The 137029-nt window shown below is 43.9% G+C and overlaps 2 protein-coding genes and 1 long non-coding RNA gene across 3 annotated transcripts; 2 read left to right on the top strand and 1 right to left on the bottom strand.

The window, feature by feature from the left end:
* Positions 1-3492: 3492 nt before the first annotated feature.
* Positions 3493-5085, bottom strand: LOC128835883 (uncharacterized). The gene is made up of 3 exons (XR_008444709.1): positions 5007-5085; positions 4519-4612; positions 3493-3748 (listed from the first exon to the last, which is right to left on the bottom strand). It is a non-coding gene; the product is annotated as an uncharacterized LOC128835883 (long non-coding RNA).
* On the top strand, positions 4707-22267 carry SYNJ2BP (synaptojanin 2 binding protein). Its single transcript, XM_054025758.1, has 4 exons — positions 4707-4918; positions 15309-15445; positions 18903-18998; positions 20396-22267. The coding sequence occupies exons 1-4, from the start codon at positions 4855-4857 to the stop codon at positions 20534-20536; spliced, it is 438 nt and encodes a 145-aa protein (XP_053881733.1). The 5' UTR covers positions 4707-4854; the 3' UTR covers positions 20537-22267.
* Positions 22268-53742: 31475 nt separating this feature from the next.
* Positions 53743-136447, top strand: LOC128835880 (deubiquitinase DESI2-like). The gene is made up of 5 exons (XM_054025756.1): positions 53743-55105; positions 96624-96696; positions 100500-100593; positions 101686-101827; positions 132931-136447. Exons 1-5 carry the CDS (start codon positions 55067-55069, stop codon positions 133171-133173), a joined length of 591 nt encoding a protein of 196 aa, XP_053881731.1. The 5' UTR covers positions 53743-55066; the 3' UTR covers positions 133174-136447.
* The last annotated feature ends 582 nt before the right edge of the window (positions 136448-137029 follow it).

Genomic DNA, 137029 nt, shown 5'->3' with positions numbered 1-137029 from the left:
CAGTTATGTGCTCTAACCCCTAGACATTTCTATACACTTGAGCTATCCTCTGAGTGAGCTAAATAGTGCCCTCAATTACACTATGCAATTCCATTGAGGTCAATATAGTTGTAGAGGTGTAGATGAGGGCATAATTTAGCCCAGAGTACTTTGTTTAAAGCTGGACTTGAAATGTGAAGCAGACAGGACAAGTAGGTCTGCATTTCTGGTTTCCTTGGTTCCCTTCTCCTTACTCAATATTTAGTGCTTAGAGTCACAACCCATTAAGGTCTTTCGATTAACTTGAATGGATCAGGCCCACAGAGCACATTACTCCTATTCCCATCAGGGGGAATGCACCTGGGGTTTCATGGACCACAAAGGCTAAGACAGCAGTTATACATGTGAGCCCCACTAACCTATTCGATATTTAATAAAAACAGTGCGCAGCAAGCTATGCCATCATTTTGTGGTTTGTGTTCTTGGTAATACCAGGGCCTCTGTTCCACCGCAGTTACAAGTAGCTGGACATTTCTGGAGGCTCCTCCGAGGCATCACACTACCACTATGTTTTTTATGATATAAAGGTATAAGCATAATTTCTGCCCAGGCTCAACACCAAATTCTGTAGTTTCACCTTCCTACTCTACTATAATTGAATCTAAGCTAACATTAAAAAAATGGCTGCCTAATATTAGGTCCCTTAAGTCAACTTTTAGGCGCCTAACTAAAAGGCCTGTTTTTTAAAAGTGCAGAATACCAAGTGTCATAAGAGCCAATGGAAGCTATGGAGTACTAGGCACTTTTGAAAATCAGGCCACTTGTTTAGGTATTTTAATATGCACATACGGGTGTGCATTTAGGCAGCCTTTTTGGAAATTTTTGGTCCTACTCTACATTTTACTTGCTCAGGGTTGGCACTCTTTTGTCATGAAAAGCTCAAATACAATCCCCTTTTGGTCTTGTGAACACTAAAATAATTCCAACCAATATCAGGGCCTGTCATAGTAAGTACTGCACATACATATAGGAAAAGACAGTCCCTGCTGTAAAGATCTTATCAGCTGAATAAGCAAGGCAGACAAGAAGTGGGAGAAAGGAATTATTACCATCATCCCCATTTTGCAGATGGGGAACTGAGGCACAGAGAGATTAAGTGACAGAGCTGGGAATTGAACCTAGGCTGAACCACAAGATCATCCTGCCTCTCAATATGAATTTGTTGCATGTTAAAGGATTCAGAGGATTTGCTCATACCGTTTATTTCCCTGTTTTTTATAGTCTCTTCTCTCTTGAGAGGCCTAAAATAAGCACATCAGCTGGCCAAGGTGATCCTAACAGCAGACATTTGAACATGGAGAATTTTTTAATGCAACTTTTTTATTGAACCTGAGATAATTTAAAGTATGAATTAATTTGGTTTTCATTAACTTGTTGCAGGGAAGTTGCAAATGTAGGTGTAGTCAGGAAAAACTCTGTCTTGCTGTGACAGGTAGGGTGACCAGATGTCCTGATTTTATAGGGACAGTCCTGATTTTGGGGGCTTTTTCTTATATAGGCACCTATTACCCCGCCATCCCCGTCCCGATTTTTTACACTTGCTATCTGGTCGCCCTAGTGACAGGGAAGTGGATCTAACTACCACATAGAAGTTGGGAATGGGAAATTGATGACATTGATTGGATCTTCTGAAGCAAGCACTCTCCAGGGCAACCTTTGAAAGGAATACTAATGAGAGCTGACTCATTCAGTACATCAGACCATTTCCTCTTCTGGGCTCCCTGAGTCAATGGAGTTTCCAACTGATTATATCAACTTGGGAGAGGAAAACAGGCTCTAGGTGCTGCTACTCTGCCTAAGAGCAATTTTACATCTACTTCCTTCTTTAGCATCTCTCCTTTGACCTGAATTACCCAGGAACATTCATGCCTCAACATTCCATATGTCGCTTCCCATACAAATCTGTCACAGCGCCTTCAGGCCTCAACATTACATCCATTAACTCCCCAGTATTGCTCTAATTAGAACCCTGCAAAAGGTACATAAAATATGAAACAGTAAAAATGTTATTTACATTTTCTTTTGCTCTTTTCCTTATTCTCCCTTCTCTTGAGCTGGCCAGGAGTGAGGGGGAAAAGAGAAGGTGCTGGTCTCTACATTATTTCTGCAATTTTGGACAGAAACCCCATAAGGCATTTGCCTAAAAAAGGGGGTTCTAAATGGTATACTCTAGTTTAAATGTTTAATTGTCATGAGTTTAGGATGGTTGCAATGCACACAGGTGATAAAACTATGAGTCAGTTATATAGATTGTCTCAAGTGCTGATAACACCTTCATAGAAGAAGATATACCTATCTCATAGGGACCTTGAAAGGTTATTTCATTGAGTCCAGTCCCCTACCTTCACTAGCAGGACCAAGTACTGTGCTTGAGAGGCTTTTTTTTTTTTTTTTTTTTTGCCCCAGATCCCTAAATGGCCCCCTAAAGGATTGAGCTCACAAGCCTGGATTTAGCAGGTCAATGCTCAAACCACTGAGCTATTCCCCCGCATGGCAGACCACATCATCACATATTCTCTAGGTGCCACATATTTTGTACAAGAAAAACTATTTGAGAAGCAATGTAGAGATTTTTATTTTTTTCATTGTATCTTTTGATTGTATCTGATTTTTTATTCTGTCTCTCCACCTGTAAAGTCAGACTGCGTTGATGTCATTAGTCCAACTATACAGCCTTCAGAGAGAGGGGAAAAATATAACAAATATAGTTTAGAAAGCTTGATGAGGTATCCAAAAGAGCTTTTCTGTACATAAAAATGTAATTGTAAAATCTGATATCTTGGGACCAAGTTTAACAGGAGCCACTTGCCAATTATCCTGCAAAGACATGACCCTCAACCATGTAAACTTGCATAGACTGAGATCTTAGAGTCCATATTCATTTTCAAAATATTTAAGTATAGGTGCTTCTGTGATAACTATTTCTGATTCTCAAAAGTTTATCTCTTGCCACTCATCCCCAGTGCCATTTCATACTGTCTTCTAGCAACATTCTGAGTGGAGCACTTAATTGTAACACATTAAGGATGAATTTACTTAACTATATTAACATTTCCATGACCACCTTCTTTATGAGCTTCTCATTTGCATAATTATATACCTCTCTTGGGTCCACTCAAACTCCTACTGTCATTGTGTATGCATCTTACATAACATTCTAAAGGAACTCAAGGAGAACACTGGTTCTCTGTTTCTTGAGAAAGCCTCAGAATTAAAAGGACACCTAAGCCCACCAATCACGCTATTAGGTTTAATTTAGAGACACAATAGGTGCACCTTAAACTGAGGAGGATGGTATTTAAGCGTTATCAAGTATTTTGAATTTTAGTAAAGAAAGCAATACTAAGAAGTGCTAAACCAATAAATAACCCACAGTAAATAAAGTTTAAGAACATGTTTAAAAATAAGTTTAACAACATGCTTTGGAAAGTCATAATGTTTTTCTCAGCGACCTAGAGCTAATGGAAGCTCCATATATTTTTTTAAAAGCTCCATATTTTTGCACTCTATTCAATTTCCATTAATGTCAATGTAGGTTCATATCCTGTGGTATGATACTATCAGCTCACTGTTTCCTTGTGCTGTCCTGTCGGTCTTTCTGTCTCCATCATTTGTCTCTTCTTTTTGGGACAGGGACCATCTTTTTGCTCTGTATTTGTACAGTGCCTAGCACAATGGGGTCCTGGTCCATGACAGGGCCCCCTTGACACTGCAATAATACAAATCAATAATAATTAACAATAGTGATGATTGGCCCAGAATAACAGCCTAAGTAGAACAGAATTGAATAGAATGGTAAGATTCACAGGACTTGGGGCCAGTGCTGCAGTGAGCTCTGATTTGGGCCTTAAGTGAAAGATGGTCCAGGCCCTTTACCCTAACTGGTTGTAAGAGCTGGAGCAAAGTAAACTGAGGTCCAGACTCTGAGGCAGGGAGCCACTCATATGTATTCATTTTCAGGATTCAAACCTGACTTTGAAAAGCTTCTGGTTAAAATTAAGGATGGGAGAGCTAATTTAATTTCACTTGGAGCCCATCTGAAAATTGAGTTGTAAGTTTAGAACAGAACTTGGTGTTTTTGAGGTTCAAGTTCTGAGTGGCTTTGGCGCTACTGGAGTTCTGATCTGCATATTTGTTTATTTGTTTTTTAAAGATTTCCCTGATCATCCCAGAATTTTTTTAAAAACAAGTATCTTTAATGTTTTTTTTAAATATCACAGGCTTCAATTTAGACACATATTTAAAAAAAATTCCCCTGGGAAAACAATGGTTCAAATTAAGACACTGAAATGTTTGTAAATCTTGGAAAAAGTCACAAAATCTAAACCCTTTAAAAAACTTGTTTAGCCCCTTCCTGTATAAAATTGCTGAATTGATTGATTTTTGAAAAATATATAGTAAATATATTTAAAATAATTAATGGGGTTAAAATGAACATGTATTAGATTTGCAGGATGGGGAAGATTTGGGATAATTTACCACTAAATCCAGAGGCAGACTCATTTGAAGGTAGTTTTGGTTCGGATCCCGGTATCCTGTTAGTTCACCCCATAAAACACATGGGGTGGGGGCGCTGTGGAAGGAAACCAGAAAGAATGAAAGTGAGCTGTATTTCAGAGAAGGACTACAAATCCCAGCGATCTTAGCAGGGTCTCCTCCCGCCCGTTCAGAGGCTGATGAAACTGAAAGTGCCGCAGCAGCGACTGCTGCTTCAGGCCCGGGAGATTATTTCACCTTCAACAACTGTGCGGAGAGGAGGGGAATCAGGTGGCGGTGATAGGCAGACAAAGAGAGTGAGCTTTAAAACAGTGCGACATGAACGGAGGAGTGGACTGGGTCCTCTCGGAGGAAGTGATCGATCTCACCAGAGGACCGTCAGGTACAGAGTTAAAGAGGGGGGTGGGAGGTTGGTCTGCTGGATCTGGGTACTTGTGATCTGGCGTGAAGCCCGGCTTGGTGTAACTCACTTGGCTTCACAGCTGCCAGGAAAGGTCCGGCCTGAGGCCTGTGTAATCCTGGCACTAGTTTCTAGTAGCAAAATCATTTGCAAATACCTTCCGTGTGGAAGAGAAATCTAGGCGGAAGGACTCTGTCTTGTTTGGTTTTAATAAAACCCACAAAACTTTGCTTTTCAAACGTACTTCCAGCTTCTCTGGATGCTCTGGGGGAGGGGCTAACGCTGCTCTGCACTTTGATTCATATGCCTATAAAGGGGTTTGCTCATTGCTCAGTTATATTAGCCTTGTACAGTGGAGTTGGCGTCTGCTGCAGCTGAAAAAAGTCTATAAATAATCTCCACAATGAAAAGGGGCTGGGGCAGGGGAAGAGAATGCAGCTGGATTTTCTGCCAAGAAAATATAAGTATGGTTTTGCTTTTTAAAAAGAAGAACTATGGGGTACTTGAGGTTTAATCAGATACTGACTTTAAACTGTAATGGGGTTCTTTCCCCTCAAAGGGAGATCTAGGAGATGAAAACAAGGCTGAAAGGGAAGCCCTGGTGTTGAACAGGTGTGTGACTGTATTTGTGCTACTGATCAATTAATGACAGTGAGGGGGAGGAGGGGGGAACAATCCTAGAGTTGTAAGATAATGCAACCAGCAGTGAAGTAGTCTCATAGACTTTAAGGTCAGAAGGGACCATTATGATCATCTAGTCTGACCCCCTGCATGCTGCAGGCTATAAAACCCTACCTTGCTTGAAGAGATGGGAGAGATGTTGCTGCTTGTTAATTCTTGGCACTTTGGCCCTGGTTTTTAGAGGTATGTAAGTGTTACTGCGCTTAGTGTTGTGATTTAAGAGTCTAAATATCATTTCCAAAAGGGATTTAGGCACTGTCAATGAGATTCCTAAATGCCTAAGCACAACACTGAGCACAGCAGTGGTTAAATGCCTTTTAAAAATTCAGGCCTTTGGCTTTGTCTAGACCAGTGGTCTCCAAACTTTTTTGATAGTGCACCCCATCAGTAAAAAATTTTTGAGCACGCTCTGCCTGAACTGCCGAAGCAAAAAAAAAAAAAAAAGCGCTCCTCCTGTCACGCACCTCCAAGGATCCTCTTGCATACTCCCTGTGGTGCACGCATCCCTCTTTGGAGGCCACTGGTCTAGACGAAAACCTGGTCTATGCTACACGGTGGAAGAGTCTTCACTTAAATTTCAGAGTAACAGCTGTGTTAGTCTGTATCCGCAAAAAGAAGAACAGGAGTACTTGTGGCACCTTAGAGACTAACAAATTTATTAGAGCATAAGCTTTCGTGGACTACAGCCCACTTCTTCGGATGCATATAGAATGGAACATATAATGAGGAGATATATATATACACACATACAGAGAGCATAAACAGGTGGGAGTTGTCTTACCAACTCTGAGAGGCCAATTAATTAAGAGAAAAAAAAAAAAAAAAAAAAACTTTTGAAGTGATAATCAAGCTAGCCGAGTACAGACAGTGTGATAAGAAGTGTGAGAGTACTTACAAGGGGAGATAGTCAACGTTTGTAATGGCTCAGCCATTCCCAGTCCTTATTCAAACCGGAGTTGATTGTGTCTAGTTTGCATATCAATTCTAGCTCTGTAGTCTCTCTTTGGAGTCTGTTTTTGAAGTTTTTCTGTTGTAATATAGCCACCCGCAGGTCTGTCACTGAATGACCAGACAGGTTAAAGTGTTCTCCCACTGGTTTTTGAGTATTTTGATTCCTGATGTCAGATTTGTGTCCATTAATTCTTTTGCGTAGAGACTGTCCGGTTTGGCCAATGTACATGGCAGAGGGGCATTGCTGGCACATGATGGCATAGATCACATTGGTAGATGTGCAGGTGAACGAGCCCCTGATGGTATGGCTGATGTGATTAGGTCCTATGATGATGTCACTTGAATAGATATGTGGACAGAGTTGGCATCGGGGTTTGTTACAAGGATAGGTTCCTGGGTTAGTGGTTTTGTTCAGTGATGTGTGGTTGCTGGTGAGTATTTGCTTTAGGTTGGGGGGTTGTCTGTAAGCGAGGACAGGTCTGTCTCCCAAGATCTGTGAGAGTAAAGGATCATCTTTCAGGATAGGTTGTAGATCTCTGATGATGCGCTGGAGAGGTTTTAGTTGGGGGCTGAAGGTGACAGCTAGTGGTGTTCTGTTATTTTCTTTGTTGGGCCTGTCTTGTAGGAGGTGACTTCTGGGTACTCGTCTGGCTCTGTCAATCTGTTTTTTCACTTCAGCAGGTGGGTATTGTAGTTTTAAGAATGCTTGATAGAGATCTTGTAGGTGCTTGTCTCTATCCGAGGGATTGGAGCAAATGCGGTTATATCTTAGAGCTTGGCTGTAGACAATGGATCGTGTGGTGTGTCCTGGATGGAAGCTGGAGGCATGTAGGTAAGTGTAGCGGTCAGTAGGTTTCCGGTATAGGGTGGTATTGATGTGACCATCGCTTATTAGCACAGTAGTGTCCAGGAAATGGACCGCTTGTGTGGATTGATCTAGGCTGAGGTTGATGGTGGGATGGAAATTATTGAAATCATGGTGAAATTCCTCAAGGGCTTCTTTTCCATGGGTCCAGATGATGAAGATGTCATCAATGTAGCGCAAGTAGAGTAGGGGCGTTAGGGGACGAGAGCTAAGGAAGCGTTGTTCTAAGTCAGCCATAAAAATGTTGGCATATTGTGGGGCCATGCGGGTACCCATAGCAGTGCCGCTGACTTGAAGGTATATATTGTCCCCAAATGTGAAATAGTTGTGGGTGAGGACAAAATCACAAAGTTCAGCCACCAGGTTAGCTGTGACATTATCAGGGATACTGTTCCTGATAGCTTGTAGTCCATCTTTGTGTGGAATATTGGTGTAGAGGGCTTCTACGTCCATAGTGGCCAGGATGGTGTTTTCTGGAAGATCACCGATGGATTGTAGTTTCCTCAGGAAGTCAGTGGTGTCTCGAAGATAGCTGGGAGTGCTGGTAGCGTAGGGTCTTAGGACAGAGTCTACATAACCAGACAAGCCTGATGTTAGGGTGCCAATGCCTGAGATGATGGGGCGTCCAGGATATCCAGGTTTATGGATCTTGGGTAGCAAATAGAATACCCCTGGTCGGGGTTCTAGGCATGTGTCTGTACAGATTTGTTCCTGTGCTTTGTCAGGGAGTTTTTTTAGCAGATGGTGTAGTTTCTTTAGGTAATCCTCAGTGGGATCAGAGGATAATGGCCTGTAGAATGTGGTGTTAGAGAGCTGTCTAGCAGCCTCCTGGTCATATTCCAATTTATTCATGATGACGACAGCACCTCCTTTGTCAGCCTTTTTGATTATGATGTCAGGGTTGTTTCTGAGGCTGTAGATGGCGTTGTGTTCAGCATGGCTGAGGTTATGTGGTAAGTGATGTTGCATAACAGAACACCACTAGCTGTCACCTTCAGCCCCCAACTAAAACCTCTCCAGCGCATCATCAGAGATCTACAACCTATCCTGAAAGATGATCCTTTACTCTCACAGATCTTGGGAGACAGACCTGTCCTCGCTTACAGACAACCCCCCAACCTAAAGCAAATACTCACCAGCAACCACACATCACTGAACAAAACCACTAACCCAGGAACCTATCCTTGTAACAAACCCCGATGCCAACTCTGTCCACATATCTATTCAAGTGACATCATCATAGGACCTAATCACATCAGCCATACCATCAGGGGCTCGTTCACCTGCACATCTACCAATGTGATCTATGCCATCATGTGCCAGCAATGCCCCTCTGCCATGTACATTGGCCAAACCGGACAGTCTCTACGCAAAAGAATTAATGGACACAAATCTGACATCAGGAATCAAAATACTCAAAAACCAGTGGGAGAACACTTTAACCTGTCTGGTCATTCAGTGACAGACCTGCGGGTGGCTATATTACAACAGAAAAACTTCAAAAACAGACTCCAAAGAGAGACTACAGAGCTAGAATTGATATGCAAACTAGACACAATCAACTCCGGTTTGAATAAGGACTGGGAATGGCTGAGCCATTACAAACGTTGACTATCTCCCCTTGTAAGTACTCTCACACTTCTTATCACACTGTCTGTACTCGGCTAGCTTGATTATCACTTCAAAAGTTTTTTTTTTTTTTTTTTTTTTCTCTTAATTAATTGGCCTCTCAGAGTTGGTAAGACAACTCCCACCTGTTTATGCTCTCTGTATGTGTGTATATATATCTCCTCATTATATGTTCCATTCTATATGCATCCGAAGAAGTGGGCTGTAGTCCACGAAAGCTTATGCTCTAATAAATTTGTTAGTCTCTAAGGTGCCACAAGTACTCCTGTTCTTCTTTTCACTTAAATTTGGCTCCCACTGGTGTAAGTGCCTCTCTATGCCTATTTAGTAACCCAACCTCCATGAGCGGCATAAAGTCATGGTCGATGTAGTTAGGTCAATGACTACGTCACCTTTTATTGGCTTTCAGGAGCCATTTCACAATGCCCCACGCTGACAATACAATCAATACAAGTGCTCCTAGTGAGGACATGCATTGTGGATGCAAGGAGCCAAATGTGCAGACATACAAACGATTTAATAATTGCGGTGGCTGTCTGCTGTATTAGGCTGACATGATTTTGTAGTGTAGACTTGGCCAAAGGGTGAAAACATCTTGACTTAACAAACATGATTTACAGTGCTGCTTACCACCAAGTGTAGCCTCCTTTAAATAGCTATAAAATTATATTAGCTGGTTGTGCTGTAACCTAGGCTCACCCAGTTGCACTTTCTCCCACTTCATGTCTCAACAATTTCCATCCCCTCGATCATAGTCCTCCACTAGAAACATCCCTGTAGTTTCTTTTATCCTGATCCATGTCATGATGGCATTCTCCAGATGAGGATAAAAACCAGGCCCCACTTTGAGGTACAATTTTTCCACTCAAAACTGCTCACCAAACTCATTGTGGTAGCAGTACAAAATACCCTCAGACACGCTGACTGTTGCTCCCCTTGTACCTGTGGAGCTGGAGTGGACCTGTGAGGATGCTAACTTGGATTGCCTTTTCTTTTTAAGCCTTTATTTAAAGAAATTTAATAGTATGGCTGAAGTGTCAATTGTGGACAAAAATTCACCTAACATACTGGTAGCGTAAAGCAGTGATCTCCAAACTTTTTTGATCGCGCACCCCATCAGTAAAAAATTTTTGAGCAACCACCCCCTGCCACACCGGCTCTACCATTTTTGCCAAAGTGCAAAAAAAATTAAAATAAAAAAAAGCCTCTTGGACTCCTGCCTGAACTGCCGAAGCAAAAAAAAAAAAGCGCTCCTCGTGCCACGCACTCCCAAGGATCCACTTGAGCACCCCACTTTGGAGACCACTGGCGTAAAGAACATGGTGTATATTGACGCAAAACATGACTCACATGCCCACAGCAGACAAGGCCCAGAACTTTCAAAAGTGCCTCCTGCTGCTGGGAAAACAGCACGGGTTTGTCTCTCAGAGGTGCGGAGCAGCCCCAATTCCTGTGGAATTCAGCTGGTGGTACGGTTGCTCTGCATTTCTGAAATGGACACACTGGGCATCCAAAATCAGTGGCCACTTCTGAAAAATTTGGTCAGGGTGACCATGTACAACACTAACTGCTTTATGTTTACTGTTGCTGTTTGGTGGATTAATCAAGTAGGTAGCTGAGGGGAGGGAAAGGGAGTGGGGTGGAAGATCCTGAAAGGGTAGTTTTTCCATTTCAGCCCTGGGTACTGTTGCTGGGCCAATCAAACTTTTTTTTTTTTTTCCCCCTTCAGAATGAATTTTTTATTGCATAATCAAAACTGGAGTTAGCTATGGGCCTGACTCAAATGCCTTAATCCAAAGAGTCACAAACGTTGGGGAAGTTTTGAGTCTGGAACTGGACTGCATGGCTCAGGGCTCATCTTTAATTAAAATAAGTATGAATGAAAATCTGCCGGACCTTCAGTCCATACCAGTGCTGCGTATGGCTGGTGACCAGTTTTGGCTCCAGTCACCCTTTGCAGAGACTGCAACACCCACATCTCTGTTGCAGGCATCACTGTTTTTCTTAGGCCTAGGCTACACTAGGTGGGGGCGTTAGAACTAAGATCTGCAACTTCAGCTATGCTATTCGTCAAAGTATCTTAGTTCGACTTACCTGACCGTCCTCACAGCGGTGAGTTGATGGCCGCGGCTCCCCCGTCGACTCCGCTTACTCCTCCTGCCGAGATGGAGTACAGGTGGCGATTCGGGGATCGATTTATCAGACGTGATAAATTGATCCCTGATACATTGACGTACCCTAAGTGAATCTAGTTCCAGTGAAAGGTACTGTCTTGACAGCCTTGAAAGATGAAGTCTTCTAGTTATCCCTAGAACAGGTACCTCGTAGGTAACAGTAGTGAAAATTTCCCTCATCTTGTCCTTCTGGTATGCTGTGATCCTAAACTGAAGTGATTGACTATAAAGGTTGTACTTCAGAATCTGCAGTCAACCCCTCACTGAGGGGATCTGAACATTTCAAAATCCTTTTTTTTTTTTTTTTTTTTTTTCCTTTTTTTTTCCCCCTCCTCCCCTTGATTTCTCTTGGTGGTACCATCCTATACACATAAGAACATTTCATTGTATAGAACTGAAGGGGAACAGAGTTTAAGAAGACATGAAGAAGTCAGTTCATGAGCACTGCTATTTTGTGGATTTCCTTAAAGTAGAGGATATATATGTTTTGGGGTTTGATGTTTTTTAAATGAGAGAGAGAGAAAGGGGAAGAGGAAATCTTAGTTTTTTCAACTCCTTACTGAAGGTAGGTATGACTTGAGTCTAGCAAGTTATTTCACATTGACTTATAGTAATGACTTGTTGTCACTACTAACCTATCTAATATTTCTGTCCAGGACTTTGTACTCTGCTTGTAACATTAGTATCTAAGTACCTGACCTTGAATATGTGCAATCTGAAGGTGAAAGACCACATATCCCTTGAATTATCCAGTTCAGTTCAGGTGTGTGAGGCTGGTGTACAGTTGTTAGGGTACTCCTTATCCTGGTGCTGCTTCAGATGTCTTAGCACTGCTTCTTTGGTGTCAGCATCAGGGCATGATTCAACCTGCTAATCAAGTTCTAACTTGCTAGATGTATGCCTTGGGGCTCATGCTGACTTGCAGTTATTCTTGTACATTAAAGAACACTCTGACCTGAATTTATTTGCTAGCACTTGGTGTCTTTGTGTTAGGGCCTCTGGCTCTTAGCTATGATTGTTGATACACTTCTATATAAGGATTAGATATTTTATAGAGTTAAATAGCAAAATAATCTGTAGGGTCCAAGGTGTCTTCATTTCCTCATAATATCAAAGCACTTATCACATAGTTTATCATTCACTTCTTTGGCAAAGTTCAGGTGCTGTACAGTTTAATCCTTTTTTAAATATGAATGTTGACTGTGCTTGCAAACTGTTAAGATGGGTATGGTCACATCTCTGGCAAAAGTTTGTTGAACAGGAAGAAGTATTTACAATAGCAGAACAATATGTTTAAAAATATATTCTGATTATGCTGCTCAAAAATCACATTTTATGGCATGCCGAATTATTTTATAGATTCATCTTGCAATATTTTGCCATTTGATCTTTCTACAGGCTAAGAAAGCTACCAATGTCTATTTCCTCTTCTTTGAAAAGGAAGAATTGTGAAACATGCACCTGTTCTGAATACAGTAGATTCTGCTTAATAGCAACCTGGATATTAACAACTTCCAGTGAATAGCAACATTTTGCTGGGAACCAATTCCCTTTCATTGATTATAATGTTGATGGGATTCTGATACTGGCAACAGCATTCTGCTTATTATCAACTTTTTTGGGGAGGGCAGAAAGGCTCCATCTACAGGCAGGCTTGTGGGGCTGCAGGCAGAGAGGGGAGTGCAGAGACCACCTGGCTGCAGTCCCACAAATCTGCTTGCTGTTGATGCTCAGCTCATCCCAGCGCTTCCTTCTGGGAGAGCAGGTCTGCAAACTTCCCTGTGGATAGGGACCACACAGGAGATAAGGGTTGTGGGTGGGCAGGAGAGGGGAAGGGAAGCTGTGGGCAAAGGGAGGTAGCTGCAGCCCAGATGCTGGAACTGCATGGTACTTCTCTCTGTCCCTGTGCTCTCTCAACTGCACCCTGCTGGGGGACTCCATAAGGAAGGAAGTGCTGGGATGTGCTGAGCTCCCTCATCCGGAGAGTACAGGAAGAAGTACCATGCAGCTCCGTGGGCCCCAGTGCTCCCCGGAAAGCCCTGACGTTCCGGCTGCATCTCTGTTCCCTGCTGCTGCTCTACTTGCAAGCGGGTTTGTGGGGCTGCAACCAGGGAAGGCACATCCCAGCACTTCCTTCCCTGGCTCCTGCCTCACAAACATGTCTTCCACTTATTAGCAACTGCTGGTTAATAGCAACTTTTTGCTGGCAACAGAGGGGCTGCTAATAAGTGGAGTCCACTGTACCTGTTTCTGGTCACCAAAAATATCCCTCCTCCACATCTTCCAAACTGCATCCTCTGATAGAAATAATGAGTCTTCTAGATTTTTGCCTTGATTGCTGAAAACCTATGAAAATCTCACTTTTGTTATTGTTCATTAGTGTTTCTATCACTAGAATGGGATCCTCTGATGTTTCTGGTAAATCTTGACTTCCTCTCAAGTTTTCTCTGTCACTGATTTCTCTGTTCCAGGATTACTATGCTTCATGGGAAATGCTTTGTGGGTTTGTTTGGTTTTTACCACACACTTTTTGTGGCATCTCATTCAAGTATCTTTTAACCCAGACGTTAGTGCATTAGTAACATCACTACCTCGCTTCTCCCAAACCCTGCTAGCAATTCCATCCTCTCCACCATTTGTCTGAAGCTGACAGGAAAGGGAACAAAGAGGCTGGGAAATGTCAAGGCTGCCATTAGTGTTGCTGTATTTATCAGCCCGTAGGGGCACTTTCTGAACACTATGGCTCACCCTAGACCCTCTGATCTCCTATAACTGAGCTAAAAAGCCACTTCCAAGGCGGGACAAGTTAGCTTTTATTTGCCATTCTGTTCACAAGTCTTCTGTTTCATATTCCTCTACCCAGTGCATCGAAGGAGAGAGCATCAGCCTGGTTAAGTGTGCGCATCTGGGACTTGCTTTCAGACCATGCTTGGAATAGCTTCTGAGTAACAGGATCATGTCAGAAGGAGATTATTTTCTCCCTTCCCTCCCTCAGATGTTTGGTCTGTCTGTCTGCTCCTGACTTCCCAAGTTTCATGCTGCCGGATCATCTCCCTCCTCATCATTTATTATTTACAGATATTTTGTTGCATTGTGGTACAGACTGTGCTCTAGCAGTCCATGGGGCTCCAGCCTTTGAGTTCAGTCTGTTCTTCTGGATTAGACTAAGCAACAAGTCTTAATCTTCCAATGCACTTTAATCCGCTGGCTGGTTACAGCCAGAGTTCTGTAATCAACTTTATTTTTAACAAACAAAAAAAACCCAAACTGCCTCAATCAGGCCATAACTTCACACCAAAAAATTGAAATAGATGATTTTTTTTTTTGTTGATGCCCTAGTCCTTTTGAATTCATTTCCTGTCCTGTTTCAGATTCCAGGGACAGCACAAAGTGCTTGCACAGTTGCTGCTGATGCTTACATAAAATGTGAAGTGGATAAGAAGTCTGTCAACTCATTATGTCCTTGGGTAAAACTCTGCACTCAAATACCCTAAGAACATAACATAAGAACGGCCATACTGGGTCAGACCAAAGGTCCATCCAGCCCAGTATCCTGTCTACTGACAGTGGCCAATGCCAGGGGCCCCAGAGGGAGTGAACCTAACAGGTAATGATCAAGTGATTTCTCTCCTGCCATCCATCTCCACCCTCTGACAAACAGAGGCTAGGGACACCCTAGGGCCTGATCCAATGACTTGTAAACATTAAATCATGGTTAAACACAGGACTGGAAGTTGAGTGATCTGGGCTCGGAGACCCTGAGACAGTCAGGTAACCTCTTGGTGCCTCAGCTTCCCCATCTATAAAATGGGGATAATACTTCCTACCTCACAAAGGTGTTGGGAGGCTTGATTAATTATTGCTTGAAGCTAGACCTACAGAATGATCCATTGTGAAGTGTAGAGTCTTTTGGTTTCCTTGAAAGAAACAGTTATTGATGAGAAGGTGTTCTGGATAGTGAGAACTGAAGAAGGCACTGCTGCACTGGGGCCACTTCTTCCCCCTAACTACAAGGATGTATTGGACCTATTTTCTTATCTACTTGACACTGTCTGTCTCCTGTGTGTCTCAGGATTGGGCTTTAACATCGTTGGTGGGATGGATCAGCAGTACATTGCCAATGACAGTGGCATCTACGTCAGCCGGATCAAAGAAGATGGGGCTGCCGCCCTTGATGGCCGATTACAAGAGGGAGACAAAATTTTAGCGGTAAGTCACTCCCTGGAAGGCATGCGTTTGGGGGATCAGGGAGAGTTTTGGCCAGCAAGGAGATGAGATGGGACATTCTGTAGACCAGAGACCATCCTCATCCAGTTTTGCCTTTTTGCTTTGCTGGAAACATTCCTTGGCCTTTGGGCTTGCACAGCTATGTGATGTGCGTCTAAAAGTTTTTTATGGTACTAATAGCCTGATTTTCCTCTCATTCTGGTATTTCAGTACTGTAGCTCCACTGACTTTTCTGGAGTTGCTTGTGATTTATATCCATGTGGGAGGAGAATCCATCTTCCAGTGGCTAGGTTTCTCTCCCCAGCATACTAGTCAGTATGATCAGGATTATTATTAACCCTTTGCTCGGGAGGAGCTGGGTTTCCTATGAAAGGTTTCACTGTAACCCTGGCTGCTTTCCTTGCCAGTACCATGGTTAAGGTGGATTAGAGGTGGTCTGAAGATTTTCTTCTGCTATTGTCAGTTATACAAGGTGATAGCACTTTAACAAGCAAAGAACAACAAAGAAATCTGCTAAAATATGATACATCATTTGTATGTTTAATGGATTTTTATTTTTATATAAACTTACTGGTACTTGTTCTAATGTTCCAGTTTTAGGCTTAGTTTATTTATATAAGAGTTGCTTGTGTAAGTTGGCGCTTGATTGCTGAATCAAGAGTGATGGATAAGTACCTTATCCTAACAGTGTAATAATTGTGTACAAGCAGTTGAAGGATGTAAATTCTGAGAAAGGGGAAGAATAGTTCAGTGAGATCCAATGAGGAATTACTAGGAGTAATGGGATGAAATTTAGCAAAAAACACCTTGCGCTGAGTATCAGGAAATACTTCATGATGGTGAAATCTACAAGGCTTCGAAACATTCTTTTGTGAGTAGTAGCAACCTCGTTATTGGAATTATTTGAAACTGGACAGGACAAAGCATCATGGAATATATTGTAGGGGGTAATCTTGCGTAGAGCCCCTGGTTGGGTTTCCATTGGTGCATTTGCTTATCCAATGGGTCTTATCCATTTTTCAAGCCTTATTTCCAATAAAAGTGTGTTATCCGTGAAAGCCAATAAAAGGGTTGAGGTGTTCACTAACTGAAGATGCAGGTTTTTATTTTGGATTGCATGTTGAATTTGTTAATCAATATTCATCCATTAAGCATGAATACATCCCATGCCACATTATTTGACCGTAGATAAATGTCACAGTATAGGGCAACCTGTGCATTCAGTGGTCCAGCAAGGGCACCTGCTCTCCGGCTGGGGAGCTGGAGGCCTTTGCCTTTCTTGGGTGGAAACCCATGTCTCTTTTCCTTCTGACCTGGGTATTTCCAGACTGCACAGTCCCCTGACTATACTGTGTTATTCCCAGTACAAACCAGTTTCCCAAGCATTCCTGTTCTTTCTCTTCAGAGATGGTGAATAGTGTGACTGCCCACAGTTACAGGTACCACACAGCTCTTTGTGTAAGCCTATTTTATTCTCCGGGTAAAAGCAAGAGAGAAACTACACATGTACTAATATGCTTGCCAGAGATCACCCCAACCCTAACATGGGCTTTGGCTGGAGCAGTCCTTCTAAACCCCACCCAAGGGATTTCCTTGTGCTTCCAAGTTCATCACCGCTACAACTCAGAACAAACCCCCCTGTCTTATGTGGCCTCCGTAGGCCCAGTCCTTCCAACCCTACCCTAAGGACTGGAGCCTTCCATGGGCCAGCAGTCCTGTCCATTAGCTGGATCAGGAAGAAGGCCCTGGGCCAGCTTAAAACCAGGCTATTTATCCAAAAACATTTTCTGTGTCTGTGGGTTCCTGGGGAATTCAGTTTGAACTTGTATGTGTGCATCTCTCCAGGGGGGTGGCTTCAAAGGGCTAATGACAGAGGGATTACATTCGTATCCCCTTCCTCCTAGAGGAGTTATATACATTTTCACAATAACACATACACAGTTGTATTTTTAATATAAAGAACCCCAAAGATATTAAACACCGTTCAATTAGGTTTAACTTAATTCAATAAAGTTCATTCAGGACATTACAGGAAATTGTCTGTCACAGATACACTAAAAGTGTGCCCATTCTAAAATGGGCAAATGCTAACACATCTAGTCTATTTTCTTTTTAAAAACTGCATATTTATCAAATGTTTAGTGTAAATGTATATCTTTTGTTTATGCACAAATATCCTTTAAATGTTTTATTTAAACGTTTTTAAACATGGTCTGTTTTAAAGAGAGGAAATTTTCCAAGAATGAATCGAAGGATAAAATGAGAGGATGGGTCTTAGGGTAAATTAACACATTCTGTTCCAGTTCCTCTTTAAAGGAGGATTGCAAAAGTGTGGTTCCCCCCGCCCCTTCCTTTTTCTTAAGACTTCTTTAGAATCCCCAAAGGGGACTCTCTCTGTGTGTGTGTGTGTGTGTGTGTGTGTGTGTGTGTGGCTTTAAAATATGTAACTAACTTTGTTTAGTTTTTGGTTTTTGTTTTGACTGTCATTAGATTCATTTCATTATAACCTCCTGTTTTTTGTTTCCATGTAACTTTCTCTACATCTCTTCTCTTTGGATTAAAATTTCTCATGCTTCATCTCAAATCAATGTTCAACCTGTTTTCTTCAAACTTTGCAAATAAAAACCCACACATCACAGTTCAGGTTTTTTTTTTTTTTTTTTTTCCCCCCCCCCCCCCCAGCTATGCCAATATGAAGGAGGCTATTTATTTTATTTATTTATTATTTTTAATGAAAAAGACTTGGGTAACTCAGATTAGCTTTTGAACTTCATACTTGACATGCATTTAGTCCTCCGTGTAGACAAGGGCTTGTGAAGAAATTTGGGGTTACAGGCGGTTTCAGAATGACATAGCCACTGTGTGGTGTTCTTCATTTTCAGTCGATCCATTTTATAAGTTTTCCTCCTCCTCAAAATACCATATTTCCTTTGACATTGCATCTGCTCCTCCAAAAGATAAAAACATCACTTACAGTAGAACCCATTTTTATTTCAAAATGTTTCAGACCACTCAGTCTCAAAAACCACTTAAGTAAATAGGGGGTTGGATAAGACAGGTAAGCTAATGGGCACGTAATTTTATAGCTGGATTGGATAAATGGGATTCTATTGTATTAAGCCCCTGCCTCACCCTCTGTATATCAGAATTAGAGGTGAACCCAAGCTGCAAAAGTTCAGAACCAACTTTGAACTTAGAAAAGTTTAGCAATGCTTTGAATTGGGGTTTCGGTTTGGGATCCTCTCTAATTGGCATATACTGAGGTCCTGCTTAATTGTCTGGTAACAGAAAGTGACTTTAATGCCTTCTTCCAGTCATTAACTCTTGCATTTAGAATAATTCTGACTACCTAAACTGGCTGCTGTTATTTTGTTCTGCAGTGCTGAGAGATGACTTTTGATCTCACAGCTACCAGTTCTCCTTTTTATTCCTGTGTTAGATTAACGGCAGGGACCTGAAGAACTTGCTGCACAAGGATGCTGTGGAACTGTTCAGGAATGCAGGCTGCGACGTTTCTCTGAAAGTTCAACACCGGGTGTGTATTGCCAGCTTCTGGTGGTTGTCCTTGAGGCCCTGCTACCATGGTTTGGGTCAGACTGTAGGAGAGTCCTTGTAAATCCCTGTCTGCTTTGAACCTCTGGGAATTCCACTCTTCCTCTCTACAATGTATATGGTGGTTGGAGGGGGAGGATTTAGAGGATTGGGTTTGTATTTATGTAATGAATGCACTCTTCTGCTAGAGTGAACATTCAAGTGCATGAACATAGGGCAATATCCATCCCGTCATATTTAGTGATGCTCTGGAGGGGGTTGGAAAGTGTAGTATGGTGGAGTCTTCTGATCTTTTCTTTGCTACGGGGCGTTGGAGTGGTATGGTCCCACCCTCTTTATCCAGTCGTTTAACAGGCAAAATACGTCTCACCGGACAGTCAGATGAAATCCCAAGTCTTCTCCCATATTTAATCTCTGGTGCCATGTTGTCCATGGAGGGAGGGATGTAAGATGGTGGGAGAAGAGGTTGGGGGCCTTGTGTGACAAGTCCTGATTCAGAATATAGTTCTACAGGTAAGGAGTAAAACCCCTCTAGAGGGGGGCTGGGTTGCACAGAAATTGGTGTTTGTCTACTGAGCCTTTCCTGGTAGGCTACTGATTCAAATCTGGCCCAGTCACTGGTGATTGAACATTACAATCTGCGGACTGTTTAGTACCTATGTGAAAAGAGTTGCTGGACTCAGTGCAGTTCTAGTGGGCATGTGTCCATGCAATTAAAACCCCACCATGCTTGACATTCATTGTTCTCCTTGTTGGCAGTCTCAGCTGAGAGGCCAAAGACTCTCCAAAGGAGAGAGAACTCCCCTCTCATCCCTAGCTGTCCTCCCTCCAGGGTCGAGGCATATGTGTAGTGTCAGGAAAGAAGTCTGTGCTGCTGCTGCTTAAACTGTACCAGTTCTAGCTCTGGAGACCAAGAGGAATCTAAAATCAGCTGCTGTCAGTCTGGCACCTCTAGCCATCACTACAGTTGATTAAAGAAGTGCTGACCTATCACTAGGGCAGCTCTTGTGAAACAGTATGTGAATAGGTCATGCTGAATTGTGGTGTGTATGTACTTGTACCACTGCCATCTGCTGCATGAATCTTACCTGTCCCAAGTGTTTGATTCTCTGTCGAGTGACTGGCTTACAAACAGGATATGGAAGCATCAATACTACTCATAGCTAATGGAGGTTTTCTTTGACTCCAGGTGCAGAGTCATGCCTTTTGGAGCAGAAGGTTCTGCATTCTAACCCTCCCAGGCCCCAAGTGTACAGTATGCTGATGACCATGTCGTTGTGTGTGTTTCTAGAACCACACATTCCTCATATAGGGTTGCTTTCTGTCTTGCCCCAATGGTGCGGGGTCTCCTTACCGCTGATGCTCTTCTTTCCCTTTTAGTTGCAGCCACAGAATGGTCCAGCTGGTCATAGAGGAGATGGAGAACCAGATGGTATTCCCCTAGCTGTCATTTTGGTGCCAGTATTGGCCATTGCAGTGGCTACAGTGTGGGCCTTCATGCGGTATCGACAGCGGATGTGAAACATTCCCCTCCGAAGATGTGCATATATATTCCACAGCTACATTATAATTTAAAGAGAGAATCAACAGTTTTATCCTGGACTAATGCCACAAAGGATTGTTGCCTCTTGTAAAGCTGCTGCTGATGTTCACTATGTTCTGATTTTTCTTGTGGGGTTGATGGAGAAAGGAGGTAAATGGGGAGGTGAGATCAGCGTGTGTAAACAAATATGCCATTTTCATTGATCCCATGGAAGTTTTGCCATCCCCTTTCTCACACCATGAACTTTCAAACACTTATGTATTTTAGGATTTGACTTTGGGGGGAGAAGGCTGTGGGTGTGTTTTAAGAGCAAAACTTTTATTTTGAGAATTTCCTTGTTCTCATCTCATTCCTCCTACAACCAGTGATCAACCTCTCTGAATCAAGAATGAAGAGGAGTGCGCACTGTTTTTATTTTCTTCTTTTGGGTAGGGTGGGGTGATTAAATAAATGCCTTAGAGAAATGTATACCATCTAATCTGGTTTCCCACTTAAAGTTCCCAGAGGAACTGCTGTTGTAAAACAAATATGCAATATCAGTGAGATGTTGTACTGGCCCTGGAAAGGCAGGAGGCAGCAGCGGGTAGAAGGAGAGAGGAGTAAGGATAGAAGGCTTAGGAATGAAGAACCAAAGAATTGTAACAGAAGGCTTTTGACAAAGTGCTAGGATACTGGAGAGACACCCAATAGCATCAGAAATGGCCCAATGGGGGGAGAGAGAGGTCTCTAAAGTGGAGGTAAACCAACAGCATGTTTAGTCTATGGAGCTACCAGAAGCACCATCTCTCAGGTTACAGAATAATTTTTGGAGGCAGGGGGTGGAAATAGAACACTCATTTTACCCAGACTTATTGCAGCAGCTGACCTGCTGTCTGCAGTGTCCTGCAGCCTGGAAGACCTTAGCGTGAGGTGGTCCGTGGTATGGTCTTGGTCCATCTAGGCTATTGCTTGCTTGCTGAGGCTCTGACATGGCTGCTGGGGAGTTACACCAATGGGCAAAGCATGGGATGGAGGAGGAAGATGCACAGTCCTGGCAGGTATTCTGTAGCCACACTAGATTCTTCTTGCGGGGGGGGCAGAAGGGGGACAGGGAAGGCTTGGTAAGAAAGATGAATTGGCAAAAAACATACAATGCCTTGCCACAAAGGAGAACAACGAAGCCTACTGGGGTGTTTTACAGGCTGCTAGTTCTATAATAATGCTGGGGGAAATGAGCAATACCATGTTCCTTTGAGAGAGTAAAGCTCGCCGGTATCTGGACTGAAGGAAGCCAGAGTCACTCTAGTGGGGTAGCGGGGAGGAGAATACGCACAGGATGTCAGTGCTTCAAGGCACTTTAATCTTTTGTTTTTTAAATAGGCTGTAGAACAAGCCACTTCTAGGTGCTTGATGTAGCCTTTGAACCATGCTTGTTAGGCCACAGTGCCTGGAAGAAATGTGTGTGTGTGGTAGAGTGTTTAGTGAATAAGACTGTGAAGTAGGAGACCATCTCTGCAAAAGCTGTGATTGAATTTTATCTGCAGGATTGTAACTCCTCACTCTGTCTGGTTTTAAACACATCAGCTGACCTCAGTGGAGTAAGACCTGTTTTTCTTGTCTCCCAGAAAGAATGTGTTCTTTTGTAAAAAGACAAGTGATATGTATTGTCTGTATAAATGCCAAAAATCACATATGCAATATATGTATACAAACAAGAGAAACTGAATTGATGGCCCTCTCCGTTCTTTACTTTTCTCATCCCTAGCCTTCCTCTGTTTTTATAGGACACTTTTTGTTATACAGATATTTAGAATGCCACAGGATGACTGGCTGGAGATGTTTTTCTATAGTGGTAGGATGAAGGCCCGTGTGCTGTAGTATTTGACATTCCCATAGCATTGTCAAGGATCCTAGAGTGCTACACCAGCTATATACATAAAGCATCCCTTACTTCAGGCACAGCAAGGAGGAGAGCACGAGGGAGAAGTTTGCCCAAGGTTCCTAAAGCAAACCTCAGCTCTTGCCAAAAGTACTGTGAGATTTTGACAGCCGTATGTGCAAAGGGGATGGTTTGTGCCCACAGTTCTGTGGTCAATGGCTTATTTATCTGTTTTGCATGCATAATCATGATTATCCACAGGAGGGTGCCCAACTAACTCTTTGTGTCCACAATCAAGGCTGTACATTTGTGAGTCTAGGTCTCTATTCAAACATTTGGCCACCTGTCCATGCAGAGGAAATAGAACCTCTTGTTATAAGGTGACACTTCCTGTCAGAATAACTTGGCCATTTTGAATTTAACAGTTCTTCAGACAAGAATGTCCACTAGTAACTGGATTGGTGTGTGTGTGTTTTTTTTTAAATACAGCACTGTTCACCAGTAGAAGCTCCCCATGAGACTGAAACTAGAACATAAATAAGTTACAAACCCTCACCAGGAAAGAGAACACAACTTTTCAGATTAGAGTGAAAAAGCGACAGTTTTATGTTTGTGAATCTTGCAGGGAGCATGAATCTAGCAACTGGATGTACAAAAGTTTGGTATTTCCAAAATAGAAATGGGCAAGCAGCTGGCAAACCATTGCTGAACAGAAGAAAATATATGGCCCTGCATCACCTGAAGGCAAGATGGTGTTACAGTCTAAGTCACTAGTAGGAATTGCAAACTAATTCTTAGTTTGACAGTCATTTGTATCGACAGTCAATGGCAATAACAAGGATATAGATCACTAAGGAAATAAGGAGATTATGTAGAGCAAAGGAGCTCCAAATGTGACACAATGCCCTTCCCTTCCCTCCCCTCCCTGTGGCCAAATGTGATCTATGGAGTCTGAAATATGTCCTATAACTACTCTTCAGTTGTGTATCCAATACATAGACTGGTCCACAGAGAGTAATAGGGCAAGCTGGAGTTACACCAGGCACGAATCGGACCTATGAACAAAGTGCTGTGTACCGCCAGTTCCTGTGGCAGTTGTTCTTTTTTTCCTTTGGCCATTGTTAGTAAATTCCACCAAAAAGCAATTTCTGTTCATAAAAGATGATGCAATTAAAAGCAGATATTGGGTTGGGTCTTTAAATATGTGCTTTTGTCAGTTAGGAGCATCTATCTGGCTCCCAGTTATCTGCTAGGGAGACCTATCAGCTTCTGAATACCCCAAGGGTATGTTTACACTGCAGTTAAAAACCTGTAGCTGGCCTATGCCAGGTGACGCCAGCTTGGGGGCTGTTCAGTTGTGGCTCTGGGACCCTACGAAGTGGGAGGGTCCCAGAACTTGGCCTGCAGCCCAAGCCCAACCATTTACATTGCAATTAAACAGTGTAGCCTGAGCCTGGTGAGGCTGATTCAGCTGACATGGGCCAGCAATGGAGGTTTGATTGTAGTGTAGAGATCTTCATGTAATCAAGAATGCTGACAGATTGACTGACCATCCTGGAGAATGGAATTGCTTATCTATCCCCAAAACAATTGCAACCTGGATAGTGATAGTGCAAGCTACACCCCCACTGACCTTTGACAGTGTGTGTATCAAGCCAGAGCTATGGGAGAAATCTCTAAAGGGAGCGTGGGCACAAAAGGAAACTGTCTTTTATTCCCTGTCAGCCGTTGCCCTCTCTGCTGAGACTGGCTTACAAAGATCTGAAGTGGTGTCAGTTGTGTTGGGGGTGTTGTGACATGAATGCCTGTCACAGAGAACTGGGTGGAAACCAGCAACTTGTTCTGTGGTTGTTTATAAATGTGAAGAGATGTGGACTACATTTAAACTGAGACTGGACAAGCCATTAGTAAGAGCAGTGAAAGACCAGGCATGTGAAGGTCTACCCACCCCACCCCTCCACACACACATATATGTGGTGAGTTTCAAGACCATGTGAGTGTAGGAAAGGGCCATGCAAGTGAGTCATTGAGGGGAGTGTCCGTGCTCATCTGATCTAAGTGAGGCACCCAAGGAGAAGGTGCCCTGTTTATGTAAATTGTAAAGAATTTTTTAATGCGGTGTATAAGGGACTCGGGCAAAATGTAAAGAGATTGCTATGTGTATTGATCCACAGAGCATCACAGAGTTAAAAGGGATGAAGGAAGAATAATTTCTTATTGTTATAATAGTGTTTTAAAAACACAAGCGCGGAAGAGAAATTGATTAGGGGAAATCCAAGGGGGCACAGCTAGGAGTTATGGCAAGAAGCAAGGCAAAAGAAAATCTAAAGCTGACTATCATGACCAGTATCTCCGTAAGATGTATTAGGCTGTGGAATAATCACTCCAGCAGTGGTGGAAACCTGGTGGCTGGAGTCATGTGTAACTTCTCAGGATACATTGCACTGAGAGTCACCTTATCGCCCCCTTTCAGCAGTGAGCAAGAATCTTGCTTCTGCCTACCTGGCTGTCGGCTCTTTAACACCCCAGCATGTCAGCCCCTCAAGCACTCTCTTTTGGGCTAGGCCAGCCCTTACTTTGCCTTGCAGGTAAATAGTAGATGCACCCATGTCCCAAAGTCCCTTGGAAGCATTCCCCTGTGATATCCAGCTCCTGCTGTTGGCTTCTCACAGAAGTACCAGACTTCTTGTTCCTAAAGGAACAGTGTACACACCAGCTTGTAAGATTCAGCTGAAGGCTAGCACTTAGCCTAACACCACAGCACTAAGTTATATTAATAGTAAAAACAAATTTATTATCAAAGTCTAGAGAGTCAGGAGATAGTAAAGATAGTGAAAAGAAGTGGCTGCATATAAAACAAAACCGAACACTCTTTCCAGAGAGTAAACAATTAACAAGCTTCTTTATACAGAAAGTTAACCTATCTCACCCAAAGTCCTTTTCAGCATTTTCAATCAAGGTTGAGATCTCTTTTTCATGAAGGTAAATGCACTGCCCATTTACTTTGTAGGTGAAGGATAAGAGGGTGTCTTCTTTGTCTCTTATATATGCCCCCCTCCCAAGTTCATTGTACTCAAAGACAGGATAACCACACATAGCTTGTTTTTCTTGGGTGTTTTCCTAACATCTGACTTCATATGTAAATAGGCATTGGTGGTCTTAGCTTACATGACATTCTTTGGTGAACCAGCCTGTGCAGACCAGTATTAGGATGTTCCTGTAAACCCCCCCTTGCCATTTGGCATTAAGGGTCTGTTGGGCCACATCATTTAAAATGACTGGACAAAGCACTGGAGCAGCTTACAGGACCAATTTACCTCTGCCTCTAGTGGAATAACATCTCTTTTGGTAGAGTTGAAACCAGCTTCCTTTAACTCCCCTCTATCCATCTAAGCATGACAGTTACTAAAGCCAATGGAGGAGGTGGAAGAGGTGACAGAATTATATCTCCATCCAAACTAGGCACAGCTGCTTGTATGGAAGTGAAAGGAAACACTCTGAGAGCGATGAAGTTATTCCTTTACACGCTCTTCCATCCACATTCCTCCACTGCCTCGAGGGGAATTCAGCACTGTGCCAGCAATAAGGTTGACCACGGGACAGAGGGGAGGTGGCTTGTGCTTCCACCATTTAGGGGCAGTCTCAGCTCCAAGTGGCCCAGAGCAGCCCTCAGGGCTCTCCAAACTGGGCCCGTGCTGCAGTGCAGAAGCACTGGAATGCAGCACTGCTTCAGCCACTCCTTCCACTTACATGAGTCTTCAAAAGCCCTCTGCCCCAGCACACTCAGCAGGAGAGAGGGTGTAGTGCTGGCTCAGGCCTTTTACCCTGGGAATTTTCCCTGGGGCTCTGGATGCCTGTTTTATGGCCCCTTAGAGGGTGCAAAGGAGCTGCAGGGCCACTATCAATGGGATCCCCAAAGGAAAATGTGCACAGATCTATTGTTCAGACTCAAAAAGTTACCTAGAAAGCTTGATGCGGAGCTGGGAACTGATTCTCAAGGATGGCATAGGCTGACAGGCTATTTCACCGTCCAGGGAAGGGAATCAAACTCCATAGCCAAGTCCTTTTTAAAAGCCCTTTCCTCTGGGCTGGGTTTATTATTTATAACAAAGGAAATAAACAACTGAACTGAACAGATGCTAGTCACAATTCCCCAGAAGCTTTTCCTGGTCATAAAGAGCTGAGGAAGGAAGAGGGTATCCTCTACCCCGGGCCCAACTTCCTGTTTTATATACCCCACCCAGCCGTGTGATTGGCAGTGATCCCTTAACCCTTTCCAGGCTACTACTTTACCTTGTCTCATTTATATATTACGCAGTAGAGCCCAGAGCTGCTCATACACCTCAGTTCAAATCTCTGTACATCATTTGCCCAACTCTAGAATGGGGATATTAATGTTTGCCCAAGGTCCTTTGTCAAGTACTTTGATATCTATAAATTAATAACCACTGTTGAACTCCAAAGCACTCCTAGCTCCATTTTTTGTATTTTTAGAAGGGGCACTATGGGTATTAGAGCTGAGCAGGGAAAGGTAATTCTAATTCCAAAATCCTCCAGGAGACAAATTTCATTCTGATTACGAAGGAATCCTCTAAATTTTGAATTTCTCCATGAAAGGGAATGGAACCCTGGCTCCAGGATGGTCTGAGTGGCTGGCTGCTCCAGGGCCATGTACCTTTGAAGCCTGGGCTACCAAGGAGTTGGGTGCACAAACTGGCAGCAAAACATGCAGTGTTCTGTCAGAACTTTTAGCAAAAGTAGGAGTGAATGCAAAACGGCCCAAATAAAACAATGCTATGTCAGAAATTTTCTGTTCACCTCTAGTAATCAAGATTCAGAGAGGTTCAGTGGCTTGGAGGGGATGCACTATGGCTTTGGAACCAAGAAACATGGGCTCCAGATTCAGCTCAGAGGTTTATTCAGGGTTTATTGTTTTTTGCACTTTTTACCAACACTTAAAAGTGAAGCTAGATCGTGCATGTATAGCAAACTTTTGTGTAGAGACAACATATATTTTGTCAGGCTGTGCAGGGATCATGATTAGTTTAGACCATGCTGCTTGCGCCTTTTATGTTTGTTACGCTGGTGACCTGTTCATCCAGTGGTGTATTTTTAAAAAATACATTTATTGATCCTCCCCAAATAAAAAACCAAGATGGACAGATAAACTTTGAAATCCCAACACAAACTTGGCTTCAAAAGCCAGTTAAGGTTGGTAAGGCACTTTTTCCAGGATAGCTTATTCCAATATAGAACCACATAACACTATAAAAGAAACATAAATGATGTAGACAAATGCAAGTCATACATATCATTGTATTATAAGCTGATGTGTTACACTTTTCCTGTTAAACTACTTGTGATATAACTGAAAGCCCTTGCTGTTGCATGGGTGTAATTTATAAAGTTATATATGGAAAAGGCCAAAAATGGCTGAGAACTTAAAAATTGGACAGTAACAGATTGCAGATCTCAGTGATGACTGAAGCGGTGATATTCTAAACAAAAAGCGCTCTCAGCCATGCTTGTGTCTGTTTTCTTCACTTCATGCTGCCTCCACGGACATTCCAAGCTTCACAGTGACACACAGTCCAAATCCTGGAATGTTCTTATATAGCTTCTCATGAAATGGCAATTGATATTTCCTATTTATCAATGGTTACCATCATCCCTCAAGATAATATTTAGATAGTAAAAAAACATGTATAAAACAAGTCCCATAATTGGTGAGACAATTGTGGTGTGATAAAGCTGTTGTGCTGTGATTTAAAATATAAATTTCTTTATGAGAATAAAGGTGGGCAGCATAAAATCTGATGTCCTTAATTTATTCCTTTCCTACCTTTTAAGTGCTCGAGTTTTGTAAATGATGCTTGTGACGGGTTCGGTCACAGAGTCCCCTTGGGACTGCCACCTGATGTGCTGAGACTACCTCTGAACCCATGTTCTCTGCCAGTTTGGGCCTCCAGAACCCTGCCTTGTTGAGCCAGACACGCCAGTCTGCTCCAACACAGACCCAGGGTCTGAACCACACACCCCAAAGCTGCAGACTTAACCGAAAACAGCTTAAGTGCTCCTGTCTCCAGCACCCAGATACCCAAATTCCAAATAAATCCATTTTACTCTGTATAAAGCTTATACAGGGTAATCTCATCAATTGTCTACCCTCTATAACACTGATAGAGAGATATGCATAGCTGTTTGCTCCTCCAAGTATTGATTACTTACTCTGGGTTAATTAATAAGCAAAAAGGGATTTTTATTAAGTATAAAAAGTAGGATTTAAGTGGTTCCAAGTAATAACAGACAGAACAAAGTAAGTTACTAAGCAAAATAAAACAAAAAATACGTAAGTCTAAGCCTAATACACCTCTACCCTGATATAACGCTGTCCTCGGGAGCCAAAAAATCTTACCATGTTATAGGTGAAACTGCGTTATATCGAACTTGCTTTGATCTACCAGAGCGCGCAGCCCCGCCCCCCTGGAGCGCTGCTTTACCGCCTTATATCCAAAATCATGTTATATCGGGTCGCGCTATATCGGGGTAGAGGTGTACATTAAGAAACTGATTACAGATAAATCTCACCCTCAGAGATGATCCAATAAACTTCTTTCACAGACTAGACTTCTTCCTAGTCTGGGCCCAATCCTTTCCCTGGTACAGTCCTTGTTAGTGCCAGCTCAGGTGGTAGCTAGGGGATTTCTCATGACTGCCACCTCCTTTCTTCTGTTCCACCCCCTTATATAGCTTTGGCACAAGGCGGGAATATTTTGTCTCTTTGGGTCCCCACCCCTCCTTCTAAATGGAAAAGCCCCAGGTTTTAGATGGATTCCAGTACCAGGTGACATGGTCACATGTCCTGGGAGACCCCAAGCCTTCATTCTTCCTGGCCTGACTCACAGGAAGGCTTGCAAGTAAACTGAGCCATTTACAACCAGTTGTTCGAGTTGATGGGAGCCATCAAGATTCCAAACCACCATTAATGGCCCACACTTTCCGTAATTACAGTAGGACCTCAGAGTTATATTTCATATTTCTAGTTTCAGATACAAGAATGATACATTTATACAAATAGGATGAACACACTCCGTAGAGTATAAGCTTTGTAATGATACCTTACAAGAGACCTTTTGCATGAAGCATATTCCAGTTACATTATATTCACACTCATTAGCATATTTTTATAAAATCATATGGAGTGCAATGTCACAATGCTACCTTGTTGTCATTTATCAACTTTACCTGTGTGTGTGCTTTTGTTTTTAATTAAGGGCTAAGTTGTGGAAAGAAATCTAGACATGAAAAGGTCTTAGTTTTCTAGGCAATCCTCTGCTAATTGCACCATTATTCTCTACGGGGCAGGCTAATAGAGAGCGTATCTGGCTGTAGGACTCTAAACAGCCTGCTCCAGAGGTAGAGTTTCTATTCTGAGAGACAGTCACAAGTTCACCATCAGACCCTGTGGGCTGCTGCTATCTGAAGGCATGTCTATACTAAAAAGGGGCGCGGTTCCCAGCTGGAGGAGACATAACCACCCTAGCTCTCATCAAGCTAGTGGACTAAAAATAGTGCAGCCATGGGGGTGTGAGTGATTTGCTGCCCTGAGTACATGACAAGAATGGGGAAGGGTGAGTCTTCCAGCCATCTGTTACTCTGCTAAACATTCTTTCCCCTGCCTAATATGTGTGCTTGACCTACATTTTTCACTATGTTACAAAAGTAGTTGCCTTTGAAAAGCTGCTGCTGTTTTTGTTACTTGTCAGCAGGTCATGATTTTCATTCATTCAGCTCTGTTCCCCAGTGGGTTAGAGACAGATCAAATGAAGGTGGTGGATCCCAACCCATACTCCCAATAGGCTGCCAAACTTGGTGTCTCTAACTTCTTCCTTTTTAGTCTTCCCCTTTGGAATGTACAAGTGGGCTTGGCACTCCCTGCTTTCACGCAAGGTAGGCTACATTTAGCCTTAATCAGTCATTAAATGACCACTTGGTCATGCCCCTTTTACTAGCCCTACTCCTTGTGGCAGAGGCAGTGATTCAGGAGCTGCTAAGGCGGTCCTAGACTTATGCTGCTCAGTTCCTATGGGTATATAGCTGCTTTGCACCAACAAACCTACACAAAACAGTTAGTGTGTCTCAGAGTCTGGCCCTTGATGTTCAAGAAGAAGAGGGGAGAGTACCTTTTTACTGTTGCAAAATTGGTACAAAATTAAAATCTGCCACAGCTGAATGATTGTGTCCTTTTTCTTCTCTGTGTTTGTATTTTCCCAAGATGCTATGTCAATCTTGTGATTTAATTAGCAGTGATGGATGAAAATTCTTTGTTTAAATTATGTTGAGGGATATGATCAAATTGTACATTTCTTCCCACTAACTTTAATTAAATCAGAATGGAGTTGAATCTGTTTATAGTGAAATTGTATCTTATGAAGGTCCATGATCTCTCTTGTATATTTCTTCTAATGTGTAAATATTTTAAAAATCATTAATATGAGAGCACCGTACAGTTGAGTTAGATCAAAAACTTAATGCTGAAGTTGCCCCCTGAAACTAGAAGGTAAAAATCATAGACTCTCTCTCCCCCTGCCCCTGATCCTTGTCACCCACTCACTCCTCGCTCCACTTCAGTTGAAAAGCAGCTGGCAATCTAGTAGGATGCCCATTGAACCATGGGATTGAGAAACCTGCATCATGTGATGCTGTACCTGCCCCATGAGGCATTGTAAACCCTTCCCAAAGCACCCTGTGGCCAGTTGCATAGTGGGATAGCTACCCACAGTGCACTGCTCTCTGTGTTGATGCAAGAGCTGCTAGTGTGGGTGCACTCTGCCAACACAAGGAGCATAGTGTGGACATGCAACAGCACTTTAATTAAAACGGCATAACTTTTGGTGACAAAACTCTACAGTGTAGATTAAACAATCTGAATGAAATTATGTTGCAGATGTTAAAAAGATCAACCACATTATGATGTGCTGATAGCTGTTATTGTTGGAGGAGCTGTTTCCTAAGTGGTGGCTAGCACAGGTGCCTGCTTTCTCTGGGCCCCCAGGGTGCTCAACCCCCCACTTTGCCCCAGGCCCCACTCGCTCCCTTCCCCCAATCTCCCACCCCGCCCTGCCGCTTTCTGCCCAGTTTTTCCCCCTCCCCTGAGTGTGCCCCACCCCCGCTCCTCCCCCTCCCTCCCAGTGCCTCCTGCACACCGCGGAACAACTGATAGCGGTGGGCGGTAGGCGCTGGGAGGGAGGGGGAGAGCTGGCTGCCGGTGAGTGCTAAGCGCCCTCTAATTTTTTTCCATGGGTGCTCCATGGCTGGAATACCCACAGAGTTGGTGGCTAGTGCAATTAAGGGCTATCATTTGAAGGCCATTTTCTTTATCCACAGGCTTTCACAATGCAAACTGTTCAGTAGTGGAAGATCATTGCCATTCATTCACAGCTGCCAATACCCATTACAATGAAAGGGACACAAGTGACATGTCACTAAGCCAGCATGCAGCGACGAGCTCTGTTGTTTTCCATTGGTTGAGCTGATTCATATGAATTAATGCAACTCTATCTAAAGGAATGAACAGATGGTGCAAGAATAAGTGAGACCGAAATGTTTGAGTATCTTACCATTCATATATCTGCAGCTTTGCATCAAAATTCTCTTTCCTCTTCTCACCCAGCCTCCACTATGGCACTTAGGCTGTGTCTATACTGTAGACACTATATCAGTACATATGCTGTATCTTTGATGCAGCCTGCTCTGACAGGAGGAGTTTTCCCATCAGTGTAGGAACACCACCTTCCCCCTGCCTGCCCAAATTAGCTATGTTGATATTCTTCTGTACTGGGGTTAGTCAGCATAGCTATGTCAATCATGGAGGAGGGCTTTTTATACCCATGACTGAAGTAGTTATGTCAACCTAACTTTTAAGTGTAGATCAAGCCTAAGATTCCATGGTGATGGGCCTATTAGAAATAGCCAGTTGGAGACACCATGGTGAAAATCCACTGGTCTCTAGACTATTTTATTTTCAGGGGAGGGAGGATTCCTCTCTGTCCCCCTCCCCCACAATTTAAAAAAAAATTAAATAAAATTTCTCCCCCTCTGAAGGGCCTGTATTGGGATGATCAACCTCTCAGGCAGAAGAGGACTACCTGTGGCATTTCTCTCAGTAGGAAATGGTGGAGAGGACAACTGCAAAATAGGGATTTGGATCCAAACTCCGCTCAAGTTCAGGTGTATTTGGAGCCAGGGTTTTGGTCAAACCCATCGCTAAACTGAATAAAAACTTTACAAAACTAAATCATGCTTCCAAACTCTAGCCTGAAAAAAAATGTTTTTGGCCAAAACGATTTGGTAAATTTCTGCCAATTTGTAAATAGTTTCTTGACTTCCAATTGCATTTTTGGCAAATTAATTATTTGTCCAAAAAATTACTCCCAGCTCTAGCTGTAACTGATTTGGAGGGTTCTTGTGTCAGGCAGGACGCGGGAAACTCTGCTTCTGGTCAATCACAATAAAAAGCCATCAAGTAGCCCTTTGGAAGCTGCACTAAGAGAATCTATGCCCAAGAGGACAGAGATTTAGACGTGTCCCCTAGAGCCTGTCTCTGGGGTGGGAACCCTACCACAATAACAAGTGTTATGTATTGAATCTGGGGAACATCTTCAGGCAAGTTCTATGGTATGAAATTACGGCTAGATACTTGCAGGTTATCCTCATTAACAATGCAGGCTTTAAGAACACCCCCTGAGGGGCCAAGAGTTTATGTTGTCTGTTGGAGCCAAATTATTAAATACATCAGACACCATGAGCTTCTCCATTTCATTTCCCCAATGAGGAAAACAAACCCTCGACTTTTCAGGCTTTGGAAGCCCACATTGGCCCTAGAATCAAATCAGAGCATAGCTACTAGATAACCTAGCTACAGGGACTTGTTCTCCAGTGTGGCAGGAAACACAGCCAGCCTTCAAAGTGACTCTTGGTTACAACCCATTGCTATTAAAAATACAAAGTTGTATTGTGTTCAGAAAGTTAAGGGGGAAGCTTATTCAAACTTGTTGGATATTTAAACAGCAGTGTCCCCATTAGAGAGAGTTAGTGCTTGAAATGGCTAAGCAATCATTTCAAGAAGGCTATAGACTTAACAAAAGAGAAAATTAAGTCTTTAACTGGAAAACCTGCTAAGAGACTTGTGTATTTTTAGCTTGCCTGCAGTTTGAGTGGTGTAGGTATGTAAGCCAAATTGTTACCTGTTCCTTTCCTGCTGCGCTCCAATTTCTATTGACTTTCAAGTTAACTGATTGCTCAATAACAAAACTGAATGGAACAACTGAGCTGTGGAAGTTCATTTTGCAGGCGATGTTTAGCAATACAGAGAATAGTTTTCTGCTGATCGGTGGAGTCAGCTTCTGAATCCTGAACATTAGTTTTGTTTAATAACTAGACAAAGTCATTGCCAAATTGCTCACTTAAAGCAAGTGTGATGGTGAAGGGTGGAGAAATTTCTGTAAATTTCAGGGAGGGGAAAATCCTTCTCTCTCTCTCTCTCTCTCACACACATTCTAAAACAAATTCTATTTTAAAAGGGAGACATTGTGGTGTATGTTGCTATGACACTGAAAGGAACATAGGATTTGCTATACTGGATGAGACCGGGGTTCAACAGTGGCTAATACCAGATGCTTCAGATGAAGATTCAGCAGTGGCTAGTACCAGATGCTTCAGACAAAGATTTAGGGTCCCCTGCTGTAGGCAGCTGTGGGATAATCTTCCTCAGGGATGTTTCCTCCTATTCCCCAATAGGTAGAGGTTGTTTTATGCTCTGAAGCATGAGGGTTCTTCTGCAGATCCTCTCTTTCAGATCATTAATTAATACATTAAATGCCACATGACCTGATATGGAAAGTTGAGGCACCCTACTATTAGCCTTTTCCCATGATGACAATTGACCATTTATTCCTATTCTTTGTTTTCTGTCTCTTAGACGGTTTCTGATCCATGATGATATTTTGCCTCTGGCATCATAACTACTTAGTAACTTTAGTAGTCTCTTATGAGGGAATTTGTCAAAGACCTTCTAAAACTCTAAATAAATTATATCAACCAGTTCTCCTTTATTCACAGTTTTTTATTGACACAGTCAAAGAATTGTAATAGATTAGAAAGGCATGATTTTCCTGTGCGGAAGCTGTGCAGGTTAGACCCTTTTCTATCATGAACTAAGTGTTTTATAAGTCTATTTTTAATTATCAGTTCAACCAGTTTATTAGGAAGATAAGTAAGGCTCATTGGCCTGCAGTTCCCCAGAACACTTCTAGTGCCTTTTTAAAATAATAGGTACATTTTCTACTCTCCAAGCCTCTTGAACAATAGATGATTTTAATGATATTACATATTTCTACTAGCAGCTCAACCACTTCATACTTGAGTTCCTTCAGAAATCTTGGATGTATAAAATCTGGGTCTGGTGACTTGTTGCTTTTTAAATGATCAGTTCATTCCAGTACCTCCTTTTTTGGTAGCTCAATCTCTGATAGTACTGTCTCTCTGTTGTTGAGCTTGATGTTAGCTAAACTTCTGATAGTTTTTCAAAAATTCAGAAATTTGTCATGTATGAACTTGATTGGAAATCATGTCTCATGAAATGAAGTATCTTCTCCTAGTTGAGAGTCCTGGTCTCCCCCCACAATGAAGATCTGCTCCCGCTTGAGATTTGTGATCCCTTCTTTTTGCCCTGAATACCTTCACTTACTGGGAGTCCTCTCCTTCCTGCTTTTGGTTGAAGTACTGAAGGAGGAGAACCTATAATGTCAGAAACTATTTTTTAGTGACATTTTATTGTATGTCAGGAGTAAGGAGATCAAAAAAGTCCCTCTCTGAAAGTCAGTGTGTTTCTTTTTAAGGGACTCTTTTGAGGGGCTGGCAGTGATCACAGTGTGAGATCACTGATTGGTTTTGTGTGACTCTGTCAGCCTCTTGAAACTGTGTTGCAGTCAAAGCCAACCCTTTGTAATTGACAGTGCCTGCAAAAACCCAGTAAAATGCAATCTAATAATCTCACAGAGAAGGGAGTGGAAGAACTCCCATCCTAATAGCTTGTGCTTTGCCTACACAGGTAATTTAAGAAAGCCATAATAATACTGTAGCAAAAGGGGTCTGGAACCCATTACAGGTACTGTAATCTGTTATGAATGCAGAGCATGAAGTAATTAGGGCTAATCTGGTTATCTCCCCCATCTTAAGGTTGTTCCAGCATCGTCCCCAGTGCAAGGGAGGAGAGTATTTAAAGATACTGGCATATAAAATCCTTTTATCCACAGAATGCTCTCTCGTATTCCTTGACTCAATCTATCCCTCTTTCAAATATCAAAAGTCACCGTAATGGGAAAGCTGGAGGAAACTAAGCAGCTGGTAACCTTCCTAATGGGCAGGAATGCAGGCTGGAGTCTCCACTGTATTCATCAGCGCTGTGGAAGCTTGCACTAGAATTTGATAACATTTGTGTCGAGTACATTTTGAGCTTGTAGTGTAGCTGGATTTAATGATATGAGCTATTACTCATGCTAAGTTATCTATCAGCTCCAAAACAGTGTGATGCATACACACCAGGACTGGTTTTTAAATGGGCTTCACTCATTCTTAAAAAAAAAAAAAAAAAAAAAAAAATCATGTCCAACCAAAGACATTGATAGAGGTGGGCCTGAGCTGCAAAATTTAGGCATAAGTACTAGTGGGGGTGTGGGGATTCTAGTTGGCTCACACATAAAGTGAGGCCTTAATTGCAAAACTTGGATCTGGGTTCAGGTCCAGTTTGTAAAACTGAGATCTGGGTCTGGATTTCAGATTTCCCAGGAATTTAGGGGAGTTTGGATTCAGATATATTTGTTTCAGGTCTTTGTTTCAAACTCGCCTCCATTTTGGTTGCCGTGGGATTCTGTGTCAAACCCAGGACCCTCTCTAGAACAGCTGTTTTTTCAGAAGGCAAGCTTTATTATGTTATAACACAACTGTGAGCATATTCATTTTGGATTGATCTCAATTTTGTGTGTGTGTGTATAAAGTTCTACAGGCAGTAAGCTAATATAGTGGAAATATTTGGTACCCTGTCAAGATGTTTTCAGCCCCAAATTTAGGTTTTGTTGAAATGGAAAGGATCTGAGAAAAGTCATTCTTGATATAATTTTACTAACTTTGATAGAAAGATTGACGCCTTATATGATTTCAGGAGTAGGGCACAATTCAAAAATCTGATCCTAATCCCAATTTCTGCCTGAAATTTAGGGGAAGTTTGGATCTGGATTTGAATCCAAACTCTGCTGTTTGGCTTTATCTGTCTAATAGTCTTGAAGCAGACCCCGAATCCAAATACCTCCACATTTGGGGAATTCCAGATCTGAAGTTCAAGGCCTTCTCTAATTATTGACAGGGTTTTAATGAAATAAGCAAAACAAAGCTCCATGACTACGATAACTTGAATTAACTCCTAGACTACTTAGTAGTGATGTTAATCAGCTGAGATCTGTACTGCACGTGAAATGCTTTGAGTTCTCAATTTCCATAAAGAGTGAGTAGGATGGGAGCCATAAAGACCGCAATTTCAGGCTGTGTCTGGAAGCACAGTCTGCAGCACAGCCAATCTCTGACTCCAGAGCCTGAGTGTAGCTGGCCTGTAGTAAGCTTCCTGTTTGGCTACATGACCTCAATGACTGGAAGAGTTAGCAGACCAGCTCTTAAGTCCAGCAGCAGAGGCACTTCAGCAGTTGCTCATGACTGTGATAGCACTGTCTTCTATGCCTGCTTGTTCCAACCTCTCCCCTGCCTTTCCTCACTTCAGGTAACCCAGGTCTGACCCTCAGCTGTGAATCCTGACTTTGGCTCTGATGCTGTCTCAGGCTCTAGTACCTGACTACCAACTCCTGCTCTAACCATTGGGCATGACTTGTACTGCCACAGCCTGTTCTGCACCTGTTCTGTTAATACACTGAGGACTTCTATTTCCAGGATCTGCCAATCATGTATCTTTCACCACAAATGAATTTTTAAAAAAATGCATTGGCATGTTTTAGTTCTAATATTTATTCATAGATTCATAGATTATAGGACTGGAAGGGACCTCGAGAGGTCATCGAGTCCAGTCCCCTGCCCGCATGGCAGGACCAAATACTGTCTAGACCATCCCTGATAGACATTTATCTAACCTACTCTTAAATATCTCCAGAGACGGAGATTCCACAACCTCCCTAGGCAATTTGTTCCAGTGTTTAACCACCCTGACAGTTAGGAACTTTTTCCTAATGTCCAACCTAGACCTCCCTTGCTGCAGTTTAAACCCATTGTTTCTGGTTCTATCCTTAGAGGCTAAGGTGAACAAGTTCTCTCCCTCCTCCTTATGACACCCTATTAGATACCTGAAAACTGCTATCATGTCCCCTCTCAGTCTTCTCTTTTCCAAACTAAACAAACCCAGTTCTTTCAGCCTTCCTTCATAGGTCATGTTCTCAAGACCTTTAATCATTCTTGTTGCTCTTCTTTGGACCCTTTCCAATTTCTCCACATCTTTTTTAAAATGCGGCGCCCAGAACTGGACACAATACTCCAGCTGAGGCCTAACCAGAGCAGAGTAGAGCGGAAGAACGACTTCTCGTGTCTTGCTCACAACACACCTGTTAATGCATCCCAGAATCATGTTTGCTTTTTTTGCAACAGCATCACACTGTTGACTCATATTTAGCTTGTGGTCCACTATAACCCCTAGATCCCTTTCTGCCGTACTCCTTCCTAGACAGTCTTTTCCCATTCTGTATGTGTGAAATTGATTTTTCCTTCCTAAGTGGAGCACTTTGCATTTGTCTTTGTTAAACTTCATCCTGTTTACCTCAGCCCATTTCTCCAATTTGTCCAGATCATTTTGAATTATGACCCTGTCCTCCAAAGTAGTTGCAATCCCTCCCAGTTTGGTATCATCCGCAAACTTAATAAGCGTACTTTCTATGCCAATATCTAAGTCGTTGATGAAGATATTGAACAGAGCCGGTCCCAAAACAGACCCCTGCGGAACCCCACTCGTTACGCCTTTCCAGCAGGATTGGGAACCATTAATAACAACTCTCTGAGTACGGTTATCCAGCCAGTTATGCACCCACCTTATAGTAGCCCCATCTAATTTGTATTTGCCTAGTTTATCGATAAGAATATCATGCGAGACCGTATCAAATGCCTTACTAAAGTCTAGGTATACCACATCCACCGCTTCACCCTTATCCACAAGGCTCGTTATCCTATCAAAGAAAGCTATCAGATTGGTTTGACATGATTTGTTCTTCACAAATCCATGCTGGCTGTTCCCTATCACCTTACCACCTTCCAAGTGTTTGCAGATGATTTCCTTAATTACTTGCTCCATTATCTTCCCTGGCACAGAAGTTAAACTAACTGGTCTGTAGTTACCTGGGTTGTTTTTATTTCCCTTTTTATAGATGGGCACTATATTTGCCCTTTTCCAGTCTTCTGGAATCTCTCCTGTCTCCCATGACTTTCCAAAGATAATAGCTAGAGGCTCAGATACCTCCTCTATTAGCTCCTTGAGTATTCTAGGATGCATTTCATCAGGCCCGGGTGACTTGCAGGCATCTAACTTTTCTAAGTGATTTTTAACTTGTTCTTTTTTTATTTTATCCGCTAAACCTACCCCCTTCCCATTAGCATTCACTATGTTAGGCATTCCTTCAGACTTCTCGGTGAAGACCGAAACAAAGAAGTCATTAAGCATCTCTGCCATTTCCAAGTTTCCTGTTACTGTTTCTCCCTCTTCACTAAGCAGTGGGCCTACCCTGTCTTTGGTCTTCCTCTTGCTTCTAATGTATTGATAAAAAGTCTTCTTGTTTCCTTTTATTCCCGTAGCTAGTTTGAGCTCATTTTGTGCCTTTGCCTTTCTAATCTTGCCCCTGCATTCCTGTGTTGTTTGCCTATATTCATCCTTTGTAATCTGTCCTAGTTTCCATTTTTTATATGACTCCTTTTTATTTTTTAGATCGTGCAAGATCTCGTGGTTAAGCCAAGGTGGTCTTTTGCCACATTTTCTATCTTTCCTAACCAGCGGAATAGCTTGCTTTTGGGCCCTTAATAGCGTCCCTTTGAAAAACTGCCAACTCTCCTCAGTTGTTTTTCCCCTCAGTCTTGATTCCCATGGGACCTTACCCATCAGCTCTCTGAGCTTCCCAAAATCTGCCTTCCTGAAATCCATTGTCTCTATTTTGCTGTTCTCCCTTCTACCCTTCCTTAGAATTGCAAACTCTATGATTTCATGATCATAGGAAAGAGAATGAAGGAAGAGAATGAAACACTAGGTTCAGAAGTAGTATTATATGTTCCAGTAATTTGCATAATTGACAGCTCACTAGAAACAATGAAAATCATGTGATTAATGAAAAGCCAGCATAACTGTTGGGGGAAACAATCTCTTGTATCCATTCCCCTCACCCTTCCTTTGATTTGGGTGTCTTCTTGGTTTTGTTCATTTAGATTGTAAACACTTCAGGGCAAAGACTCTTTTCCTATATGTACAATAATTAGAAAACTTTAGCTATTGCCACATAAAAATTATTATGCTAGAAGGTGTTAATGGCTGCCATAAAGTATGTCTTTGGTCTATACATCAGTCACAAACCTGGTCAAAGTCTGTGAGCATACTAAGCATCCTTTTTTCATGCTAAATGGAAGGAGCAATTAAGCCTCTTTATGGAACAATAGAAGCTTTATGGAATGTGAGTCAATAGAAGCTACTGCCCAAGGCAATTAGCAACATGGCAAAGTCTGAGCAGGGCTAAGCTGGGTGGTTTGAGGAGTTTCCCTGGAACTGACTGCAAACCTAGGGGGCTAGTAGATTGTTTTTGGCAAACTGTGTATCTTTGTTAAAGCAATCAGAAAGGTAGAGAAGCAGTCATGAGTATGGCACAAAGAGGGAGTAGAGACAGAACTTCTTGGGGCATGGGACTGGCTGGAAAGGCGAGTCTAGAAAATGTGAGCAAGGAAACTATATACCATTGTTTGTTCCTACTGTGTTCAGGGAAACAGGACTCTGTGTACATTCTTTGTGAATCAACGGGATTGCCCTAAAGGAATACCTGAATCATTTAATCAATGTTTCCTCTTAACAAACAACCTGTCAAGGCCCTGACTATTGGCTAACCGCTAGGGCCAAAGGGGAAAGAGATTCTTAAAAGGGATGGCTACAGAAATGAGCATGTATTGTTATAAATTAAAACTCTAGGTGCAGAGTGTGGTAGCTTTAGTGTTTCATGACTATAATGAGGAACTGGTAGAACTGGTAAGCTTCCCCATGTCTCTTAAGTCGTGCAACTCCAGCTGTGTCTGATCTGGCCATGTGAAGGCTGATTTTTCAGAAGGACTTAACACCCACAACTCTAATCAAAGCCAGTGGGAGATCAGCATCTCTGAAAAGCAGGCCCATCTTGACTACTCATTCTGGGCTGAGCTTGCAAAATCACAAAGTAAATTATGTGAGTAGGCCCACTGATTTTTAATGGGATTAGGTATGAGAATAAAGTTACTTGTGTGTGTGTTTGTAGGATTTGGCTGTACCTTAATGTATCCACTAGTTTTTTGTTAAGAAGACCAAACTCACTTCATTTATCCTCATAACAAAAAGCTAATCCATTAGCCTATAGTGCCATCTAGCCACCTTGTCTTCTCATTTTTTGGAAATTTCATAAGTGTAGTATGAATACTTGGGAGGAAACATCTGATGATATTCATGGGGCCATTTCTTCCTTAATGAAAATATATTTATTAGCATGACTAAAAAATGTTTCTTCAATATTTTGAAAAATGTTGACGCTCTATTAGCTGGTGGAAAAAAGTGAGAAATTTACTTCAAAACTTGGAAATTTCTTGAGTAGCTCCTCTAATTCTCAAAATCCACAAATCTGAGCAAATTATAAGGAAGCAAGCAGATAAGGTATATGATTATTATATTTTTCCAGCATGATTAATTCCCGAGTGCTTTACAAATGTGATAGGAATCACATCAGAAGCATCCTTCTCTGGGGTGGAACGGTGAAGTTGTTAGTAGCATACAATCACATTTCATAGCTCTTCATAACAGAAAATGCAGAAGAATATTGTGAGAGAGTTAAAGTGAAAGGAGAATGTAGAGTGGGGGTCCAAGATTAAAATTGTTAGGTGACCCAGGTTAGCATCCCTACTCTTGAGGGGAAAAGTGCCACAAGTCTTTTACTAAGTGGCCAGAAAAAAAGTGGGTCAAATATGGTGAAACAATCCACTTCTCTTCAATGCACTTATTTACAATTCCAACATGTCTGAATTAACTTTCACGTACCAACTAACAACATGTACATTTAATCAAGAAGGCTCCTTGATTTTCTGCAGTCCTGTGGAAACAGACATACACCTTTTCATTGTGTCTTCATTAGCCATAATGCTCCTCCATTCAGAATAGAAAGAAATTAGCACACAGCCCTTTTGTGAACGACTGCAAATGAAGGCTAAAGCTGTAGGGGGAGCACCATATTTTGATGTAAACAAAATAGACAGGAACAGAAATCATGTGCGCACGGCCGCAGGCCCTCTGTGCTGTGGACTGTCTTCTAATTAGTTTTATATTGCAAAGTAACACTGCAAAATGATCTCAAGGAAAACCGGATTGTACGAGACATTATTACTAGGACTCTTATACAAATTTCAGCTTCCATTATAGTGGTATCCACTAACATGAGTAAGACAGATATATGCTATGTACACCTGGACACACAATTTTAACTTCTTGAGGACAATTCTTTTTTTGTTCCTCATCAGGCTCCTCTGCTAGATCTTGCTGTCTAACTGTTCCTCCTGTGTTAGTGGTCTTTCTGTATGGAAGCAAATCTAGCTGGTGTACTTTGGATTGGCAGAGAACATATATCAGCCAATCAATGTATGCATTGCAAATTGTTAGCTATGTCACCTGTCCACTATCACTGATTATACAGCGGCATGTATTAGAATTTCCATTATAACCCCAGATGGCTCACTGGGTTAATACAAAAGCCCTTCAAAATTCTTGTAAAGCCAGACGAGTGCTGTATGCCCTGAGAGATGCTGTGAATCAATTCAAGGAGCTAGAAAATGAAAGCATAATCTCCTTTGTTGCCCCTAGGGAATGAGCTGCATGCTTTCTGTGGGCAACTAATCAGAAAGTGAGGTACTTGTTTTGGGGGAAATTAAACAAGGGCTGCCACTTTGAAAATATAGATCAATATCTCATTCCCTAAAATTAAAGACTTTTCGGGGGAGGGGGATGTTAAACTTTGGGAGAAAATATATGCACCCATTGGTTTTGACACAGATTTACCAGCAGGTGGTGTTGGATAGGATATCTTAGCAGTCTTTAGTACCGGGGTCGGCAACCTTTCAGAAGTGGTGTGCTGAGTCCTCATTTATTCATTCTGATTTAAGGTTTCGTGTGCCAGTAATACATTTTAATGATTTTAGAAGGTCTCTTTCTATAAGTCTATAATAAATAACTAAACTATTGTTGTATGTAAAGTAAATAAAGTTTTTAAAATGTTTAAGAAGCTTCATTTAAAATTAAATTAAAATGCAGAGCCCTCCGGACCGGTAGCCAGAACCCAGGCAGTGTGAGTGCCACTGAAAATCAGCTTGTGTGCTGCCTTTGGCACACATGCCATAGGTTGCCTTCCCCTGCTTTAGTACATTGAAAGGCTTTTCTACAGTTTCTTTGTGAGTGGCTAGTGCACCAACAGGGTTTTTTCAATACATTATTGACCGGAGACTGCAGCAGCTCAAAGATTTCTCATGTTATCTGAATGATATAATAGCTTTGGAGAAATCCATGGAAAGGCAATTGCGTAAATTGGATAATAATCACTCAGACGAGGCTATGGGATGGTGTCACATAGCTTCTCTGTCATTACCCAGTGTACTTCACTGCCTGGCCAGTTCATGTAGCTGTATGGTCACAAACACACACCAGCTTGTTATCTTTCACCAAGATGTGTATTCTTTTCTTACAAAGTAACAAGCCCTTCCTGAATGGGCTGACGGGGAAGCCGGTGATGGTGAAGCTGAAGTAGGGGATGGAGTACAAGGGCTACCTGGTGTCTGTCAACGGCTACGTGAACATGCAGCTTGCAAACACAGAAGAATACATAGATGGTGGATTGTCAGGACACCTTGGTGAAGTTTTAATAAGATATAACAACATCCTGTACATCAGAGGAGTAGAAGAAGATTGAGAAATGAGAGAATAAGTTTGTATATTTCTGGAAAATAAAGATCAGTTTTTCACCAAAAAAACAAAACAAAAAACAGTATAATGCAGGTTTAGGGCAGGGGGCTTCCCTGCAGCCTGTACTCCTTAGCCCAAACTCACCCTCTGAGCTTCCTTCAGACTATCTTCTTTGCTGCCTGTTCCTTCCACTTATATTCTCCCAATCAGGGCCGGCTTTAGGAAGTGCGGGGCCCGATTCGAACAGTTTCGATGGGGCCCCAGCAGGGATGACTAAAAAAAAACCCCACGTAAAAAAACACGTGGGCGCTCCTAGTCTTCGGCGGTGGGTCCTTCACTCGCTCCAGGTCTTCGGCGGCACTGAAGGACCTGCTGCCAAAGTGCTGCCGAAAACCCGGAACGCCACCAAGTGTGTCAAAATTAAAAAGGAGTCTCTAGCCAGGGAAGGGATTCTCGGACACTTCCTTCTCCCCTCCCCCCGGCGGCCCTGCCACTGGGCGCGGGGCCCTCTTAGGCACGGGGCCCGATTCGGGGGAATTGGTGGAATTGGCCTAAAGCCGGCCCTGCTCCCAATTACCTGGTTAGTCTAGTGATTACCACCCAGCTGCTCATAATCCCCCAAGGGAAAGGTTAACTGCCTCCAGCTGGGCCTGCAGACTTCTTCAGGCTGCAGCAATGTCAGGTGATCAGGGTGCTGCTGATAGTGCCCTGTTAAGAAAAATGAAGTAAATTGTATTATCCTGAAAAAACTAACATTTGGAAACCAACGTGATTGTCAAGAAACTTATACAGTGAAGGAGAAAAAATGGAGCTAGCCTACTAGCTACCAGTCTTACTGGACTGCAGGATTTCCTTGCAAAATGCTAAAGAAAAAATAATTTTCTGCTTGCCTGTGCTGGTAAAACCTCTTTCTCATACGTAAAGAATGAAAATTAGGAATGGTCATGAGAATACAAAACAGCATTTAATACCACTAAAATGTTATCATCTGCACTCATGTTTTATGCAGAGACTGCAAAAGAGACTTTAGATGTAGTATTTGGAATAATGAAATTCTATTAGTACAGCATAATACCTGAACACACATCCTTATATTTCTTGACTCAAGACTTCTGTTTTTTCTAGAAGCTACTAGACAGTAGCAATAGTGTATGATTTTGTTTCCGTATTGCTATGATGTTGATAAATTAAGTGTCCTGTCTTCTGGAGAAAACGCTGGTCTTTAAAGATTATAGGGAAGGAGGAGAAGGAGGAATTTGCTAACAAAGGAAAGTTTAGCTTGGCCTGATTCTATGCTCAGGAGAAGAAAGTGGGAAACATACAGAGAGTCAAATAGAGCAGATGCTAGCTAAGCAGCTGGGAGACTGGTAAATCTGCAGAGTTCAAAGGGACAGTGTCAATTTGAGAAGCTTCAAATAGAAAGTCTCTGAAGCGAGGAAAGGATGTTTTTGTGGTTCTGGCACTGAGCTAGGACTGAAGAGATCTCTGTTCATTTGCTGACTGTGCCACAGGCTTTCTGTATGACCTTGAGCAGATCACTTAACCCCCCAAGTCCACATTTGAAAAACCGTAATAATACTTCCTTTCTTCCAGCCTTTGTTTGTCTTGTATATTTAGACTACTAGCTTTTACTAGCAGGAACTGTCTCTCCCTGTGTATTTGTGCAGGGCCCTTTGCAATGAGGACCTGATCTTGTCTGGGGCCTCTGGGTGCTTATCCAAAGAAGCAAGTGGTGAAAGACCCTCTAGAAATACTAAAATGTATATCTGCTCAGCCTCTGTGATACGTAGTGTGAATTATTGTTACCATGCAATCGCTCTTTCCATGAATTGTGATCGCTCCTTTGAAACCATTACAGTCTGTGCTGTGAATTCATATTAATAATATCAAGAAATATGTAATTTTGGTGTTCAGGAGTGGGTGTTAATACAAAGGTTCAGCATTTATATGTCTATTTCCAGATTTAAAAATATCACTGAGACCCCCTTTCATTGGGAGATATATAGCTATTGATTTACAGCAACCTTATTACAATCTTGTGTTACAAACGAAAAGATAAAAGCCCAAACCTCCAAATGCTTGACAATCAGGAACCTGTAGCTGGAATTAAAATCCAAAACTGAAACATCGAAGTCTGGAACTACTCAGTGCAGATTTCAACCAGTGCTTAATTTGTAATGAAAGAGGTGCTGGGGCTCAAGCAATTTTTTTACATTGATAACTGAGGCAGCAAGCCTAGAGGTGCTGGGGCTATGAGCTGCCTGGGCTATGAGGGGCTGGGCTCAGCCCTGCAAAACCATGGCACAAATTAAGCACTGGTTTCAACACAAACATTAATTCTGCCCTCTTATCCCCAACCACTGTCCTTCATTTAACTTTAAGCCACAAAATGTATCCTGAATAAAACGCTGCAAATTGACCCATAAACTGTGAAACCATCCAATAATAAAAGGCTGGGGACCTTTTTGGTACAGACCAAAGGCCACAACATTTTACATATTGCCTTTCACAATGGTCTAGACAAACCATCCCAGTCCTTGGCTGGATATCCCACTCCCATTCACCCTCCCAATATTGGTCAGAAACCCCATGCTCAAGATTCAGGTCAGAGATCAACTAGCTCCGTAACAGATATATGGTTGCACAATGGGAGGTGAATATAAACATCTCTTAAATAATCACAGTGAAGCCTGTAACACTCCAATGGCCAGTCTACAGAGCTCAAGTACTGATCTACGAGGTGGTTTACTATTGAAGATGGAATAAGTGAAATACAACATTTTGCTCCTTCACAAACACTGCAATCTTCCTCAGGAATCTGATGAAATGTTGCTTCCAGTGTTTAACTCTATTTCATGCTGCTTTTAAAAAAATAGAATCCTGGTTAATGTACGTAGAATGGGATAATAATGACAGCTGTATTTAGGCAAGAGTATTGTGTGGAATTCAAAATGACAAGTTGTCAAAAATAGTAATGGACAACTGAGAAGTGCACCTGACATGGTTATAAGACACATTAATGGTGGGTTGGTGGAACAGATGTAGAAAATTTTTCAAGGCACCTTTTGCTACTGGTAACTGAGACATGATTATCTTCTCTGATCTATGCATAAAGTCTCCCACAATGTTATGTTGTCCCTTTAATTCCAAATGAAATATAAAAACTTGTGTGCTAGTGCACTGCAGTGCCAACTGGAAGGAACCTGAGGAAGACTTCAAGTGGGAGAAATATTGTTATTCCTCTTCTCTCATCTACACTATAAATCAGATTAATAGGTACCAGTAATTACTGAAGTTCAATGTCTGATTCTTGGTTTTTTTAAAGAATCTGTTAGACGTTGACATTAAATATTGTTTAATAACACCTTGGACTTCTTTGATATTCATGAATGGGTAGTGCTATAGCAGTTTATAAATACTATTTCAGCTTCAAGATACAGAAATTGAACCACAGAGTCTAAAGTCATAATTGGCAAACTCGGCTGAGTAAAGTTTAACCACATAAATACAATTTTCTTGTTGGGGTATATCTACACTGCAATAATAGAGCCGTGGCACAGCTGAACTGCCGGGATCACTTGACTCGGGCTGCAGGGCTATAAAATTTCAGTGTAGACATTTGAGCTCGGGCTGGAGCCCGGGCTCTGGGACCCTCACCTCTCCTGGTGTCTAGAGCCCAGGCTCCAGCCCGAGCCTGAAAGTCTACACTTACTACTGGGAGAATTCTGTGCTACTGCATACATGCAGAATTCATGTTCCCCACAGATTTTTTCCCCTGCAGAAAATAGATTGTGACAGGGAGGCACTGCAATTACACCTTCGCCTACTGGGGGCTGCTGTGGCACCAGAACAGAGGGCAGCAAGCCAAGGAGAGGAAGGGGGCAGTGGCTGCTTTCTTACGGTGCCCTGGCACAGGATATGGGGTGGGAGGATGGACAGAGCAGAGCACCTGGGACTGCTGGGAAGTCACCTAGACTGGGATTCAGAAGGGCTAGTGGGGGGACAGACTAGGGTAGGAGCACAGGAGCCAGTCGGGTGACAGTATTGAGCCAGAGGCTGAATGGAAGTGGGGATGCAGAGACACATGACAGGGAGAGCAGAGGTGGCTGAGTGGGGGTGCAGGGACACACAGGGATGGCTGAGTGTGGGTGCAGGGGCAAACGGTGACAGGAGCAGATGTGCCTGACTGAATGGGAGAGGCCCGGGTCTGCATGGGGAAGACTCCCCAACTCCCTAACAATCCCTACCCCCCAAAAAACTATTCCATAACTCTCCCACACCCAACAACCTCCGGGTTCCTTCCCAGCAATTACCCCTCTCCCTCAGCTCCTCCATTACCCCTGATGCCCCCAAGCCTTTGCACTTCTTCTGAGGGGTGCAAGAAATATGTTTCTATATTGTAGTTTAAATGAATTATTAGTTCTGTATTAATATGCCTAGTAAGGAATTTATTTGTCAAAAAAAATTTCCTGAATCTTTTTTGTTGTCTGTATTGTTACAGATATACTTGCTTACAGGCATTTTGAAATAAATTACTAAAATAATTGAAAATCATGTGATTATATTGTGTTATTTTGACCAATAAAGTATGCAGAATTTTAAAATATTGTGTACAGAATTTAATGTTTTGGCGGAGAATTCCCCACAAGAGTACACACTGCAATTTTATAGCCCCACAGCCCAAGCCCCACGAGCCCGAGTCACCTGACCTGGACCCAACCATGGGTCTTCTATTGCAGTGTAGACATACCCTTCATGTAATATGGGAACTCTGACTGCTCAGCAACTCTGAAACTCAGGTAGTCTTTATTTGCTTAGGTGCCTAACTATGAATTTAGGTATCTAACTTTAGGCACGTGTTTGAAAATTCTGGTATAAATTATTTGCTTAAGGTCACACTAGAGGTCAACCAGGCACAAACCCAGATCTCTTGAGCCCCAGTCCTAAAGGTCCTAACCACGAGTTTTACTACCTCTTCATGTAATACACACAATTCATCTAAATCTTAGTGCATTCAATGGGCCAAAATCAGACTCTGGTTTTAGTGAGCACAATTCCATTGATTTCAGTGTTAATTTGAATTCAACCTGAAGTCAACGGACTTGCATCCATTAATGACTGCTTCTTGGAGCAGCTAGTCCTGGAACCCACAAGTGGAGAGGCAATTCTTGATTTAGTTCTAAGTGGTACATAGCATCTGGTCCAACAGGTGAATATAGCTGAACTGCTTGGTAATAACAACAATAATGAAATTAAATTTATCTTCCTTGTGAAGGGGAAAATACCAAAGAAACCCACCCCAGTAGCATTTAACTTCAAAAAGGGGAACTACACAGTAAATTATTTTTAAGTACCTCAGAGGCAAGAAACCAGCCAAACAAGCAGTGGGGTACTGGATGCTCCAGATGCTAAAGGACTACTCAAGAAAGACAAGGACATAGTGGAGAAGCTAAATAAAATCACTGTAGAGGATGTGAAGGAGATTTCCACACTTGAGCCATTCTTTTTAGGTGACAACTCTGAGGAACCGTCCCAGACTGAGGTGTCAATAGAGGAGGTTTTGTAACAAATTGATAAATTAAACAGTAATTCATCACCAGTACCAGATGATATTCACTCAAGAGTTCTGAAGGAACTCAAATATGAAATTGCAGAACTACTAATTGTGGTATGTAACCTATTGCTTAAATCAGCATCTGTACCAGATGACTGGTGGATAGCTAATGCAACACTGAATTTAAAAAAAAAAAAAGGCTTCAGAAGCAATCCTGGTAATTTACAGGCCAGTAAGCCTAACTTCGGTACCAGACAAATTGGATGAAACTATAGTAAAGAACAGAATTATCAGACACATAGATGAACATAATTAGTTGGGAAAGAGACAACATTGCTTTTGTAAAAGGAAATCATGCCTCACCAAGCTATATGAATTCTTTGAGGGGGTCAGCAAACATGGGAACAAGGGTGATCTGGTGGATGTAGTGTACTTGGATATTCAGAAAGCATTTGACAAGGTCACTCACCAAAGGCTCTTAAGCAAAGTAGGCAGACATGGGATAAGAGGGAAGGTCCTCTTGTGGATCAATAACTGGTTAAAAGATAGGAAACAAAGGGTCATTTTTTACAGTGGCGAGAAGTATCCCCCTGGGGTCTGTACTGGGCCCAGTCCTATTCAGCATATTCATAAATGATGTAGAAAAAGGGGGAGAAAGTGAGGTGGCAAAGTTTGCAGGTGGTAAAAAATTATTCAAGAGAGTTAAGTCCAAAACTGACTGTGAAGAGTTACAAAGGGATCTCACAAAACTTGGTGACTGGGCAACAAAATGGCAAGTGAAATTCAGTGTCGATCAATGTGAAGTAGTGTACATTGGAAAACATGATCTCAACTATACATACAAAATGATGGGATCTAAATGAGCTATTAGCACTCAAGAAAGAGCTCTTGGTGTCAATGGGGATAGTTCTCTGAAAACATTTGCTCAATGTGCAGCAGCCATCAAAACACTAACAATGTTAGGAACCATTAGAAAAGGGATAGATAATAAGAGGGAAAAGATCATGTCACTATATATATCCATGGTACACCCACACCTTGAACACTGTGTGCAGTTCTGGTCTTAAAAAAGCTATATTAGAATTAGAAAAAGTACAGAGAAGGGCAACCACTATGAGTAGGGGTATGGAACAGCTTCCCGATGAGAAAGACTGGGGCTGTTCAGCTTGAAAAAGGGATGACTATGGGGGGAATATGATAGAGGTCTAAAAAATCATGAATGGTGTGGAGAAAGTGAATGAGGAAATGTTATTTATTCCTTCACATAACACAAGAATCAGAAGTCACCCAATGAAATTAATAGGCAGCAGGTTTAAAACAAACCAAAGGGAGCACTTCTTCACAGTGCACAGTCAATTTGTAGAACTCATTGCCAGGGGATGTTTTAAAGGTCAAAAGTATAACTGGATTCAAAAAAGAATTAGATAAGTTCCTGGAGGATAAGTCCATTAATGGCTGTTAGCCAAGATGGTCAGGGATGCAACCCATGCTCTGGGTGTCCCTAAGCCTCTGTTTGCCAGAAGCTGGAACTGGGTGCCAGGGGATGTGGGTCACTTGATAAATTGCTCTGTTCTGTTCAGTCCCTCTTGAAGCATCTGGCACTGACCACTGTCGTAAGACAGGATACTGGGCTAAATGGACGATTGATCTGACCACGTTTGCCCATTCTTATGTTCTAATTTAAATCAAGGCTGAAATTAGCCCACATTGATTCCGATTAAAGTTGCAAACACCTTCTGTTTGTTAGTAAGATGTTTTAGTACAACTGACAAAAACACAAGGAAATTAAACAATAACTGTTTGAAGTCATTTTATGGAACTGATCTCAACTTACAAATACAAGGAAATTCAGTTCTGAGACTAACATTCATTGTATCTCAGTACTACAAAAGTCTCTAAATAGCAAATAACCTTTCAATTATGTTTGTTCACAAAAGACAACCACGTGAGGTTAAGGATGGACTTTTAGCTTTAAATCTGATTTCCCCAACCCTGTTTTTTATGACCCTTAATCTACTTTAAAAATACGTAGAACCATTGGCTTAATTTAATTTATTACAAGATTTTTTTTAATCTAAATGATTGTTATCTTTAGAACTGTCTTTAAGATAAAAGTGAATAAAAGATTGCAAGCCATGATCAATTTACTTTAAATCTATTTTAGTATATCTAAGAATCCATCTCTGTAATATGGCCTGCTCCAAAGTCTTTTCATTGACTTCAATGAACTTTGATTCAGGGTCCGTCTGGGCAGCAGATATTGTGAATCAGATTATTTTATCAAGTAACATAGTATGGTGTGTAGATAAGATATGTTACAGTGATGATCCCTTTTAAGAGGAAATGGGACCAGCCCCTCCTGTGCCATAATTAATTAGTTCCTTCCCAACCTGAGTGGGGGGGGGGCTAAGAGGGATCAGCTGATACTTTAATAGGCACCTGGGCCTTAAAAAAGGACTCAGGGAACTTGCTTTGGGAAAAGAAAGATAGTGAGCAAGCAGAAAGGCTGGTGCCTGTGGAAGGCTTTGGGGTGGGGTCTGTAGGGGAATGGTATTCTAGGTGAGTCAGTCTGGTGCTGAGTGTTTGATACTAGAAGAAGGGGAAATACTCAAAGGTAGCCCAGAAAGGGGCTGAGAACAGAGTTTTCTCTGTTTTAAGAACTGTTTTGTTTTTTAGGACCTTCTTAGTAGAATCTTGCAACCCCTGCCAGGGGTTAAGTTTGTTTTATATGGGTGGAGGGTTAAAATAGGGTGCCTACAGCCCATGGAGGGGTGCTTGAGTAGCAGGTGTCCTGTTACACTGGAACACTCCTGTTATGATCCCAAGGACTTGTTGCCAGTTTAGCAGGAGTGTGATGGCTGCTTTTTTGGGCCCTATCCCTTGTGAGGTTGAATAAATGCATCCATTAGGAGCTTAGGATGCTTAATAACTAGCAGTATAGAATCTTTACATTTATTTTTTTTAAATAGCATGCAATAAGTTAAAGGGCAAATCCATTTCCAGCTCTCAAACCAAGAATCTGAACTCAAGGAAGATATGAATGGGGGAAGGAATCTTCCCCACTTACCCCCATGGAGCAGCTGCTACTGCAATCCAGAGGATGCAGTATGCCTCCGGGACCAGTATTTAAAGGTGTTTGGGTGCCTAAGAATACAGATAAATGTATATTGGGATTTTCAAAAGTGCCTAGACTCCCATTGAAATCAAACTGGACTCTGATCTTTCTGAATGGAGCGAAGACTTCCCCAGAGCAGCAGGTCATCTGACCCGGGGCCTGCCTTGCTCTGATACCCTTTAATCCATAAAAGCTTCCTGTATACATGCCCTTCATCTCCCCTGCCCTTTCTTGCACAGCAGAGATGCATGGGGTCTTCTGCTAGGAGACTCTCTGAATAGTAGAGAGGCAGGGCCAGGATTTGTCCCTAAAGGCACACAATTCTATTTGCTTGTATTTACATCTTTCTAGAAGGATGACTAGAAATTGCTTGTTGGCTGAGAGTTTACAGCTGATCAACTCTGGCCTCACCTCTACAGTCACTGCCAGAGGGTGGCAACAGGTATTTTAGGACTCTGCCTTTTAGGCTGCACTCTGAGTTCTTGTGATATAGTAAAGCTGATAATATTTTAAAAAGTCCTTACTGCAGCAATAACAGGAGCAGAAAACGCCACCAAAAATACTAGCTTCGATGTAAATTATCCTACCCAGAGGAAAAACGGTGGGGCCTTTAAAAACAAGGCTGCTGGTGTTGCTAGAAATGAACAGGCCAGTACTTCAAACTATCTGACATGTTTTGTCCTCCCTTGGCAAGCTGGAATGTTGTTGACTTCCTTGAAAGCACTGGGGCACTTGTGTGAAATTGATTAGCTCAGCAGTCCTTATATACACACACTGAAAATACAGAAGAACAGGAGTACTTGTGGCACCTTAGAGACTAACAAATTTATTAGAGCATAAGCTTTCGTGGACTACAGCCCACTTCTTATACAACACTTCCCCTTTAAACTACAGGCTGAAAAAGATGTTAAACGGGGTTCAGTAGAGGTGCCTAATGTTTAACACAGAATTTGTGAAAGGTTCACCTCGAAAGAGAACAATGAAGGATGGTTAAAAGATTGTAAAAGCAAATTATTTTTTCACCCCCCTTCCCCTAACACACACCGGGTTACTAATTAATGGCATAATGAACCATCTAGGCAGGCAGGTGCAGTACTTTGACTCCCAGGCCATCAGCACTGGGGTTATTGTCACCCCCAAGAGACCTTCTCGTCTATTGAGTGTTTCCCATGTGGCGGAGGAAAGCATTCAGCTGTTGCCTGTGGAGGAGGGCCGGGGAATGCTGGGCTTTGCTGATGTAACAGGCTCCCTGCACTTTTCATTCAGATCTGGTTGGCTGCAAGCTGGCAGAGAGCCTGAGCGACGCCTCCAACTCCGATGAGGTCATCCCAGCTCCCCTTTTTGGGTACTACAGGCAAGATCTGCGCTGCCTCAGCATTAAGGTCAGCTCGCGGCTCCCCCGGAAAAACGGATGCCTCTAGGAAGCCCCCTGCCGCCCATCCCCCCAGCCCAGACCCCGCGATTCCCTTAAAGCGAAAGGAAGAGCAGGAGGGGATTGACCGCAATGGATGTTCCCGTTTGCTCGGATTTGAACGCTGTTTGCGAGTCGGTTGCAAGAAATTGCGGAGCTGCCAGTGCCCGGCGCCTGCCTAACTAGGCAACTCCCGAGCTCGCCGCTGTCAGCAGCGACACTGCTCGCTCAGCCCGCTCCCCAATTCGGATCCCCCCATCCGCGGGCGGGGATGCAGCGGCCCCGCAGAGAGCGGCGCGGGCTCCATCGGCTCCCAGTGCCCGGAGACTGGCTGCTGCGGGACAAGCGGATCCCGAAGTAGGGTTCGCAGCTCACCGGGACGGGAAGAGCAAAGGTTTCCCGCGCTGGGCGCGCTCCAGCCCGCCCTTCAGCACTCGGGCAGCTCCCTGCACGCCGGGCCGGGGACAAACTCCTACGGATGCGATGGCCGAGTAACTCCGGGGCTCGCTGACAGCCCAGTGGCTGGTCTGGCCTGCGGCGCGTCCCTCTCCCCACCCGGCAGCCAGGCCGGAGCCGGAGTCCCGCCGCAGCTCCCTGTTGCGACTTCCCATGCCCTTTCGGCTCCGCAGGGTTCCCCGCCCGCGGCCCGAGAAGAGACCCGGAGAGAAACTTCAGCACCCGGACAGCTCCCACCGAGACGCGGGGACCGCAGCACCGCCCCGCGGCTGTGTCAAGCCAAGCCCGGCCCCGGTGGGAGCGGTGACCCCGGGAGGATGAGGGCAGCGATCTGGACCTGATTCTACCCGCGCCAGCGCAGCGATGGGGAGCTGACCTTCCGCCGCCGGCTGTGCTGCTACCTATTCGGCTGCTCCATTTGAATGCCTACTTTGCCTGGGAGTCTTCCCCTCTTTCACTAATTCAACCCCCCCACCCCTTGCATATTTTCTGGAGACGGGGGGCTGATACCTTTGCAAAGAGCCTGCTCTGGCTGTCCTTTGGTTTGGCAGTTACAAGGCTGGAGGGTGCCTGGGTAGTGTATTGTACCAATGCAGCAACCCCGATGAGCTGCAGCGTTAGAAAGAAACCCAGGATTGACTCTGCTGGTGGGGGGTGAAAAAACACCCCCACAACTTTGGCACCCGGAAAAGCGTGTGTCCCCCTACCCCACCCCACCCCAGCTTCTTTCTTCCGCGACCATAGAAAGACATTTCCCATCCTATGTAGCTGAGGGTAAAAGCGTACCCTGGGGGCCGCGCCACATCTGGCAGGGATTTGGGGGTTTAAATCCAGTGTCCGCCGCAATCAACAATGGCAAATGAACCGGTGATTCTGAATGTTTATGATATGGTGAGTATGAAACAATATGATGGGGGTGGGGGAATGACAGCGTGCGATTGGTCGCAGAAAGACCAAGATGAGGAACCTAGCATCTAGCCCCGGAGAGGCTGAATTTTCCAAGCTTTTCTTGTTCTGGCTGACGGGGGTGGTGCTGGCTCTGGCTTTTTTTGTAGCACATCACAGCGGATTAAAGGTAAAACTGTGCTGGATTTTCTGTAGATTAGTGAAATTGACTTTTCAATTTACGAAGCCGCAGCTAGAGAGAGAGAGAGAGAGAGGCGCGATCGCCTCCTATTCCTAGAGCTAGATGCCCTTGACTTTCAAGGCTATCAAGCATCAGGCTGGAGAGAGAGCCCTGGGGGGAGGAAAAACAGTTTCCAAAATATTCTTTTAGTGTTGTTAAAACTAACAACCCAAATCCGAATCTCGCATGTTTGGAACAGTTGAACAGAGCCTGTCATTAGGAAAAGGCTTGAAGAAATGACCTGGGTAATTTTTTTTAAGGCGAATAGTAATTGCTTGAGTGATAAGCAATTTTAACTGATAAAGCTTCGGTATGGGAAGTGAAGTATTCTGCACTCCATGATCATGCCTGAGAATGTTCTCTTAAAGTTGACAGCATATTTAACAGCTCTCCTTTCCATCCCTTTGGGGGGGGGGGAGAGGAAGGAGAACTTATTTGTGTTAAAATCAATAAACAAAACAGAAATCTCAAATAAACTCATGGTACAACTCAAAACCATAAGAGGGCTTTGAACAAACCATTTTATTTATGGTTCCCACATACACTCATAAGAGTTGTACCCAGCTCCCTCTTAAATGATTGGCATTGAGTAGCGTTCAGAGTGGGGACATTTTGATGGGGAAGCATTTCACCCGATTTGTCCTTTATAAGCCAAGAATATGAAATTCCATCAGTCCCACAATTTTTAATTAACTTTTCTGTGGAATATATCACTTTATTAGTCCCAACATCTGACTTGATCATAACTATCCAATCCCACACTTTAAGAATTTATGGCATGACACTTCATTTTAACTCCATACAGTGGTAATTAACACTAACTTTTAACAGAGTCCATGGAACATATAACACTCATATGCCAAATGAATTATGATGTGGAGGTTCATAATGAATGCCAAAAATAGTAATAATGGGACACTTTAAATGAAGTGTTGGCATTTACAGCAAAGATTAAGTGATTCTCTGTCAGCTGGGAAGCCTTAAAGTACTCCTGGTGGGGGAGAAAAGTACTATTTAAACTGTAACACCTAGATCTAAGGACACAGAGGAATCCAGCTAGACTAACTTGGCATATACAATACTGAGCCTCACCTGAAGGCTCTCTCTGTTTTATGAACCACGCTGACATACTTTCATTTCTTTTGGAATGCACTCTGCTGTAGTTCATGTTTAATTGGTTGGCATCCCAAAACAGTGCCTTATTTGTGAGACTGTAGTAGGAATCATTCTATCTAATGCCTTGGAAAGGTGAAGTGTCAGAGGATGGTTCATTCCAGAAAGATTCAGACCAACACCACCTCCATTTGGTTCCTTCATTTTTTTAGTAAGTGAATTCACTGAGAAGGGTGTCAGCTTGACAGCCCTGCAGGGTGAATTCTGCTGATTCTCCTTCTCAATGTTACAGCATGGGCAGCAGTGTAAGCTTTCCTTTGGTGCCCCATTCTCAGTATGCCTCAAACCTGAGCTGAAAGGATTGCCTCCAAAGGTGGGGGGAACCCAGTTTCCATGGCCCATTCAGTCCTTGACTGTTGTTCTGTGATTGTCACCAAAGATGATGCCTATTAAGGGCTTTTTTTCCCTCTGCCAGTTGTGTTGTGATGTGTATGCCTGTCCACAGGGAACTGTGCTGAGGCCACAAATTTAATTCAGACTAAACAAATTTTTGATCTCCACCAAACTGTGAAAGTCTTCATACCTCATTATTAATCCCCTGGGTTACCCCTAACTTAATGACTGTATATAGAAAGCATTCTGGTTTCATGTTCCAACTGCTTGCCTTATTACTGAGTCGCATACAACTCAGTTTCTATATAATAACTGCTGGGGCTACATTCTTTTGACTGGTGCTATGATTTTAATGCCATACAGCATGGGATATAGCCATGCAGTTCATTACATTGTGGTGGGGAGTTATGGGGCAGCAGGGAAACAATTGCACACATAAATAACTGTTTTTAAAGTGGCATTAATAAAAGGGGGGGGGGAAGGCAGCTGGGGATAACAATTAACTAGAATTTAAAGCTCTGCTTTCTTGACAAAGAACATGACCCCAGCATGGCATCAGGGAGCACTTTAGCTACAGGAAAGCTTAGCTTTGGGGCAAAAGTTCAATTAAGAACCCTCTGCGCAGATATGAAATATCCTCTTTGTGTAGTCTTGAGTATCGAACGATTTTTTCCCAGCACAAAATAATTGAGCAAAAATTGTTCAGAGTTTCCAAGTACTCAACTTACTATCAATAAAAGCAATTCTACCCACCTACAATATAGATGGGGATTGAATTATATATTGTTTCTGCCTAAAGAGCACAAAAGAATAGGAGGATGGAGAATTGACCTATTGAGACAGAAAACTTTAAAAATAGAATAGGTGGGCTGTTAACCTACTGATTTCAAAACATGAATCTAAAGTGATTGCATGGCTCAGCAACCGGTCATGGGGTTCAGAATCTTTTAACTGCTACATGCCCAGTTTGAATCTGTTTGAGAGTGTAGTCGATGGATACATGAAATGAGTTGTGCAAGTTCTGAAGGGGATGGCTGCTGCCTAGATAGTACTGCTGCTTTAAAAGGGTAAATCAGGGCACCTTTCAGATTAAGATGGGGAGAAAAAAATTAAGCTATTTAGTGCAGCCCAAACATTAGTGAGATTGTAAGATAACTTGCTTCAACCAGTCCATCTCTGGGTCTATTGAATGTCTGGGAATTTCCTTTAAGTATTTGTGGCTTATTTTGAGATGATCAGCTAAATCAACCTAACTAATATTTAATAACGATCAAGATACTAAATCAAAGGTGTAAGATTGCAAATATTTGAAAGTATTTAACTCTGACAGGCTAACTACACTGACATGCCAAAACACTTCTCTAAAGAATAGTCAGTTTTGCCCAGATTAAGGTCATCAGACAATCTCATAATGTTTTCAGTCAGTTACATGGCACATGTCTGCTGTTAAATTAACAGCTGTCCATGTATATAATTGCTCTCTTGCTTTATCTTTAAAATTGTCATGATTCTCCACTGCCTTGCACCTTGTGTCTAGCAGAAAAATGCTACCAATCTGGCCTGATAGCATTTGGTACCCACTGTGCCCTGGTGCCAATGATTACACCAGGTGCAGTGCGATGGTGAATCAGGCCTGGTGGCTGCAGTAAATGTAGAGCTGTAATGCTTGATCTCTGTATTTCCTGAAAGCATAGGCTTGAGTTTCCTCTCAGTTACACTAGTGTCATTCCACTGATTTCACTGGATTTACTCCTGATTCTCATGGGAATAAATGAGAATCCAGTGTGTTCTAGGCAAACTTGATCTTACATTTTCCCCATGATCACAACCTTCAAAATGATAGCCAGAATGTAATTATTTCACTTTGGGGAGCCATTGGCTTCTTTGCATTTTCCAGGTATCTTTTAATCAATTGTAATCCAAGTGGCTGATAGTCAATAATTGACAACAAGGGGCTGACACTGAAAATCTATGCATAAGTCTCTCATTTGCTTAGCTGATTATAGAATGACAGTGTCTATTATCTAGGTTCTTATATAGCACCCATCACTCTCTTTGCGTGGCTCATGAAATCGCAAAGCGAACACACACATTTTTTCTCTCCACTTCAGTCAACCAGGCCTAGGTTTGTTTGTGTGTGTGTATATGTGTGTATATATATATATATATTTGTGGTATTATTGTGGGAAGCCAACGCTGAAGAAAGGATTGCATATTGCTCTGAAGGTGCTGAGGTTTGTGGTCATCCTCTTCGTTTCCAGGAGTCAGTTCCAGAGGCACAGGTCGGTTGCCAAGAAAGCTCTGTCTTCTGTAGATATGAATCTCACTCTCATGTTCCATTGTTCCTATGAAACGTAGCTGTTGTGGGAAGTCATGATTGTGCAGGGGGAGGCAGTTTGTCAGGTTAGACTTGAAGATGAGAGCCAAAACTTTGAGTGATATGGTATTCAAAGGAAAGATAGTTAAGAGATTAATTCTGGGGTGATGTAGTTTCTGTGTTACTGAGAAAGGAGCTGCTGTTCAATAGCAGTTGCCGCTTTTTTAAGGTTGTTGGTTTCATATGTAGGTACAGAAAACTGCAGCAATCAATCCTTGAGGTCACAAATGCATCAACTACTCTGGCTAAATCTGAAGCTGACAGGATGGGGTGCAGTCTCCTGGCCAGCTGCAGGTGGAAAAAGGCATTTTTCACAGCTATGGCTAGTTGTGTCTTCAGAAGCCCTGAAGGGTGCAGGTGGAGACTGAGGGTGTAGACTGTATTAACGATCTGAAGGCAGATGCCTCCAGTGTAGGGTGATATTCTAGAGGTGGTAAGTTCTTTCCACACTACGCTTACCATTTTAGTCTTTCCACCATTCAGTTTCAGCCAGATATTCTTCATGGATTGGCATTGGATAAAATGATGGAATGGAACTAGACATCCCTCTTCTCTGGTATATTTGAGAGAGGAAATCAATCAAGGAAAGTAAAGAGAAAGCAGTTAAACTGAGTCCATTAGTTCAAGTAGAAGGAATCAAAAGCGTGCTGGGTATCTCATCTAAACCTCACAATAATAAACCAGTTAGAAGGCTAAAAGAGTAAGTGGCATGGTCTGTGTTAATGAGTCCAACAGCAAAATGTGTCTCTTTGTGCATAATAAATGGATTTTTGTTGTCTTAGCAACTGCCAGAAATGTGCCAACTATCAATGTAACAATCTGCTTTGTCATCAGGGTGACAAGTTAACTACCTGTCCATGGTATATCCAGTTATGCCCATATCTTCTAGCTGACTGCCATAAGCTTTTACACCAGCTATTTAATTTCTTTCAACCATTCAGCTTGTTTGGACACACACGAGCTAGATCCACAAAGGGATTTAGGCACTTAACTACGACATTAGGCCTAAATCCAAAAGTTAGATCCTCAGACCACCCTGCTCCCACCACCTAACCCTGTAGATGCTTAAATTTCTTCCAGTGGGCATGTGCAAAGCCATCTCAGTCCTGATGCCCAGCACCTAATCCCTGGCAGAATACTCAAACTAGGTGTTAGCTCTACCTATATCACCATGACTTGCACTAAACAGTGGTTAGAGCACTCACCCAGGATGTGGGTGAGCCAGGTTCCAATCCTCACTCTGCCTGATGTGGAACAGGGACTTGATCCCAACTCTCCCACACCCTAGGAGAGCACCCTAACCCTGGGCCATAGGTTGTGTAAATCAGCATAGCTCCATAAAGGAGTTACATTAGTTTACCCCAGCTGAAGATCTGATCCCGTATCTCTTTGATGGGAAGAAGAGAACTCAACTCTGAACTTTCGCAAAGTTTGGGGTGTTTGGATTTGGCATGTTAGAGAGGGTGGGGTTCAGGTGGGGATCCGGATCCAGGGGGTTGATTTGGGCCCATGTATAATGTAGAGCTTGTATGAAACATCCACAACCTGAGCATCTGGCCCACAAAGTTCAGCTCCAGATGCAAAATTCAGGCCTGGGGTTATGGTTTGGGTCTCCCTACAATAGTTACTTTCATTTATACCAGCATCTGGGAAGGTAGAGATTCTCTGAACATATGAGACAAATCCATGAACGCAGGACAGACTTGCTCATAATCCATTCAGTACTTAGCTTCTGTGCTATTCAGCAACTGGTAGTATTCTGCAAAATGGTCACCTACCCACTAGCAACTGAAATGAAGCCACCAACTCATTGCCCCTGGGCCCCTGAACAATCATCAGGTGTATCTGTTAATATGGTGATGTGTGGTATATCTGAGTATTATCAGATAACTACATTACATCACAAGTGACCTGGGCTGAATTTAAACTGGTGTCCTAGCCTCTGTTAGCTACCCCTCAATCATCCAATTTTCTCTTGTTTGATCAAGGTTGGATTTTTTGACCTTCTTGCACTCATCAAGAACATCAGGATGATGCAATTGTCTGAATCTTGAGAGATGTTTTGGGGGGTGAGGGGGAGAATCAGCCACCAAAATGAATTTATTTGTCTGTCTAGGAAGGGGAAAGAGAGAAGTAAAGTTCCTGTGTTTTTGTATCATTTTATTACTGAGCTAGCCTATATTGCTGGAAAAAACTGATTGACCGTATCCTATGTAAATCACGTGTGTTCATGAGGCTGATAGAACTAGTAGCAGAGTGAAGGCAGACACCCCCTTTTGTGGGTTCACATAGCAAGTCTGTGAATCGATGGCATTCCTTATGCCACAGCAAACTCTATGGCAGTGCACAGCATGGGCTTTTTTCTAAGAGTGGAAAACTGTTTAACTGATAGCTGGTAATCTAGGGTTCACTGATGGGAAAGCAGTATTTATTTATTTAACATTTTGCGTATTCACCGAGCCAAGCAATAGCATTCTTAGTGGCCAAGTGGAACTCTTGGAGCCCACCGCTGAATTTGGTTCCTTGACAACGTGTGTCATTGTTTGATCTGCACCACAGCTGCAGCTTGGATTGTCTCGAAGACCCCAACAGTGCTAGTTGGCTGCACGGAGGCCTCGCCCAATTCGCACTGTGTTAAGAAGGGCCCATTGAAGATATGGCAGGTCGAAGCTGGGAGGGTTAGCAGTAAGGTCTGTGATGAGAAACTGATTGGTGGTTGGTGATAAGCACCAGTCTTCCTGCCATGGGAACTCCGCTATCACATCCTGGCATGGCAACTTCAACCACAATGGGTGTTGTGATAAAAGATGTGTAGCTGGTGGGTTTAAAAGGTCTTTGAAAAAGGTAGGTTTGGGTCAGCACGTATCTTCTCAAGCAGCTTGCCTGTTGCAATCTCCTTCCTGATGTAAGGGGGAGCAATGTGGCTCAGAACTGGAAGCCCTGAAAGATGAGTCGGTTGGAAAGTTCCTGTGATGATACGCATTGTTGAATTGAATTACATATCAACAAGTTTTGGTGTGTGCCGACTGACTCCATACTGGCACACAGTACTCTGCTATTGAGTATAAGATGGCAAGGGCTGAGTCCTTAGGGTTGGAGCATTTGCTCCCCATGAAAAACCTGCCAGTTTGCTGAGAAGATTGTGGCGTGTCTTGATCTTTGCTGCTATCTTGCTCAGGTGGCTTTTGTATGTCAGTGTTCAGTTGGGCGTCATGCCTAAGTAAACTGGGTAGGCTTCATGCTTTAGCCTCTGGCCATTCATTATGATGCTTAGTTCTCTCTTAGAATTGGCATGGTGGAGGTGGAATGTGCTAGAGACTGTCTTGCTGGTGTTAGGCTGAAGGCGCCATGTCTTGCAGTAGTCAGCCAGCTTTGCAGAGTCGTCACTCAGGGTCTTCTCCAGCCCAGAGGAAGTTGGAGTCTGTAGCCCACAGCAGATGTTGTCTGCATAGGTGAACTTCCATTACTGGGTTGGTGGCAGGTTCATTGACGTATAGATTGAACAAGGGAAAGCAGTACTAGGGAAGGGCAAAGTGCAGTGTTAAAATGTTCTCCTAGAGCCCCATTTCATTCTGGAGAAAAGCAGGCTTAGGGTGCTCAGAATGACAAAAGCAAGGCAGCCTGTCTGGTAAGTGGCCCACTGCCCCAGTCCAAAATACAGGGCACTTACCAGATAGCCATGAAAGATCTGTCATTGGGAATAGGCTGGAGCAGATTTGCAAAGTAAAGAAAGTATGCTGTGAACTGTGTGTAACATGGCTTCCTGGCCTTCAACCCCAGATCTGCCACTCTTCTTTCCCTGCAGTCTTATCAACAGCTCTCCTGGGATATAAGATTTGCTTTGTTTCTCTCCTCAACACCTTCTGCAAGCAGTTTTATAAGATATTGGTGTTCTAAGAAAAAAAAGCTTTCATTACTAGGATTGCCATAGGATTTTGAGTGTGTGAACAATTGGCCAGAAACTCTTCTTAGAATATAGCATGACCTGCAGCTCAATAGGTCAATAGAGAGAATTTCCCTGGGATTTGTGAGAGAGAAAATAACTCCTAGTTATATACACCAGACTCAATTATTTGCCCAAGGCCAGAGAGTTTGAACCTGATCTGTTTTTAGGAACTTCTGGTAGTTCTTGGATGGGGCAAGCACTTAAGACCCTCCATTTTCCTTTCCCTATACATATTTTCCCCCTCCCCCCCATTAGCACATTGAATTTTGATGGCTTCCTGACAGAGATGGAACAGGAAGCCAAGAAGTTCTGTCTTCTGACCCTGACCCTGTGTGACCTTGGGCAGTTCATGCCCTGTGATATATTTCCTACATATTCTAGTGGTATGAGAACAGGCCTGAGAGCTAGGCACTTCTGAGTTCCAGTCCCAGCTCTGAGAAACTCTCTGGCCATGGGCAAATAACTTTTCTCTGCCTTTTTACGCCAATGCAAGTGGAATTGTAAAGGCAAAGACGTACATGGTTTATATCCCAGATAATCCCTCCCCTGCCCCCCCCTCCTCCCCACCAGCATGCTTGCTGAGTTTAGTTTTGGTTTTAATGCTCAGTGTTCTTGGCTGTAATGTCATCCACTATGCTGCTCATTTTAATTTTGATGGATATCCGTTAGCCAAGACAGCTGGCAGTTTTCCTTCTGGTAGCCACTTGGGATGCAAAATGGAGCAACTCCAATTTACCCCAGCCAAGAAGCAGGCCTTCTATGTGAATATATACTTGCTCAGTTTAAGATTAATGAGGCCAATACCAAACCTAAATCATCCTTTCTACTTGGTTGCATAAGTTGCCATATGACTGTTGGATGCTGACGAGCTGCCTTACGGGCGCTTAATCATGTAAAGTTGCAATACAGTGACTAATATGCGCAGTATGTCATGATGGTTGGGAAAACTTAAAAACTGTGGGAGTGTCTTTGTGATTGTGACGTAGTTTGCTGTAATTTATTGTATATGAGTGGGTTTTTTCCTCCTTTACTTCAAGAATTCTCAGTCTTTCTTGAATGAGTGTTATGGCGTGGGTGACACTGCAATGCCATTCAGTGGCCCGTTTATCATTGAAAGAGAGATCATGCTTAGCGACATTGCTTGGCAACAAATCAGCAGCATTGTGTGCTATGGAAATGTCATTTCTGCTGAAAATAATTTGATATTTAAAATCATATGGGGAGGACTCTTTCAAGTATACAGCCCATGTACTGGCTCTCACAAAATTGCACAAGCATGTACCACATGTGTAAAAATAGGTTGTGCACAAACAAATGATGTGTGTGCAATTTCTATAGGGCAGATGTAGAGACTTTCTTTTTTTTTTAAGGGTTTGTGGGTGAAACAAATATTTGATCATCATTTGGGCTGAACTATGCAACTCCCTGCTGGATTAGCAATTTATCCTGAGTAATGCAGCTATTCCAAACTCATACCAATAAAGCTTTCAAACCAAACTACTGTATATTCTCTACGTGTAAATACTTAGAAACATGTCTGAAATGACTCCCCTAGGAGTGACCAATGAGTTTCTTCATGGACGGGTTCATCTAATAAAGATCCAGCAGAACATACTCATTATGTTGGGGGATACTTTGGTGTGACTTCAGAAGACAGGAGGTTGCTTAATAAATGTGGTGTCTTGTATAAGTTTCACTGTGACTATTTCTCTTCCTCTCTCATCAGTGTGTTTCACAGTGTAACATGATTTTATATATACAAACTATATGGTATGTTACATACTGTAGATCTATCTTCGCTCCTGTTTATCTGAGTGTAAAGGGGCTGGCCTTATATTCATTATGATATGTAAATTGCCCCATCTGCCAGCTCTCTCAATGCCTGGCCAAAACCAGCACCTGTGTGCAGAGTAAATGGCTAAACTGAACCCCAGGGAGACTTCAGTGGTGGCAGCAGGAAGAGTGAAGACCTTGGATAACCTTGTCTCCTCTAGAGCATTCTCCATTATTGAAAAAAGCAACAGAGGGTCCTGTGGCACCTTTAAGACTAACAGAAGTATTGGAGCATAAGCTTTCATGGGTGAATGCCCACTTCATCAGACGCAAGTAAGGGAAATTTCCAGAGGCAGGTATAAATCAGTCTGGAGATAACGAGGTTAGTTCAATCAGGGAGGGTGAGGTGCTCTACTAGCTGTTGAGGTGTGAACACCAAGGGAGGAGAAACTGCTTCTGTAGTTGGCTAGCCATTCACAATCTTTGTTTAATCCTGATCTGATGGTGTCAAATTTGCAAATGAACTGGAGTTCAGCAGTTTCTCTTTGGAGTCTGGTCCTGAAGTTTTTTTGCTGTAAGATGGCTACCTTTACATCTGCTATTGTGTGGCCAGGGAGGTTGAAGTGTTCTCCTACAGGTTTTTGGATATTGCCATTCCTGATATCTGACTTGTGTCCATTTATCCTCTTGTGTAGTGACTGTCCAGTTTGGCCAATGTACATAGCAGAGGGGCATTGCTGGCATATATAACATTGGTGGACGTGCAGGTGAATGAGCTGGTGATGTTGTAGCTGATCTGGTTAGGTCCTGTGATGGTGTTGCTGGTATAGATATATGGGCAGAGTTGGCATCGAGGTTTGTTGCATGGGTTGGTTCCTGAGTTAGAGTTGTTATGGTGCGGTGCGTGGTTGCTGGTGAGAATATGCTTAAGATTGGCGGGTTGTCTGTGGGCGAGGACTGGCCTGCCTCCCCATTATTGAAGGCATCTACCCTCAAACTCAGTCCACAGGCTTGGAGTCTTTTTGGCCACCTTAGAGCATCTGAATTCCCAAATGGCCATGTCAGGAAACGGATGCCCACTTCAACTGTGTCTGGCCAGGCAACGGTGCCTCATCTTATGGGCCAGGGCAGACCTACCCACAGTGATCCATGAATATGTGACCCCTCCCCCTGACATGATTACTGCAACTCAGATCTAGGGATGGTGCTGCACACCCTGAAAAAGCTCCCACTTTTGTTGATACAAAACACAGTAGCCCATTTGCTTAGGAACAGGTTACCAGGCACACATCGGCCCAGTGCTCTGCTCTTGACGCTGGTTCCCTATTGAATGGTCTCTGCCCTGATGTTCAAAGGCCTCTGTGGGACTGGCCCTAGCTCCCTGAGGGATCACCAATCTCTTTCCATAATCATGGTCTCCACTGGCATTATGACATTGTCAACCAAGAGGAGAAGGTCCTGAGCATGGGAGACAACTTTCATGTAATAATATCAGGGCTAGACGTAAACTATGGAACTCACCCCTAGAAGAGATAAGAATGGCCATAGACATAACTGCAAAACTAATTTCTTCCACTAAGCTTTCCCTTAGGGAGTTCACACCCACCCACTTTCTGTTTGTGTTTACTTGCTTATTTGTGTGTGAGAGACAAACACAATCTATAAACTGATTAAACTATTTAACCTACAGAGTGGGAGGGAAGAAAGAGAGAGAGATTATTTCTATTTTAATATAGTTGGGAGGTGACAAAGCAGCAGTGGGAGCCATGTAAGTACCTAGTGAGATGGATAGATCTGTGATTGGTCTCTATACCCACACTATGTTTCTGCCTCCGTCTGAGTTAGATGAATGTTTGCTGGAGATAAACAATTTATCATACAAATAAGATCAGCTCCCCTGATTACTGTATTTCATCTTTCTAGACACTTTTTCTTGTGCTACCAATTTTGCATTTGGTACTTTGTGAAATTTCTTTGATTGTACTGCCTATTAATACCTCACAGCCCTGCTCAGCCTCTCTTCCAGTGAAAGAGAAACAATAGTGTACGCAGCCACTGACGTGTAAAATCAATTTATCCATCTTTACAGAGCGAATAGACTATATACAGGATAATACTCCTATCTCTGCATCCGTGAGGCACATCCTTCTTGTGAAGAGTGGGGGTTGGTAGAAAATGTTATTACGTGAGCTTCTCCCTCTTTGCATTCTTCTGACAATTCAGTAGGCTTAGGCATTGGTTGAAAGAAATTAGACAGTAAGCTGTTTGGGGCAGGGACCATCTTTTAGTTCTGGTTTGTACAGCACCTCGCACAATGGAGCCCTAGGCAATACCTTGGGGATTCCAGATGCTATGGTAATAGAGATAGTGACAGTTACATAAGAGAGGTGTCAGAGTACAATATTTCTTGCATACTGTGAGTAGGAGAGGGGGATCTTATCCTCTGGGAGCAGATACACTTAGACAAAGATTGTACATAATATTTGTGTGTGCATATGTATCATGTGATATATAATTCAGCTTTGGACAATATCCGTTTTTATAGCTTTCTGTTATATAACGTGGTGTCCAACTAATGATAAGCAGGGTGTTGAGGCTATATGGGCAAGAATGACTTGGACAGCAGGCCTGATCTCATATACACCTGTTTGTCCCCCCCGCCCCCCCCCCCCCCCACTTCTGGAGTAGCTCCCTGGACATTAGTGACGTTGCTCCTGAATTACACTGGTGTAACTGAATCAGGCCCAAAACTGTGAGTGAAAGAGGTTTAGAAAGGTGCAATGCCACTTTTTTTAACTCTGCAAATATTTTTATGGAAACAACTTTCTCACAATCCTTCCCTTCCTCCCAGCATAGCCACTCATCCTCACAACAATGGAAAGTCATTGGATTCATCAAGCCCGTCTCTCTCAATAGCTTATGTGAAAGGCAGTGTTCTTAGGAGAGGTGAATGCAAAAGGGAAGCGAATTTCCCATCCTCCTCTTGGTTCATCTCCTCCCTTGCTTTGTATTATCTTTCCTTTCCCCCTTGTTTGTAAGATGTGAGCCAATGAGAACAGGTGCAGCAGCTGGACCTGCTCCTGCATCAGCACAAATCTCCCTGTAACCAGACACAAAGAGAGATTGCTGAATGTATAAATACCAGCCGCCTACCAACTTGCATTTCTCTCTTTGGCAAAATGATGATCTCATCTTCCTTTTTAACGTGCTTATCTCATCGTTGCGTTAGTGTTCAAGGGAGGTACTGATCGGCACTGGGATTCGTGGGCATGTGTTATGCTGGCATTGTCTTGCTGCCTCTTCCAACTCACTCCCCTCTTTCCTTCTTGTTTACTGAAGATATAGGATGTTCAGAGGTTTCCTCTTTGCAAGCTGGGAGGGAGGAAAGCAGATGTGAAATGTAAGTGCAAGGAGGCCAAATCTGAATTAACTAGTTGGGGAGGGCATGTGTGTTCTATACAATGGTGGTGCTAATTCATAAAAAAATGCTTGTTTTCAGGGGGAAGGAAGGACCAGAGAGACTCAACATCTTCAATGGGGGGGGGGGGGCAATAAGGAGACCCGCTGGAAGATGTTTGGAGGGGTGTTGAGGGGAACCCTTTGGAGAGAGTGTAAAGGTTTCTATAACTCAGAGTCTTTTGGGGATGCTGAAGCACTTCTGTACATTTTGGATTGTGAGCGAGTTTGCCATGACAGCAGGCCTCCACTTGAGCATAGGGACAAAAAAGGTTAAGAGATGTGTTAAATAGTGTGGCCTAAAAAATAAGGATGGGCAAACCTCCACGTGTTTGAAGGTTCAATTCAGAGAGACAGTGCAGGTCTGGGATACTTATCCGACCTCGCTCAAGTGTTTGGGTCTGCAAAACTGGGCAAGGAGCCTGGGAATCTCCTGAGGACAGTCTCTCATGTGGCTTCTGGTCAGTGCAGAGATAAAGTAAGAATGGCCTCTCTGGTATTTCTTATAGTTAGAGAGTTGAGACGTGCAGTGAAAACATTTAAAAAAGGGGCTTGCTGTCATTCAAGAATTATGTGTAACCTATGCAAAAATATATAATTTTAGGCAAATGAAGTCCCTCATCTTGGACCATCTGCACCTGTGGAGAAAATGGCAGGAGGATTCCCCCCAGAAAGGAATGGGCAAGGAAAGCATTCATTTTAAGCTCCCATCTGGTAAACCACATGTGTGTTCTGTGGGTGGTTGGGAAGGAAGCTGACCCTGTCATCAAGTAGTCAGGATACAGTTTGAGCAAAGGTTTCTAGAGGAAATCATAATTGACCAATTAGCTCTTGCTTGCAAAAGGGATTTTCTTGCAATTATCCACGTCCAGCAGGGCGGAAATCCAAATCTCTCTGCCTGCTGTGGATTTGCTCTTCCAGTTCGTTAGGATTATTTTTTTTTTCACCACCCACATAATTCTCAGGACCAGTTTTTCCCTGTTGCCACATGCTAAGGTTATAAAGATGATTGGTGCTTCCTAGTGGCAGTGCAGAAGCATCTTTATCCATATCACTGTGTACCGACAGTTCTATTTTTTTCATTACAGTACTTCCTTCCCAAAGGGTGCACTCTGCTTGCTATTTCCAAAGCATGTGTCTGCATGTAGCCTTGGCCATTCCACATCTCCAATATGTCCCGCCCTGTAATGCTACTATGTAAGGGCTTGTCTATACAAACGTCTTGGTTCCCAGCAGACTGCCAGGTAAATCTATCCCGTGCCAACCGACAGCGCACTAACTGTCATGTGGATGCTGCTGCTACATAATGAAAGTTCACTAGTCCATTTTGATCTACTCCCATTTCAAAGTGGGGTAGATCAAAATACATGAGGGAACTTTTAGTGCACGACAGCAGTGTCCACGCAGCACCCCTCCAAACATCTTCCAGAGGGTCTCCTTATTGCCCCCCCTCCACTGAACATGTTGAGTCTCTCTGGCCCTTCCTTCCCCCTGAAAACAACTCACAAGCCAATTAAGCCAAAACCAAGCCTAATTTCTGTGTTTTTTCACGGGTTTGTCATGTCTGCTGATTTGAGGACAGAGTTCACAGTTGTGAATCCTGGGCAGGGGCACAACCAGAATATTTTTAAGGAGGGCGCCCAGGGAGAGAACCCCACTCCAAGCCCCACAGGCGTGGCTCAGTGCACGGCTTAAAGAGAGCAAAGCCAGCCACAGGCAGGTTTGAGGGGCTGCAGCTAGGGAAGAAGTGTTGGGATGTGCCAAGTCTGGGCCTCTGTTGCCAGAGCACAGCCCAGAGAGTGTAAGTGGAAGTATCGTGCAGACCCATAGCCCCATGTGCTTCTGTCCCTGTGGAAAGTCCCAGCATCCGGGTTGCAGCTCCCCTCCCTGCTACTGCCCTACCTGGGGCAGAGGGCTCAGGGAAGCATTGGGGACTCCTTTCACAGCCTTCAGGGCCACGACTCTGGCAGGAGCTCCTCTGTTGGATGGGGATGCGGACACCCCAGCCCAATACCTCCTGTGGGGGGTTGCAGCTCCCTGGATGTGGGGCTGTCTCACACTGCTGTCTTGGGCACAACCAGGAGGGCAGGGAGTGGCTGCTGGGTTTCTGCTCAGAGCTGGACAATGGTGGGCCTGGATTCCCCTCTTCACTGTGCCCTTGGCAGAGGGAGATACCTCCCTTGAAGTGCCTAAGTCCCTTTGAGGAGTGGGGTATAGGCCTTACTCCTCTCCTCAGTATTTCCTATTGGCTGGCTTAGGTGGCTCCTGGCTCAGTGTGCTGACTTTTTAAAATCCCATTCTTAGGCACCTAACTCTCCTGATGTGTTGTATATGGAGCCTGGATACCTAACTCATGGCTGCAGGTTCCACCAGGTGGTAGGTGCCTACAGGTATGTCTACACATGTTACATTCATATCTCCCAATAACAGCCTAGACCTAATATGAAAGTTAGGTGTTGCAATGCTAAGTTTAAGTCCCATTTGTGGATCTTAGTCTCTCTGGGTGTCAGTTCCCCAACTGTACAATGGGGATAGTAGCATTTTCCTATCTTATAGGGATGTCGTGAAGATAAATATATTAAAGACCGTGAGATGCTCAAACCCTGTGGTGGAAAGGGCTAGCTAGAGCTCTATGTTGTATTCTTCAGTGATTTATCTCCATAGTCAGGATATGTCCTGACCACATGGCTTCGAAATTGATCACCATTTGTGTGTGTGTATGTGTGTAACACATAAATATATATAAAATTTGCAGGTAGCCATCTATAGTTACTTGGGCTTTGCTAATGAAATGAAATATACAGTGAGTTGAAACTGTTTCCTCCCACTTCCTCTACCCCATCTCATCTGGGTATAATGAAATAAAAAGCTCCCCCTGAAATCAAACTTCAGCTATCACAAAGCCAGCAGTCCCCAGCAGTGAATCTCTCTGCTAATGAAAGAAATAGAGGCTACAGCTAAATGCTTCATCTGCCATATGTGGCCAAAGGCCAATGAAAACAAGGGCCAGGAGCAGGTGTGTGGGTTACCTCCCAGAAAAGCTTATTTGATATTGATAAAAGGAAGCTCCGGTGAAAGAGATCAAAGCAGCAATGCCAAGAGGAAATGAGAATCCCACGCTGCACTTTAGCAAGTGGCGATATATCACTCTTTCTACCCCTAGGCAAAACTGCGGGTGGGGTGGTGAGCTCTAGCCAAAAAATGAGTGGCAATTCCTAATTAGAGAGCTTGCTCCCATGTCACAGAGTTGGAGCAGAGTTTTAAGGGCCTGATTCTGCTCTCATTAAATTCAGCTGGAGTAGGACTGGCCCTCAGAATGGGGTTTAATTAAGAACACTTCTATTCTCCAGTCTGGTAAGAACTGGTGGTATGCACTGGAAAACTAGCATGCTTTGCAATTGCAGAATCTCTGAAGAAAGGGGGAGGAGAAGAGCCACTGCCCTGCATGGCATGCAGCTGTAGCACCTGACTCTTATGAGAATTACTTGGATTTATGCAGGTGTATATTTTATACGTAATAATAGCTGGTACTCAGGTAGCACTTTTAATCTTTAAAGCATTTTACGAATGCCCATCCCATGATGGAGGAAAGTATTTTCCTTCCTATTTTACAGGTGGGGAAATTGAGGCAGAGAATGTTACTTGATTTGCTAAAGGCATAGACTGAGTTGGAGCCAGCCTGGATTAAAACTCAGGAGTTTCTGGCCCCCAGGTTTCATTTATTTTTAGATTAAGGCCCCAACATGAGTTTCATCAGTGGGGTGACACAATCTAATAAAGATTAGTAGTATTCAGAGCCATTGATTCACACACATTCTAAGCACTTGTATTTTTCTCCAACAGCCATTAAAGACAATTTTGTATTTGAAATGGTGGGAGGAAAAACATATAGCTTGTGTATATGTCTCTGTCTGTCATTACACACAAATGAAGGCAGATCTCTGATTATGACATTCATCTTGACTGGAGAGGAAATATAAGAGTGCTCATTTATGACTAGACCAGTCACTAGATATCTGTCATCTCCTTACTCACAAAGATAAATGTCCTGTCAGAGATCATCTATCATGGTTTTTTTATACATGATGATACATACGGTGTAGCATACAGCTAACTGGAGACTGTGTACATCTTGGGATCCTAATAACACCATGGGAACAATAGAGTGAAACCTAAATTCTGTGCACAGCCTTATTTGCAGTGTGATCATTTTATGTACAGTACTTGTCGGAGAAAAACCCAAGTAGTTAACAAGGAGAATCTTTTTACCCTCATTTAAAATCTGGCTCTTACCAGAGAACCGCCTTTTGAGGTGTTCTGGCAAACTTTTATAAATGGGTCAGAGGATGAGTTTGTTTAATTGGAGTTTCTGCTGTGACAAGTGCAGACTTCAGATTACAAGACTGTTTGTATAATAAAGGTGAGTAGTTCTGTCCTTCTGTATCATCTAGGAGTATGGCATATCCTCCCATTTTAGAGTGCTTAAAAATGTACCATGTTATGAAATGATCCTACAGAGACAGACCAGGGGAACAAATTCATCCCTAGGATGGCTTGCCCCAGGGATAAAGACATAGGATTTTGGTCTGTTTTATATGTGCTTCCATGCACCATGGTGGTGTATCCTCTTTGCCTTTCCTCCACTCCTCCAGAATCATTCTAATTAGAGATGAGCCTATAATAATAATAATTAATGGAGATGTCCTATCTCATAGAACTGGAAGGGACCTTGACAGGTCATCGAGTCCAGCCCCCTGCCTTCACTAGCAGGACCAAGTACTGATTTTGCCCCAGATCCCTAAGTGGCCCCCTCAAGGATTGAACTCACAGCCCTAGTTTAGCAGGCCAATGCTCAAACCACTGAGTTATCCCTCCCTGAACCTGAACCAAAACCAAACCACTGCATCAAAAAACACCCAAAGTTTGAATCTCAGTGCAAACATTGTGGTTATTCTCTATTTTAGAGTTTACTAAATTGCCCACCTCTGCTGAATCCCTGTCTCTATAGTGGGCTCAACCAGAACCTGAATCTGAACTCTGGGAAGTTTTTAGATCCATATCTGGATCTGAAATTTCTGGCTTGGGCCCATCTCTAGTTATAATGGAATGGTCCAGTGCTGGAGACAGCATTGCTGCCAAAGGTACTTGGCAGGGGCAGTGCGGAGGGGAACCTGATTGCTTTCTTGTTACTTTTGTGCTGGGGGAGCACATGCCACACCTTTTGAAGAGTTGCTGCTCAGTTCTCCCCCGCATGCGGCCACTCCCCTGTGAGGCATTCTTTGTATCAGCTTCCAGTCTGCACAGGCAGATTGCCTCAGCCTACCAGAACACTTTGCATCCCCGCCAGCAGCACTGACTCTACCCAATGGAAAAGCCAGAATTTGGCCCATAAGAGAGAGAATTCAACTGACAAATCTGTACACGAGTCCTTGTAATTTGTATTAGTTTATCTTTTCTGAGGCTTTTGCTATGTGAAAATTACAGTTCCCTGTTATTAGGAACATTCACTTAATGAGACCTTCTCAGGCTAAAAATCACATCTTAAAAAATAGGCACATTTTCTTTCCTATGGAGCCAACAATATTTGGGACTATTAAAACTGGAACCATCTAATTTATTTTTCACTATGTGTAATCTGTTTGCATTTCTCTTGGTTTGCACTACGAAAATAGATTGGTCCATTTCACTTGCATTTTTGTTTTTTCAGTCCCTAATCAATTTCACCTTCAGATTCTCATCACTAGCCCAGTGCTGAAATGTTAGGGTCACAAACGCTGCAGAAGAGCATTTATTTTAAAAAACAACAACCTGTTTCCAGTTAACCAAATGTAACTGTACCCAGTAAAACCACATTCGGTGACTCGTGTCCTTGCTTAATTTGCAGTTTCATTTTGAGACTGCCAACAGCCAAATCAGGTGGCTTGTGTGTGTAGAATTGTGAAAACACTCATGGTGGATCTACATACCCATGTCACAGAAATATTTTATCATTGCCTCCTTCCAACCAATGTCATCCAGTTTGGAATTTTAGGAGTCTAGCTCTAATCCAGTCATGCAGTAATTGGGTGATATGGGAAGGAGAGAATGTGTGGTCATGACAAAACGTATTTACTTAACCTCATAGGAAATATAGTACAATGGAAGAAGATCCAAGGCTGGCAGCAATGGGGACTGTGTTGGGAGGAGCTTTACACAAGACAGAAAATGGGGGTGAAGGAGAAACTAGTATTTGAGGAAATCTATATGCCCATATATCTTTCTAAGCTAAACTGATCAGACACTGCAAATCAACACAGCTTTTAGATGCTTCCTAGTAAGAATCACAATTTACACTGGAGCTGGGTTTCCCCTTCCATTCTGAAAAGTGATTCCCTCTTTGGAAGCTTAGAGATGGATACTGATTTTGCAGTACTGCACTCCATACAATGGCACCCATCCAACCCCTTCAGAGTCACTGATGAGGCATTTTAAATGTGAGCCATCCAAGCCAGCATGGAGAATATCTTTCTCAGGCATGAGTCCAGGATAGAAGACAGACCTTCAGAATTCTTTCCGAGTACATTTCCCACTCTCAGCTCTCCCCAAGGCTGTTACCGTCAATACCATCTGCACAGGTGCACATGCTCATGCCAAGAGAAAGTGGACCTAGAAAACTAAAGAGGATGAGATGTATCTGTGAAATTTAAGCATTTGGGCCTGATTTTAGTCTGAGTAATACTGGTGTAAAACCAATGTGAGAGGAGAACTGGGCCCTTTTTTGTTGCGTCCTGTGCTGACTGTAGGGATCTGGCTTTTATCAAAATGTCATTCAATAACAAATAAGTGTGTAGGCCTTGGGGACCTGGCTCTATCTCTGCTGTTAGGATCTCTGTGCATAGGTATGGTGCCATGGAATCTCGAATACAAATGATGAGTGATGGAAGTGATAGTTCTGGTATGTGACTCTCAGGATTTTTTTTTCCTCTTAATTAATTAGCCTCTTAGAGTTGGTAGGACAACTCCCACCTTTTCATGTTCTCTGTATGTGTGTATATATATATCCTCACTATATGTTCCATTCTATGCATCCGATGAAGTGGGCTGTAGCCCACAAAAGCTTATGCCCAAATAAATTTGTTAGTCTCTAAGGTGCCACAAGTACTCCTATTCTTTTTGCGGATACAGACTAACACAGCTGCTACTCTGAAACCTGTCAGGAATCTCTGATGGCCTTATCTAGGTAAATAAGCTTGCTTTAGCTCTTTCAAAGATTGCTGAGACTGATAATACTGGGAGAGATTTCCAAAGTCCTAAAAAGCAGTTTGGTGCGTTGGACATCCTCCTCCCAGGGACTTCGGGCAGAGAGAGCACTGCCATTAGTCCTCCTTTCTCTTTTGGTACTACAAGAAACCTGGAGTATACACCACCAAATGTCTCTTGTTTTGGGACTGATCCCATTGTTTCTATGTCTAAAAGATCAAAGCAGAATGTAATCATAGCTGGTCAAGCACTCAGAGATTACTGAGTGCATCTCCCGCCTGTGTCTGATGGTTGATTTTTCATACAGTGGTTTTCAGCCTGTGGTCCACGGGCCCCTGGGGGACCACAGATTCTGTCTAAGATTCTCAAAAAGGTCTGACCTCCATTTGAAATTTTTTAGGGTTCCGCAAATGAAAAAAGATTGAAAACAATTGTTCTAATAGATTCCATTTTTTCCATCTTCTTTTAAGAGATTGTAAGTCTGAAGTGAGGATTTGGAACCATTTCCACTTTGCTCCATCTAGTCCTTTCACTCTCAGCTACCATGTGTTGAATACATCTCATTTTAAAATGGCAAACGCCTGTGGATAACCTTTGGACTTTCATAGGGTGCAGAAATCTCCTTGGAGTAGCCACACACTGGAACTGCTCCCATTTTCTTGATCTCTGTCTATCTGAGGTACTTATCTGGCCCCATTACTGAAGTATCTGAACACCTGGCAATCTCTAATGTATATATCCTTGCAACCAGGGCCGGCTCCAGGGTTTTTGCCGCCCCAAGTGGCGCAAAAAAAAAAAAAAAAAAAAGCCACGATCGCGATCTGCAGTGGCAATTCGGCGGGAGGTTCTTCGCTCCGAGCGGGAGTGAGGGACTGTCCGCCAAATTGCCGCTGAATAGCTGGACGTGCCGCCCCTGCTTGGCAAGCCTGGAGCCGGCCCTGCTTGCAACACTGTGAGGTAGGGAAGTGCTATCCCCATTTTACAGATGGGGAACTGAGGCACAGAGATTAAGTGACTTCCCTAAAGACACACTGTTTATTCAATTGCCTGTGCAATTCTTATTCCTTTCTTTGACTCACATGATGAAAGAAGGGATTTCTTATCCTTTTGTGATGACTATAGTTGCTATCTATACCTTTTGGTTGCTATCTAAACTTTCTCCAAGTAGTCACTCCTGACTTCTGCTGAGTCCTTAGGGAGTTGCTTTATCTGGTTATCTTCTTTCCATGATGTTGACAGGTGCTGCCTTTTTGAGACCTTATGAGGGAGTACTGTCCCTGATGAAAATCTCAGTGAATCTAGTAAGGCATGCAAGACGAATGCTGAGGATAATGCAGTCTTGTTGGTGAGAGACTTGAATCTTTTCTTCTTGACTAGTTCTTTTAAGACTAGTATTCCACTGATGAAATTAACAATCTCAACACAGCTGATGAAATTGAGTTTTTTGCTTTTTACTCCTACACTCTTTTACTCTTGCCATCTGAGGGAGGCAAGTCCCCTTTGGATGGGATCATGTTATTCTTGGCAAAAGAGGCCAGTATGGTGTCCCTTTTTGAAAGGGTAACTACAGTAGATTGACTTCATTCTTTTAGACTTTATAGAACCTCATTATGTGTCCATGTAAACACTTTCCCTTGCTGAGGCATTCAGTTCCCTTTTGACAGACAGTATGAATGTGTAGGTAAACACAGGCCTTTGAGTTAGGATGTCTGCATTCTGTCCCCAAATCTGCTCCTTACTCACTGGGAGACCTTGATCAAGTTGCAGTCTCTCTGTGCCAGCATTTTCCTGTTTTTAAAATGGAGATTATAATGTTTTCTTGCCTCACGTGAATGTTGCAAGGCTTAACAATTTAATGCTTGCAAAGTGCTTTGAAACCCACAGATGGACTGCCAAATAGAGGTGTAAAGTGTTATTTAATCCCCTATTCTGAATGAAAGGAACCACTGACTCTCCCTCAGAATTTATAAAGAACCATTTATCTCAACATTTCTCTTTTCTGTCCAGGCTGGGAATTCTCCTCCTCTTTATGATTTCTCAGTATCTACCCTGGAGTAGCCTTTCTTTAGTGTCTTTCTCCTGAGGGACTGAATCAGAGAACTCTGCTCCTCCTCTAGAGAGAGGCAACAACTCAGATGAGGATGAACCTGCACCTCCTGTCCTTAGCATTCTCTTTATCTTTTTATCTGTTTTTCTTTTTTAGGTATTTGTAGCTCTGAGTCACTCGTTGCTGAATTCCCTCAGTTTAGCTGGTCTCTTTTTTTGTGACTCACCTCACTTCCAGAAATTCTCTCCTAATCCTCTCACAGGCCCAGTGCAGCAGTTTTCCAGAGTGAGGCTCTTCAGACAGTGTCTCTGCAAAATAATGCTGACAGGGACTTGCCCACAGTGGATCTGCACTTACCCACTTACTCCATAGAAAGACAGACTTTGCTGTAGCAGATCACACCATTTGTCTACCAAGTCCCATCCTTTAGCACTGGTTACGGCCTGATGCATGAAAGTGCTGCCCTCCCCCACAAACACCTGGCTAATTACATAACTTTTTGTGGATGGTTTGGGGGACATTCCCTTCTGATCCTGGCAGGTGAGCGGCTGATGCTCTGAAGTGTGAGATTTGATTACACTTCCCTTAGTACAGCGTAAACAGAGGTCAGAGTGTGACTGAAAGAATCATGAGGCAGGAGGCTGAGCAGGTTTTCCATTACTCCAAGTTATGAAACTAAATCTAGATGTCAATGGGATTGCAGAGGCACAGGCTGCTGTCATAAGAAATAGCTGAGGAGGAAGACGAAAAAATCTTCTCTTAGAGGGAGATTTCAACTTGCCTTAAAAACAGATAGGCCAGAGGTGGACAAACTACGGCCCGCAGGCCACATCCGGCCCATGGGATCCTCCTGCCAGGACCCTGAGTTCCTGCCCCAGGAGGCTAGTCCCCAGCCCCTCCTCTGCTGTTCCCCCTCCTTCGCAGCCTCAGCTCACTCCACCGCTGGCGCAATGCTCTGGGCAGCGAGGCTGCGAGTTCCTGGGGCAGCACAGCTGCAGAGCCAGGGCCTGACCCTGTGCTGTGTGGTGGCGTGGCTGGCTTCAGCTGGGCGGCACGACTGCCTGTCCTGGTGCTCCAGGCAGTGCGGTAAGGGGGCAGGGAGCGGGGGGGGGGGTTGGATAGAGGGCAGGGGAGTTCGGAGTGGTGGTCGGGGGAGGGGGTGTGGATAGGGGTCGGGGCAGTCAGAGGGTGGGGAACAGGGGGGTTGAATGGGGGCAGAGGTCCCCAGGGGGCAGTCAGGAAGGGGAGGGTTGGATGGGGTGGCGGAGGGCAGTCAGGGGCAGAGGTTCTGGGGGCAGTCAGGGAGGAAGGGGTGGTTGGATGGGGCAGGGGTCCCGGGGTGGGCAGTCAGGAATGAGAGGAGGGGTTGGATGGAGTAGTGGGGGGCAATAAGGGGCTGGCATTCCGGGGGCTGTCAGGGACAGGGAACGGGGGGGCCGGATGGGGCAGGAGTCCCGGGGGGCCATCAGGGGGCAAGAAACAGGAGGGGTCGGATGGGGGCACAGCCTCCGCTAACCAGCCCTCTATACAATTTTGGAAACCCAGTGCCGCCCTCAGGCCAAAAAGTTTGCCCGCCCCTGAGATAGGCCCTACTGATAAGATGTTACATTAATTGTAAAACACTGGTCAGATGACAGCTCAGCTGACAGTAACTGTGAATAATTCAGTCCCTCGAGTCCAGTATCTCTGTGCTGTGGAAAGCTGGGGGTGCTCTGTGGCAATTACCTGATGGATAATCAGCCTGTACCAGCTATAAATTCCCTCTTTGGCTAGTCAAATTATTCTCCTGTCTTCCTCGAACTGCAAAGGTAATGTAGTGGCATCTAATAATGGTAGGCAGGACCCATCATCTGTCGGCACTGCTCATCCTGGTCTGGGGAATGAGAAACTGCTCATAATTGCAACAAATGAGGTTGAGAAGGAAGTTTTCACCTCCACCCACCACCATGACTGTGTAGAGTTCCTGGCTACCCTCACCTGGACCTGTTCAGTGTCTGTAGCTTTGAAGGAGAGAGCTACCCTCTGAATAGCTAATGTCTCAGGTGGGCCTGCTTTGTCATTGGATCAGACCATTGGTGCCATTTAAGTTCAGCATCCTATTTTTGACTGATGCTAATACTTGAAGCTCCAGAGGAAGGCCAGAAGGCCCTATCACGTACCTATGTAAATACATGGTGAGTGACAGGTAGAATTCAGTCCTGAGCCCCATTGCTGATCAGCCTACACCCTGAAGCATGGTATTTGATTATCCTCATTATAATACATAACCACAAATGGTAGTGGTGGCAGCCATGAAATATGCCAATTCTTTTAAAACCCAAGCCCACTTCTGTGGCTTACAGTTCCAGAGGCTGACTCCATTTCTGCACAAAGCAGGAGTATTTCCTTTCACTTGGTCTAAGTTTACTGACCTTACATTTCTTTAGGTGACTCTTTTTTGACCCCTTTTAGGGGAGCATAAAAAGGAGGGTTCAAGGTAGTTTTCACTCTGCCCTTCAATACCTTTATCAAGTCCCCTCTAACTCTCCTCTTCTTCAGTCTTGGGGGTTTGCAATCTCTCTTCCCATGTAAATCTCATCCTATTGCTACTCATTGTCGTTGCCCTTCTCTGGACCTTTTCAGTCTTTGCTGTATCTTTCTTAAGATGAAGTGACCATGAGGCCTGGACACAGGGCTCCAAACGAAGGCAAAAATAGCATTTTATTCAATAGGAGGTAATTCCGCCCTGGCCTCTGCGGTTATGGATTCTCCCTTGGCAGCAGAATAAGTACAGTTCTGTTCTTCAGGAAGGAGGGCAGGTTTCATGCAGGGGATTTACACTCTGTGCAGAGCATAGCTCAATTTCACAGCAAATGGGGCCAGGACCAGGCAAAGTCAGGGCTGAGGGTATTGTGTTATTTTCTATCCCATTTTTAAAGAATCCAGGTATCCCATGTTTTTAAACATACTGCTGCTCTGCACAGTGGTAAACACTCCCTTTTGGAGTGACAGAGATTGATAACAGTGGTGTACAACAGGAGGCATTAAGCCTGAGTCCCAGTGTCCCTGAGCCTTGGGACATTGCCCCTTCAATCACAGAGACTGTTCAAGGTGCACATGATGGCCCTGTTAAGCAGTACTTCTGGTAGAATCATGGAACTGTAAGACTGGAAGGGACCTCAGTAGGCCATCTAGTCCAGTCCCCTGCACTCAAGGCAGGGCTATGTGATAACTAGACCATTCCTGACCAGTGTTCCCTCTAATTTTCCCCACACATGTGCGGAATGAATTTTATTACGTACAGCAATATGGAAGTGATGTGTGACACACAACAAAATTCATGTGGTGGGGGTGAGACCGAGGGGTTCGGAGTGTGAGGGGAGGCTCAGGGCTGGGGTGTGGGGGCTCCGCTGGGGGTACAGGCTCTGGGGTGAGGCCAGGGATGAGGGGCTCAGAACTGGGGAAGAGGGTTCTGGTGTGTGTGTGGTGGGGTGAGGGCTCTGGCTGGGGATGCAGACTCTGGGGTGGGGCTGGGAATGAGGGGTTTGGGGTGTAGGAGGGTGCTGGGTGTTTTTTGTTGTAACAGAATGAGATCTTAAACTAATGTGATACCCAACTAGTGTCAAGGTGGCCAAACTTGCATCATCACTGAATGCTTCTTGCATCTGTTGGCTTGGAGAGGATTAATTTATCTTTACCTTGGGTTAAGGTTCTGAAAGTGTTAGTGAATAACCTGCTAGGACACCTAACCTGTGTCAAATCCACCACTATATTAGACCAACAAGTGCAGTCTATCTAAGCAAAGGCAGAGGAAAGTGTTTCTCATCTTGCATCTGTCATCCCTGTTCTCTCCAAGGAGTTTCCGTGTTTATGATGTCAGGTTCTAGGGAAGTAGTCTGACCCCTTTCTCTTTGCTAACATGCCCCAAATAAGAGGTGAGCGAGCAGGGGCTGATCACTAGCAGACTCTGTCTGTGGCTCATTCTGCATGAGGGACCTGAGAGCCTGCAAAAATCTACCCTAGAGCAATCACTCCTTTTATTCTACTCCCACCTTTAACGTATGTTAACGAGCAGTTAGTCAAATGAGTTGCGATTTGGGTAAAAGGTGAGCCAAATATGGTGCTAATCAACATAAAGCAAAATACATTTGTGCCACTATTTTTTCTGCTGTCCTATTACACTGGATAATTGCAGCCTGGGTGAAAAGCATAGGTAGGGTTTATCCAAGCCAGCAAAGAACCTTAATGGAATGGGAGGGAGTGTTATAAACTCCTGTGCTAGCTGTGGGGAGCAGGGAGCAGGAGCTAGAGTGATTTGTTGCTTCTTGTCAGTACTTTGTCCTACAGCTCAGGAAGCATCTCACAGCCCTATACTCACAGATGAAAAAGACTTATAGAGGGAATCATCAGCTGCCTTTTTAGGGTGGCGTTATGGCCAAGGCAACATTGTCGTGAACCTCAGGTCTCAAACCTATGTCTCCAGGTGTTCCAGGAAAGTCATCACACTCCAGGCCTCCACCCAGTAGCTTATTGGCATTACCTGGAGCCTGGGCTCTTTCAAGCCCATCTTAGCTAGCAGACTCCACCCCAGGGCCTCACTTGGCTGAACACCTGAGCTCCTGATTGGCCTGCTCCCCCTATTAAAACAGGAAGGTGGAACAGGAAGTTGTCTGTACAAGTGGTTTCCACCCTGCTTTGTAATGCTTACCCATCTCTGTCTGATCCCTGGTTTACTGACTCATCCTGATTCAAGGTATCAGACTCTTGGTTCCTGACCTCCTGGTTCTGAACCGCAGCTGGTGTGGGGACCTGGCCCCCAGCTCTGCGCTAACCAGTAGGCCTGGCCACGATGCCCTGGTTCTGACTGACGAAGAAGGTAGGCTGAAAGGCTGGCTTATCACTTCCCATAATGCCCAAATAATATCCTGCAGTTACCACAATCGTAGGTGTTGCATATGTAATGACCCAAGATGGTTCACCAGTAAGCATAGAAACAAAGACCTTCAGAACCCAAAACTTCTGAGCTAAAAGAGTAGTTCCTTTAGCTGTGAGTAATAGCATGCCCTTATCCTCTGTGTGATCCAGCAACAAGCAGGGGGGACCCATTCAGCCAGAGTGTTCCATGCAGTCACAGAGTGTAGCTAGCTTAACTACATTCTGAAGGAGAGACTAATGGCACATATGGGCTGAGGCAAAGACTGGAGAACTGCTCCACTTGCACACCTGAGGTGATCCACAGGAGAGGCGTTATGCTAAAGTGCACCTCCTAAACCGGTAGAACAAAATTATTAGTGTGAGTGATCAGCTCGTCACAGACAAGAGTGCAAACGCTATCTCATTATGAGGCTGATTTTTGACCCTACCCCCTTGTAAGTTAAAACAAACCAAAACCTCATGCGTTCACATTTTTAGGGTCAAGTCTCATTCACATTTAGAATGTATTCTGAAAATTTCTGAATCAACTGAATCAGTTATTTTGATATTAAAACACACAAATGCCTCCTTTGGGTGATTTGTTTAATGTTTCTTTGTGACCCTTTATCAGCCCAATAAAACATTCACATCACAACATTCAAAACATAAGTAGATTTCTGGCTGCCTCCAGGCAGCCTTGCTGTTTTTTAATCCATGTACAATGTTTATATGCCATGGTAATAAGCCCTTTATAAATGATATCTTGGATTTTGACATAGGATCATCCAACTGTGAGTTCTCAAGTACATAGGAATAATAAAATGAGGAATGTCAAAAGTCTGAGACAAAGTCCCTCATAAGGGGCAATTAAGGAATCCGAGTCACTATCAAGAGAGTGTAAAAGAGCTGGTGTAGATCAGAAACCAGCTAACAGATGGAAAACAAAGTAGTCAGAGCTGGCCTTTATAATCATGCAGACCTCATGGTCATGGGCCTCCCTTAGTTTGGAGTGGTTGAGTACCATGGCGGTGAACTGGCATCATGGGGGTTGTTAATACGGTTGCTAGACATCCATTTTTTTACCAGACTGCTCAGTCGAAAAGGGACAGTGGTGGCTCTGGTCAGCACTGCTGACCAGGCTGGTAAAAGTCGGGTTGGCGGCGCAGCAGGTTCTAAGGTAGGCTCCCTGCCTGCCCTGGTTCCGCACCGCTCCTGGAAGTGGCCAGCGTGGCCGGCTCCTAGGTGCAGGGTGGCCATGGAGGCTCTGTGTGCTGCCCCTGCCCTGAGCGCCGGCTCCGCAGCTCCCATTGGCCATCAACCATGGTCAATGGGAGCTGCAGGGAAGGTACTTGCAGGTGCAGGCAGTGTGCAGAGCCGCTTGGCCCCTCCGCCTAGGAGCTGGACATGTTGCAGCTTCTGGGAGCTACACGGAGCCAGGGAGCCCACCTTAGCCCCACTGTGCCACCAACCAGGAGCTGCCTGAGGTAAGTGCTGCCTGGCTGGAGCCTGCACCCCGAACCACCTCCTGCATCTCAACCCCCTACCCCAGGTCAGAACCCCCTCCTGCACCATAACTCCCTCCCGGAGCCCACACCCCAACCCTCCGCCCCAGCCCTGAGCCCCTTCCTGCACCCCAAACCCCTCATTTCTGGCCCCACCCCAGAGCCCACATCCTCAGCCAGAGCCCTCACCCACTCCTGCACCTGAACCCCCTGCCCCAGCCCGGTGAAAGTGAGTGAGGGTGGGGGAGATTGAGCAACAGAGGGAGGAGAGATGGAATGAGTGGGGAGCGGGGACCTGGAGAAGGGGTGGGGCCACGGTGGGGAAGGGTGTTCAGTTTTGTGTGATTAGAAAGTTGGCAACCCTCGTTTGTTAATGTTGTCTTGCCTTATTATGTCTTTTTAGTGGTTGTGGTTTTGTGAGGGGAATGCTCTTGTGCAGCCCTAACTGTAAGTTAATAAAGAATTTTGTCTGGGAATTTCCCAGTTTATTTAAAGAACACGCCCCCCAGCCCTCTATGTAAACATAAGGGTTGGGGAATCTGGGTTGGAGACTGGTTGAGAGCGTGGACAGAAAGGCAAGCTGAGGAATTAAAGCATCTTTCATCAGGAATGTAAAGTTTTAAACAGAGCCAATATGACTGTTTCACCACTATCCCTGTCCTTTGTATCTCACTAGCTCCATTCTTGACACCCCCAACTAGTAACCATGAAAAGTCTTCATCCTCTGCTCTAAACCCTAAGGAGGGACATCCTGTTTTCCCCAATCTCTTCCTTGTCTACTGCCACCTCCATTGCCCCATCCAATTTTCTTGTAGACCAAGGCCTTGTCTCTGTCTGTCAATAGCTCTGATTCATCAATGAGTGTAAATGCATTGGTGCTGATACTGACTCCTAAATGCCCACGTGCAGCTTTGCACTGATTGAGTTAATCAGGATTTTGCCTTACTTCAAGTCCTTAATTTTTTAAAAGTTTTTCACGTGGGGAAGGAGTGTAAGGAGAGGAGCTGAGTTAGTTGGTTGACTCTATGATGCTGAAAAGATGACACCTTAAGTTACATTTTTGAAAAAGTTGATTTGTGAGGTTTTATAGTCTATTTTAGGAGCATTACTCAGTGCTCCAAATACCCTCAAAAATCCAAGGGATCCTTAGAGCTCCTCAGAGCTGAGTGGCACAGAGTTGTGAATATCTCACTAAAGCCAAATGCTTGCTGTTGTTGGGGCCTCCATAATAACTGTGCCTAATGCCAAGTTTCTGCTACCACCTGCTGAGCACTAGAGCTATTCCCAAACAAATTGCAAATGTGTTTTTTTTTTGTTTTGTTTTTGTTTTGTTTTTTTACAAACTGGGGGGAGGGATAGCTCAGTGGTTTGAGCATTGGTCTACTAAACCCAGGGTTGTGAGTTCAATCCTTGAGGGGGCCATTTAGGGAACTGGGATAAAAATCTGTCTGGGGATCAGTCCTGCTTTGAGCAGGGGGTTGGACTAGATGATCTCCTAAGGTCCCTTCCAACCCTGATGTTCTATGATTCTATGAAAAGCATATATATTTTTTCTCCTTTCATATAGTTCTCAAATCCAGTTGACTCATTTTTGCTCTATCATTTCAAAAATTGTTATTTCCAGATTCAGGTTGTGATTCCTTTGCATATGTAGCCCAAAACTGCATTGCTTTTTGTTATGTTGCAAAATTCCATCTTATTTCCTGTACTGTGGAAGTTAAGTGTAGACAAGGCCATTTTAAATTTTCTGCCCAGGTTTCTAAACTTTTTAGGTCCCTTTGTATTATTTCTCTGCCCTCATTGATATCTACAGAACCTTCTCATAAATGAGTCAGAGAATCTGATTCTTTGCTTATAACCCTCTTGCAGCTCTTCCTTTTCTGTACCTTGTCTCCCAGTAGGCTTAAAACCTGTACTTATATTAAACCTGTTACTGCTAAATTAAACCATTTTTTTTTGCATTAAAATGTGTTATGAGCAACCTCTTTTATTATATTTCTAAAGTGAATTGAGTGAAAGGTACTGGATTGAGAGCCCTTCAGACTGAAGTCTTATCTATTTATCCACAAAGCCTACCAATATGCTTCAACCCAAACTTGAGAAGACCGCCTTCCAGGGCTGCAAAGGGAATTCAGTGTCCATGGGATTCTCAGTAGACAGGCCAAGGACTAATTGGGCCAATAGCCAGAGCCAAATTAGTATGAACTGTGGTGATTTTTATGAGGTGGAATTGTCTCCACTAGAAGACTGGACTGGACTGAAGCCATCCGCTATACTGCATATGCCGCTAACTATCTATCAGATGTCATTGACTTTGATTCATCACTTGAACCTGAGGTGAAAGGCTCTGCAGCCCATTAACAATCCTGCCCCTGTTGACTTCAATTTCTGACATTCTAAAAGTGTGGTTCCCAAGGACAGCAGTAGAGAAATAATGTTTCTGGGCCACTGGCAACCAGATTTCATGTGTTCACCTTTTGTTTACAGAGAAAGAGATCATATAATAGTGGAGATCCTGGAAATGGGGTCTTGATGTGGAACAATGAGCTTTCCTGGCTTGTCACCTGACTTAACACTGGAACTCCCCATGGCTTCTGGTGTAGTAGGACAGGCGTTTCTGTTCTCATGCGAGAGACCATTTTGGTGAATTCCTGTGGCGTATGAAGTTCTAAGAGCGGTGGTGGTGCCTGTTTGTGTGGTGCATTCTGTGTGGCAGAGTTCTAAAGACCTGTTTGCTGGTAGCTGTTATGACTGCATTTGTTTTGGAGGCTGCACTCAAGAACACAGCTATGGATGTAATTTGTAAATAAGGACCCACATATTTATTTCTTTGTTGTGGTTTGATGTTCTGATCCAATGAAAGTCATTGTAACAGATTAAAAAAAGTATAATTCGCTTATGGGATTTCAGGAGACTAACTAATCCCCAGTTGGAATGCTCCACTGAGGGCTGACATGTCTATGCCATGCAGCAAAGGCACTGTAGAGTACACCACTCACTGGGAACCATGTTGAAGACCTAACGTTGGAAGCTATCCTCCACCCAGGCAGAATCACATGTAGCTGTTGCATTGTGAAAACAGAAGTAATTTTTTCCCAGGTAAAAATACCAAAAGGAGATCTTAGTTGTCTATTCCCTCCCGAAATATCCTTTTTTGACAGCAGCTATTAATAGTGTCTTACAATCTGTTCCTGTTTTCCAAACCATTAGGAAAAACAAGGTTTTATACTTGGTTAATTCACAAGCTTTGTACCATTGGAAATCTGAATATAAAATGACATAAGTCACAGATGAAATGAGCCTTGGATCTCATCCAATGGCTAGAGAGAACTTGCTAACATCAGACCTGCTATGTAATTTGATGTCATTTCACATGATGGTACGTTTCTGCTCCTAGGGTGTCAGGACTGGAATAGAAATAATGGTAGGATTGAGGCATATTGACAGAACTATGTGCAAGCCCAGGACTGGACAATTAGTGGATGATGCACATCAGGGCTGAGGTGTTTTGGCAGAAGTTTGTGGGGTAGCGTGTGTCATGCCTACTTATAATCAGGGTAATCTTGCCTCTCCTTTGGAAGCATTCCATTTATATCAAGGAAGTAAAATATTTGTTTGCTTTTCTCTCTCTGTTTCCTTCTTCACAGATCTAAGTAAGGGTTCTGGAAGCCATTAACCTATGTTGGAAAAACACACTGGGTGAAATCGTGGCTCTGCTGAAATCAATGGGAGTTTTGCCATTAATGTCAATGGGGCCAGGATTTCACTCAGTGAATTCCTGAAGTGGTATTCCCTGGTTTCCCCTCTGTCTTCCTCTTTCATGCTATCACATTTCACATCTGGATCAATACAGCCTAAGAGCTGGATGTCAAGACATTACTTTTGCACTCCCTTGACTGGCCTGCTGAATCAAACTGGTGCTGCCTCTACTAATGGCTTTTGGTTTTCACCTTCATGTCACAATGGATTTTCCCATGCTTGGGGTGTGTTTGTGACTACATACATGCACTCAAACATGCAAGCGTATATATACACACTTCTCCACGTGTATACCACAGGATGCGTGAAATGTCCTCCCATCCCTGCACAAAGCCTAAGCAAGTGAACTTTGCATAGAGGATCTAAGAGGGGCTGGTGTGGGGAGAAAAACTCCCTGCCAACCTGGTACCTTTCATGGAACATCTGTGCAGCCAATGAACTGTGATAGCAGCTGGGGACCCTTATGCCACCGACTCCCCCATTCTTCTCAGCCTGACCCCTCTCTGTGCTGCCGATGCAATATGGAATTGTATAAGACTATCTATGCCTGCAAAGGAGGAAGGCTCAGCATTTGGCTCCCAATTAAAAGTGACTCTAAAACAAACCACAAACAGTTGCACAGATGGAATCCATTTCAGAAGCTTGTGACACTTAGCAGGAAGACTCCAGAGGCTGAGGATCACTGGAGTGCAAGGTGATCTGGCCAGGCCCCTCATACATCTACATGCTCCCTACTCACCTCCAACATCCAGATCTCAGCCTTAGCTCTGCTCCCCTTTGCCCTTACTTATTCTCCACTTGCCACATGAAAGAAAGTTAAGGCAACCTTGTTGAATTACATTTGTATTGTCTCTTTAGTGTGATATAGGGCCAGATGGATCCTCCACTTCATTGACTTCATCTTGACTTCAGTGGGTTTACATTAATCTGCACTCCTCTTCCAACATATATCAAGCAAAGGGTCTCATTTTTATCATGCAACAGGTTTGTGGCCTGCATGTTCAGATGGATCTGGGGAACAGCTGAGTAGGGTTGCTGACCAATAATGGGAGGATGAATGTGGTAAAGTGGGGTATCCAAGCTATGGAGGGGTATTGGATGGGAATAGGGTTTAGTATATGGACCACTTGGAGGAGCAAATATGTGAAATATAGTCACAATGTGGGTCCACAGGGTGGACTGCAGCCTCTAAGGGTTTGTCTACATTGCAATGTAAGCCCAGGGTTAGTAAACTTGAGTTAGCAGTCCCTGGGTTTGTTATCCTAGGCCTTGAGCATCTACACTCATTTGTAACCCCAGGTTAGGAATTGTTGAACCCTGGGTCCTAACTTGGGGCTCCAGTGTTTACACTGCATTATATGGGCCTGAGTCCATGCACCCATAACTCAGATTTCCTAGCGCCCTTCCCAAATGTGGCTGCTATAGCCATTTATTTGTGATGCAGTGTGGGACAATTTGACTGTCTACCAAACGTGACTCTCCAGAGGACAAAGAAATTCAGCACATGGGATTGTGGGATTTTTTTGGCAGACTCCCAGAGCATGAATCTACCGGGGCTGTATCTACACTGTAAAGCAATAGGGCTTGAACCCCGGGTCCCAATTTGACTCAGGTTTGAACCCTCCACCCCCAGGGCAACCTAGGACGAGCCCTGAGTTAGCACAATTTGCGTGTAGATAGAAGGGGGGTTAGGCTTCAGCTTGAGTTCGAACCCTCGGCTTACATTGCAGTATAGACATACCCTAAAGCAGGGGTCGGCAACCTTCGGCACATGGCCCATCAGGATAATCCACTGGCGGGCCGCAAGACATTTTGTTTATGTTGACCATCTGCAGGCACGGCCCCCCCCCAGTTCCCAGTCACCGCGGTTTGCTGTTCCCGGCCAATGGGAACTGTGGGAAGCCGCGGGCCACAGAGACGTGCTGGCTGCCGCTTCTCGCAGCTCCCATTGGCTGGGAATGACGAACTGTGGCCACTGGGAGCTGCGGGGGGCCGTGCCTGCGGACGGTCAACGTAAACAAAATGTCTCGTGGCCCGCCAGCGTATTACTCTGATGGGCCGCGAGCTGAAGGTTGCTGATCCCTGCCCTAAAGGGTTAGCTAGCCAGACCATCCAGCATAGGAGGGGAGGAAGTATTTCTCATTGTTGAACATTCGATGCCAGCTGGGAATAGTGGTCTGAGGTAAAAAAGCAGGGTTAAAATCAGTGATGGAAAATTGAATTGCTGGCAGATGTGAGCAATGGTGTTAATGGGCAACTACTCTTGGGACCTTTATCTTTGATAGGAGTCCATGGGTGCTCGCATTTCCCGACACCTTGCAAAATGAGGTAATCTGTACTCGCCTTCTCCTCTACTTCTCCAGACCAGTCTTGTCTGCAGTGATCAAAATGTTGGTGTTTCTCAGTCTTGTACTTTTCTGTGATGCCTAATGTGGTTCAAATCATGTCCTATTCAGATTTCCACTTCACTTCTGTATCTGCAGACTAGAGACGGGTACAAGGATAGGATCAGAATAAGAACCAGTTTGAACTTTCTCCCCAAATTTACCTTACCAAACCAACCACACTACAAGGTTTTTGGCTAGAGCTGGTCTCAAACCCAGCCTCTGGAATCAAAAAAATCCCTGAATTTGGACAGTGTTTGGAATCTGAATCTGGATCCAGATCCTATATTTACAGTTTGGTTAGCTTTCTCCACTGCCTCAGTTGTTCATTTTCAGGTTTTTCTGTGTGTCTTAGTTCCAGATGAAACTGAGACAGAACTGCCTAAATCCATTCGCTTGGGATTTACTGCCCAATTTTGCAGACACCATGTAATAAAAGTATGAGACAGCAATGTGCTAGTCAGAGACCAATGGACATTATTCCTTGACCTGGGATGGGGTTACTGTGACGCTTCTCTGGACACTCAGGGCTGTTAGTCACCTTGATGCCACCTTCCTCCAGTATCAGTTCCCTAAACAACCAGCCTGTCAGCCACTCAAGCACTCTTCTCTGGGCTATACCAACCCTGCTGGTGACAATAGAGGTACCCCAGCCTCTAAATCCCTTCACAGTGTCCACTTGTGGTATCCAGCCCCCGATCACTGGATATCCACAGAAATCCCAGATCCTCTATGCCCAAAGGAACAGTGGGCCCCAGTTTTACCTTAGACCAGCACTCCTGCTTTACACCAAGCACTTGAGTGCAATTATAAAACAAAAGGAAATTTATTTTAAGAAAGAACAGAGATTCAAATAGAAACAAGTGTGAGTGATGGAAACAAGTGGTTACATACAAAACAAATCATAAAACACAAACTAGGGCCTATGCTGACTAAGTTACCTTTCCTGGCTAATGAAGTACATTCTCACCCCAAAGTTCAGCCTTTTGCAGCGTTTCCTGGCCCCAAGGAGCTAGGACCCAGTCTTTCATGAAGCAACCCCTGCACATTCAAGGTGCCTCCTCAGTGAATGGATCCAGAGAGTCTTTCTCCACTCTGTTATAAGCTAAATCAGTCTTTTGTCTTTATTCCCAGGCAAGGCTGTCATATTTTTCCTTTTCATTCCCAAGTGGTTTTGAGGTTTAGTTTATCTTTGATGGTTCTCCATTGACTTTTCTGGGTTGTTATCAGTGCTTAATTTGTGCCAAGGCTTGCCAGGACTGAGCTGGCCTGGCACCTCTAGGCTTGGCAGTTCATAGCCCTGGCACCTCTAGGCTTGCTGCATCAGTTATGAATGTGAAACAATTGCTTGAGCCCTGGCACCTCTTTCATTACAAATTAAGCTCTGGTTGTTGTAATGGTGGATAACTGAGTAATACATTATGTAATTGAATTACCAGGCAGGAGTGACAACTGCCTCCCACCTGAATGGCCCATCACTGAGATATATGATTCCCTGATGACTCACTGTTACTCCAAGACCATAAGGAAATAATTTTCAATATAGTCACATTATTCCTTAAATATTACCTGTGCATGCATCTCCCAATGACTATGAGTATCACTAAGTTGTAAGCTTTCAGTAGAGCCCTCATAGGCTACCTCTTATGGATAAATACCATGAAAGTGGTGTATTGGGTGTAGTGAGTTTGTCTGGTCTGAGGTAGGAGTTACTAGTAAAGAACAGGGAACACTTTGCCAGTTGGCACTACTGGGCCTCTGCGTCAGTTACAAAGACCAATAACCCTGTTGTTTGACAGGGATCAGTATTTGCTGACTCAATTGATAGCTGTTACACTCAGAAATGCAGACAGCATCAGGCAAGTTTCTGTGTGCTTGAACAAACCAGAGTTCAGATCTGACTAATTTGCTGAGCTGGAAAAGAATCTGACTGATGTGCTCAGTTTAGACAGAGCAGCCATGTCCAGAGATTTCCTGAGGACTGTGCCGAAGTGCTGGCAGGTGTTTGCTGCACGTTCAAGCATGCATAGTCCCGAGGCAGCTTCTGCAGCTCTCTCGAGACAGGGATGAGGTGAGGACGATGGTACCCTTGCTGCAAAGGTGCTTTGCTTTTTGGTGCCTCTGATGAAAATCATGGGGACATTTTTTGTATCTGAAATAGACATGGGCCCAAACCCAATCCGCATTCCAATAAATGTTCAGGATTGAGGGTGTTTGAAATCTAAAGCTTGACCTAGATTCAGCCTCTTCAAATGACTCCTACTATTATAATAGGCAGAAGTAAAGCACCAAGGCCAAATTGCTGTACTTTGGGATTTTCAAAATCTTTATCTGAATTTTGAGGTTTGAGTTCATTTCTAATTTTAAAACTTCCCCCTACTTCCAGGTTCCTTATTCCTCCAACCACCGGGGCTGGCAGAGCCTGCAAATGCTGTGAGGCATTGTTGCTACTTATAGAACCATAGAATATCAGGGTTGGAAGGGACCTCAGGAGGTCATCTGGTCCAACCTTCTGCTCAAAGCAGGACCAGTCCCCTACTTAGTCTGAGGTGTGGAGGCAACATAATTAACACATACTCTTGGACTGTGTGGTGAGTGGCCCTCAGAAGGTTCAGAATTCAGGCTTAGTTCCAGGGCTTCTCCGAAGCTTAGCAGAAAGAAGTGAGCATGTGAGCAGCCAGCCAGTGAGAATAGAGGAAGGAAACTGGGGGATAAAGAAACTGAAATTGGCAGAGAGATGAACAGCAATTAGAGAATGAGGATAGCGTCACTTTCTAGGGTGCAATCCAGACCAGTGAGGGGTTGTGTCCTGCAATCTAGGGTGCTTCACAATGCTTTGCTGTAGCTCCTCACCGGGGCCACTCACAACCATCCTACTAGCAAGCAGGTCACACCCTGTGTGTCTCTGTGCTAGACAGCCCTGGTTCAGCAGTTCTGACCTCAGCAGCCAGTCTACAGCCCCACTCTGGCTTCCACAAGCCTTGGTCACTACTTGCAGGTTGACCCCAACACTCTCCCAGTCCTGAATTTTCCAAAAACCAGGTGCTCTGCAATGTCCAGCCCTGGACAGTTCAGAGAAATAATATGATTTATGTGCTCCTTTAAGAAGTGAAAACACACCAGTTTGCCACATTAACTGGAGCTGATGTTCATTTTAGTATGAACACAACAATATTGGTTTAATAATAAAACAAGTTTATTAACAAAAGCAGATAGGTTTTTCAGTGAGTTAAGTATAAGAGATAATGTTATAAAGGGTTACAACCAAATAAAAACGAAAACACGCATCTAAAAGCCTAAAGATTTGATTCAAGGCTTTATTTAAGGTGGCATTTCTCACCCACAGTCTTCAAGCAAGATGGTGAATCATCTATTCCTTCATCAGGATCTCTTCCAGAGGCCCATATGCTGGTGCCTTTGTCATTTTAGGTGAAAAGATTTTTGCCTAAGCAGGTTTCTCATCTATATTCGGTTCCAGAGACTTCTGTCTGCCCCCTATTAGTTTAAGGACCCATCTTTCTCAGCCTCCAAGAGCTCTGGCCCCTTCTGTCTGTCTAGTGATGGATGCCAAAGAGAGCTTCTGTCCTTGCTTATATCTTCCAAGTTCAATGACCTTGCTTCAAGAGGCAGGATGACCGCATGCTGTTCTGTTCTTCCTGTGGGCTTCCTATATGATTTCTATGTAAATGAGTCTTCCATTGTTTTTGATTCCACCATGCTTAATGTATATAGAAGACAGGTAGATAACTGCCATTCCCCACTGTCTGGGCAGACAATACAGCCTAATATCAGTGAGCATCCATAATTCCTTACATTGTGTTAATACATACATTTCACAATTATATTAATCACCAGTGTGTCATCCGAAAAGACCTCACTCTGTACACTTTTATAATACAGTAATATTGTATACAATCAGTTGATTATCATTTGAGGTTAACCTGCTTCTCCCCATCTTTATAGCCCAGTAAACCTTTGAAATTAATTCTTCTGACAAGTAAAACCCAGACCAACCTTCTCTCTCCTGCTGGATGTAGACGCCATGCTGTCTTCTCCCCCACTTGTTAGTGTGAGGTTTGCCTCCATTCCTTGTTAGCTTGATGAGTCTGTTTACTGTTTATATGTAAATTGAGGTAAACACACATTCCTTTATCAGAGGGGTAGCCGTGTTAGTCTGAATCTGTAAAAAGCAACAGAGGGTCTTGTGGCACCTTTAAGACTAACAGAAGTATTGGGAGCATGAGCTTTTGTGGGTAAGAACCTCACTTCTTCAGATGCAAGTAATGGAAATTTCCAGAGGCAGGTATAAATCAGTATGGAGATAACGAGGTTAGTTCAGTCAGGGAGGGTGAGGTGCTCTGCTAGCAGTTGAGGTGTGAACACCAAGGGAGGAGAAACTGCTTCTGTAGTTGGATAGCCATTCACAGACTTTGTTTAATCCTGATCTGATGGTGTCAAATTTGCAAATGAACTGGAGCTCAGCAGTTTCTCTTTGGAGTCTGGTCCTGAAGTTTTTTTGCTGTAAGATGGCTACCTTTACATCTGCTATTGTGTGGCCAGGGAGGTTGAAGTGTTCTCCTACAGGTTTTTGTATATTGCCATTCCTGATATCTGACTTGTGTCCATTTATCATCTTGCGTAGTGACTGTCCAGTTCGGCCAATGTACATAGCAGAGGGGCATTGCTGGCACATGATGGCATATATAACATTGGTGGACGTGCAGGTGAATGAGCTGGTGATGTTGTAGCTGATCTGGTTAGGTCCTGTGATTGCTCATTCACCTGCATGTCCACCAATGTTATATATGCCATCATTGAGGGACTACAGAGGCTCATGTAGTTTGGCAGCTGCTCTCCTGAAATGGGAGCATATGTTTTAAGGCAAAGATCTGCAAAGAAGAAGAAGCACTAGGGGCTTCCTCACAGGGGGAACAGGCTTGTAATGTCTGAGAAACTGCTAGACAGGCATTTTGGAATTAGGGGTTTATGGTATTTGGGTTGAACCTCCTCCTAGTCACCTTTGGGATTGCACCAAGTATAACAATGCAACACTTTATATGGAGTTGTAGTCAAATGCATCTCCAGATATCTCACAGAGCTAATACAGTCAGTATTCAATCATCATCAATAATCCATAAACAAGTAGAACTCAGAATGTAGATTAAGTGGAACAAATTTGTGGTTACCTGCCAACCGTGAAGCGCCTACTCTGCTGCACATCATGGCCATGCAGACCCCACAGAGATAGAAGGGATACAGCTTAAATATTCTGGCTTCAAAAGCACAGACTCCCTACTATGTGAGCTGAGAGTAAATCTCCTGTAGGTGTTAGCATTATAGGGTCTTGGACACAGTTGAGGGTAGTGGTACACGTATACTAACCAGTTCATTACAGGATTATTCAGGGAGAGTGACAAATGATTGAGGCTAACCGTCCTAGCAGGGCTTAAAGAAACTCTGACCATGATGTTCTGAATCACTAGGAAGTATCTGGAGGAGGAGAAGAGAGAGTAAATATGTGCTGGACTGTAGAATTCCTCTGCCCTTGGCGGAATGCAGATGTCCTGACTTGGAAGCAATGATCTCATTTTCATTGAATTTTCTGAGGTTGGCTACTGATTTTGTGAATCAATATGAGACCCCATTGGGCTGGTTTTGGAGATGCAAATGCTCAGCCCTTTTGAAAATGGATGCATTTCATATGAGCTGGCACTATGTAAAATGTTGACCTTAACCTCACTGTGTTTTTGTTTCCACATCTGTTCTGCAAAATTATTACCTATGTAGTACAGATAGTGGGAAATGGTGCTTTATAGACATGTGAGAAGAGATGCTCCCTGCTCCAAAAAGCTTGCTACCTAAGTAAACACACACACAATTCCTTAATACAAAAAATCTGAAATGGGGAGAGTATTTACCTAACTCACATGGGTGTTGTGAGCTTAAATAAATTGGTGTTTGTAAAGTGCTTTGAAAGCCTCAGATGGATGGGTGGTATAAAAATTGTTGTTAACAAACTTACCTCTGTGTTAATTAATGTTGTTAAAATGCAGAGACAGATAAATATGCCTCCCTCCACCCCACATCCCCTACTGCAGCAGCTGGTTCTTGGTGGGTTCATAGTATGGAGGGTATATTTACATCTAAACCCAGGGGAAAGTCCCACACTGTGAAGTCCAGATGAACAGTTTGTTTGGACATCACCCCATCAGTTGGGCAAGCACAGCTCCCATATCCAAAGGGGTTCGTATTCTATCAGTGAAGAGTTTGTTTGTTTGGTCCTTGCCAGACTCCAGAGAAATAGCCTTGAGGAAAGGACACCAGGATATATAATAGACCAAGGTCCTATGTTCAGTTTATGCTCCACTAATGCTCCAAATCTACCTTTCTTCTTACTGTAGTACTGGATAAATGAATACACCTCTACCTTGGGGATTGGGGTCTTCCACTCCGGCATCGAGATCTACGGCAGAGGTATGAAGCTTTCTTTTTAGTTACATCTGAGTCTGGGGAGACAATCCTACTGATCTTATGATCTTTTATAAGAAAGGGGTGCCCTGGTTTGTGCCTTGTGGGGTGAGGGGGCTCTGAGGAGTAGAAATTCAGCCAATTATTTTTAGACCGGGGTGTCCAAAGTATGGTGTGTAGCTCATGCAAATAATCTCTTTTTCAATATAGATGTGCTGTCTGCAAAGCTAGAGTACTGTTTCTTCAAAGCTGTAGCAGGATGTTAGGCAAGAAGGGGCTGGGGAACTCTATAGGCAAAGTGAAGCAAGGCGAGAGACACAAAGAGAGTAGCTTTAAGGATAATACAGTTTCCCTTATTTTAATACATTTCCTAGTTCAGTGTTAGAAGAAAGAATCCCAGAAAAGTGGCTTTCTCACTGTCCAATGACATAGTCTCAGAAATTGAGTAATTTTGCATCAGCGAGAAAAATAAAATGTCAAAATTCAACCCTGCCCAAGACTTTCAGTTTCATAAGCCCCGGAATGGCCTAAGGGGAAGGACCACTTTACTAGATATTGAAGCTTACCACATAGTTTGTGGTAAAATACAAGTCAGCTCATTAATTTATGCAGTGGGGATTGAAGCTAAAAATGTTTAGAAATCACTTGCCTTCACTGAGGAATCAATAAGAATAACTATTATGTTGCCTTTTAAAAGGGTGGTGAGTATTTAATTCCAAAAAGGAAAGTACTATATGAACGGCTATGCTTTTATGGCACTTCTAAAGATCTTTTATGAACAAACAGAGCATCGTGACTTTGGTATCTGTCAGGGTGAGCACGTAAGAGAACATCTAGTAGTTGGGATTTTAAACAAGGAGCTTTCAAAAGAATCAGGTCTGAGGTCCCCTGGAACAAGGTGGTACAACAGATATGGCCATCTGAACTAGTGAAAATGCAAGTCACCCAGCAAGGTAGCAGTCAGAGCAATGTGCAAGAAGTAGCAATGAAAAAATTCCCTTGGAGGAGAAGGGGAAAGAAGCCTCATAACAATGGCTCTTAAGAATGCTGAGTTCCTGGTCAGAACTGTGGCAGTTGTGGCCGGGGAGAGCACAGGACAGATTATTATTATTTTTATTATTATTATTGTAGTGCCTAGGAGCCATTGGTGGAGGTACATAGAGGTAGAGCAAGACACAGGGATATTAGCGGAGCAGCTATCAAAGCAAAGGAATGAAGGAGTACAAGCAAGAGTGGAATAATTCATGTTTCTTAGGATGTGTCCAAAGGCAGCGTTTGTGAATAGATTTGGATCTAATCTCAAGATCTGCAACATTTGTTAAATTTAAAATTGATTTCAGGGGTAGAGGTGACTATCTTGTAAAGAGACTTAAGAAGATAAGCCTTAGTCCTAACTTGGAGTGGCCCAAAACAGTGTTCAGTAGCCCAGGGGAACAGATCCATTGCCTCAGTCAATTCAAACTTACCTACAGAGGCAAGGAGCATGTGGTGTTAATGAGACTACCGCAAGTAAATTAGACCAAACCACAATCATTAAGATGGCCCTCATAAAACTGGATATTGGCATGGTGTTCAACAGACAGAGCCTACTTAAAACAGAACCATTCCAGATCCTACTAGAAGAGGGGATGTACCCTATGTGTGCAGTACCACCTGGAGAGTGCCCATCCCACTGCTCCTGAAAATGAATGAAGAACTGGATAGGATGGAGAGGAATGGCACAATAAAGAGCAGTAATGAACCACCGGAGTGATGTGCCCCAGTAGTGTCATGAGGCAAGGGGGAAAACTATTAGCATAGCTCTAAAGAGGCTCAGTTAAACAGTAAGGAGGGAAAGGGATATTTGTCTCACCCCAGAAGATACTATCCCCAAGTTAATGGGTGCAACAATGCTTTCTTCACTAGGTTTCAGACAAGTTCTTCTCCACCCCAACAGTTCCAACTTTTCTGCAAAGCTATTCAGAAGGAATTGCTCTTTGCTGCCTCCCAGTCAGGGTCACAAGCACCCAGAAATCTTCCCATGGAAAAGGAGTGGGATACTGCAAGGCCTGGAGAGAGTGGAAGCTTTTCTGGATGATGCTATAACTCCTAGGAAATCAGAGAAAGAACATAGCATAATACAGTATTGCAACAAGTTCTGATGGCAATGTTACAAGAAACCCAGGAACAGTTCCAATTGCTAGAAGAGGTGGGAGGGCACATCCAGAGAAAGCTAAAGCTATAATTGAAATGTTACCACCTAAAATATGCCAAAAATGATGTGGTTTCTTGGTCTGATAAAATTTTGGAAAACAAACTGGAGAAAATTCAGATCTTACCCACCCTCAAAAGGTCAAACTCTTTATGAACTCCTTAAAACAACCATCTCTAAGTGAATCTGGAACCAAGCATAAGAACAAGCATTTGAGGATCTAAAGAATCTATTGACCACATCCCAGGTACTGATATGTTATGATGTTTCCAAGTTTACAGACTCCACAGATTTCAGCTGCTACTGTGGGGTGCTAATAGGAGCCTTTAGCATATTGTTCCAGATGGCTTTCAGATCCTAAAACCAAAGCAGAGAGAGAACATTTGGCAAGCATATGGGCATGTGAGAAGATCAAATGGTACATATAGGGTCTTGGCAGTTTCATGCTCGAGATGGACCACAAACCACTGAGACCTTTAATAAACAGCAAAGATCTAGGAAAGGTGCCCCTTACATGCTAGAGTTTTCTCATGCATTGTTTGAGAATTAAACCTAATGTAGAATATGTACCACGGAAATCCTTTGCGGTGGCTGAGAGGTGCCAAATCTAAGAGGCTTTCTTCTCTAACTGTTAGAATGCAGCCCAAAGCTTATCCAGCCTTAAGCCAGGAGACTCAATCCTGATAAAACCACATGAGGAAGAATGTTGGACAACACCAGCTATTGTCACTGGACGTAGCTGCAGCCTGAGATCCTACATGACTGAAACTGGTGAAAGTACTCAGTACACAAGAAAGAGGCAGCACCTTTGTCTGGGTGGAAGGAAGGCTTTAGACTGGAGCTCTGCAGTGAAGCAGAGAGAGAGAGACAGAATAGCTTTAGGGGTAATTTTGTTTTTCCTTATATGAATAAAGCTCCTTGTTCAGTGTTAGACGAGAGTGTCTGTCTTTCTGTGATTTTTTTTTCTTTTACCATTGCCACATGACAGATTACATGTTCCAGTATGCAATGGTCCACCTTGAACCAAGCAGCTTTTACAGTTGACTCGAGATGGAGCATGACATGATGGGTCCTGTAGTTTCCATATGTCTGACCTGCATAAAGATGAGTGCAGCTGCAATTAGCTCAGATTTCTAAAAATCAGGTGCAGACTTTTGACTCCTGGTAAACTGCCTGTGTGGCCTTCTGCTGGGCAGTGTTTGGTAACCCTCTGCTTTACTGAAGAATGGAAGAGCTTTCTTAACTGGGCATCAGTCCCATCACCTTCCTAAATGACTTTAGGATTTCTTCACCTTAGTAATAAGCTTTGCTGCCCCCTTGGCTTGCTGACCAAATCCATTCAGGCAGGCTCAGAGAGCCCCACACAGGGATTGTCTAGGACTATGGCCAACTAATAGCATTAGCAGAGCTGGAGCATGATTGGGAATTGGGGTTGTGAGGGTATCCTGGGGCTGATATGTAACTGGACTAGGAGGATGGATTTTAGTGCCTGATTGAAACTGACTCTGGCAACGGCCCTAACACCATGGCTAACATTAAGCCATGCAGACAGCTGCTGTGGACTTTCCCTGATACAGCCTTCATTTGATTACTCACAGTCTCTTTCTTTCCTTGTCAGAATTTGCCTATGGAGGGCATCCTTATCCTTTCAGTGGGATTTTCGAGATCACACCTGGCAGTGCGGTAGAGCTTGGCGAGACCTTTAAGTTCAAGTAAGGGCCCTTCTCCACACACCCTTCATCTTGCAGTTATCAATGAGCCTATTTAGGGTCAACAAATCAGTCCTGCCTTGCCATTTTGAGTCTCATCTTCCCATTACCTGCTCCCACCCCCACCATGTTTCCACCTGCTCCTGATTCAAAAGCAGTTCAACAGGACTCTTGGTGTGGGTGAAGGTTGTGCACAAGGATGTGGGGCAGTATATCTGAGAGAGTGCTCAGAGTGTTTTCCTCCTCTGGTTTCAAGTGCAGTTTGATGTGAACACAGTTCTTTTTTGTAATTTGGTTGTTTTCTTTTTGTGCTCCAGTTTTGCCATTCAGCAAATTCTGAGATGAGTACCTTGGTAGCTGCTGCAGAGCCAGTAAAAGGAGCACAAGAACATCACCCGTTGCTTTTTATGCTTTCCACAAAACCAGGAACTATTGGAAGTTTTCTCTTTTGTCTGTTCCCTATTGACAGAGTGGGAATACATTACTTTCTAGAGCAGAAGTGGGAGGATTTTAGATGCCCCATTATAAAATATTCAAGGTGATCAGATTTTGGGACTGTGGCTCAGTTAATGGAAGATGGAGCCTGTCTTCCCTAGATCACTGATTCAAATTTGGCTCAGAAGAAATTGACTGACTGGAGGATTTTACCCTCAGAGATCCATGGCCTATGTCAAATGAGCTTGGTGTGGACTTCTGACAGTAGGAACTGGATTTAAAATTCTCCGCCCCCATCACAGAAACCACCACCATAACTGGCACACTTCTTGGCAGTCTCAGCTGATGGACCCCGGACTGAATGGGTAGAAAAGTGGTCTCTGCAGCTCAGAGTTAAGGCACTTTTGCAGGGCAGTGTGTAGGGAAGGTCTCAGTGCCGCTGCTTGGGCTGTACCTGTTTTTGTGGATAAATAAAGGACATTAGTCTGCAGTGTTGGTCATTTAGGAACTTTTCACCAGCACTATGTACATGTAAACCAATCCTGCCAAATTTAAAGCCTAAATGACTTGCCAGTGTCTTGTTTTCTCTCTCTTTAGCCTGTGTTCGTTCAGCTTTTTTCACTGTGTCTTCCCATGTTTCCTGTTTTGTTTTTAAACTAGAGAGTCCGTTGCCTTGGGCACCACTGATTTCACAGAAGAGGATGTGGATAAGATTATGGAGGAGCTGGGCAAGGAGTACAAGGGCAATGCATACCATCTTATGCACAAGAACTGCAATCACTTCTCCACCGCTCTAGCAGAGGTTGGTATAGCTATTTTCTACTTATCTTTACTGCTTCAAGACCCAAGGCAATGCTCATGTGGGAACTGGGGCCAGCACAGCCATAACCAGATCTCTGGCTTTAATCCTCCTTGTGATGTTGCAAAAGTCCTTTGCTGTTCTTAAGCTTTCCAAAGCATGCAATCAGGAGGGTAGTGAGATCCAATACAGCAGGTTAATCGCAAGTAGGTATTGTCTGTATTGCTCACCTATAACTTATGTATCTGTGGTAAAGAGGCGGGAGCTGAAATAGTGCTATCGGGCAGGGGTACCTGCGCTCTGGCACACTGTATTGGCCACTCAACAGGAACTGAAAGGCCATATTTAAGTAGCATGTAAAATGTACATAATTTTTAAAAGCAGTCTTAAATTGCCCATGCAACCTTAATTCAGCCCCCTTGTGCACATGCCTTATGATAGTATATGATCATGCAATTAAAGCCTGTTTTTTACCACAGGACCCCAGTCTCATTCAGTGAATGGGTAGTTATTCGATATTTCTTTTTATCCTCCGCATTCCGTATGTGACCCCAGGTCTTATTTACCACACATCATCCGAACCCTGCACTGAAGACTGACTTACTAATTTCCTCATAGACTTTTCTATGGTACTCAACACTGTAGTATCTGAGTGCTTCACACATATTAATGAATTTATGTTCACAACACCCTTATCTCCATTTTACAGGTGGGGAGCTGAGGCACAGAGAGATTAAGGTAAAAAAAAATCCCCTAATTTTGGATGCCCACTTTGAGACACCCAGGACTTGATTTCAGAGTGCTTAGCATTATAGAGAGCTTCATATATTCAAAGCACAGCTTCAGTTACGGCTGTGAGTACTCAGCACTTCTGCAAATCAGACCCAGGGTTTCAGGTCAGGCACTCAGAAAATGAGAAACACACAATGAGTGCCCATCTGTGTAAAGTTTGGTTTAACTGACTTGCCCAGCGCCACACAGGATCTCTGTGGCAGAGGCAGAGAGACTCCAGTCAATTGCCTTAACCGTGAGAATGCTCTTCTCTGCCTGCAATCCCCTACCTGATTCACTATACACTTTCCAACTTTTGCAACAGATGAAGCAGAGGTCCTATAGACAAAAGCCTCTGTCACTACACAGTCTTGATTGATCCCCACACCAGGTCCATCCTCTGCACTGAATGAGGCAGGGGTCTTGTGGAAAAATGGTATGTGCTCATGTAATTAAAAGCAGTGTCATAATTGTGAGAATCAAAGGTTAATTTAGGAGGGAGCTGATGACTGGCTGACATACACCCAGATTTTCAATGGTTCTGGTCCATGTTGTCTATTGAAAGAGAGAAGATTCAGTATCCGTTATATACATTTTATTAGTATTAATAAACAAAAATAAAATCAAGAAAGCATATCGCTAAAAGGAAACTTCTATTAACACTGCTAAATTGAATTAAGAAATACAATTACCAAATCAGCAAGTTAACAGCAATATTGGATGGGAGTCAAATCATCAGATTTATTTTATACAACAGATAAACCTATAAATCATAAAAAGGCATCTCAGGAGGTGGTTGTCTGGTTATAAGTTCCAACTAAAGAACTTCATCCAAGGCAGTGCAAAAGACGAAATTTGACAATTCTTATTTGCCAATTTACAGCTGACAGTTTTAAAGTGGTTTAGTTCTCTACACAGAACATGGAACATGCATTCAATCAATAGCTTTCAAGAGACTGAGTTCAGGGTTGTTTAAACTTTCTTTCCAGTTCCTTTTCTGTGTGAACATTCTAGGCACTCATAGGCACACACACATCCACGCTTTCATCTTCTAAAATGCTGCTAAAAGGCCGGGACATCCTCCAATTAATAAAATAAGACAAAAACAGAAAAAGGAAAAATAAAATACATAAGATAACAGGATTTGAACTCTTTAGCTCTCATGGTCTCTGTAATCACATGGAATAGGAGCTGGAGCTGCAGTCAGGGAACCAGATGATGATGTAGCCGATACAGTGCTTGGTGCTGGGAGCCTGGGCAAAAGCTGGTGTAATCTGTTTTTGTTGTCTTCACTTCCTTTCCCCAAAGGTGGCCTGCTTTGTATACCAGGAGTGTCAGACTTCCCTCGGCTGGCCTGTTGAGCTGATGGACAAAGGCCCATGGCTTTAACCTTCTTTTTTATAGTTTGCGATTCTCACTCACTCCACCTTACAGCACCTCCCCCTGAGTCTTTGGGCAAATCAGGCGTGAAGTATACCTTGATCAGAGGTTAGGTAATTTTTAGGCCAGCATCAGTTTGAAAAAGAGCTGCTTAAGCCAGCAGTTTTAAAAATATTTATTGTTGCATACTACAAGCACTGTGGGGGTGAGTTTGTCACCCCCAAAAATATCCAAAATGAAAGAGGCGCAAGACCCCTTTTGAGGAAGTTAACCTCCCTCTCTCTTCCCTGTCCCCTTCGGGGGAGAAAGCCTTTGCTGATATCTTGCACCAACTTACCAAAAGCGAGGGCTCAAAATTCAGTAAAAATAGCTGGTTGCAAAGACCCTAGCAAAAATGCCAGCCTCTCAACATCCATCAGCAACATTAAAATTACATGTGAACATCTTCTAACAGATGTCTCTGACTTTTCTGGTAAACATGATCATTTGGCAACCTTCCTATTTTTAAAATGAGTGACAGGTCATGCAGCTTATGTCTTTGAAATTTCAGTCTTCTAGGGGAAAGATTTTAAAGCTTCTTATGATAAATCCCATTTAAACGAAAAATAGTTAAAGTTTATATAAAGTCTGTATTTTCATATATGTTATTTCTCTCTCAAATCACACACACACAAGGGGGCCAAATTAAGGTTGTGCAGGCAACTTTAATTTAGGCATTTCCTAATTTTTGACTGCTTAACTTTGCTTGACTTAATATTCTTTTCATGTGGGTTTTAATGTAACTTCCTATTAAACAAACAAACAAACTGAAAAAACAAATTCTATCATGTGGAGCCATACTGACCACCCACCGGAATCATCAGCAGGGTTTGGATCTTTGCATTCACAGTAAAGGGCAGTAGAATCATAGAATATCAGGGTTGGAAGGGACCTCAAGAGGCCCTGGAGGTTTTTCGCCTTCCTCCTTAACATGGGGCAGGGGTCGCTTGCTGGAGGATTCTCAGCTATTTGAAGTCTTTAAATCATGATTTGGGGACTTCAACAGCTGAGTCAAGGGAGAGAATTCTTCCAGGAGTGGGTGGGTCAGATTTTGTGGCCCGCATCATGCGGGAGGTCAGACTAGATGATCATAATGGTCCCTTCTGACCTTAGAGTCTATGAGACTATGAGTCATCTAGTCCAACCCCCTGCTCAAAGCAGGACCAATTCCCAACTAAATCATCCCAGCCAGGGCTTTGTCAAGCCGGGCCTTAAAAACCTCCAAAGAAGGAGACTCCACCACCTCCCTAGGTAACGCATTCCAGTGCTTCACCACCCTCCTAGTGAAATAGTGTTTCCTAATATCCAACCTGGACCTCCCGCACTGCAACTTGAGACCATTGCTCCTTGTTCTGTCTGCTTGATTGCTTGCTTGTTTGTTTGAAAAGTGTGAATTGGGAGTGCTTTGTTCCAGGTGGGCCTTGAGTGGGCCTGACTGGTATATAAGGGCAGTCAGCAGTGAACCAACTGAGCGGCGAACAGCAGAGGTTAACAGAGGGAGTTTGCCTGGGAGCTGTCTGAGAGGAGGTACGCTAAGTGCTGCATTAGGGGGACTGTGTTGGTGAGTATCTGAGTGTCTGCTGCTGGGACAGTTGGTCAGTTTGACCGTGTGCTTGCTTGCTTGCTTGCTTGAAAAGTGTGAATTGGGAGTGCTTTGTTCCAGGTGGGCCTTGAGTGGGCCTGACTGGTATATAAGGGCAGTCAGCAGCGAACCAGCTGAGCGGCGAACAGCAGAGGCTAACAGAGTAACTAGTAGCAGTAGTAGGCTGTTATCTTCTCTATAGACCAATCAGTGGAGGATGGCAGAGAAACACGCTTTGCCAGTAGGCTTCACAGATATTGGCTGAGAGCAGACAATTTAGAGACTCAGGACTCCTCAGTTCAATTTCAGGTTCTGAAGGGGTATGTAATCTAGTTGTTATAGACCCTTATGCCCCCAGCCTGTCTCTTTTCCCCATACTCCTATCCATCACAGCCCAGCTCTCACCCTTCTGCTCTTATCCATCCCCAATTCTCCACCCACCCTCCTTCTATGCTCCTACTGCACCTTGCCTCCAGCTCTCCTCCCATTATTCAAGCCCCTATCCCCTGGCTTCTGTCCCCCCCACTCCTCTGAGACTATGTACCCTCCAACTTATTCACCCTTTTGCTTCTATCCATCCCTGTCCCCTTCTGTTCTTATTCAGCCCCACCCCCACAGAGGCTCCTCTTCACCTGAGGCAGACCACAGCATCTATTTAATAATGCATAGCTACATTATGCAAAAGTGAAGAACTGGAAGTAAAGAAGAATATCGAAGTGTAGAGGTGCTGGCCAGGGCTCGTCCCGCTTCGGGGCGGAGGGGAGCCACACTGCCTCACTACACCAAGAAAAAAATTGAGGTGGGGATTTAGGTCAGCAGAATGTAATTACTTGCTCGGACTGGGAGTTGATTAGGGACACCAGGTTAGACATACAGCCCCATGCAAAAAATCCCCCAGGGAGCTCAAGTGGGTACATGTGGTCAGGACCTCTCTTGCAACCTCTCATCCAAGAGATGGCACTTTCAAGACTACTGTGCCCTTACACCATGCTTGGCATTGACTCACTTCTGACATGGAAGCAAGAGTGCTACCTACTGAATCATCAATGCCACTTCCTACAGCACACTGGCATTCCTTGGAGGTAGTGTGGCCTAGTGGATAGTGCATTGGACTGGGCTTCTGGAGACCTGGGTTCTGTTCCTGGTGCTGCTGCTGACTTGTTGGGTGACCTTAGGGAAGTCTCTTCACTGCTCTATGCCTCAGTTTCCACATGTATAAAATGGGAATAATGATACTGGCACTTTGAGATCTACTTATTGGAACTGCTAGATTAGATCTAGGTATTACTCCTGCTTCTACTATGATTATTATTACTATGTGTCAGGCCAATACTACCTGTGGTGCTCTCAGTGCAGACAAAATCAGGGGTGGCTCTATGAAGCTAGGGAAAGAACTATCTCATCCAGAAGGACTGAGCTGAGACAGCCCAAAAGCCAGTTGGCAATGTAAAAGTTAACATTTAATTTTTCACAAATATGGCTGGTGGGCCTCAAGGGTCAGATGGACAGCCGTGTGCTAGCTGACTGTGTTTGGCCTTCTTAATTTTCTCATTTGGTTGTGGCCCTGTTAATTAGTGTCCATACAGATGATTGGCTGGAAGTTTGGAGGCTACCGTCTGGTCACGTGGTCTGAAGGCAGACTCCACGGCACGTTAAGCAGACCGAGGTCATGTTGCCACAGAAAGAGGACAGAAAGGAGTAGGAGCTCTGTTCTCCCCATGGGGAATGGGTTAGGTTCTGAGTCCAATCTTAATAAAACACCCATTCTTCCCATTGTTCGGGCTCAGCTGATCGATTGAGCTCCCTCAGACAGAAGCCCAATTACAATCTGAGACAGGAATTTGAGCTACAACATTCAGATTTGGATCCAGTTGATAGCTGAGTTTTGGAAACACTTGATAGTTGAGGAGAAAAGGGGGTATATGTGTTGATTTCAACCTCTCTCTTATTACAGTAGGACAGATTTACTTTTAACAAGGCCTCAGCTTGACTTGCCTTGCTGTTTTATGCCCACCATTGTTGGTGGATGCAAATAGTGTGGATGCAATTGATGTCATTTAGATGTCTAACTGCTGGCCTGCACCCACATATTAGGCATCTAAATGATTCTAGCTGCAACCTTACCTAGCTGCCCCTATTGGTATCTTAATGGTTCATCTGGGAAGGGAGTGGGAAATTCGTGAATGTGGCAGCCTCCAGCAGGGATTTTCAGATGTGAATGTGCAAGAATAACCTGGTTCCCTTTCAAATTCTTCTAGGGCAGAGGCAAGTCTTAAACTGTACAAAAGTGTGCTCTGTGATCCTTATGACAGATCATGCATGACTGCTCCAAACTGTCCCTTTTGATGATGCATCCTCAAGCTGATGTCCCTATAATTAGGTACTGGATTGAGAACCACAAACTGGTTTTAATCTTAAAGGGCATTCATATTGGAAGTACACTGCAGGGCTGCAGTGACAGAAAGGCCAGTGGTCGGTTCATTTATTGGTTCTTTGCTCCCTGCTCTTGAAAGGGGAATGATTTTCTTTTTGATTTGTATGCGTAATTTATCTGAAGTGCCACAGAAAAGGTCACAACCTTCTTCATCTTGTAGCAGCCTCCCAGCCTGGAGTTATTTATCTGTCTTACAGTTGCTGTGAAACCCTCCTGCTGCTGCTTTTTTTTTTTTTTTTAAATAATGGGGGCAAGTAGAAAAAGGCTGAATCAGTCAATCCAACCAGGTCAGGTCTCCTGGGGCACAGACAGAGAATCCCTGACAGCTATTGGGCCAAACACTGCTCATATGCCTGTGTGAATGGGCAATAATTCTGCTTAAATCAATGATAGCAGAATTCAGCTGCGTGGTTGAAAAACTTGTTTTGAAAGGTTTCAGAGGGGTAGCCGTGTTGGTCTGTATCAGCAAAAACAACGAGGAGTCCTTGTGGCACCTTAGAGACTAACAAATTTGTTAATCTTAAGGTGCCACAAGGACTCCTAGTTGTTTTTGTTCTGAAAGAGCTCTCTGGGATGCTGAGATGAGAGTTAAGCATCCCAAATCACCTCCTAAATTATCATATTTTTTTTTAAACCTAGAGAGACTATTTAAAGAGACTGAAACTGATCCTGAAGTTAGCACATTAGGTTCAAACTCCCATGCGATTATTCTTTCAAAGTCTCTATATTTCTAAGACTATCTGTTTAGATTTGATTGGTAAAAATCACTTGTAGGAAGCAGTATCATCTCAGTGACCAATTCCCTTCTTACCAGGCTTGGTTTTTTCCTCCTTTTGCACCTGCTGCTGCCTTGTTCCTCCTTTATTCCTCCACTCACAAGCCAGTAGGTTCCCCATTGTCCAGCATCATCACTGTGTGGGCTAGTGGAATGATCAAGTGGAACCTGGCAAGGTTCAGAAGTTTGGTTTGGATTAGCACCTTGAACTGATTATCTGAACGTGTTGGGACAAATTCATGCACCTTCACAGACTTCAGTGGTGTTGCACTTCCTGATTCTATCCTTAGCAAAAATTCCAGTATGCTCCACTGAAAGTTTCCAAATGCTCCCTCTTCTGTCTCTGCTGGATTTATTTGGAAATCTAGGAACCAGTAGACCAAAGAGCTGCTTTGCTTTGTTTCAAAATTGGCCAAATGGAAAAGTAGTGTGGGAATGTGGAAAGCATTTCCATTTCCTTCCCCATCTATAACAAGATCTTCCCACCTTTGCATATCTATGACACACACACACACAAACACACGTATACCTTGGCCACCTCTCGCCAGTCTATGGGCAGTGTTAATCCTCCCCTCCCTATCTGAAATTCTTCATCATGTGATCACACCTTCCTCACACCCAAATTGGCTCAGGAAGTGGCGCCAAAGAGCAGTTTCCTAAATGGGCAGTGGTGAATGGTATTGAGGAATTAGTTCTCTGCTGATGCCTGATGGCTCTGGAGTTGGACAGGATCATGGAGAGGGAATTTAGAAAGATACTTTGGCTGGTGGATCATGGGTACATATATGAAGCTGATTCTAGGGATGGCGAACATGGTGCCCACTTTGGTGACCAAAGCTCTGGGACTAAGAGTAGTGGCAATAGTTATTTTAGAAAAAAAAAAAAAGGGTTGAGATAATGATGAAAATTTCATGGGTGAGGAGTGTCTCCTTGGGGAGAATAAAAGGAAGGTGACTGAAGAAGCTTGTGTCCTACTAGGCAGTTCTCATAATGTCACAAGACCAATGCTGCTCAGACATGCTTGGGGCCATAGCTACTGGCTCATACAGACTCTGGATTCTCACTATTAATTGGTAATGAGCCAATACCTAGAGTTCAGAGGCCTGATTTAGAGAAGCATTCGAAAGCTTGGCTGCTTATCTGCCAGCCTTTGAGTGGTAGCTTCTTTAGTTTTATCTGTCTTACTCCATAAAGGAACTTAATTGCTTCTCCTATTTAGTCAGAATGAGGGGAGGCTAGCACACTTATCAGCCCCAGCTAGGTCTGTGATTGCCCACAGATGAAAGACATGCTTGCTGGCAGCTACCAACACCAACAGGAATGGAAGGAGAGTGCGTATGAGGTCAGCAGTTAGAACGTGAGATTGTGAGCTAGGATTCCTGTGTTCCATTGCCTCTGCCGCTGACTCACTGTGTGACAATGGACAAATTTGCTAAACTTCTCTGTCTCCATTTTCTCATCTGTAAAATGGTGACAATAATACTTCCCTCTTTCATGGGCATAGTGTGAGGCCTAATTAACATCTGCAAAGTGCATCAGATCCTCTGATGACAGGTGCTTTAAGGGGCAAAGTATATATATTTTTTATTAAATAGCCTTAGTTGGCTGCCAGAAGAAAGAGAGAGGCTCCTAAACCCCTAAGCTGGTTTAGTTCAATCTGCAATAAAATACTTCAATGTCCTTACTAGGGCTGAACTGTGAGATTCCAAGCTTGTCAGAACCAGTTACCACTGAGCTTTGTAGCTAGAAATCTTTTGTGAGTTCTGGTTCAACTGATTGAGCATCACTTCACTCAGAGCATCCTGCTATGAGGGTTAGCCCAGAAACTCACAAAGGCAGTTGGGTTCTCTGAACTTTGGTAAACATCCAAACCCCCAAATTCTTTGGGGTTGTCATCCTCAGTAATGCTTATTTTGAAATTGCTAAGATTGTGTCAGATGGAGTCTGAATGAGGGATTATGCGGGGTATTGCAACCTGAGAGCTAGTGTGAGTGTTAACATGTGGGAGCTAAACTAGCAGTCTAGTGGACAGGGTGCTAGTGGCTGGCACCATGTTAAGATTATCAAGATTATGGGGGCAGATGGAGCTGGCTTGGGCAGGCACACCTGATGAAACCATGCAAATGGAATCTTAGAGGGAGGTATCTGTATGCAGTGTTGTTGTAGCCATGTCAGTCCCAGGATATGTGAGAAACAACATGGATGAGGTAATACCTTTTATTGGACCAACTTCTGTTGGTGAGAGAAACAAGCTTTTGAGCTATACAGAGCTCTTCTTCAGGTCTGGGAAAGGTACTCAGAGCGTCACAGCTAAGTACAAGGTTGAACAGATAGTTTAGCATAAGTAGTTATCACATATTCTAAGGCAGAGGTGGGCAAACTACGGCCCGCGGGCTGCATCTGGCCCACGGGACCCTCATGCCCAGCCCCTGAGCTCCTGGCCCAGGAAGCTAGCCCCCGGCCCCTCCCCTGCTGTTCCCCCTCCCATGCAGCCTCAGCTTACTGAGCCGCTGGCGCAATTCTCTGGGCAGCGAGGCTGCGAGCTCCTGGGGCAGCACAGCTGCAGAGCCATGGCATGACCTGGTGCTCTGTGCTGCGCGGTGGTATGGCTGGCTCCAGCCAGGCGGCACGGCTGTCTGTCCTGGTGCTCTGGGCGGTGCAGCTGTAGTGCCACCATTCACCGGTGCTCCAGGCAGTGCGGTAAGGGGGCAGGGAGAAGGGAGGGTTAGATAGAGGGCAGGGGAGTTCAGGGGTGTGGATAGGGGTCAGGGCAGGGAAAAGGGGGGTTGAATGGGGGCAGGGGTCCCGGGGGAGCAGTCAGGAAGGAGAGGAGGAGTTGGATGGGGCAGCGGGGGGCAGTCAGGGGCGGTGATTCCAGGGGCGGTCAGGGGACAGGGAGCAGGGGGTGGGTGAATGGGGCAGGGGTCCTGGGGGGGCCGTCAGGGAACAGGGAGGGGTGGATGGGGCAGGAGTCCCGGGGGGCCGTCAGGGGGCGAGAAGCAGGGGGGGTCGGATGGGGGCAGGGGCCGGGCCACGCCTGGCTGTTTGGGGAGGCACAGCCTCCCCTAACTAGTCCTCCATACAATTTCAGAAACCCAATGTGGCCCTTAGGCCAAAAAGTTTGCCCGCCCCTGTTCTAAGGGACCATTCAAGATGAAGTGGCCTGTTAACACCCGTGAAATCATAACACAGAAAGGGGGTTACAGATTGTTCTAATAAACCATACATTGTGTCTGTATTAAGATGATGATTTTTAGTGTCTAGCAAAGTTATGAATTTAAGCTCCCAAGGTCATCTTTACAAAGTGTTGTGCAGGTTTCCTCTGTGTAGCTGGAAAGCATATCTCTCTCCCCAACAGAGATTGGGTCAATAAAAGATATTCCCTCAATGACCTTGTCTCTGGGAAGTATCTGGCAATTCCTGATGCTACAAGATTTGCAGGTGGAGCCATATCCAGACAGGATACAAGATTTTGTCCCCCACCCCACCCTTATCATTCTGGGCAAAGGTCTCTCTATTGATAGGGGTGGTGGTGTGTGGTGGGGAGGGGGGTGCAGGTCTGTCACTGGTTGATAGAATCATGCTGGACAGGTTTGTGCCCTGTGTAATTGAAGCCATGGTGGAGTGGGGTTAAGCAGTCTTAAGATACCTGTTATGTGGACAGGTGGAGTTATGTTTTTTGCTTTCAGTGTGGTGGGTAAATGGGTCATCTTTCATACGGGCAGTTGGAGCCATGTTGAGATGGGGCAATTTGTTCTATTGTCAGGTGGAGGGTAGAGCTGTGCTGAGGAGCGGATGGCTGGAGCATACTAATTGGCCTCTTGCGATCTGTATTTCCTTTCTAAACCAAGGCAAACCTGCTGATGTGTGCAACAAACGTACCCCAGTGTTCTGATTGCCTTAAAAATTGTTTGATTGTCAGCAAGGCAGGTCTGCTGCATCAAGGAATGGTCAAACAAGAAAGCCGCTTTTTAGCTGTCAATGAATAATTCGACTCCAAAGCTGAATGCATCGGTGTCCGATTTTGAAGATGCAGCTGTTTTTGGAAGCTGAACTTGAGCATATCCCAGTCAAATAGTATCCAAGGTTTCTTCAGCTGATAATTACTGTTGGTTTGTTCTCCAAAGATGAGGCCCATGGAATGTGTTTGTGGGAATGGCATTTTGTTCAGCAAACACATATGAGCTATTCTGGTTAATGGTTGGCAGGGGGCAGAGACAGTTAGGAGGAGGGATGGGCCGCAGGAAGAAATAACAGAGAAACAAAGAACATCAAGTGTTTGCTTGTTTCGTTCCTGGTCCAATATCCACTGAAGTGAATGGAAAACTCCAACTGACTTCAGGGGGCTTTGAATGTGGCAAGCTGGGGGCTGGGGCTGTATATTTTTTCTTAGTTTATGTACCATGATGATTTACAGCATTCCATAGAAACTCATTAATAATGACATTCTGTATCCATAAATTCCTCCTGCAGTTTCAATTGGAGGTGATTTTTCTTTATTTCCTGCCATAAGGTTATGTAGTTTTGCTGTTGAATACAGCAGCTGTTTTATTTCAGGTTTGGCTACATTAAGGCAGTGAAATGAGCAGATTTCTAGGAATAGCTTCTACATCAGTTTAAGTTTATGAAGCATTTTAGGATTCCTTGGGATGAAAGATGCTATATTAAAGTCTAAGAGATTATTCTTTCATCACTAACCTTTCCACTCTTGGCTGCACTGAGTGATTCTCTCAGCTCAGTGAAAATGATTAACAGATAAATGGTTCAGAGAGGGCAACAAAGATGATTAAGGATATGGATCAGCTGACATATAAGGAGAGACTAAAAAGATTAGAGCTGTTCAATTTAGTCATAGACATGAAGGCCAGCTGATCACCTGGTCAGACCTGCACATCACAAGCCACAAAAACCTCACCCACCCACTCCTGTAATAGGCCCATAACCTCTGGCTGAGTTACTGAAGTCCTCAAATCTTGATTTAAATACTTCAAGTTACAGAGAATCCACCGTTTACTCTAGTTCAAACCAGCAAGTGACTCATGCCCCATGGTGCAGGGGAAGTTGAAACTCCACCAGCATCTCTGCCAATCTGACCTGAGAGAAAATTCCTCCCCGACCTCAAATATGATGAGCAGTTAGACCCTGAGCATGTGGGCAAGACCCACCAGCCAGATACCTGGGAAAACATTCTCTGTAGTAACTTGGAACCCTCCCCATCTAGTGTCCCATCTCTTGCCATTGGGGATATTTGCTAATATCAGTTGTGGATGGGCCATATGTCACTGTATGCAATCTCATCATGCCATCCCCTCCATACATTTATTAAACTCAGTCTTAAAATAAGTTAATTATTTTGTCCCCACTTCTCCCCTTGGAAGGTTTTTCCAGAACTTCACTCCTCTGATGGTTAGAAACCTTTGTCTAATTTCAAGCCCAAACTTACGGATGGACAGTTTATATACATTTGTTCATGTCAGTTTTGGCCCTTAACTTAAATAACTCCTCTCCCTTCCTGGTGTTTTTCCCTCTGATGTATTTCTAGAGAGCAACCATATCTCCACTCAGCCTTCGTTTTGTTAGGCTAAACAAGCTAAGATCGTTAAGTCTCCTCTTGTAAAGTAGGTTCTCCATGCCTCTAATCATCCTAAAAGCCTTTCTCTGCACCTGTTCCAGTTTGAAATTATCTTTCCTAAACATGAATTGCATACAGAATTCCAGATGAGGTCTCACCAGTGCCTTGGATAATGGTACTAACACTTCCCTATCTCTTCTGAAAATACCTTGCCTGATGTATCCCATGATTGCATTAGCCTTTTTCATGGCAACATCACATTGGCAGCTCATAGTCATCCTGTGATCAACCAATACACCCAGATCTTTCTCACCCTCTGTTGCTTCTAACTGATACGTCTCCAGTTTATAGCAAAAAGTCTTATAGCTAATCCCTAAGTGTATGACCTGCACTTTGCACTGTTAAATTTCTTCCTAGCTCTTTTACTACAGTTTTCAAGGTCATCCAAATCTTCTTGTATGATATTCTGGTTCTCCTCTGTATTAGCAATACCTCCCAATGTTGTGTTATCTGCAAATTGTATTAGCATACCGCCACTTTTATGTGCCAAGGTCATTAATGAAAGTGTTTAAATATGACCAGTCCCAAGACTGATCCTTGAGGAACTCCACTCGTAACCTCTCTCCAGGCTGACCGTTCACCTTTCAATATGACCCTTTGTAATCTCTCCTTTAACCAGATCCGTACCCACCTTTCAATTCTCATATTAATCCCCATTTTTTCCAATTTAACTAATAATTTCCCATGTGGAACTGCATCAAATGCCTTCCTGAAATCAAGGTAGATTCGATCTACTGCATTTCCTTTATCTAGAAAATTGGTTATCTTCTCAAAGAGATTATGTTAGTCTGCCACAATCTACTTTTTGTAAAAGTCTATTGTATTTTATCCCAATTACCATTTACCTCTATGGATTTAATTATTCTCTCTTTCAAAATTTGTTCTAAGTCCTTGTTTGCAATTGAGATCAAACTCATGGGTCTGTAGTTTCCCAGTCACTATTTTTTCCTTTCTTAAATATAGGTACTATATTTTCAATTCTCCAGTCATAGGGTATGACCTTCCCCCAAGTTTACACATTCATTAAAAATCTTTTGTTATTGGGGTGGCAATTTCATGTGCCAGTTCCTTTAATATTCATGGAAGGAGATTATCTGGGTTCCCTGATCTGGTTCCATTAAGATGTTTGAGTTTGGCTTCCAACTCAGATGTGATGATATCTGCTTCCATAACCTCGTTCCCATTAGTCACGCTGCCAATGCCCCCAAGCTCCTCATTACCCTTATTAAAAACAGGCAAAATATTCATGTAGGTGTTTTACCGTGCCTAAATTATCTTTAATCTCCAACCCATCCTCAGTGCTTAGCGGTCCCACTTCTTCTTTCCTTGTTTTATTTTTATTTAGATGGCTAAGGAACCTTTTACTATTGGTTTTAATTTCCTTTGCAAGGTCCATCTCTGCTTGGCTTTTGGCATTTCTCATTTTTCCCCTACACTTTCTGACCTCCAAGAGGTAGGTTTCCTTGCTGATGCATCCTTTTTTCTATTCCTTAAAGGCTTTCTCATGATACCCTATTTGAAATACTTGTTCATCCAGTTTCGTCTGGAACCCTTCTCTACAATTTTTTCCCCTTGCTTGGGATGCAGGGTTCTGATAGTTTCCTCAACTTTGACTTAAAGTAATTCCAAGCCTCCTCCACATTCAGATCCTTGAGTTCTTCAGTCTAGTCCACTTCCCTAACTAATTCCTTTAATTTTTTTAAATTTGCCATTTTGAAATCAAGGACCCTAGTAGCAGACCTCTTACAAAAGAGATGATTAAGGGGGGAGGGAATATGACAGAGGTATGTAAAATCGTGAATGATGTGGAAAAAGTGAATAGAGTAGTTTTATTTGCCCTTTTCCACAATACAAAACCCAGGAGTCATCCAATGAAATTAACAGGCAGCGAGTTTAATACAAACAAAATGAAGTACTTTTTCACACAATGCACCATTAACCTGTGGAACTTGTTGCCAGGGGATGTTGTGATGGCCAAAAATATAACTGAGTTCAAAAAAGAAGTAGATAAGTTCATGGAGGATAAGTCCATCAATGGCTGTTAGCCAAGATGGTCAGGGATGTAAGACCATGTTTGGGGCAACCCTAAACCTCTGGGTGCCAGAAGCTGGTAGGGGAAGACGGGTAGATCTTTCCAAAATGGCCCTGTTCTGTACACTCCTCCTGAAGCTCTGGTACTGGCCACTATCAGAGGCAGGATACTGGGCTAGATGGACCATTCTTATAATTGCCTGTGCTCACTCTTGGTCCAGCCTCAGTCCCGTCTATCCGCACTTGTGGGTAAGAACTTTGAATTAAGAACAGAAAACCCTTAAATTTTACATTTCCATTTTAAAGTGGTCCTATTGTCAAGCAAATGATATGAAATTTGCAGGTATCTTATTAAAATAAAGGCACATGTTCTCAACTGGCGTAAATTGGCATAACCCCACTGTAGTCAGAGGAGCTATGCCAATTTACACCAACTCAAGATCTGGCCTGAATTTTCCTGGTCATAGCAGCATCAGTGGCATAGCCAGGTTCTAACAGCAGGGGGAGCGAACACAGGAAAAAAAGGCGCCACCTGCTGCAAAGCAGCGAAGAAGAAAAAAGAAAAACCCAAGTCTTGCGGAAGAACCCACCGCGCCGAATTGCCGCCGAGGACCCGGAGCTGCCTGTGGGTAACCCGCGCTGGAGCCGCAAGGTAGCAGGTGCCCCCCAGCGGGCACAGGGAGGAGCGTCACCCAGCCGCCACAAAGCGAGGGCGGGGGGAGCAGGAGCCGCCGCCGCAAGATGCACGCAGCGGAGCCCAAAGACCCGGACGTGCTGGGAAGCGCCGAGTGAGTGCTCAGGGGAGAGGCCGCTCCCATCTGCTCCCCCCCAGCTACGCTACTGAGCAGCATGACATTTTTGTGTGTGCAATGGCATGAAAACATATTCCTCTTTTGCACAGCTCTAGATGGCAAGGAAAAAACCTAATCCTTATAACTAAGCTCGGTAGGACTAGCTTTGTATCAGTAAATGTCAATTTTACCATAAACACAGGCACAAAAATATTTCCATTGATGATGATTGAAATTTACAGATAGGCAAAGTAAGAAAAATGCTGCTTGAGTTCTAAGAGTTTGATTTAAGGATATTTACTTTGTATATTTTGACATGTGATGTTGACAATTTCTATTTCAATGGCTGTAAAGCTTAAACTTTTTGAATCTCTGTCAAGGCTGCTTCCCCACTTTGAACTTTAGGGTACAAATGTGGGGGCCTGCATGAAGACTTCTAAGCTTAACTACCAGCTTAGATCTGGTCCGCTGCCACCATTCCCAAATGGATTCCCTTCCCTGGGAAGCCTTGAGAAACTCTTCATCAATTCCCTGCTGAATACAGATCCAAACCCCTTGGATCTTAAAGCAGGGAGAAATTAACCATTCCCCCTCCTTCTCCCACCAACTCCTGGTGAATACAGTTCCAACCCCCCTGGGATCTTAAAACAAGGAGAAATTAACCATCCCCCTTCCTTCCTCCCACCAACTCCTGGTGAATACAGATCCAACCCCCTTGGATCTTAAAGCAGGGAGAAATGAACCATTCCCCCTCCTTCTCCCACCAACTCCTGGTGAATACAGTTCCAACCCCCCTGGGATCTTAAAACAAGGAGAAATTAACCATCCCCCTTCCTTCCTCCCACCAACTCCTGGTGAATACAGATCCAACCCCCTTGGATCTTAAAGCAGGGAGAAATGAACCATTCCCCCTCCTTCTCCCACCAACTCCTGGTGAATACAGTTCCAACCCCCCTGGGATCTTAAAACAAGGAAAAATCAATCAGGTTCTTAAAAAGAAGGCTTTTAATTAAAGAAAAAGGTAAAAATCATCTCTGTAAAATCAGTATGGAAAATAACTTTACAGGGTAATCAAACTTAAAGAGCTCAGAGGACCTCCCTCTAGCCTCAGGTTCAAAGTATAGCAAACAAAGATAAACACTCTAGTAAAAGGTACATTTACAAGTTGAGAAAACAAAGGAAAACTAACACGCCTTGCCTGGCTATTTACTTACAAGTTTGAAGTAGGAGAGACTTGTTTAGAAAGATGTGGAGAACCTGGATTGATGTCTGGTACCTCTCAGACCCAAGAGCGAACGACTCCCAAACAAAGAGCACAAACAAAAGCCTTCCCCCCCCACCCAAGATTTGAAAGTGTCTTGTCCCCTTATTGGTCCTTTGGGTCAGATGCCAGCCAGGTTACCTGAGCTTCTTAGCCCTTTACAGGGAAAAGGATTTTGGAGTCTCTGGCCAGGAGGGATTTTATAGAACTGTACACAGGACAGCTGTTACCCTTCCCTTTATAGTTATGACAATCTCAATAACTACATTCATTAAATAATTATTGCCTAATCCTCTATTGTCTGGACCCCCCCATAATTTCCCACAACTGTGAAACTTTAAAACCATAAAAATAAAAGAAAATGCTTAAAAATAAACATTGACATTATCCACTGAAATTACATGTATAAAAAAATCAAATTCTGCCCAGCCGACTTATAACAAAAGCCAGTTGATAAGTAAGAAGTGTCAGAAGGGTAAGCAAATTACCTAAGTGTGGCCGTTAGTTTTTGCAGGATTGGGAGTCTTGTTTGGGAGCAAATCTCCCCTCACTCCTAAGAGCTGCTGGATTCTACCTCTGATCTTCCCCTGCCTCCCGCCACTCCACCAACCTGTTGCTTCTGTATAGTTGTTAGAGAAGAGCAGCTGGGAAAAGAAAAACTGGAGTATCAGAGTCAACCCTTCAGGAAAGAGGCTGGTGGTGAGCTCATCACAACACACAAAGGGATTGGCCTAGAAGACATGTTCACCATGGAATCCACACTCCAAGGGGTGAATCTCTGAGTTGTGGCTGTTCTGAGCCACTGGCCTGGCGGGAACACTTGCTGGGAAAGAAGAATTCCTCTGTGTGCCCTTGCAATAGGTTGAGTGAATTACAGTCATTCATCCATTTGGTATGATAACCTTAATTCTAAGTGTCACCAGTAGTCCCAGTCTTAATTATACTCCGTCTTCCCTAGAGGACCTTCTGCTATTAGGCCACTTGTTACCGATCTTGTCATCCTGCAGCTGCTTGCTGTACTTAAAATCCTAGTCTCAATGAGTTTCACACAGGGGAACATCATCATAGGGCAGGCTTGGTTTACAACTGAACAGCTTGATACCATTGGTGGATTTGACTTGTTTTGTTCATCAAGATGGCATATAGTCCAGACTCTCAGCCTTTGAGTATCTCAATTGGAGCCCTGGTTGGCTAGGTTGAAATAGCACTTCATCACCCACAGCCCTAGAAGCCAGCTGTTTCATTTGACCCTGATTTTTTTTCTGCTCTCATAACTTCTCTGCTCATGGATTCCTATGTACATGTAGCTATATCCTCTAGTACAGGGACATGGAAGTGCAACTGCCATGTTTCCTGCAAGTGGGCAGGGGGAGCATGAGTGATGGTTTGGCAGACCCATCATTTCTTCCTGCTCTTTCTCTTTTGCAACCTCCTTTCCAGGTTCATTGTGACAGTGCAGAGGCTTGTTTCACTTTACATGAGGAAAGTGACTGGGATTCCAGGGAGAATCTCCATGAGTGACCATCTCGTACCTAGGGTGGACCAGAAAGTGATTGCACGGGGGAATCTGGGCATCCTGGATAGCCCTGCTTGAACTGATTTTAAAGCTTCTCACCCCTTTCCCCGCTGGCCTTAGGATACCAATTCCCTGAAAACAACCAAACTCCTGAGTCCAGTCATCCTCATTTACTAGTCTCAGCTGTTCTCTACACTGTGAGATGAAGGCCATTCACAGTACTGCTTCTTTAGTGCATGCACGTTGAATGCAGTCTGGCCTGAGCTTTATGGCATGTTGCCACTCAGTCTATTTTGTTGATCTCTGCAGGCTAGTTACACTCCCTGGGGTGAAAGTTCAAGTTTTTACACAGTAACTATAAAACAAATTTAGTCTACAATTAATTCCAACATGAAAACTTTACTAAGGCTTTTAAGGAAACTAAGCAGTCATGGGGTAACGGGGAAGGTCTTCTCATGGACCAGTAACTAGTTAAAAGATAGGAAACAAAGGGCAGAAGTAAATGGTCAGTTTTCACAATGGAAGGAGGTAAACAGCAAGGTCCTCCAAGGGTCTGTACTGGAACCTGTACTGTTCAACGTATTATTTAATGATCTGGAAAAGTGAAATGGCAACGCTTGCATATTCAAAATTATTCGAGATAGTTAAGTCCAAAGCTGACTGTGAAGAGTTGCAGAGGGATATCACAAAACTGGGTGACTGGGCAACAAAATGATGAAATTCAACATTGATAAGTGCAAAGTTATGTACTTTGGAAAAAATACAAATATATAACGATAAGTTCTAAATTAGCTGTTATCACTCAGGAAAGAGATCTTGGAGACGTCATGGATACGTCTCTGAAAACGTCAGTTCAATGCGCAGCAGTGGTCAAAAAGGCTAACAAAATGTTAGGAGCTATTTGGAAAGAGATAGAAAATAAGACCAAAAACCTCATGTGTCACAATATAAATCCATGGTGTAGAGTGTCTGGTTCTGGTCATCTCATATCTAAAAGGATATAATGGAACTGGAAAAGGTTCAGAGAAGGGCAACAAAGATGATCCAGGATACGGAACAGCTTCCATATGTTGAGAGACTCAAAAGGTTAGGGCTGTTCAGTTTAGAAAGAGGAAATATGATATATAGAGAGAAAATAATAAATGAGATGGAAAAAGTGAATAGAGAAGTTTTATTTGCTTTCCCCACAAACAAACAAAAAATAATCAGCAGGTTGAATACAGTAGAACCTCAGATTACAAACACCAGAGTTCAAACTGATTGGTCAACCACACACCTCATTTGGAACCGGAACAATGCAATCAGGCAGCAGCAGAGACCCCCCACCCCCCAAAAAAAGGCAATTACAGTTCAGTACTGTGTTAAATGCAAACTACTAAAAAAATAAAAGGGAAAGTTTTTTAAAAAAAGATTTGACAAGGCAATGAAACTGTTTCTGTGCTTGTTTCATTTAAATTAAGAGGGTCAAAAGCAGCATTTTTCTTCTGTGTTGTAAAGTTTCAAAGCTGTATTAAGTCAATGTTCAGTTGTAAACTTTTGAAACAACCAAAACGTTTTGTTCAGTAACAAACATTTCAGAGTTACAAACAACTTCCATTCCCAAAGTATTCATAACTCTGAGGTACTATTGTAGAAACAAAAGGAAATATTTTTTTCCACACCGTGCACAATTGACCTATAGAACTCCTTGCCAGGGGATGTTGTGAAGGCCAAAAGTATAACTGAGTTCAGAAAGGAGCTAGATAAGTTCATGGAGGATAGGTCCACCAATGGGTATTAGCTAAGATAATCAGGGACGTAACTCTGTGCTTGGGGTAACCCTAAACCTCTGCCAGAAGCTGAGGGGAAGATGGATCTCTCAAAAATTGCCCTATCTATACACTTCCCCTGAAGCTCTGGGTTTGGCCGCTGTCAGAGACCGGATACTGGGCTAGATGGACATTGGTCTGACCCGTTATGGCAGTTCTTATGTGAAATTGTTTTTCACTACATCTCAAGTTATGGTTTCATGCTTGAGTACATGTTACCTTTCAGGAATGTTATTTGAAACAAACAAACCTCATGTTAAACAACCAGGAAATGAGGAATTCAAGTTGCGCTTCTCCACAAGGTACCCAGGCTCCCGTAACTCTGCCTTCATAGAGATGCCAGGCTGCCATCTTCCCTCCTTTGCATGCAGAGCATTGATTCTAAAATTTAAACTATGAATGCCTGAATGCTAATTGTGCTGCGTTGTCAACACAGTAACTCTTTCTCTTTTCACATGACGTTTGCACAATAGCATAATCTGGGCACATGACGTTTGTAAAAGGAGACCTGCTAGCCTGTTTCCTGGCATCGGTAGAACTGGTTGCCACATTGAATCACAGGGCCTGGTTCTGAGGGCTTGATGAGCGCCATCTACAATGTACTGAATACCTTCAGCTCCTTGCCAGATTCTGCCCTTAGAGTGAGAGCCAAAGCCCTTGGGAAGACTCACATTGACTTCATGAAGCTTTGGATCAGGCCCTTAATGAGGTGTGGGAAATAATTGCCTTCACTGTGTTATTTGTCTAATCAGAAATTTGTAAAATTCTGTGTGCGTTCTAAGTATGATCCTAAAGAAGGTTGTGAAGCAGCACAACAATTATATGCTTAATGTTGAGGCTTTCTAGTCTTTGTGGTCACCAATAAAAGGAAGTTCTGTAGTGCTTGGATTAAGAAGTAGGAGTTTCTGATTTTGTAGGGCCCAGGTATGGAGACAGAGTTAAGATGGTTTGGGGGTCGTGTTTGAGAAGTGTAACCTTCACTCTGCATTTTATAATGTGTGAGGATTGTACGGTGTTGTTCTTAAAAGCTCTCATTCTTGAAAGGTAATACACACCCAAACTGCTGAGATGTGCCTGCCTCAAGTGAGTCTAGAGAGTTTTTCAGGCCTCCAACAAGCCAACGTAAGTCTGTCAGGGTCTGAAAAGGCTCAGGCCTCCTGTTGTCTGCAGTCCCATCCCTCTGCAGGTGTCCTAAGGTTTGCAGGACAAGGACTCCCTTCCTGCAGACCTCAGAGGTCTGCCGAGTGAGGAGCATATGAAAATTGGAGGGGAGTGATGGAGAATCCACCAGGAACCTCAATAAGTTGTTCCAATAGTTAATCACCCTCACTGCTCAAAATGTATTTCCAGGATTAATTTGTCTGGCTTCAGCTTCCAGCCATTGGATCATATTATACCTTCTTTGCTAGACTGAAGATCCCTTTATTAAATATTTGTTTCTCATGTAGGCACTTATGGACTGTAATAGACTCACCGCTTAACCTTCTCTTTGTTAAGCTAAATAGATTGAGTATCTTGAATCTATCACGAAAAAGCAGGTTTTCTAATCCTTTAATCATTCTTGTGGCTCTTCTCTCACCTTCCTGCTAACCGTACTCCCTCCTTATCCCCCATTCTCATGTTTAGGTCCCCAGTACATTTCTAGGTATCCCAAATATCACAGGGGTATTTGGGGATATTGGGCTAAACCTAAATACCAGTGATATTTAGGGAACTATTCAGCTGGCTGAATAGCACCCGTTAGGGACGATAGTTTCCTCTTGCATTAGTCCAAATGTTTTTTATCACACCTTTTGTCACTCTCCTATTGCCTGTGAAGTAGCATTTTTGGCATATGTGGGTCAGATTATCCAGCTGTCCGTTTCAGCAGTAGTAAAGGATGCGGCTGCCAGCAATAACATGTGCTTTAAACATATGGTGGATGTTATAAATTTCTGCTATTTTCCTTCATTTAAATGAATTCAACTCTCAGATACATTGGAGGATGGGAATGGGAAATGGGCCTGACTTCAGGGGCTCTGAGGCTCTCTCTATTTTCTGCATCACTTGTAGATTGGTGAGCTGAAGCACTGGTGTGGACTTGACAGCTCCCCAGAACTAGATCCCAGGCTGTCAGTTCCCATCTCTCCTTCACTTTTGGCTTCTGTTCTATATGTCTGAATTGTTTCTACTTGGCTCCCCAGACAGCAGCAGGGGCATTTGCAGTTCTTAGCCAACCCCCCGCAGAAGAACTTCTAGTAAAGGAAAGCCAACTTCTCTACTGTAAAATGCCCCCTAGTGGCAGTAAGTACACACAGCTGCTGCAGAAGTTTTCTGCCTCAAATGGGGGCAATGCATGAAGTGTGCAGGTTTTAGTGTGAGCCGTTAACCCATAAAGGAGATGGTGGAAGATGCAGGAATATCAGGGATGTACATGGGGATAAGCAGTGACTCTCAATCCCTACTCTTGCTAGTCCAAAGTGTTGAATCTCTGTCTGTAGGAGCAGTGAGAGCCCCAATGACACCAAAATGTAGTGGGGCAAGATGAATAGCTCAGACTTGAATACAGAAGCTGTGGAAGGTCTAGGGCCAACAGCAATGAATGGATACCAGTCACAGGGGTTTTGTATGAACAAGAAAAACTGTTCCTGGGATGTGTATTTGGGACTTTTTCTCTAGTAGCTGTACCTCTCAAATGGCCACTGTCTACACTACCAATTTGTGTTGACAAAAGTGATGTCGACACCCAAAAGTCGACATAATAAAAATCGCAATTTCGTGTTCACACTTGCTACTTCTGTTGGCAGATTGCGTCCACAGTGGGGGCACCATCATCAACAGTGTGAGCAATGCACTGTGGGTACCTATCCCACAGTCCTTCTGTCGCTAGGTCTTGTGGGATGATGGAGTGGATTGCGATGCATCTTGGGACATCTAAATATCCCGTGATGCATTGCTTTCTGTCCCAGAACTCCATGGGCTTCTGGCTTTCTTTTGTGGCAGTTTTTTCAGCGGCCCTTCTTTGCTGTGCACCCCGGCATCTTGATGAGAAGGGATGGATCCCGCACTGCTCTCCTATGCTCTGTTAACTGTCATGAAGACCTCGTAGAGGGCAGTGCAGTTAATTGTGAAGTTCCTAACTGAGGAAGACTCGCAGGTGCTTGACATTCTGCACGATATGGATAGGAGCAACTTTAGATAGCTTTTGGCATTCACAGAGCAGGTGCATAGGATAGATCGTCGCTTTTGGGCTCATGAAACAAGCACTGAATGGTGGGGTCGTATCGTCATGCAGGTGTGGGATGACGAGCAGTGGCTACAGAACTTTCAGATGCGGAAAGCACCTTCCTGGAACTGTGCGCGGAGCTGGCCCCAGACCTGTGGCACAAGGACATCAGAATGAGAGCTGCCTTCTCAGTAGAGAAGTGTGTGGCAATCGCTGTGTGGAAGCTGGCAACTCCAGACTGCTACCGGTCAGTTGCAAATCAATTTGGAATGGGGAAGTCGACTGTTGGGGCTGTGTTAATGCAAGTGTGCAGGGCAATAAATCACATCCTGCTATGAAGGACCGTGACTCTGGGAAATGTGTGTGAAATAGTGGACGGCTTTGCAGAAATGGGTTTCCCTAACTGTGGAGGGGCGATAGATGGCACATACATTCTAATTTTGACACCAGACCACCTTGAGATGGAATACCTCAATAGGAAGGGGTACTTCTCCATGGTGTTGCAGGCGCCTGTGGATCACCGTGGACATTTTACTGACATCAACATGGGGTGGTCTGGGAAGGTGCATGACGCATGCATCTTCAGGATCACCAGCTTGTACAGAAAGTGCAAGCGGGGACTTTCTTTCCTAACCAGAAGATTATGGGGGGTGGGGTTGAAATGCCCATAGTGATCCTTGGAGACCCTGTGTACCCCTTACAACTGTGGTTCATGAAACCTTACACGGGACACCTGGACAGCAATAAGGAGCAGTTCAACAACAGGCTTAGTAGGTGCTGGATGACAGTTGAATGTGCCTTTGGCAGATTAAAGGTACACTGGTGATGCCTTTCTGGCAGGTTGGACCTCACTGAGGCTAATATTTCCAGGGTCATAGCCGCGTGCCGTACATTGTGTAATTAGGGTGACCAGATCACAGGGATGAAATATCGGGACGCGGGGAGGGGCGGAAGGGGGGCGGAGCAAAAAAAATAAAGCAGTTTCGCAGGGGCGGGGGGCATTAGCAGGTCCCAGCCGCGCCGGGCGCACGTGCTGCCCACCCCAGGGCAAAAGCTGGCCCCGATGCAGAAGGGGCTAGGGATAAAGAGGGCATGGGGGGGGACAAGAAGCAAAGTCCGGGGCTGGCCGCGGCGCGGGCGTGCAAGGGGCCAGGGCTGGCACAGCCGAGCCACAGCAGCGGCCGGTCGCCTGAGGGGCTCCAGGCTTGGCAACGGGCAGGAGCCAGGGCTTTTCCCAGCCCTGCAGAGCCTCCCGCCCCCCAGCCCGCCGTGGGCACATGCGGCGCGTCCCGCCGCCGGCAGGGAGCCCCGCGCCTCTCCCGCTCGGCTGCGCTCCAGCGGCTCCTTCCCGGCGGGGCCGCGGCAACTTTCCCTTCCCCTCCTACGCTCCTAGTAGTTGCCCGACCCTCCTCCTAACCTCTTCCCTCCATGGAGAGATCCAATGGGGGAAGGAGGCGGCGGGGTGGGGGGGGGCGTGAGCGCCGGAGCGGAGGGCAAAATTGCTTTTTTGTCCAGTGTCCCGACCGAACATCGGTCGGGACGCGGGACAAAGAAGGAAATATCGGGACTGTCCCGATAAAATCGGGACGTCTGGTCACCCTATGTGTAATCTCTGTGAAGCTAAGGGTGAAAGGTTTGCTCAGGGGTGGAGTGCTGAGGCAGACTCCTTGGCCACTGATTTTGAGCAACTAGATACCAGGGCTGACTGAGGAGCCCAGAGGGGAGCTATTCGAATCAGGGAGGCTTTGAGGCAGCACTTTGACAATGACCACCAGTAACGTATATCTCTGTGTGAGTTGCTTTGTTACATTACATGTAGTTTTCCTAGGGGGGAAATGTCACCATTTGGGGCATTATATTCCTGTAATAAAGTGATTAAAAGGCCTGTGCATGTATTGGCAGTGCCTGCAATCTCACCTTGTAGGAAAAAAAAAGAGATGATTTACCATTATAAAAGTTTGCTTTTATTGCACAAGAAAAAGCACACACAAACACACAGATGCTTGGCAGGAAAGGAGGAACCAGGGAAGGGCAGACTTTCACAACTGTGTGTAGGTCCAGCTATCATTGTGAAAGTTGTCCAAGGGGGTGGAGTGAAGAGGAAACTGAGAAGTCCCGGAAGGTGGAAAGAAATGTGCGGGAGGAGTTTGGGGGGGCATGGAAAAGAGTTCTGAATGTGCTGCAGTAGAGGTCGAGCACTGATCTGCTCAGTCTGCTGCATTATTAAAGACTTCAGCATCTGCGTTTGCTCCTCCATTACTTTAATCATCTGCTCAGTAGCATTCTTAACAAACCTGTGATTCTCTTTTCTGTCCTGCTATTTGGCTTCCCAGCACTCCTTGCGTTCCCTTTTTTCTGCATTGGAGCACTGCAGGACCGGAACATGTCTTCTTTGCTGAGTCTTGGGCGCTTTCTTTTCTGGTGCAGACGCTTGGCAGGGGTGTGTGGGGTGTTCCCGAAGGCCACATCTGGTGAAGCACAAGGGACGATGCACAGAAGCGAGATTGTTAAATGTACGCACAGCACTGAAACATTTAAATTAAATACACCTTTGCAACATTGTCATCGCTTTCTCACTGACCCTAGCCAGGCACACATCTCTGCGAACACCCAAAGCATGGCGAATGTTGGCGGGGGGGAGGAAGAGGCGCTCCACATGGGGAAAAGAGCACATACTCTTTGCAAGGGTCATGGTGCAGCATTCTAGGGAACAAATTGTAAAATTCTCCAACACTTTTCCACATGTGGGGTAATTCTAGCAGACATCTCACTGCTAAAGGTAAGCAGGGAAATGAGGGTACATCTACTCCATGCTTGTGGCTTCCGCCCTGCTCCCTATGGTGCTTGTCTATGTGCCACTTTGGACCCATACAAGTGATTTCCATATGGCATGGGAAAGTTTCCTACAATGAGGGAAGGAACAAAGCTGCTCTGCCAGGAAACCTTCAGCAGAGGATTACTGAGTACCTCCAGGAAACTTTCTTGGAGATCTCTCTGGAGGATTCCCGTGAGATCTCGGCGCGCATCAATACCCTGTTCTGCTGTATTGATTAGCTACACAGGGAAATGTCCAGCTCACAGAAACACAGCCAGCCTCCCACATTTCTTTGCCCTGAACCCACCTCCGCACTACACAAGCCACAGACACTTTCCAGGAGTCTCATCTCCTGCTTCTTGCTCACTGCTGAGAGCAACTGCTGAGACTGACTAGGTACCTCTGGAGTGGAGAACAATTCCTGGCTGCCTGCTCCACCAGGCAACTCCACCGGGAGCTGCACATCCTCATCTAACTCCACCTCTTCATCAATAACTTCGTCCTCTGGGTTAGGTCCTCTTTCCGCCATCTCCGTGCCCTCCAAAGTATCCACGGGGCTCTTGGTGATGGAGGTGAGGTCACTACTGAGGATAGCATCCAGCTCCTTATAGAACCTGCAGGTCTTAGGTGAAGCAGCGGAGCAATGGTTTGCCTCCCTCACCTTATGGTACGCCTGCCTCAGCTCCTTAATCTTCGCTTTGCACTGCAGTGTGTCCCGATCATAGCCTTTTTCGCACAAGCCTCGATAAATCTGCCAGTAGGTATCCCAGTTCCTATGATTCGAGCGCAGCTGGGACTGCACGGCCTCCTGTCCCCATATACTGAGCAGATCCAACAGCTCCGTTGTGGTCCAAGCGGGAGAGCATTTGCTGCAATAACCTGCCATGGTCACTGGGGAAGATGCAATGAGACCTCTCCATGCTGAGCCAACAGGAAATGGAATTTCAAAAATCCCCAGGGCTTCTTTGAGGGAGGAATAGCTCAGTGGTTTGAGCATTGGCCTGCTAAACCTAGGGTTGTGAGTTCAATCCTTGAGGGGGCCATTTAGGGATCTGGGGCAAAAATCTGTCTAGGGATTGGTCTTGCTTTGAGCAGGGGGTTGGACTAGATGACCTCCTGAGATCCCTTCCAACCCTGATATTCTATGATGGTTAGTTACCTGGCTGTAGGGCAGTGGAGTTCAAACTGCTGACCAAAGCAATCAGGATGGGCATTGTGGGACACCTCCTGGAGGCCCATTAAAGCAATGAAATGAAGCATGGTGTCTACACTTGCACTTTGTCAAAAAAAAATGTAAGGGAAAAAGACATAAATCTATTGTGAGTATGGATGTATTTTGTCACCAAAACTGGGCATTTTCCCTCGCAAAAGTTGCCTTGCAGTGTGTACGCACTAACTGTTTTTGGGTTGACAAATGGCAGTTTTGGTGACAAAACTTGGTAGTGTAGACAAGGCCTTCATGTGATGTTCCTTAAATCGAGGCACATTTGAGAGGTACATTAGTATTATGCAAGCTGTATTCTTCCTCAAATGGATGCCTAAGCATCCTCATTCTACCTCTTCAGAGTTCAGTGTGATGTAGCCTAGTCCAGCCCTTATAGCTCCCTATCTTCATTTTCTAAGGGGGGATAAGCATCTTTACAGTCAACTTAAAGGGCTTGTTTAGTGTAACAAGGCTCCCTGTCCCAATTAGCAGAATCAGCTAGGAGCCTCAACTGCCTTCTCAAAGCCTCAGACAAACTGGAAAAGACAGCATTCCTTATTCTATCCACATTGCAATACAGTTGTCCTGCTCCCAGGGACTCTGCAAAGCCTGACAGGAATCCAGATGAGGATTCACTACAGCTCTTTTAAGTTTCCTAGGGCAGCCAGTAGGTACCTTTTGAAAGCATGATGGGTGTTTATTTTGATCTAGAAATCAAGACCAGTGTTTCTGATCCAAGACAGTTTACCTGTTGTGTCTCAAAAAGACTTGTACACATCCCTCCACAGAAGGGAATGCCCCTCTCGGGGTGGGGGGAGGGGGAAAGTACGCCTCATTGTCTGGCATGTGTGACACCCATGAAAAGGTTACACTGCTGGAAACAGTGTCTGGCCATCAGGGTAGATGAGTTGTTCTCCTGTTGTAATGTTTCTAACTGATTATACTGTCTGGGGAGTTACAATGGGCAGAGTTTTCCAGGTATTCAAATATTGGAATTCTCCCTCTTCATTTTCCTTGTACGGCTTTAATTAAGTTCAGTTGGTCTAATCTCATTAAAATCTGGTTTTCTCTATTACCTCTGGACTGGCATGTACTACTACTCTAGCCACAATACATTGCAAAGCAGGCAGCTCAAACCTAAGGAAAAGGTTGTACTACTGTTAGGATTTCCTGAAGTTCCTTTTTGCTAACTTGTTGAGATTCCTATTCCACTGTGGAATAGTAACAAGGTGGCTTTGGTGATGGAGAAGACTCAGACTGGCGTGTTTCTGAGGGAAGGGGAACTGCTCAGGCCTGGTCTACACTTAAAAGCTAGGTTGACATAGGTACAGCACTCAGGGTGTGAAAATTTCACATCCCTGAGCACTGTAGTTATACCGGCCTAGCCCCTGGTGTAGACAAGGCTAGGTTGATGAAAGGATTCTTCCACTGCCCTACTGACCATCACTTGGGAAGGTGGATTACCTACGGTTACGGAAAAACCCCTTGGTAACAGGGTGTGCTGAGTCAGGAGCTAACTTAGCACTCTGTCACTCCAGTCTCCACCAGTATATATTAATGGGGACCTTACTGGAAGGCGGATAGTTGACTGAGGGTGCCACTTCACTGAGGAGAGCTACAGCTGAGGGTCTGATTGAGGGGGAAGCAACTCCAACTCCTAGGATAAGATAAGCAGACAGAAAGGCAGTGCTGGGGAAGAGGAGGGAGCTGAAGGAAGGCAGAGATAGGCAAGACTGGCTGCTGCTAGTACTAGTCCCTGCCCTAGAAGCAAGTGGGGAAGCTGACTCTGGACAGTAAATGTATGTAAATAACACTGCAGGCTGTGGCCTGCTGGAAAAAACACAGTACTGTACAATATGGTGGTGGCAAAGGAGATCTAGAGTGGTTTTGGTTTGTGTTTAAAGCTTGAATGGTCTCTCAGTGGATTGCCCCGTGACACCCTCCTGTCACTGTAGGAAGCATCTACACTATAGAGCTGCTGTAGCTGTACCACTGTAGCACCTCTAGTGTAGACGTGATCTTAGGCCTCATCATTGCCCTCAAACTCCATAAACTGCCCTAATTGGTGAGTGATGGCCTGATGCCCACATGTCCTTAAGTACGTTTTACAGTTCCTCCTGGCTTCACTGATTTGCCCTGTGAAAAAGCTAATAAAAGCAAAATCCCCCAGCATCATTGTCACATAGGGAATGGCAGGAGCAATTGTCACAGTTTTCTGAGCTGCTTAGTGAAAGGAATCAAACAAAACAGCCACTCCAACATCTCCTTCCTTCTGCTGCTTTTTTCTAGCACTAATTCTCCAGAAGCTCCACTACTATGTTCATTGTTCTAATGATATTTTTGTGATTCCTTCTTAGCTTTGATCCAGCGCCTTTCCCCAGAATTAAATGCATACTTTAAAAAACGGCCTCTTATTTTATATATACATTTTCCAAGGAGGCGGTATGTTACCAGAGCTACTGGGGCTGGAAAAGGGATTGAGGGGAAATGCAACCAAAAATGGAGGCAATGGTACTAGGTTTGGAGGTACTGGTCAGGCTTCAAGGAGATAGATGGGTAAAATATTTGCTTTTCAAAGGTGAATGTTGGGCTAAATTTATATAATATAATTTTAAAAATGAATTTTCTTAAGATCCTGGATGGAACTAAAATGACTTGCTGACAAAGTCTTATTCAGTGGTTCTCAAACTGTGATTTGTGGATCAGTCTGGGATACAGATCCTTTCCTGTTAACTATTCTTAAACCCATGTAGTAAGGGTATGGTCCATGAGAAGATCTGGCCGTGGTGTTTAGAAATTTGGGAGGAGTGGTGACTCCATGAGGAAGTCACTGAGGTAGGAATTTGTCCCCAAAATGAAAATGTAGAACATTACTGATTCCTACATAACTTGGGTATTTACAAGTAATTTTGGCAGCAAAAGAGCTACTCAAGGGATATGGTTCTATTCACTTCTCTGATGCTTAGTACCAATGCCCTGGGTTTCCTACACTTATCTCTAAACTTTAAAGTAGTTCCACATGCTACTGTTGTTCAGTAAAAATGTATTTGGACTCATGGCCTAAGGAAGAAAGGGTCTGTGTCACAAAAATAATCCCCTGAGCCATCCCATGCCATCATGTCAGATTTTGTGTGGTTATTAGCAAAGCAAAACAAAACAAAACATGCCTGTGGTCTGTGTAGGACCCACAAGATATTGGGATTTATTCTTGGTGGTTTCTTTTTCCTATTTCAGTAGTTTATTTTAAGGAAGAAAGGGGCTAAGAGTTACAATAAGAAAAGAACTTCAAGGTGCTGTGGCATAAATCTACTTTGTAGATTAATCAACCTGACTGCATCAATGTCACAGAAAGTGGGGAGCAGACAGAATAGTTCCTCACAATCATCCATTCACCTGGTTACGGCCAACCATCAGCTTAATGAAGCTCAGGGCAATGTCAGTCCAAATCTTTTGGCATTACAGAGTGAAAATGGGATTAACTGTGTTCTGAGAGCTACCCGCAGGACTGGCTTTCTGATCTATGAGCCCCAAATAAGAACAAGGTCTCAAAATGCCGAGGGGGGGAGAGAGGTCAGGAGTACTTTTCCCCACCTTCCCCAAACCTGCTGATTGAGGGACAGGTTGGTGGCCAGTCAATTGGGAGTTTGCCTAAGGCACTCCAAGAAGAAGCTTACATTGTTTGAGTTTAAGGCTGGCTGTGACCTCAAAAGATAGCCCCTGTAATCAAACAGGAATCTTCTGAGCACTGAGGAATCCAGGCCACTGACTGACTGGGGAGGAGGAGGAGGTCGTCTTCATAGCAGCCTCATGATACACATGCCTTGGTGTTGGTAACCATGTTCCTTTTCTGTTTGCTCTGCAGATCCTGTGTGGGAAGGAGATCCCCCGTTGGGTGAATCGCCTAGCCTACTTCAGCTCGTGCATCCCTTTCCTCCAAAGTTGCCTCCCCAAGGAGTGGCTGACCCCAGCAGCCTTGCAGAGCCACATCAACCTCGGCCTCCACAAGGAAGAGCAGGAAGACACGACAGATGAGGAGTCCCCATCCACTTCTGCGGCTGCCTCAGCCTCAGGCACCTCGCGAACCTGTAGGCATACCCGGGTCTAAGCTGTGCCCAACATGCTCCCTTCTCTCGCTCTCTGGGTTTCTTCTATTTCTTTCTAATTTCCTCTCTTACAGCACCTTTTTTTTCACCTTCTTTTCTTCGCCCAAGAACATTGGGGGAAACACACTTTAATGAGAAGACGAGCTCTTGATCCTTCTCGAAGGGTTGTCACTACTGTTGCTTGGCAAAATGATGCTGAACTATAGCATTGTGCTGACGAGTGTGGTGGCTAACCTGGATTCTCCTCCCAAGGCCCCCTGTGCTCCTTGATCCACAGAAAACTGTTGACTTTTTGGGCACGAAAGCATGGGACTGGAGGGGAACCATACTGTGAAGTTCCTTGGCTGGAACTGTTTTTATTCTTTTATCTTCCCCTCTCTCTCCTCTCCAGTTCTGTCAAGACTGCCCCCCACCTACAGCATTCCTCCTGGACATACCAAATGAAGGAAGCAGAACCTCAGCTTGACTTTTTCATCTCTAAGACCAGCAACACGCTCCTACCAATCTTCTTTTTTGTAATTACCAGGTTTCTAAATCATTCGAAGGACAAGTGAAAGGTACTGCTGTTCTACGACCACCAGTTTTCTGTGTTAGAATTTAAGAGATCAGAGGACTGCCTTCCCCCCAACAACAATACCAAATTTACCTAGAAAACAAATGTGTAATGGTGATTTTTATTTGGTTACAACAGGGGGTGGGGGCTAATGCTTGGGGGTAGCTACTAAGTAGATGCAGGGGTGTTCTCTGGTGGATTGGTTCTCTTACTTCCCCTACCCGTCACCAGTTTCACATCCCTGGTTTGCTGTTTCCCTTCCTTTTCAGTGGGGTGTTAAATCTGTCTTCTGGCTGACTAGCCAGCTGCCTCTGGCAACCTGTGTTTTGGGGAGAGACTTTTGGAGTGAGAGGGTGGTGAGAGGGAATCCCTTGGGCAAATTGCTATTTCCTGCAGTCTTTCTTCCCAGAACCACAGAACCCAACATATGGGTCCCTTGGCAGCCATCTACCCAGTCTAAATTTAAAACCAAGCCAGGAAGGCGAAAACTATCTAGACAGAGAATAAACCAGAAGAACTAACATTTGTTCCCCTGCCTCAGAGGCTGTTTTGGGATGGAGAGGGCAGCTTGGAATCCTGTCAGGAAGCAGAGGATGCTGCACCATGTACATCCCCATGGCATCTTTTGTTACATAACAATCTCTTTATTTCAGTCATTTGGGATAGAAAAGGGGCAAGGCTGGTTGACCAACCACCCCAGCATTAAGAACAGGAGTACTTGTGGCACTTTAGAGACTAACAAATTTATCTAAGCATAAGCTTTAGATGTATTATGCCCATGATGATGGTTTCTGTGGTGGAGGGAAGGTGGAGAAGGGAGCAGGTACGCCAATTCCATTATTCAATCACCTAACCAGGAATTAAGTTCAGCGGCTACACCAGCATGGAAAAGGAAAATCTAGGTCCCTCTTCCCCCACCAGCTATGCAGAAGAGGAAGACAAGAGTCTGAGGATGCATGTGTAATGTATTGACTTAGGGCCTGATTCTTGGAAGTGCTGCGCACCAGCAGCTCCAGCTGAAGGCAGGAGGAGCTCTGGGTGCTCAGTGCCTCTGAAAATTAGGCTGTTAATGTGGATAATCCTGTCTCCTGCTGGTGGTCAGCCACAGTGAGAATAACAGCCTGCTAATTACAACCAGCTACGCAAACTACTCCATTAGCTCAAGTTTATAGAAATTGTGGGCTTGGTATTGAAAGTCCTGGGTTTGATCCCCACTGATATGCCTAATGTCTGTACATACGTGGCCTCAGTTTGTTACGTGTATGTATCTATATGCCCAGAGAGATTAAGGAATAATGAGAACCCTGTGAAGAGGTTGGGACAACTGCTGCATTCTTGGCAAGGTAGCAGACTCTAGGGGCTTTTGATGGCCAGAAATTCAATCCTTACGGTATGGTCTAACCTCATCCCCCTACAATGATGCACATGTGTACAATGAAACCTTTACAACATGCTTCTAATGTTTCATAATCTCTACAATGAATATTAAAAAGCTGTAGTTCCTAGTATCCCTGCCCAGATCCAAAGTCACATTCTCTGTTAACCTTGACTACCCCGGCTGGTACCCACAATCAGTACCCTGTTGTCAATTATTCCACTGCTCTTGGCATAGCTACCCAGAACCAGCACCACACACTATTATCCTGGGTTCCTGGTGTAGTTGCATAGAGCCAGCATCACATTCTCTATTACCTTGGTTTGTTCCGCGATGATTTACTAGGATCAGCATCATATTCTCCATTCAGGGCCGGCTCCAGGCACCAGCGCAGGAAACAGGTGCTTGGGCGGCCAATGGGAAAGAACGAAGTGGCGCGGTAGAGCTGCCGCCGAAGTGCCGCCGATCGCGGCTTTTTTTTTTTTCCTTTGCTGCTCGGGGCAGCAAAAAAGCTGGAGCCAGCCCTGTCTCCATTATTCTGAAGTTGCCAGAGCTGCTGCCGCCCAGACACAACATTACACAATACAGTACTGCACACTCAGTTGCCCTGCAGTGACTCATGTCACTGCCTAAACCAGCCATGCAATCTCCATTTTTTTGAAGTTCCCAGGGTCGCTGCCAAAAACCAGCATTGTGACCGCAGGTATGTGCAGTGACTGGAAGGAATTGAGTGGAGATCTCCCGGAGCTTTCATTTGAAGGGAACATTGCAGTCAGATTAAGAGGTAATAGCAAATAGTCCCTGATCAACTGCCATCCATCCATCACCCCAACCTGCCATCTTGCATCTGATCTCATATGAAGCATCACATTGGAAGTCCCAGATGGAATCAGGGCTCCAGTGACATACCTTTCCTAAGGAAAATGCTTTCTCGAAATATTTTACTAAACCGCATACATAACTATCTTTATTTTAATCCAGGCAAGCTGCATTCTTCCTCCATTCAAGCCTTTGGGGAGAGGAGACATTCTTGAGGTTGCAGGACACTCCTTTGGTGCAAGCTGTTAGCACTATAAAAAGATATATATTTTTGCAATGGGGACAAGGCGGTGAAAAAGAATCAAACCATCACTATGGCTAATTCATAGCTCAGAATGTGTTCTAGTCCTCAAAACTGCTGCTTACCTCCCCGCCCTGGCCAAGCTACCTGACCAACGGTGACCAGAATAAAGAAAAGCGACACTGTGGAAATAAGTATAATAACAATATTGTTACCTGTGTAATTAACCACATTTTAATGATTAAAATGGAGTTTTTAAAATCTAATGTATTGGTCCCCACTGGTGCAGTTTGTTTATTTTGGGCACTTTGCTTACCCTTCAGAGAGTGAAATTAAACTGGTTGATTTCACTTTCTGGTTCTAGTCACTTTTACTTCCTATTTCTCCTGTACTGCTCAGTGCTGTCCTTTGGGCTCCTAACACTGCCAGGGAAGTTTCAAATACAAACATTTTCCACTGGAAAAAATATATATGTTTGTGTACATTTGGAAAATATTTTTATTCATAATGTTTTGTTGCTCCCGACCTCTTTTTTCACTTAATTACAAAACCTAAAGTTGGGGCCAAAAATACTTGACAATGTCCTTTTAAAAGGAGACTCAGAGGAGCCATCTTGGCACCTTGAGACTAACAGCTGAGAATGATTCTTCTTATAGAGGGCGTGGTTTGCAAAGATGAGGTGATAAGAGTTCAGGCATGGTTATACGGGGACTGGAACACTAGCTTCATCCAAGAGGAGAAGTGTAGGACAAGAGAAAGAGAGGTAAGCAATAAACAGAATCTACTCTCAGAAACTATATTTCAATAATGCCAGCTCTCCTGATTTGGGGAGACATTTCTTTCAGAAGGCCCTTGTCACTTGGCTTCTTC

Source organism: Malaclemys terrapin, chromosome 4 (genome assembly GCF_027887155.1).
Source record: "Malaclemys terrapin pileata isolate rMalTer1 chromosome 4, rMalTer1.hap1, whole genome shotgun sequence".
Classification (NCBI taxonomy): domain Eukaryota; kingdom Metazoa; phylum Chordata; order Testudines; family Emydidae; genus Malaclemys; species Malaclemys terrapin.
This window is presented reverse-complemented; position numbering and strand designations above follow the sequence as displayed.

What these genes read in the sequence shown, in the direction of transcription:
- SYNJ2BP (XM_054025758.1), top strand. Translation starts at nt 4,855, where the DNA reads ATGAACGGAGGAGTGGACTGGGTCCTCTCGGAGGAAGTGATCGATCTC. An exon ending in AGGGAGACAAAATTTTAGCG is followed by an intron (nt 15,446 to 18,902) that starts GTAAGTCACTCC and finishes TTCCTGTGTTAG; the next exon opens with ATTAACGGCAGGGACCTGAA. An exon ending in CTCTGAAAGTTCAACACCGG is followed by an intron (nt 18,999 to 20,395) that starts GTGTGTATTGCC and finishes TTTCCCTTTTAG; the next exon opens with TTGCAGCCACAGAATGGTCC.
- LOC128835880 (XM_054025756.1), top strand. Translation starts at nt 55,067, where the DNA reads ATGGCAAATGAACCGGTGATTCTGAATGTTTATGATATG. An exon ending in CATCGAGATCTACGGCAGAG is followed by an intron (nt 96,697 to 100,499) that starts GTATGAAGCTTT and finishes TTTCCTTGTCAG; the next exon opens with AATTTGCCTATGGAGGGCAT. An exon ending in TCTCCACCGCTCTAGCAGAG is followed by an intron (nt 101,828 to 132,930) that starts GTTGGTATAGCT and finishes TTTGCTCTGCAG; the next exon opens with ATCCTGTGTGGGAAGGAGAT.